General features: G+C 57.0%; 8 protein-coding genes and 1 pseudogene across 17 annotated transcripts; 3 read left to right on the top strand and 6 right to left on the bottom strand.

The window, feature by feature from the left end:
- The first annotated feature begins 1925 nt into the window (after positions 1–1925).
- Positions 1926–10885, top strand: STAP2 (signal transducing adaptor family member 2). 2 transcript variants are annotated; one of them, XM_055344624.1, is made up of 13 exons: positions 1928–2244; positions 5077–5148; positions 5275–5397; positions 6810–6866; positions 7308–7408; positions 7753–7887; positions 8595–8664; positions 8753–8855; positions 8954–9028; positions 10017–10172; positions 10266–10346; positions 10420–10494; positions 10728–10885. In XM_055344624.1, the coding sequence occupies exons 1-13, from the start codon at positions 2143–2145 to the stop codon at positions 10790–10792; spliced, it is 1215 nt and encodes a 404-aa protein (XP_055200599.1). In that variant the 5' UTR covers positions 1928–2142; the 3' UTR covers positions 10793–10885. The 2 variants fall into 2 exon arrangements, with proteins under 2 accessions (XP_055200600.1, XP_055200599.1); XM_055344625.1 differs by lacking the exon at positions 10420–10494 and having other exon boundaries at positions 1926–2244.
- A 117-nt stretch (positions 10886–11002) lies between these two features.
- Positions 11003–22990, bottom strand: FSD1 (fibronectin type III and SPRY domain containing 1). Of its 4 annotated transcripts, none has more exons than XM_055344620.1 (13): positions 22636–22990; positions 21547–21642; positions 21194–21325; positions 20316–20417; positions 19404–19426; positions 19087–19208; positions 18421–18630; positions 14898–14996; positions 13977–14136; positions 13327–13406; positions 11692–11943; positions 11499–11587; positions 11003–11402 (listed from the first exon to the last, which is right to left on the bottom strand). In XM_055344620.1, exons 1-13 carry the CDS (start codon positions 22648–22650, stop codon positions 11292–11294), a joined length of 1491 nt encoding a protein of 496 aa, XP_055200595.1. In that variant the 5' UTR covers positions 22651–22990; the 3' UTR covers positions 11003–11291. The 4 variants fall into 4 exon arrangements, with proteins under 4 accessions (XP_055200595.1, XP_055200596.1, XP_055200597.1 ...); XM_055344623.1 differs by having other exon boundaries at positions 11378–11402; positions 11783–11943; XM_055344621.1 differs by lacking the exons at positions 21547–21642; positions 22636–22990 and having other exon boundaries at positions 20622–21320.
- Positions 22991–27374: 4384 nt separating this feature from the next.
- LOC129522303 (small nuclear ribonucleoprotein-associated proteins B and B'-like) lies at positions 27375–28250 on the top strand (annotated as a pseudogene).
- A 5108-nt stretch (positions 28251–33358) lies between these two features.
- On the bottom strand, positions 33359–39003 carry SHD (Src homology 2 domain containing transforming protein D). The gene is made up of 6 exons (XM_055344659.1): positions 38305–39003; positions 37169–37274; positions 36902–37090; positions 35910–36033; positions 34675–34794; positions 33359–33654 (listed from the first exon to the last, which is right to left on the bottom strand). The coding sequence occupies exons 1-6, from the start codon at positions 38599–38601 to the stop codon at positions 33468–33470; spliced, it is 1023 nt and encodes a 340-aa protein (XP_055200634.1). The 5' UTR covers positions 38602–39003; the 3' UTR covers positions 33359–33467.
- A 5495-nt stretch (positions 39004–44498) lies between these two features.
- YJU2 (YJU2 splicing factor homolog) lies at positions 44499–58218 on the bottom strand. Its single transcript, XM_055344660.1, has 8 exons — positions 58089–58218; positions 56332–56432; positions 54414–54558; positions 52464–52598; positions 50279–50460; positions 49502–49625; positions 46850–46997; positions 44499–46674 (listed from the first exon to the last, which is right to left on the bottom strand). Exons 1-8 carry the CDS (start codon positions 58110–58112, stop codon positions 46562–46564), a joined length of 972 nt encoding a protein of 323 aa, XP_055200635.1. The 5' UTR covers positions 58113–58218; the 3' UTR covers positions 44499–46561.
- A 2979-nt stretch (positions 58219–61197) lies between these two features.
- EBI3 (Epstein-Barr virus induced 3) lies at positions 61198–69920 on the bottom strand. Of its 2 annotated transcripts, none has more exons than XM_055344379.1 (5): positions 69549–69920; positions 68793–68913; positions 66543–66721; positions 64503–64660; positions 61198–61619 (listed from the first exon to the last, which is right to left on the bottom strand). In XM_055344379.1, the coding sequence occupies exons 1-5, from the start codon at positions 69613–69615 to the stop codon at positions 61467–61469; spliced, it is 678 nt and encodes a 225-aa protein (XP_055200354.1). In that variant the 5' UTR covers positions 69616–69920; the 3' UTR covers positions 61198–61466. The 2 variants fall into 2 exon arrangements, with proteins under 2 accessions (XP_055200354.1, XP_055200353.1); XM_055344378.1 differs by having other exon boundaries at positions 68793–68916.
- Positions 69921–70764: 844 nt separating this feature from the next.
- ANKRD24 (ankyrin repeat domain 24) lies at positions 70765–86027 on the bottom strand. Its single transcript, XM_055344366.1, has 20 exons — positions 85989–86027; positions 84859–84989; positions 84689–84777; positions 83749–83813; positions 83199–83256; positions 81693–81763; positions 81187–81293; positions 80783–80970; positions 80235–80263; positions 79534–79614; positions 79285–79392; positions 78568–78612; positions 78372–78470; positions 77500–77572; positions 77142–77260; positions 75478–76965; positions 73144–73311; positions 71395–71520; positions 71171–71236; positions 70765–71018 (listed from the first exon to the last, which is right to left on the bottom strand). Exons 1-20 carry the CDS (start codon positions 86025–86027, stop codon positions 70941–70943), a joined length of 3228 nt encoding a protein of 1075 aa, XP_055200341.1. The 3' UTR covers positions 70765–70940.
- A 10383-nt stretch (positions 86028–96410) lies between these two features.
- On the top strand, positions 96411–105015 carry SIRT6 (sirtuin 6). 5 transcript variants are annotated; one of them, XM_055344416.1, is made up of 9 exons: positions 96496–96511; positions 97174–97899; positions 98180–98307; positions 100077–100259; positions 101931–101990; positions 103048–103143; positions 103220–103300; positions 103871–103994; positions 104086–105015. In XM_055344416.1, exons 4-9 carry the CDS (start codon positions 100099–100101, stop codon positions 104431–104433), a joined length of 870 nt encoding a protein of 289 aa, XP_055200391.1. In that variant the 5' UTR covers positions 96496–96511; positions 97174–97899; positions 98180–98307; positions 100077–100098; the 3' UTR covers positions 104434–105015. The 5 variants fall into 5 exon arrangements, with proteins under 5 accessions (XP_055200389.1, XP_055200393.1, XP_055200391.1 ...); XM_055344414.1 differs by lacking the exon at positions 97174–97899 and having other exon boundaries at positions 96411–96511; XM_055344415.1 differs by lacking the exon at positions 96496–96511 and having other exon boundaries at positions 96877–97899.
- Positions 105016–105051: 36 nt separating this feature from the next.
- Positions 105052–115761, bottom strand: CREB3L3 (cAMP responsive element binding protein 3 like 3). Its single transcript, XM_055344413.1, has 10 exons — positions 115654–115761; positions 115041–115169; positions 114343–114640; positions 113357–113469; positions 111681–111818; positions 110626–110732; positions 108052–108120; positions 106842–106926; positions 106573–106669; positions 105052–106376 (listed from the first exon to the last, which is right to left on the bottom strand). Exons 2-10 carry the CDS (start codon positions 115167–115169, stop codon positions 105976–105978), a joined length of 1437 nt encoding a protein of 478 aa, XP_055200388.1. The 5' UTR covers positions 115654–115761; the 3' UTR covers positions 105052–105975.
- Positions 115762–135711: the final 19950 nt, after the last annotated feature.

Raw genomic sequence — 135711 nt, forward strand, 5'->3', positions numbered from 1 at the left:
AAATTGAAGGTTTATGACAATCATGCAGCACGATTTTTCCAACACCATTTGCTCACTTTGTGTCTCGGTGTCACATTTTGGTAATTCTCATAATATTGCAAGCTTTTCCATTATTATTATATGCTTATGGTGTGGCTCATGGGAAGAGGGCAAAATATTAACAGTACTGGGAGTTTGGAAGCAATTGATCCATAGATGACATTGAGAGAGAGAGAGAGGAGAGAGAGAGAGGAAACCAAGAAACAGACTCAACAGACTCTTAATCATAGAGAACACAGGGGAGGTGGGGGAAATAGGTGATGGGGATTAAGGAGTGCACTTGTTGAGAACTGGGTGTTGTATGGAAGTGTTGAGCTGCTATCTTGTACACCTGAAACCAATATAACGTGCATTTAGCTGGAATTTAAACAAAACTTTATGCCACCGGGGCTGCCCAAAACTTTAAAGATTTTTTTTTAATTTATTTATGATAGTCACTGAGACAGAGAGAAAGAGGCAGAGACACAGGCAGAGGGAGAAGCAGGCTCCATGCACCGGGAGCCCGACGTGGGATTCGATCCCGGGTCTCCAGGATCGCGCCCTGGGCCAAAGGTAGGCGCCAAACCGCTGCGCCACCCAGGGATCCCCTAAAGATTTTTTAAAGTACAATCTACTGCCCCCTCAAGGGGTGTGGGGCTCAAACTCACCGTATGATCAAGAGTTGCATCCTCTACTGACTGAGCCAGCCAGGTACCCCTTAAATAAAAACTTTTCATATGGGGGCACCTGTGTAGCTCAATTGACTGGGCTTCTGCCTTTGGCTCAGGCCATGATCTCAGCCAGGATTGAGCCCCGTGTCAGGCTCTCTGCTCAATAGGGAGTCTGCTTCTCCATCTCCTTCTGCCTACTGCTCTGCCTATTTATGTTATCTCTCCCTAATAAATAAATAAAATCTTTTTTTAAAATAATAAATGATAGATAGATAGATAGATGATAGATAGATAGATAGATAGATAGATAGATAGAGGCACCTGGCTGGCTCAGTTGGTGAAGCAAGTGACTCTTGATCCCAGGATTATAGGTTTGAGAAACACACTGGGTGTAGAGGTTACTTTAAAAAAATTTTTTTAAATGTATACCTAAAAAAAAAAAAATCAACTGCACGACTGTGAAACCTACTAGCAGTGAAATCTGGAACAAAAAGTGCATTGCCATTTAAACTGCTCAAAAAAAAAAAGGAAAAGAGAAAAGAAATGCTTAGATGTAAGTCTAACAAAACAGGTACAGGACGCATATGAGAAAAGTATACTGTGCTGATGAGCGAAATCAAAGATTTAAATAAACGAAGAGACAGACCATGTCCATGGATAAGATGGACCATCATAGGGGCGGGTCAGCGTGGTGAGTGGCTCTTGATCTCACGGTTGTAGGTTCCAGCCCCACGTTGGATGTAGAGATTATTTAAAAATAAAATCTGGGATCCCTGGGTGGCTCAGCGGTTTGGCGCCTGCCTTTGGCCCAGGGTGCAATTCTGGAGTCCCGGGATCGAGTCCCACGTCGGGCTCCCTGCATGGAGCCTGCTTCTCCCTCCTCCTGTGTCTTGCCTCTCTCTCTCTCTATGTCTATCATAAATAAATAAATAAATAAATCTTTTAAAAAAATCTATTAAAAAAAAAAAAGACTCAACATAGTCAAGATGTCAGGTCTTCCCCGACTGACACACTATCAAAATCCCAGTGGGTCTCCTGGTAGGTCTAGGCCAGGATGGTCTAAAGTACGGGCAGCCTCAGGGGCACTCGGGGCCCAAGCTCCTTCCTGTTGTGACCTCCCTTGATACGGCCCTTGCCTCTTTGGCACCTGGTGTCTCCCTTTCTCACGTCTGCACCTTTGCTGAGGCAGGTCCCTCCTCCCAGTGAACCCTCTGCCCAGCCCTTGCTCTGCCCTGAAAGCCTCCTGGTGGCTTCCTCTTCCGTGACTCCAGCAGGCTTCCCAGACTTCTGGGGGAGACCAGAGAGGCTGGGATTCCCGGAGGACAAGCCCGCCCCAGCACCCACCCAGAGCTGGCAGACAGAAGAGGAAATTCCCCTGGAACCTGTTTCTCTGCTTCCCCGCCCAGCTGGGGCACCCACTGGAGGGAGAGGCCAGGCCAAAGCCCCGGCCACCATGGCCTCAGCCCTAAGCCCACCCCGGGTCCCCAAAGCCAAGGGTGCTCTACCCTCACACTACTATGAGAGCTTTCTGGAGAAGAAGGGACCTCATGACCAGGTGAGGCGGGGCGGGGGCGGGCACCGCTGGGCCCCTGGGTGGCTGGCAGCACTGGACTCTGCATCTGGGCCGCGGTGGGTCCCGGATGTGGCAGGGCGTGCGCTGGGGGCCGGGAGAGCCTCGCCCACCATCTGGCTGCCTCTCTCCGTGCCTCTCCCCGCCTGTCTCCATTTGTTTCCCTCGTGCTCTCTCTGTTTCTTGGATACAAACAGGACCAGGGGCTTCCACCAGGAAATGGGAAGCCTCCTGACTCCCATGCCCTACCCCCCAGCCCCTAGGGACCCGAGAGCCTCGGCTGCAGGGGGCAAGGCCAGGACAGGTGGCATGTGGGGACAGTAAAAGCTGGGGGTGCCACACGTCGGGGCCCAGATACTGAGGCAAGCCCGGCCCTCCTCCCCTGAAGCCCCATCTCCTCCTCCCCACTGCTCACATTCATCCCCTGCTACACCCCCAAACAAGCGCCCACCACCTCCCCTGCCCATCCCCAGAGCCACTGTCAATGCAGTTCCCTCTTCCCTTCCTTGTGCCTCCAAGGGCCCACCTCCTGCCCAGCGCACACAGCACCTAGACGGCAGAGGCTCAGCAAGGCCTGGCCCCAGAGGGCGAGACCCAGGTTCACATCCCTGCTCCACGCCTTCCTGACTCCCAGGCCTTGACAAGGGGCTCTCCATCTCTGTGCCTGGGCTTTCTCCAGTGCAAAACGGGGACGCCAGGGCCGTAGTCATGGTTACAGGAGAGGGGGTGCCCTCGTGGTCTGCGGACCTGACTCTGCAGGCCCTGGTGCCTCACTGGTGTGCGTGCACCCTATTCTCACAACATCCTCCCACATAGGTACGTCTCTATGGCCATTTTAAAGGTGGGGAAACTGAGGCACAGGGCAGCTTAGATACCTTGTGAAATGGTGTATAGTGAGTCGCTGAGGAAGCAGGTCCGACCATGCTGAGTTTAATCACGTACTGCTCTTTCCCCAGTGGCCGGCACAGAGTAGGTCCTCAGTAAGTGTTAAATATATGTATGTGCCTAAGGACGGACGGGTGGGTGGGTAGATTAGCGGATGAATAGACGGACGGGCAGCCAAGGGAGGAGGAAGAGGCGGCTTGATGCACGGATGCTAGCCGTCAAAGGGGGAACTAGCCTCGTTATCATTATGGACTAATTAAACTAACTCCTCCTTCAGGAAGGCTTCCCAGATTCCCACTTGGAGGGCCTTTCTCCTCCTCTGTAATCTCAAGGCTCATGTTCTGTCCCTTCTGGGGTCCTAATTTCTCTTCCCAGGAGCATTTTAGTATCTGTGCTTTAAAAAAAAAAATATATATATATATGTATGTATATTTATTTATTTATATATTTTATTTATTTTATACAAATTTATTCCTTTGAGAGAGAGAGAGAGAGCATGAGCAGAGGAGAGGAGACAGAGGCAGAGGGAGAAGCGGACTCCCCGTTGAGCAGGGACCCAATGTGGGACTCAATCCGAGGACCCTGAGATCACCACCCTAGCCGAAGGCTAAACCAACTGAGCCACCCAGGCGCACCCCCCTTTCTAAGATTTTATTTATTTGAGAGAGAACATGAGCAGGGGGAGGGGAGAGGCAGAGGGAGGGAGGGAGAAGCCTCAAGCCAATGCCCCACTGAGCATAGAGCCCTATACAGGGCCTGATCTTGGGACCCCAAGATCATGACCCAAACCAAAACCAAGAGTTGGACGCTGCACCAACTGAGCCACCCAGGCACCCCCAGATTTTAGTAACTGTATATTCTATGTTCTTCTGGAAAATGATCTATTTAGAAACAGAAGCCACGTCTCATTTATTATTTTGCCTGGAACACAATTGGGTGCAGAGTAGGCGTTCAGGGAATATTTGCTGGGAAAAACCCCTAGAATATTACAATCTCAGCTATGTCAGCCCCTGAGATCTCCAGAGAGTTAGGACACTTATAATTCAGAATCCTAAAAAAAAAAAAAAATTCAGAATCCTGGGGGAGAAAACCTGAATCTGCAGGATTTCAAGGGTCCAGAACCTTGTGAAATTAGGAGATCCCTATAAACATTTATGGGGTGGGCAAGGAGAAGGGAGATGTAAGTATGTGCAGATGAGTAAACAGGTGGGTGGGTGGATAGTTCAACTTTCCCCTAGAGCTCCTTTTTTTTAAATTTTTATTTATTTATGCTAGTCACAGAGAGAGAGAGAGAGAGAGAGAGAGAGAGAGGCAGAGACACAGGCAGAGAGAGAGGCAGGATCGATGTGGGATTCGATCCCGGGTCTCCAGGATCGGGCCCTGGGCCAAAGGCAGGCGCCAAACCGCTGCGCCACCCAGGGATCCCCGAGCTCCTTTTTTTAAATTAATTTATTTATATTTATGAGAGATGCACAAGAAGAGACAGAGACATAGGCAGGGGGAGAAGCAGGCTCCCTGCAGGGAGGCTGATGTGGGACCCGATCCCAGGACCCCAGGATCACGCCCTGAGCCTAAGGCAGACACGCAACCACTGAGCCACCAGTGCCAAGCTCCGTCTCTATACCTCAGAGGGGTATAGAGGGAAGCGGCTCTGGATCTCCCATCCCATCAAAATTCTCTTGGGTCCTTCCTCAAAGAATAATGACTAACGGATCCCCAGAAGCTGGGCCACGGATGGGGTGGGCCTCCCAGGGAAGGCAACATTTGTCCAAAGTCCCAAAGCAGGTGATGAAGGAAACTGTGTGAAGGTCCGGGGAAAGAGTACCCAGGCAGCAAGAAGAGCCAGTGCAAAGGTCCTGAGGCAGGAGGGGGGTGTCATGGAGGTCCCCAGACTTGCCTTCTCACCTTCTGCCCTCTACTTTTGGTCCCCAGGATTACAAGAAGTTCTGGGCGGGCCTGCAGGGCTGCACTCTCTATTTCTATAATAGCAATCGGGACTCGCAGGTAAGGATGGGCATGAGGCTCAAGACCTGACTGCAGGGACCAAGCAGAGAGCGCGGGGGTGTCGCCAAGCCCGAGGGCCTGAGAAGCAGCAAGCCCCGCGCTCAGGTCCTGCCTCTGGATCCCCAGCACGTGGAGAAGCTGGGCCTTGGAGCATTTGTGAGGCTCAGCGATGAGGTGCCCGGCGGAAGCCCCAGAGACCCCGGTATCTATTTCAACCTGGTCCTCTGGAACCAAGAGATCAAGTTCAAGGTAGGCCTGCCCCTCCCTGTCACACTCACCACTAACACACACCAGCGTGATCTCACATGGGGTCTACCGCTCGGTTGGGGACACTGGGCGAGTCACTTAACTTTTCTGCACCTACAACTGCAGGACGGGATAACACCGGTAAAGTAGCCAGAACAAGCCTGGAGCCCGCGGATGGGTCACTGCCCTCCCACGACCTCTCAGCCCACGTGATCGAGCACCTACTGTGTGCCAGGCACTCTCCTGGTTGCACAGCAGTGAGAAAGACAATTAAAACTCCCCACCCTTGTGGAGTTTAGAGTCTGGGTGGAGGCGGGAGGCACACAACAAACTACCTAAACGTGTGAAATGTCTGGAGTGTCAGCTGGCGGCAGGTGCTAGGGAAAGGACACAGGGGGGTTGGGGTTACAGCGTCACACAGGGTGACCAGGGACGGCCTACCTAGGACCTGAAGGACGTGAGGGAGTCAGCCACGTGGACACCTGTGCAATGGCTCTGCAGCAGAGGCCTGGTGTGCTGCAGGAGCAGGGAGGAGGCCCGGGGGGCTGGAGCAGAGTGAGGGCAGGGGAGACAGGGGGAGGGGGAGGGAGGATAGGGGGGAGTGGGGGGCAGGCCTGCACCCCACAGCCCTCTGTGTGGGCGTTTACTCCAAAGAAGGAGGGAGTCCTGGGAGGGTTGAGAGCACAAGAGACACACGATCAGATTTACGTTGCTTTAAATGTCCATGTAGCGTGGCTCAGTGGGCGAGTCTGCTTCTCCCGCTCTCTCGCTCCCTCGCTCTCTCTCAAAATAAAATAGGGGCACCTGGGTGGTTCACTTGGTGAAGCATCTGCCTTCAGCTTGGGTCATGATCCCAGGGTCCTGAGATCGAGCCCTGCTCAGGGGGAGGCTGCTTCTCCCTCTCCCCTGCTTGTGCCTTGCGCTCTCTCTCTTTCTCAAATAAATAAATAAATAAATAAATAATAAATAAATAAATAAATAATCTTTTAAAAAATAAATAAAATCTTTGAAAAAGTCAACGTATAGGGATACCTGGGTGGCTCCAGTGGTTGAACGTCTGCCTTCTGCTTAGGCCGTAACCCCGGGGTCCTGCGATCGAGTCCCACATCGGAGTCCCCGCAGGGAACCTGTTTCTCCCTCTGCCTGTGTCTCTGCCTCTCTGTGTCTCTCATGAATAAATAAATTTGAAAAAAATAAATAAAAAGTCAATGTAGAATAAACGAATAGATACAATAAATAAACATTGATTCGGTGACATTGCAGAATAGCATCCCACAAGGACTTCCCTTCAGACATCCTAAATTAATCTGTCCTTACTCATTTAACCTTGGGAACAACTACTATTCCTCATTCCCATTTCACAGATGAATAGGGTGAGGTTCATCGACATGGACCGTTTCTGTTTCCCTCCCCAGGTGGAGAGCCTGGAGTCTCGGGAGTTGTGGAAAGGCTTCATCCTGACGGTGGTCGAGGTAGGACGGCTTGCCTGCTCTCTCCATCCTACACCCCTCATGCCAGCCTCCTCTCTGGCGTGGAGGAGCCCACAGATATCTTATGCAAAAAATGTGAAAGTTACCTGCCAGTGCTTAAAAGCCTGGGGTTTTTCGGTCAACATTTCCCATCTGTCTTTCAGTCATCGGGCCTCTGCCTGGCCCCTGCAGCCGCTGGGTTTGAGACCCTACATTCTACCGTCTCATCTGCCCTCCCATCGCCCAAGTGTCTTCATGTCCCCTCCAAAGCTTCTCTGCCCCGCCCCCCCCCAAGGTGCAAGGCGGCTCCAGGGGCCCCCAGACCCAGGTTCCCATCCTGGCGCGGCCCGCATGCCGCCCCCACCTTGCCCGTAGGTGTGACACGGGCACAAGCCGCTTGTGCCCTGACGGCTGGGTGCCCTCGGGCGCCCCTTCGCCCCTCAGCTGCGTGTCCCGTCCAACCTGACCCTGCTGCCCGGACACCTGTACATGATGGCCGAGGCCCTGGCCAAAGAGGAGGCCCGCCGAGCGCTCGAGGTGCCCCCGTGAGTGCCACGGGAGGGCGGGGGTGGTGGGGAGCCGGGGCCGCCAGCGGAGCGCGGGGATGGGGTCCTCGGGGACTGGTCCAGCTGCCAGGGGCTGGGCTGAGCTCGGGGGCGGGGCTAGGGGCTGGGCTGAGCTCGGGGCGGGGCTCCTGGGAGGGTGGGGCTGGGCTCGGGGGCGGGGCTAGGGGCGGGGCTGAGCTCGGGGCGGGGCTCCTGGGAGGGTGGGGCTGGGCTCGGGGGCGGGGCTAAGATCGGGGCGGGGCTCCTGGGAGGGCGGGGCTGAGCTCGGGGGCGGGGCTACACGGGGGCGGGGCCTGCCCTGAGTGAGGGACGCGGCCCCCCAGCTGCTTCCTGAGGGTGAGCCGGCTGGAGGCGCAGCTGCTCCTGGAGCGCTACCCCGAGTGCGGGAACCTGCTGCTGCGGCCCAGCAGCGACGGCGCAGACGACGTGTCGGTCACCACACGCCAGACGCTCCACGGGTGCGCATGCGCGGCGCCGGCGCCGCGGTGGGAGGAGGGGCGAGCGCGGGGGCGGAGTCAGAGCCGGGGCGGGGCCAGAGCTCATGGGGCGGGGCCCGGGGTGGCGGGAAGGTGTCGATGCCTGGAGCGGGGACGAGACTCTAGAGGCGAGGCAGACCTTTGGATTAGGACCTTTGGATTAGCATCGGCCCTCGGGGCGGAGTCGGAGCTGGGTCTGGCATCTGCAGCAGGGAAGAAATCAAATCCAGGGGCGGAAACCCGCCCTTTGGGCGGAGTTAGGACCTGTGGGTGGAGTCCTGGCCCCGCCCTCCCCGCCGCGGTTGAATCAGGCTTTGGAGGTGGAGCCACTCTGGGCGTGGATCGGAACCTGGCACTGCGGCCTCCTTTGGGACGGTCTGGTGAGGGGTCCCGCCAGTTGAAGGTGGGGTCAGAACCCTGGGGGCGGAGCCAGCAGGGAGGCGGGGCCTCCCGGGGTGGAGCCATCAGGGCCGGAGCTCCCCGGGGGCAGTGCCGGGACCAGTGGCTAGGTCTTCCCGGAGGATGCAGCCAGTTGAGTCTTGTCCTCCGCAGAGAGCCACGCCAGGACGGGACGTGGTCAGTGTGCGGGGAGCAGGAAGAGGTTAGGCCCTCGGTGGGGGCGGAGCCAGGACAAGGGGCGGGGTCCTCCCCGGCCGAGCAGGTCCACCCACTCACCACGGCCCGCGCAGGACGCCGGTGTTCCGGCATTACAAGGTGAAGCGTGACGGCTCCAAATACGTGATCGACGTGGAGGATCCGGTGAGCGTTGGGCCGGGGTCCCCAAGCTCAGTGGTGGGGTCTGCGCCCCTTCCGCCACGGCCCTGACCGCGACCCTGTGCGCCTCCAGCTCTCGTGTGCCTCGCTGGATGCGGTGGTCAACTATTTCGTATCGAACAGCAATAGGAGGCTGGTGCCCTTCCGGCTGGACGAGGACTACGAGAAGGTGCTAGGTGCGGCCTCAGGGAACCGGGGGGCCCCTGCTCCCACGGGGCACCCCTGGGCCAACGCCCAGCCGCCGCACCTCCTCTAGGACCACTCTCTGTTCTAGGCCACGTGGAGGCGGATAAAGAGAACGGCGAGAGTGTGTGGGTGGCGAGCTCGGCCCCCGTGGCCCCAGGCCCAGGTGAGGCCCCGCCAGCGGCCGCCGCTGGGACAGAGTGGGGGGACACCTGCGACCCACAGGGTGCCGCCCGTGTCTGATCTTGTACCCGGAGTTGCAAGGACCCAGAAATTACCCAGACCCTGCCCTGCGGGTTGTAGAGGGGGAAACAGCTGCACAGACTCCCAGCCCTGTGCAGTTGAACCTGGGGCTGAAGGCAGCGGTTGCCTCGACTTGGGGCAGGTGGCGGTAGAGTAGGGGGAAGGCTTCCTGGAGGAGGGGGTGTTTGCTTAAGGTCTCAAACGATTTCAGTAGGTAGAGCTGGGCTTCATCTGGAGCAAGGACCCCCCAGAGACTGGCATCTGGGTGGCTGCTGAGAAAGGGGTGGGAGGCGGTCCAGTTCATGGGGCAGGAAGAAGAGGCTGGAAAGGTCCATGGGGTGAGCAGTGTGGGCCTCCCGGGGCTGGGCAGGTGCTGGGGGACCCTTGTGCACAGTGGGCATGTATGTACACGCTTACACACTGCACACTCGCGAACACGAACTGCATCCACCTACTCATGTGTAGACCCCCACGTGGACAAGGGTGCCACCCAGTTCCAGTCCTGTGTAGCAAACATAAGCCATGCCCACGTGTACACACAAATGCTCATGAGCATAGATTCAGACCTTTATAGGTAGGCGGGTAAACACACTGACAGAGACAAGCAGCTGCGGACATACTGTAGCATCCACACAGTCTCATGCACGTACGCACACATTTAGGGGTGTGTGTGTACAAACTCTTTACATATATTCAACTATGCAGATGCACTCAAGCGTACGTGTTTATGCCACACAGGGGCACAAACACACTGACTCCTAAATGGGCACGTGCAAAAACACACACATGCACAGGGTCCCGTGCCCAGATCCAGGCGCGCATCCATGCATCCGCATTCAGAGGCACACAGAGCCACGCTGAGGTGTCCCTGCAACATGTGGGCCCAGACAGTGACTTCTGGTTCCCACCAGGGCCTGCACCCGCCTCGGGTGGCCGCAAGCAGCTGCCTCCCGTGCCCATCACACCTCCGCCAAGCCAGGACAAGCCACCCCTACTTCTGAACCAGAACGAGAACTACGTGATCCCCATTGCAGACGTCCCAGCTGCTGACTACAAGAATGAGGATGGTAGGTGGGAGGGAGTGGGTGACACGGGGACAGGGGCAGGGTGGGGAAGAGGCTAAAAGCTAGCTGTGACACACCACACCTTTGTCCACGCAGTGCCTTCCCCCAGCTGGCAGGTTGTCCCGAAGCCCAGGAAGCTGGCAAAGTCTCTAAAGCCGCCCATCGCGCCCAAGCCAGGTAGGGGTCCTCCTCCCCAGCCCTTCCTCATCCGGCGAGAGCCAGCCTCAGCCTCCCCCTGCTTCTCCTCCAGAGCCCAAAGGTGTCAACAGTGGCCTGGCCAAGAAGCTGGCAGTCGGCTCAGTGCAGGCCTTATTCCCCACAACAGGTGAGGTGTCCGGGCTTCACAGGCGGCTGACCTGCACGATCACAGGGGACCCCCATTCTGAAGGGTCCCTCGCTTGGTCTAATGCCGTGCTGTCTCGAGATTCCTCGTTTTTACTTTTTACTGGGCCCTGCAAATTCTGCAGCAGGTTCTGGTGGATGTGGGGTGGGGAGGACAGCCTGGCCTGGGGTTCCCTGCGGCAACTGAGGCCTTGGTCACCCCCCGCCCTCACCCAGGGTTGGCAGATTTGACGGCAGAGCTGGAAGAGAAACTGCAGAGGAGGCGGGCGCTGGAGCACTAAGCTGGACGTGCTGGGGATCAGTGAGCCGGTCTCGGGGTGTGCAAGTCAGCCAGACAGACAGCTCCTCCCAGAATAAAAGCTCAAGTGACCTGAGGCCTATGTGTCTGGCCTGGCTTGGGGTGGGGAGGGGGCAGCGAGGGACTGTCAGATGTCCTCCCACAGCAGGCCCCATTCAGCAAAACCTACCACCTGACCCTACAAGAAAGGCCCATTTTACAGCCAGGAAAGTGGAGGTCCAGAGAGGTTCGGGGCACAGTCAGTGCCACCCAGCCCCAAAGAACCATCAGCACGGCCTGGCCAGTGATTGACCTTTATTAGGAGGTGAGGTAGGGGACGAGGGCCTGCCCTGGTGCCCACTCCCCATTGGTGACCCCCCCCAATCAGGAGTTAAGGCTCCAAGCAGCAAATGAGAAGAGGGTGCCGGCTGAAACAACCAAGGCCTGGGGGTGGGAAGGGCCTCCCCAAAATCAGCCGGACAGGGCGGGGGTAGTCCAGTGGCCTAAGTGAGGCTGGTGTTGGAGCTGCTCGTGGCACTGCCCCGCTTCTGCAGGCAGCGCACAGAGCTGGGAACCTGTAGGCCTGTCGTCACCTGGAAGCTGCCACACCACACCTGCGGACCAGTGAGGGGAGCGTGGGGGCTCAGGAGCAAAGCCAGGGCCCCCCCACCCCAGCCCTCCCAACCCCGCCGCCACCAAAGGGCTCTCACTGTGAAAGCAGGCAGCAGGGGCTGTGTGAACTTGGCCTTGAAGGTGTGCAGCAGCTGTTTGGTACGGGCGTTGTAGAAGGACAGGAGGCCTGGGGTGGAGACAGAGGGACAGAGGGGCCTGATGAGAGGCGTCTGCGGCAGAGAGCCGACCCAGGGAGGTGGCAAGGGATGCCGACTAGGGCTCGGGGGTCACCTTGGTGGAAGTCGCAGTGCACGCCCAGACAGTCGGGCACGGGGGCATCCAGCACCTTGGCCTTGTTGGCGTGCTTGGCGGTGAAGCTGACCTGCAGCCAGTTGTTGACGTGCAGGCACCAGGACGCGGCCGTCTTGCCCAGCTGCTCGAAGCGGCCCAGGCTGCGGTACGCCACCCCCACGCCGAACGCCTTGCTGTCTGGCTCATAGCGCACCTCCCAGTAATGTTCCCCACCGTCGATGAGTGTGTCCCCTGTGGGGTGAGGTGGGCGGCGGGGACCGGGTGGACTCGCGTCCCACACGCCCTTCCACAAAGGGATTGTCACCTAGATACTCCTCAGACCATAGCTCTTCCCTCCAGATACTCCTCAGTTCCTAGCTACTCCTTCTAGGTGGTCCCCAGGCCGCATCCACTTCCTCGAGATACTCGGCCCAGATGCTCTTCAAGCCTCAACTGATCTTTTCAGATTCTCTGCAAGTCCAAGCTACTCCTTCCAGATACTTCCAGGCCTTAGAAACGTCTCCCACTCTTCCCCATGTTCAGATACTCCCCAGTCCTCAGTTCATCCCAGAGGCTAGACAATCCCCAGACCCTTGCTCCTGGCCGACTCCAAGTATTCCCACAGGCCTCATGTCCTACGGAGTGCGGATACTCCCTGGCACTCTGGGCCTCTTTCCTACTGCTTTGTGAATCTAGATTGTGCCCAGACCCCTGGCTCCTGGTGGAAGCCAACGTCTTCTGGGTCTCAGCTCTTCCCAGGGTTCAGATGCCCTCTGGATCTCAGCTAACCCCTGAGTGCACATTCTCCCAAGTCCAGATTTAGATTCTTGCCAGCTCAGCTACTCCCTGACCCAGCAACTCCCGAGCTTCAGCTTCTCTGCACGCTCCTGCCCCCTCTCACCCCACTGCCCTTGCCCATCTACTGCGTCAGCTCCTCTGCAGGCACAGGGCTAGCCCCTCACACCCATGTCTTCTCTGGGCCTGCCCCTCCCAGACATCAGCTACTCCCTCAATCGCAGCTAGGCTGGGCTCTTCCCTCTACAAACCCCACCACCACCACCACCACCACTACCACCGCCCCTTGCCCTGCTTCCTCCCCGAACCCCACCTCTAGCCAATCCCAGATGCTTTCCAGAAAATCCGGGTCCTCCACAGAACCTCAACTTCTCCCCAGACCTTAGCTCATCTCCAGAACACAGCTGCTCTCCAACTCCGCCCCCTCCCAGGTGCGAGTGTCCGTATTGACTTCCCCATGCCCCAGCCTCTCCTTCACCCCAGTGCTCGCTGTCTCCCACACCGGCAACTCTCTCTGGCTCATCCATAAACCCATCACCTGTGTTGGCAACCGTTCTTCCCAGCTACTTTGCAAATTCCAGGTACTCCACAAACCCCAGGACAGCCCCTGGCCGATCTGCAGGCCAGAGCCTCCAAAAGCTCTCTCCAACCCCAGGAGGCCCACACGCCCCAGTCCTCCCACTCCCCCAGCACCACAGCAACAGGTTATTGGAACCATTCCCAGAGAGCTTTGTTGGTGGCTACCTCAGTTTCCCCAGCCAGGGGAGTTCTCGCCCACCTCCCACCACCAGGGCCCTGCCCAGAGTGTCCCTCTGTCCTCCTGTCCTTGCCCCTCCTTACCCAGCACCGTGTAGGACTCAGCTGTGAAGCGATCCCGACCCCCACGACCGGAGGGCATCCTCTTGGGGGATGGCACACCTCTGTGAGCGGCAGGGAGGGGAAGGCTGGCTCAGCCCTCGCTGCCCCCAGAGGAGGGTTTCCCTGGTCCACCCAGCCACCGAGATCCCTCCATCAATCCTTCACAGGATTTGGTTCTGTTCATGCACTGGGCCCCGCCTATCAGAACACACCCGTGCCCTTCCTCATCTGGAAAACGATTCGACTGTCAAAACCCAGTTATAGGGACGCCTGGTGGCTCAGCGGTTGAGCATCTGCCTTCAGCTCAGGGGTGACCCCTGGGTCCTGGGATCGAGTCCCGAGTCCCGCATCGGGTTCCCCGCAGGGAGCCTGCTTCTCCCTCTGCCTATGTCTCTGCCTCTCTCTCTGTGTCTCTTGTGAATAAATAAATAAAATCTTAAAAAAAAAAAATCAAAAACAAAAACAAAAAAAACCAGTTCCAAACCTCTTCTCCCTCCATTTACTCTTTGAGCTCCTCCACCCCGCGTCCCTCCTTCCACCCCAGCCTTGACCACACAGGCCACCCTGCCCAGCCCGCTTGTCCCCCAGACACTCAGGAGGGCGGCTGGGCTGGGGCAGAGGGGGGGTCCTACCTGGCCGGAGAGTTGACAGGAGACGCCGTCCGCCCCTTGCCATCCTTCTCCCGAGTCTTCATGTCCTGCACCTTCCCGCCCATGGCGTCCCACTCCACGGAGAGATCGTCCACCCGCAGGTTCTGGTGAGATGTGGACGCATCCAGGCGGAACATGAACGCTGGGGCCGGGCAGACGCGGGAGTCACAGAGATGGGGAAACCCGGAGAGACACAGAGACACAGAGAGACAGGCAGTGACCAAGACAGACCATGACAGGGACAGAGAACAGAAACCAGACGACAGGGCCTAAGACAGAAAGACGGAGGGAGAGGGATTGACAGACGGACTCAGAGGCAGAAGATACAGAGAGGACAGGCAGCAAGACACCCAGACAGACAGACAGATGGGCAAGAGCAGAAGGGGCAGAGCCTGCAGTCGGGGCCGTGAAGGCCGAGGGCTCGTGGCCTCAAGGTCCCTTAGGTCTGCAGGCTTATCCAAAGCACTTGTGCTCTGGGCTTCTGTTGGGGCTTAACTGCAGGAAAGGAGCCGGGCAATAGGACCACAGGGAAGCTAGACTGCAGAAGGACTTCCTCGAAGGGCACGCAGAGGTGTTACATCCCATCCCCATCTCTAAGAACCTTTATCTATTTTTTTAGAAGAGAGAACGAGTGTGTGTGTGTGCAAGAGAGAGAGAGAAAGAGAAAGAGTATAAAACCATCCAGGAAAAATGGGATCAACTGCAAAAGCAAAAAACAACAGCAGGTTTATATTAGACAGCCAGGCTGACGAATCTATGGTGGACCAAGCTCTGAGCTTCCTGGCAGCCAGAGCAAAAAGGGTCACAGAACCCTGATTATAAGATTCATTACACACCAGTACCTGGGGCCCCAGGGTGAGGGGTTATGGAGTCACAGCCAGGGTAGGGGTGGGAGCCAGTCACCTGGTGTCTCCAGGGTCACCGACTCGGAGAACTCGCCTGCAACTGCCTTGTTACAGGCTTTCACACGAAAGTTCATGTATTTCATGTCAAACTTGAGACCTAGGAGCAACAGAGGGATCTCAATGTTGTGTACGCAGGGAGCAATAGGCCACGGTCCCTGTGTCCCATGGCAATCCCGCCACTCCTCATTCTAAGGAGCACCTGGCAAATGGCCTCTTATCCCTGAGAAACCACCTCATTCACCGTGGGACTGTGGGTTACTTGGCCTCGCCTTCAACCCGGACCAGCCAATCAGGATGCTTTAGGAGGCAGTAACAGCAATTGGTTCAGGAATAGCATGTGACCCAAACTGGCCAATAAGAACCTTCCCTGGGACACTGGGCTTGTATTATAGGGAGCAGAGTCTCTGTCTTCTCTGGGCTGGCCAGCTAGGGGGAAGCTACTCTTGGGAAAGTTTATCAGCGCATTTGACAAGCCTCCTTCAGAACGCAGCCCCCAGACCCAACAAATGCAGGGAGCAAAAGTGAGCAAGGCATTTGCTGGAACCCTGGCTCCATGTGGGGTTATTTAAAGATTTCACCTACTTCTAGGCTATGTCCCTTACTCCCTTCTGTCCTCCTTTCTGTATTAGTTTCTCCCAGTCTTTTTTTTTTTTTAATTTTGATTTATTTATAATAGAGAGAGAGAGAGAGAGGCAGAGACACAGGCAGAGGGAGAAGCAGGCTCCATGCACCAGAAGCCCGACGTGGGATTCGATCCCGGGTCTCCAGGACTGCACCCTGGGCCAAAGGCAGGCGCCAAACCGCTGTAGCCACCCAGGGATCCCGAGTTTCTCCCAGTCTTAAAAAATAAAAAGCAGGGACACCTGGGTGGCTCAGCGGTTTGACACCTGCCTTCAGCCCAGGGCGTGATCCTGGGGTCCCGGGATCCCTTCATGGAGCCTGCTTCTCCCTCTGCCTGTGTCTGCCTCTCTCTGTCTCTCATGAATAAATAAATAAAATCTTTAAAAAATAAAAATAAAAAGCAATCAAATCACCAAGGTGTCTTTTGTTGTCTTTCCCCTCAAGCTAAGCCTCTTTGGACAGCTGTCTATATCCTTACCTCCTCTCGGTTGCCTCGCTCCCTCTCCTTCCTCTGGCTTTGTCAGTTTCTACCTTGTAGGACCTTCTGGCTGACCACTCCTTTCCTCTGGAACATTCTCCTTCCTTGGCAGCCATGTTACTGCGATCTCCTGGCTGCCCCACTCTGTTTGTTCTCCCCAGGTCTTCTTTGCAGGTTCCTCCCTCCTCGACACCCTTAAATGTCAAGGTGACTCCATCTGGGGCCCTTACTCATCTCCCTCTGCTCTCTGACCCCTTCTTGCCCTTCAGATACCCTTCAACCACAGGAGAACCCAGCCTAACCTACAGCCCAGATCACATGTCCAGGTTCCTCCTGAGTGTTCCCTATGGAATGCCCGTTCTCTGATCATCCAAAGAGCACTCAGCACCCCCTGTTCTAAAACCTTCCATAGCTCCCCTTGCCTTGTAAAGACCCCACTCCTCCTCTAACTTCCCCCCACAGATGTAGGTGGCAAACTCAACAGGTTCCATAGACAAAGGCTCAGAGTGCTCTGGCCTCTGAGCCCTCGATCAGGCTGTGCTTCTGCTTAGAAGGCTGTTCTCCACTCACCCTTTCTCTTTCGGGCCTCAGGATGGCTGCCACTTCCTCCTGGTGCCCAAGACTGTCTCACCCTTCTCTGGATCCCCTTCTCTGAGAGTTCAGCACTTTGCTCAGTGACACCATCCACTGCCCCCAGAACCAACCAGAACTCTGTTTCAGAAACCTGGAACCCATCTGACTATGGATGGTCTGGACTCACAGTGGGTCTCAGTTTCCTATTCTGCAAACCGGCCATCGTGTTCCCCATCCTAAGCAGGGTTCACATGAGGATGAGATTGGTCGAAGCATGTCAGTTATAAACACTAAACCCAAACCCTCCTGACTGTCCAAGCCATGGAGATGGCAGGTAGGTGACAAATAACCCCATGGGTGAGTTAGCTAGATGAGTGTACGCATCCACATCCTCGGTACGACACACCTTTGGATGGATTCAATGTCCTACCCTGCGGAATTCACTTGCTAGGAATGTTGTAGAAGGCAAGAGGGCATGGCGAGGGGGCGATGCGTCAGGAAGCCCGTGATACAGCAGGCTTCCACCTTGATCGCGGTGGCGGTTACATGAGTTTGCATGCGGGAGAAAACCGCGTAGGCGATTACCCACGCACAGGCGGGTGAAGGTATGTATCACTGGGAAAATGCGGACCGACACTGCACAACGTGTTCATGTCGGTTCCTCGGATCTGACATTGAACTCCAGTCCCAGAAGCCACTGCAAGTGGCGAAAACCCAGGAACATTATTCAGCCCGAAAAAGGAGGAAAGTCCTGGCCTGCACTACAACAGGGATGTCCCTCGGGGACACTGAGCTCAGTGAAGTGAGCCAGACACAAAAGAGCAAATCCTGTCGGATTCTGCTCATATTAGGTACCAGAAGCAGTAAAAGTCACAGGGACAGGGAGTAGATGGTGAGAGCCGGGGGCTGGGGAGCTAGCGTTTAAGGGGGACAGAGTTTCCATTTTGCAGGACGGAAAGTTACGAGGACGGTATGACAGTTTTAATAGTTTTACAACATTATGAATATACTTACTACTACCAAACTGGACACTTAAAAATGATGAAAATGGCAAATTTTGTGTTATATGTATTTTGCCATAATAAAAATACATATATTGTGGGAAAAGTGGGGTATGTTTATTCTGATGTCTATGCAAAGAATGGGTCCTCTTGCCGGCTGGTAGCTTTTCTTCCCAGCAATTAGCATGCTCATTATTAACCATGTATGCTAATTACAGATAAAGAACTGGCTGATTACAGCCCAAGAGCTATGGTGATCGTTATCTTGTCAGTGAGGCTCCCCCCCCCCCCAGGGTTTCCCTTGGCTCAAAATGGATTCTGAAACTCATTGGGGACCCCCAATTTTACCCTTCTTCAGACCCTCCCCCACCGGCTGGGGAATCCCCCATGCTTTCTGCTTTCTTACAACTGCCAAGGAAATCCCCACACCCTGGGAGGATGCCAGCTTCACGAGCAGAGGGATTCTCATCCGCTTTGCTCACTAGTGCCAGGGCAGGGCCTGGTATACTGAAGGCGCTCAATACGCTGAAATGAACGAGCGCTGGATCCTACAGGTAAGACGGGGACGGAGAAGGCCTTCTCTCCCCGGCCCGTTCCCTCGTCTGTAAAATGCTGATGATGAGATGAGCACGTGCACTGCCTGTGGGCAAAATGTTCAGCACGCAGCAAGCTACGCCCTCCACGAGCGGTGCAGCAGCGATCATCAATATCAATTTCATTATTATTACTTTCAGCTACTCCAGTCAGTTCAGCCAGGCCCCCAGCTGAAAGGGGAAAGGGGATCCTGGAACTGCTGAGCTGCCCCGGGCTTGGGGTGTGTGTCAGTGGCAGGGTTGAGCTGTCCTTACCCGTCAGGGTGAACTCCGTCTGCCGGATGCCCTCAATGACCATCCAGGGCTGCTCCTCCTTGAGGCGGGGCGGGCCCTCGAAGTTGGTCCGCCGGTACTCCAGCACGTAGTGGTCAATCTTGCTGTCCTCATCCGGCATGCGCCACACCAACGTCACACAGTTGTCTGCCACCAGGGACTCGGCCAGGTCAATCACAGGGGCGCCGGGCACTGTCCAGGACAGAGGGGGTGGGGGGGGTCAGGGTCCTGGGCCTGCAGGGGCCCCTAACTGCAACTCCACCTGCACTACAGGCCTTCTTGGGGGCGGGGCCCCTCCGGATACCGGGGCCTGGGGAAGGAGCTTCCCAGGGTCTCACCAGGGTGGGGTGATAGGGAACAGCTTTCTCAGGGTTCACCCAACAACAGGATGGGCTTTCTCAGGATTCCACCAGTTAGAGGCAGAATATTTTCAGAATTCTCTGATCGGGTCTGGCCTTCGTGGGACTCCACCCCTTGTGGGTGGGGCCTCTCAGGTTTGGCCACCAGGGGCGGGCTTCTTCATGGCTCCACCCACAGGGGCAGGTTGTCCTCAGGGCTCCACCCCCAGGGTCAGTTCCAATGCCAGGCTTACTCGGGCCTTTTTCAGGGTACCCCAGACTCCAGGCCCCAACAAAGTTCCCTTCTCACCTGGTAGGAACTTGAGTGCCTGTAGCATCCTCCGCTCCTGTGCAAAGTCCACCATGAGGTGACTCATGTTGTCGCTGACCTTGGCCTTCAATGATAGCCGGAAGGCAGGGGCCATTGTCACACTGCAGGGAAAAGGTGGAGGCAGCCTGCTGGCAGGCATCTCAAGGGGGCCCAGGCTCTGTTCTCTGAAGTATGTGGGAGACCCACTCCCCCTGTTTCTGGTCCAGAGCTCTGGGCGTAGAGACCCTCACCTGGGTATCCCCACCTTCACACCAGGGGCGGGGCACTGGGGTGGGAACCAGATCCCAGCATCTTACCCATCTTTGATTTGCTTGGCAGCCTAGAAAAAGCAACATAATAAAATTCAAAGAGTTTTCTTGATTGAATCAGAAAGCCACTATACAGACAGGAAGACTGAGACCCAGAGTGGTAGCCCCTGGCCAAAGTCTCCCACCACTGGGGCAGAAACACTTGGCTGGGCCCCAGTGGGATTGGGGGCAAAGATGGGCTCATACCTCCACCCCCAGTGCCTAGTGCCCATTATATCCAGTTAGCCAGTTTGGCAAATACAAATAGAGGATGCCCAGTTAAATCTGCATTTCAGATAAACAATATGATTTTTTGGTATAACTATGTCCCACTCTAAATATTGCATGGATGTAGTATACTAAAAAACTATTCCCTTTTGGGGACGCCTGGATGGCTCAGTCAGTTGAGCATCCAACTCTTGGTTTCAGCTCGTGTCATGATATGAGCCCCACGTTGTGGGGTTGTGGATCGAGCCCCACATTGGCTCGATGCTCAGCATGGAGTCTGCTTGTCCCTCTCCCTCTGCTCCTCCCCCTGCTCTCTTGCTTCCTCTCTCAAAATACATAAATAAAATATTTTTAAAAATTATTCTTTGTTATATTTGAATTTCAGATACCTAACAAATATTTTAGTACAAATATGTTCCATGCAACATCTGGAAATACTTATACTAAACATCTGCATGGGATATACTCATACTAAACAAATTATTCATTGTTAAATTTAACTTTCAGATCAACCGCAACTAATTTTTTAGTGTAAGTTTGTCTCATGTGATCTTTGGGACATATTTATATTAAATGTCATACGGGCAATACTTACACTTAAAAATCACTTGTGGTCGATCTAAAATGCAAATTTAACTGGGTGTCCTGTATTTTATCGCATGGCCCTACTAGTCTGGCTTCTGAGGTGCCCACCTGAGGGAAGTCCTCGCTGTCTGTGGCCTGCAGGGTCTGGTTGGCTGTCTCCAGAAGCTCCTCTGAGCTCTCCAGGGCCCGAGTGCAGGCCGCCAGCTGGTTCTGGGAGTAGCACGGCACCAAAGGAAGAGACACCTCACCCCACTGCATCAAACCCTCCGGGCCTCCCCACTGCCTTTGGGATTCAGGACACCAGGCCTTTCTCCAACTCCCAGTGGGGGAGGTAGGGTGGAGGGAAATTGGGCCTCACCCCCCACCCCCGCAGTACTTCAGAATCACCTGGGGATCCCTTTCTTAAAAACTCACATGTCCGGGCCACACCTGAGCCTCGAGGCCCCCAATTCTCCTGGGATGGGAATCTGGGATGCTAGAAAGTGGTCCAGGAGGTTTTGATGCAGCCCCAGGGTGCATTTAGAATCTGAGATCCCACAGGAGCCATGGGGGTGGGGGGGTTGGCAAGAGATGATGCTGCCAGATACAGGGACCAGTGGGAAGGGCTGAGAAACTGGAGGCCCTGGGTGAGGACTGGAGGGGAGGAGCAGCCAGATGCGGGGGTGGGGCCCTGGGGACAGGGAAGAGGCGGTGGAGGTGGGTGGTAGGAATAGAGATCAAGGAGAGCAGGTGGGTGGGGACTGATGGATCACAGCCAGTGAGGGGGCAGAGAAGAGACCAGGAAAAAGAGGAGATGAGGCCAATGGCACTGGGGTGTCTGGTTCTGGACACTGCAGACACTTGCAGGCATCTCCAAGGAGCGATGTGGGGGGAGGAGCAGGTTTGGAGGAAGACGCTGAGGCCAGATGGGCTCTGCTGAGTCTGAGGGGTGCAGTGGGGAATCATGGCTGGGTGGGGGTGTGGGAGAGCCCCTCACACACACACACCTGTAGCTCGTAGGTGCGGCTGGCGCGGTCCTGCTTTATCTTCATGAGCATGCCCTCCTTCAGCTCCTCCAGGAGGGAGAAGAGGGACTGGAACTCTGCCTCCAGGTCCTCCTGCACCTTGGTGGAGTTTGCCTTGGAGAGATGTCATGTGGTCAGAAGGGCCAGGATTGGCCAAACCCCGTGCTCACTTGGATGGAGAAACTGAGACCTGGACTCGGTCCCCAGGCCAAGTCTGACGGGCATCAGCAGGAACAGGCTAACCCTCTCACTGCCCCCTCCCACTGTCCCTTCCACCCACCTGTCCAAGACTTCCCCACGGCCTTCCATCCCTTCTGTGGAGGTGCCTTCCTCACCTCCACGTTCAGCAGCATCTGCTTGAGGGAGTAGATGAAGCTCTGAATCTCTTCGTTCTTCACAGCCAGGGTCGTGATGATCTTCCGCAGCGCCTCCTGCCCCACGGGAAGCACGTACAGAGGCAGGGCCGGTGAGCCCCTCGGCCGGGCCCAGCTCCCCCACCTGGGGTTCCCTGCTCTCCCTTCCGGGGATCCAGGAGATGTGGAAGCCAGCGCCCCAGTGAGCTCGGGCACCCACCACGAGGCAGGTCCTGGGCGAGGCTCTGGCCCTACCTTCCCTCACCTAGCAGATACCTGCTGCAAGCATGCCCATTTTACGGGGGGGGGGGGGGGGCACGACTGAGCCTCTGGGGAAGGGGCAGCCCCTGGGCCTGAGCCAGCGCTGCCTCAACACAAAGCCTTCGACCTTGTTCCTATACACTGAGGGCGGGGCATGATCTGGGGTGAGGGGCTACCTTGGGGAAAGAAAACCCCAGAGCAAAATGATGCCTGTAGAAAAGGGGGTTGCTAACGCGGGGAAGGGGATACCTTGGGAACAGGGATTGGCCAGAAGAAAGGAGGAACCTGGGGAACCGGTGCCTGAGAGCCCAGGTAAGTGAGTGGGGGAGGGACCTCTGGGGGAGGGGACGCCTGGAGAGAAGGAAGCCGCGTGGGAGGATCCTGCTGGGGCCCCAACCCTGACCCAGGCCCCGGACGTGTCCCTTTCCTGGGGGTGCAGGATCGGTGGGAACACCTTGCTGAGCTGGAGGGACGTCCTCCGGGGCAGGGTGGGGCAGGGTCCCGACACCTGGTCCGCAGTCCCGATGGAAGGAGTGGGGGATGGGTCGCGGCTGGCGCCGGGTTACTGGGCGCGTGTGGGGAGCATGGAGGGGATGCGCCAGGGCCCGGGCCAAGATGATGAGAGGTCGGGGCAACCGGGGGGGGGGGTTCTGCGTCCCGAATTAGGGGCTGGATCCCCGCGTGGTTGCGGCGGGGGTGGGGCCTCGGCAGCAAAGCTGCGGCGGGGGTGGGGGGGCTGCGGCATCACCTGGTCGCCTCCCCCTTGCGCCCCCCCCGCCCCGGGCCCGCCCCGCCCCGCCCCGCTCCTACCCTCTGGTCCTCCATGGCTGCAGCCCAGGTCGGCCCGGCCCGGCCCGCGGGCCCCGCTCGCCCTCCGAGTCCTCAAGCTGCCTTCGCCGCGACCACGAGCCAATGGCCCGCCGAGCCCTCGCCGCCGCCGCCGCGCCCCCCGTCAGCGCTCCATCACTGGCCGCAGTGCGCACGCGCGCCACCCGCGGCATGCTGGGAATTGTAGTCCCGCGCCGGGGTCTCCGCGCCCCGCCGCCCCCCGAGAGGCTGGTAGTGATGAGTGAGCTGCCGAGAGCCCGGAGCTGAGAAGCAGGTTGCCTGGGTTCGAGCCCCGGCCCTGCCGCCCGGCCTCCAACCCAAACCTAGTTGTGGTGCCCAAGCCCCTCCACTCTTGCACCCCTGCCGTTCCTTGGCTGCTCCCAAGGCTGGAATTCCACCCTCTACCCCCACCCCACCCCCGTGAGATCTGGCCCCTCACCACTCACACTCCTTGCGTTTACTCCTGGCATTTACATTTTGCACAAGCAGATGCCGGGCATCCGATGCCTCCTTTCTCTCCCCAAGGCACAACCTCTCAGGTCTCCTCCTCCAGACGCCTCGCTGCCCGACCGGAATCCACGGGGCTCTGAATGCCTGTGCCCAGCTTGGTCTTCCCTGTCAGCCTGGGGTAGATCTATCCAGGATCCAGCCTGCGGCCAGATCTATCCAGGATCTATCCAGGATCCTCAGCATTGCCTCTCGGCGGAGGGTGGGGAAAGGGCGGAGTTTGAGAAAGTCCAAGGGAGGCGGTGGCCTGGACAGGGGAGGCGGGGAAGCTGTGTGTCCCTGGGCTGGGGTGTGCTCAGTGCCCGGCCGGCCATCCTGTGGTTGATGGGAACGATGCTGGGGAGCCCATAGGCCTTCTTCCTGGGTGAGAAAAGAGGTCCTGGCACCGTGGTTGGGGTGACACCTAGAGTCCGTCATCTCCTCCCAGCCCCGGGGTAACAGATGCAGGGCTGGGAGAAATTCAGAGCCTATGTATACCCTGGCTTAGGCCCCCAAACTTCTCTGCAGGCTCTGGGGACAGGGGAACCCCCCATACCTGTCATGAGACCTGAAGCCGTCAGCAAAAATCTACTCTGAATTTCATTTTTTTTTAAGATTTAATTTATTTATTCATGAGAGACACACCAAGAGAGGCAGAGACACAGGCAGAGGGAGAAGCAGGCTCCCTGTGGGGAGCCCGACGTGGGACTCGATCCCGGGACCGCAGGGTCATGCCCTGAGCCGAAGGTAGCTGCTCAACCACTGGGGGCCAAATAATTGAAGCTGGGATCCCAGTCTTCAATCCAAGCTCAGGCCTCTGCTGCCCGCTCCTGGGCCCCACACCTGCATCACCTAACCTTCCGACCTGCCCCCTCCCACCCCAGCTCAGGTGTGTTTATATAGAACCTCCCAGAAAGATTTCCACTCGCTGGGGTGGGACGCATTATCCCAATCACATACACAAACTGCCCTTCAGATTAAAAACAAAAAATCTTGGGGGATCCCTGGGTGGCGCAGCGGTTTGGCGCCTGCCTTTGGCCCAGGGCGCGATCCTGGAGACCCGGGATCGAATCCCACGTCGGGCTCCCGGTGCATGGAGCCTGCTTCTCCCTCTGCCTGTGTCTCTGCCTCTCTCTCTCTCACTGTGTGCCTATCATAAATAAATAAAAATTAAAAAAAATCTTTTGGGAAGCAGAACCCTGAGCAGCATTAGTTTACAGGCCATCTGCTGTCCGGCCTCTGTGGTGGTGGGCGTGTGTGTGTGGGGAGATTGTGGCAGGATGTCTGTCATATAGGAGGGGGGTTGGGGGGGCGGACCAGACAGGACAGGGGGCCTGGTGGGCCAGGAATGGAGTCCCTGGGCACAGCGCTGGTCCCCCTGGTGCAGTTCTGGGGTGAGTCTTGGGCCCCCCTCCCCTCTGTCCTCCCTCCTGTTGTCCATCACCCCAGCAGCCTGCCCCGGGCTTGGAGCCCCTGGAAACCTCTCTCTGCTCTGCTAGGTAGGGCCTGTTTCTCTCTGGTACTCAGAACCTCACGAGGGTTGAAAGGTTCTAGCAGGATCCTCAGAGTGGGTCCCTAGGGTGAATCTCACACCACGACCTACACACCCAACTGGTGTGAGCTGGCCACGCTGGCCTCTCTCATCTTCACCCTCTGCCACATTCGCTTTCTCCCCCTTGTCCAGCCTGCCAGCTTTTCTTTCTTTCTTCCTTCCTTCCTTCCTCCCTCCCTCCCTCCCTCCCTCCCTCCCTCCCTCCCTCCCTTCCTTCCTTCCTTCCTTCCTTCCTTCCTTCCTTCCTTCCTTCCTTCCTTCCATCTTCTCTCTCTCTTTCCCAGCACACCAAATTTGATACCACCCCCAGGCCCTTGCACCTGCTGTTCCCTCTGCCCAGAACACTCCTCCCTGGATCTCATCTCTCTAGCATCAATGGCAGTGGCACCTCAAAGGCCAGGAACTTGATCCAAATGCACCCCTTCTGGGGGCTCTGACCTCAGACTTCTCATGACCCAAAGCAAACTCTCCTACTCCAGCCCTGCTTCTCCGTCAGGGTCCTCTGTCTTGGCCAAAAAGCCACTGCCATTCACAGGGTCCCTGAGGCTAAAACCCTCTTTCCGTCTCTCAGTGTAAGTCCACGCAGCTCTTCTGGGGGCAATGTTCAAAATATATTCATATTCTGACCGCTTTTTTCCAGGATCCAGGTCCTGCTACTCCCAGCCACCTGGACCCCCTGACCCCACAGTCCATTCTTACCGCAGCAGTCAGGGTCATCTTTTTAAAACTTAAATGGGAGTGTGGGGCGCCTGGGTGGCTTAGTTGGTTGAGCGTCCGACTCTTGATTTTAGCTCAGGTCATGATCTCATAGGTCATGAGATTGTGAGATGGAGCCCTGGGTAGGGGCTCCCCGCTTAGCGAGGGGTCTGTTTGGAATTCTCTCTTCCTCTGCGCCTCCCCCTGCTGGCATGCTCTTTCTCTCTGTCTGAAATAAATAAAATAAATTTTAAAAAATTAAATTGGGGATCCCTGGGTGGCGCAGCGGTTTGGCGCCTGCCTTTGGCCCAGGGCGCGATCCTGGAGACCCGGGATCGAATCCCACATCGGGCTCCCGGTGCATGGAGCCTGCTTCTCCCTCTCCCTGTGTCTCTGCCTCTCTCTCTCTCTCTCTCTCTCTCTCTCTATCATAAATAAATAAAAAAAATTTAAAAAAATTAAATTGGACCATTACTTAGATTAAAAAGCAAACTGTTCCCCTTCCCCACCCCTGCCCCCACTCCCATCCTGTGGTCTGCAAAGCATGTGTAAGCTGTCCTCTGTCCAATTCCCCTCCTTCTTCTCTCTCCCTCACTCACTCTGCTCCAGCCACAAGGGCCTCCTTGCTCTTTCTCCAACACAGCAGCCGTGGTTGTGCCCCAGGGCCTTTGCATGGGCTACTCCCTCTGCCTGGAGTGCTCTTCCTCCATATTTTCCTTTCTTCCCACGACTGGCTACTTCTTACCATTCAGATCCCCATTCAAATATCACCTCCTCTAAGAAGCCTTCCCTGACCACCCTCCATTCTCTCTCACCTCATCCTCATCCTCCATCAGGATTCTCACTTTACTGACTTTCTGTGTGTCTCTCCTCCCAGACTGTCAGCTCCGGGGGTGGGTGGGCAGGGGCAGGACTTTCTGTCTGTCTTCATCACCCCTGTTTCTGTGTCCCTGGTGTTCAGAACACCAGGCCTGGCACAAGCAAGGCAATATTTGTGTGCTGAGAACTGGACTTGTCACAGAGTCCTTGAAATCTCACAAGTGCCAAAAGAAAGTTAAACCCATTTCACAGATGAAGACTTTGAGCCTCAGTGAGCCATGACCTTGCAAAGATCACATAGCCTTAGCGCTGTAGACTCACTAGGGGATTCACACACACACACACACACACACACACACACACACGCACACACACACAAGCCTTACTTCTTATCCCCTAGTCCTGCAAGGAGCCAAAGGCCTGAGAGTGCAGCAGGAGCCCACGTGGCTGCAGGTGACACAGGGCAGCCAGGTGACCTTGGCCTGCCAGATGATACAGTCCCAAGCATCTCTGTTGGGTGGGGCCAAGGATGGTGTTTTCTTGTGTGAGCCACACGTCATCAATCGCAGCCTCCGCCTGGGGGTCTGGGGGCCCCGGAAGCAGCCTTCCTGGAAGCTGCGTGGCAATCTCACCCTGCGGCTGGACCACATGAGCCTCAATGACAGTGGGGACTACACATGCCGGGTGGCCGTGGAGATTGCTGAGTTGGAGGTGGCTGAGGCCAATGGCATGCAGCTTCTGGTGGAGAAAGGTATGGGAGCAAAGGTATGGCTTTTGCAACTCAGATGGTCTTAAGATCTAAAATCTCAAACTCCTAGAAACATAAACTCTAAATTCTTCAAATTAGATTCTTAGAAATCCCGCAAACTCAAGAACATCAGAATCTAGAATCACAGAATCAAAGATATGCTGGAACTTATAATTCTAGACCAGGACTCAGCAAACATTCTGTAAAGGGCCACAGAGTAAATGTTTTCTGCTTCGTGGACCAGACGCTCTCTGCTGCAACTACTCCACTCCACTGCTGTAGCGAAGCCGCCCTAGGCTGGACGGGCACGGATGGGTGGGGACCGTTTCCAATAAAACTTTACTTAAGAGTGGCGGGCATCTAGGCCTCTGCTGAGGGCAATCCGGCGGGAATCAGAGCCTTCAGAACCGCCACAAAACTGCGGGCAAGAGCAGCAAGATGCTGATGCTGCAACACATCGACTATAGGATGAGGTCATCCTACAAGACGCGGACCTTCATTGGCACCTTCAAGGCTTCTGACAAGCATATGAACTTGATCCTCTGTGACTGTGATGAGTTCAGGAAGATGAAGCCAAAGAACTCAAAACAAGCAGAAAGAGAAGAGAAGCGAGTCCTCGGTCTGGTGCTGCTTCGGGGGGAGAACCTGGTCTCAATGACGGTAGAGGGACCTCCTCCCAAAGTTACTGGCATTGCCCGAGTGCCACTTGCTGGAGCTGCTGGGGGGTCCAGGGATCAGCAGGGGTGCTGGCAGACGAATTTCAGCCGGTGTTCCAATGCCCCAGGCTCCTGCAGGACTTGCAGGGCCAGTCCCAGGGGTTGGTGGGCCGTCCCAGCAGGTGATGATCCCACAGGGAAGAGGCACTGTGGCACTGTGGCTGCTGATGAAGCTGCTGCCACCACCAGCATTGCAGGGGCCCCGACCCAGTACCCACCCCGCCGTGGGGGTCCTCCTCCACTGATGGGCCAGGGGACACCGCCTCCCGGCATAATGGGCCCACCACCTGGCATGAGGCCTCCCATGGGCCCTCCGATGGGGATCCCTCCTGTTTGAGAAACTCCGATGGGCATGCCCCCCCGCCCCCCACCCCGGGATGTGGCCCCCCTCCCCCCCGGGCATGTGAGGCCTCCTTTGACCCTTGACCACAGAGTTATGGAAGTAGCTCCACAGAGACAGAGGCGTGGGCCCGATTATCGCAGACCTGTTTGTTATGCCATTGTTCTCGGGGCCTCACGGGATTGTCTGGTTTCCCTTTCAGGGCCCCCTCCCCCGGGAATGCGCCCACCAAGGCCCTAGACTCATCTTGGCCCTCCTCAGCTCCCTGTTTCCTGTCAGGCTGTACAGAGTCCTTTTACTTCCTCGTAGCCTGTGAAACTAGTTTATAATAAACTCTTAAGAATACTGTAAGTGTAAAAAAATTTTTTTATTAAAAAAAACAGGCAGTGGGCCTAATTGGATCCATAGGCAGTAGTTTGCTGAGCACTGTTCCAGAATATCGCAATCATAAAGACTGCTGAATACATGTAATTCTGGACTTTTGATGGAAAACAATCCCAGAACATTTTTTAAAAAATATGTTATTATTGGGATCCCTGGGTGGCGCAGCGGTTTGGCGCCTGCCTTTGGCCCAGGGCGCGATCCTGGAGACCCAGGATCGAGTCCCACGTCGGGCTCCCGGTGCATGGAGCCTGCTTCTCCCTCTGCCTGTGTCTCTGCCTCTCTCTCTCTCTGTGTGACTATCATAAATAAATAAAAATTTAAAAAAAATAAAAATGTGTTATTAAAGTATACATACAGGAAAAAAAGCGTATATTGTACGTGGCCAGCTTAATGGATATCTAGATCCGTCTGGGCTGCTCTAACAAGTTACTGCACCCCAGGTGGTTTATAGACAGCAGAAACTTTTTTTTCATCAGTCTGGAGGCTGTAAATCCAAGATCAGGGCAGCAGCATGGTTGTGTTCAATGTTGGTGCTGATCCTTGTCCTCACATGGAGGAAGAGGCAGGGCTGTTTCGGGCTCCCTGCAGCTCCCTGCAGCTCCCTCTGCCTGTGTCTCTATCTCTCTCTCTCTCTCTCTCTCTCTCTCTCTCTCTCTCTCTCTGTCTCTCATGAATAATAAACCAACCAATCAATCAATCAATCAATCTTAAAAAAAGAAACAACGCTCATCCCCTTCGTGGACCTTCACCCTCTGGAACTCATCACCTTCTGAGGTCCAACCTCCTCGTTCCATCACCTCCAGGGGTTAGGACTCGACACAGGGATTGTGGGGGACACACATTCAGACCACAGTACTGGATTTTCACAGCCTGAGCTCACCCCTGAACCACCACCCAGCTAAAGAAACCGTATTTCCTGCCTCCTAGGCCCCTTTCCCCCCACCCAGGCATACATGCAGGATCCCGACGACCAGATGCACAGACGCATTTTGCCCAGCTTTGTGCGCTACCTCAGGGGAGTCAGAGAGCATTCTCTCTTGTGTCTGGCTTCTCTCATTCAACACTGAATCTTCCACTCAACCAGAGGATGCGTCCATCCTGGTCACCCAGCAGCAGATCATCCTTTCTCTTTGCGGTGGACCCACTGCCACCCATCAATCCAATTTCCTGCGGATGGGCACTTGGGCAGCGTCCAGTTGTTGGGAATCTCAAATAAGGCCGCGGTGAACAATTTACAACCTGCCTTTGGTCAACATCTGTACACATTTTTGTTGCGCCTCAGGCAATTCTAAAATCTCCAGCTGCAAAATAGAATCTTGCAGTTCTAGAATCCTAGGGACGGAACATTCTAGGCTCTTAGGATTACAGCGTTCTCAGTGGGGAATATTGCTCCTACGGGGGCAGGAATTGGTTCTTGGGGACCAATGAAAATTCTACTTTCTTATGTATAAAGCATAGATGTATGGATAGTACATAAAGAGATTTACACTCTGTGGTTCTAAAGTGTCACGGGAGCACAAAGTAAGACTTTAAAAATCTCTTTAGGGGGATGATATTGAAAAAAGGTTGAGAAATACTGACACAAGGGAATAGATGATTCAAGAACGTTAGAATTGCAGTATCTGAAATATTTTAAATAGTCTTTTAGAATTTTTCAGGACAGATAACTCTAGAATTCAAGAATCCACACTGAAAGCCATGGACTCTCAAGGCTGGAAGGCATTTCCGAGATCAGCTAAGCCACCTGGCTCCATTTAGAGAGGAGAAAGCCTCTGAGGCCCACAGAAGGGCAAGATACGTCCAGCCATGCACATGAGCCATGGACGCATCCAGCTTTCTGGAAAGCCCAGCTCATACTGCCCCCCTCACTCTGCGTGACCTCCCACTTCGGGCCAAACCCTGCATCGGGTTGGGAGACTCCAGCTGGCCCAGATGGGGCTCCTGCTCTCTTGCTGGTTCCTGAGGGCCTCGGCAGAGATGCCCACTCCTCTCCAGTTGGCAGGACCCTCCCACCACCGGCCTCCATGCCAGTACATTCTGGCTTTCCTGACTGCCCCCACCTACTCGTAATGAGAGGGCCAATTACCAATTAGCAGAATCTGGGTAACAGAGGCACCAGGCTGTGCATTGTTGGCATCTGCAGGGATGCGGGCAGGCGTGCATCCAGCTCCACACAGCTGCCTCTCCCCTCCCCACCCCGCCAGCTGATCAGCAGCCTCCGGGGACCAATGCCAACTTTAAAACATGCAAGATGAAGAGGTCAGGGGCCCCGGGCCTCATCTTAGTCACACCAGGAGCCTTTGGCTGGAGTTTATATCAATTACACAGACCTGGAAACATGTCTCCACTCTGCTGTTCACTGGCTGTGTGACCTTGGGCAAGTTATCCGACCCTTCTGTGCCTGTTTCCTTAGCTATGGGTTATGTGAATTTGAAGTAATTATATCTAAATAGTTTATTACAGGGTCTAGAACATGATAAGTCCTCAGTAAACTTAAGTGATTATTTTATGTCTATTATCCTGTTTATTCGAGACAACTCAAAAGTTCAGGCCGGTATAAGCCGTTTCTTGCTTTCTCTTTCTTTTGTTTTTCTTTTTTTTCCCCCTGAAACAGAGAAGGAAAGGGGAGCTGAGGTGAGCAACACCTTCTTCAAAGTGGGGCACTGTTGCTGCCTGGTTGTGTAACCCCGGGCAAGTGACTCAGGCTGAGACTCAGTTTCCTTGTATGAAAAATGGGCCTGACAGCAGAGTTGAGCTCAAAACACAGAATCCTGGAGCTCGCGGACGGAATGATGGAGCTCATGATGTCAGTGCTGGGCCTTAGAGGATGACAGGGCTTGTGTGGGGAATGGCGGAGACTCTTAGGGGCGTGATGGGGCTCATGACAAGGATGGTGGAGCTCAGGATGAAAAAAATCCATTTGGCGATGATTTTACAACACTCGAGCAAGGCAGAAATGGGTTGCCTCACTTTTCAGAAGAGGAAACAGGCCCCGAGGGACACCTGCCCGGACTCACGCAGCATGGCAGGGGCGGAATCCTGAGGTCTCACGTGGGGTAGGGGGGCTCTGACCCTGGAGGGTGGAGGCTGGACTCGAAGGTGAGCACCCCTGAGACACAGGTTTCTTCTTTGCAGGTGGCCTGCGCTCCAACCAGACCTCCAGGGACTCAGGTGAGCCCCGCCCCCTCGGACAACCACGCCCATCGCCCCGCCCCTCGGGACGCCCCGTCCATCGCCCCGCCCCTTCAGCCCCCCCCCCGCACTCCCCTCCCCAGGACTCCTGGTGGCGCCGCCGTGGGCAGGGGGCGTGGCCGTGGCCGCGGAGCGCGGGGGGGGGGGAGGGTTCTGGGGACTCAGGTAACCGCGCAGGTGGCGGGGAGGGCGGCTCTTGGCTCCCCCCGGCGATCTTGCCCCCGCGTGGTGGAGGCGGGAACTGCAGCTACTGGACCGGGACGCCGGCCCCTTCTGGAAAGGGGGGCAGGTGGGGCTGCGGGGGGCGGGCGAGACCGGGAATAACTGGAGAGGTCCCTCCCCTACGCTCAGGTTTTGCAGAAGCCCAGGTAGGCTGGGGAGAGCCAGGCTGTCTCGTGCGATTCTCCGCTCTATTCTGGGTCGTCCGTCCCTCCCACCTGCAGGGCATCCCCTCTACGGTCACGTCTTTTACCGGCCCCGGGGGGCAGGGGCGCGGGGGGCCCAAAGACGCGCGGCCGCGGTGTGCGGAGGGGAAGGTGCTGGACATCCCCAGGGCGAACCAGGAGGGTCAGGGTCAGAGCTTCTATTCGATCTCCCAACCCCCCCGCCCACCCACCCTTCCATCCCTCCCACCCACCCGCGACCTCTCAGCCCCCCAGGAGCGCCTGGCCCAGAAGCCTTCCCCCAGCCCCAGGCCCAGGTCGGCTCACCCCATATCTGCTGTCGTCTCCCCTGAACCGCGTCCCTCTGGGCCGCAGAGGCCAAGAGGGCTCCTGGAAGTGGGGAGAAGAACAGAAATCCCTGGAAAGACCCCCTCCCACCAACGGCCACGTGAAAATGTGCCTGATTTCCAAGAGTCAGGGAGTCCAACAGCCCAGCCCAAGACCCCGGCCTCATTACCATGACCCTGGATTCCTCCCTCACCCCCAGAGCACTCCATAAAGGCTCATAAAGGAAAGCCAGATTTTGTGATTTGGGGGAGTGTTAAAGCTATCTGGGGGGCCGTCTGGGGGCTCCTGAGCCCCAGGACGGCTGAAGGGGTCCGCCGTGGCGAGGCGGCTTTGTGATGACTGGTCAGCGCCCCACTCTCATCCTTGGAGCCTCATGTCCAATTAGCAGAGAAGTGATTGCGGGCGACCCCCACGCAGCGCCTGGAAGCTGGAAGCACCACCCGTCCCTGGGTGGGTTTGGAGATGGAGGGTGACTGACGGGAGACATTGGGCCCGGGTCTCCTGCCAGACTCTCACCTTGAAGTGACACCGGCTGGGCTCAACTCCCCTCCCCCACTTCTGCTGTTTCCATGGGGACAGATGTCCTTTCCGCAGCAGCATCAGGCCGTGGCTGCCCGCCTGTCCCGGCGCGAGGGAGGGGCGGGTGGGGGCAGGGCCGGCCTGAGAGCCTCCCCCCTGGGTTTCTCCGTCTTTGTATCTGTGGGTATCAGCTGCGTCCTCCTACCTCACTGGCTCTCTCCCTGCCTACCCCTACCCCTTACTGGTGGTCCCCCACTGTGAGCAAGTCAGGCTTCACCCCATGGGGCTCATCCTCCTGGGGAACTGGGGATGCCCCCCCACCACAAGGGTCTAAGGGTCACTCCCCCTCTTCTTTCCCCAGGGCCGGGATCCCCACCTCCCAGAAAGGACACTTGAAACACACAATAACTTATTTATTTTCCAGGCCAGAGGCGTGCTTGGAGACACAATCCTGGAACCTAGAACCCAAGAGAAGGCCGAGAAGGCAGCTCTGATGAAGAGCCGGGGCCTGGAGGGGCAGCGAGTCTCTCTCCCTCCCTCCGGCCTCCTCCAGGACTGGAAAGACCTCCAGCGTTTGTGGCCAGTAAATCTGGGCCCGCGTGGTGCAGGGCAGGGGCCGAAGGTCCTGGGGTCAGGGGGTCTGCGTGACCACCGGGTACAGCAGGGCCAGATGCTCAGCGCCCTGCACGGGCAGCGGCCGGGAGCTGTAGTGGAGGACCAGTTCCGGCACGCTGGCGAAGGGGCCGCTGTGCTGCCCCAGCACGAACTGGCTCTCTCGGGTCCGTGCGAACTTCAGGTGCAGGAAGCCCTGGCTGCTCCTGGGGGACAGGCGTCACAGAGTGCCTTGATCACCCCAGACCTGCTCAGGCTCTCCGGCCCTAAAGCTCCCCTCCACACACACACTCATGGCCCCAGAAGCTGGGGCCTGGCATTCCAAATATTTCCAGAAATCGGCCTCTTGGGTGCCAAGCCATGGGCTTGGTCCACATCGGCAGGGACGCGCCTGTCGGCCCTGAAGGCAGGCTGGAGGTCCTGCAGGTTTCCTCCAAACCTTCTGAGCCCTTGCACTACGCTTCCTGGGCGCCCCACGAGTTAGCCCTCGGTCTGGGGTCCCTCTCCTTTCTTCCCTCTCTGGTGAGTGGAATGACATTGAGCCTGGGAATGATCTTGTCATCATTAATATGGATGAAACGCTTCCTGTTGCCAGGGCACTAGTCTCAACAATTCTTCGTGTGTGTGTGTGTGTGTGTGTGTGTGTGTGTGTGTGTGTGATTTAATCGTGGCAGTATTAACACAAAGTAGGTGCTATTCGTAGCCTCATTTCATAGATGGGAAAAGCAAGGCCCAGAGAGGCCGAGTAATTTAGCAAAGATAACACAGCTGCAGAGGGGCAGAGGCAGGATTTAAACTGATTCTCAAAGTCCTTTCACGAATCTCACACTCAGATGCCTTGTCGAATTGGGGGGCTTGTTATAATCAGACACACTTAGAATCTGAGGCAGAGAAGCTCGTAGAATCAGGATCTCAAACTCAAATGCTCACAGGGTCACTCGGAGATTCTGGCCCCGAGAGACACACAAATGGATATACTTCAACTTTTGGACTGGGGGGTCGGGGGGTTTGAAGGAAATACCTAGTTTCCCACCTCACCCACATCCTCGATCTAAGGTATGGCTTCCACTCCACCTTCTTGCATACCCCCAGTGACAAGGTGCTCATTCCCTATTGAAATCCTGCCTCTAGCCTCCCTGGAAGCCCCACCCACTGGCTGCTGGAGCCACCCTCTGCTCCCAGGTAGTCTGGTGAACCTCGGTCCCTTCAGGGGGCTGGGGCCTCACCTGAGGGACAGGGAGCAGTCCTGGGGACTGGTCTCGCTGAGACGCACGAGGTAGCTGCCTGCCTTGCAGAGAGACAGGAGGTTCTCGGCATCTGCCCGACTCAGTGGGCCGTGAAACCACCTAGGGGGTGGGGGCAGATGTCTCTTAAAGGGTGATCCCGGCAGATGCACCCTGGGGTGGGGTGCAGGCCCAGCCCGGTTCCAGGACTTGTGACCTCCAGGCAAACAAGTGAGAACAATCCCCCTGGGTTTCTCAGGGGGAGCCTGGTTTTCAGGCAGTTTTCCCTGCCAGGCAGCTGAGCCCAGGCCCATGTGGGGCTGTTCCCTCCGGGTTACTAGACACACCTGACCTTGACCTTCACTGGCTCCCCAGGGCTAGGTCCCCAGTGTCCTGTTTCCACTTCCCCTCGAGTGAATCCCTTGCATCTGGCTTTCTCCAGATTTGCCACATCCTACGTCCCCACCCGCCTGCACCATCCTTTACTGAATATTTCCATTGCACGTGCTCAAGGTGAGCTTCGCAGTTGCGAGCCAGGTCTCACAGACAGGGGAGCGCCAAACAGACTTCGCGGGTTTTGTATTGAAAAAAAAATTTGAACAGAACAACAACTTCTCTCCCTGTGCCTCGCTGTCCCCAACCCCCAGCAGTCAGTTGTGCCCTCAGGCCCAGCGCAGTGGGCTTTTAGGGAGTTCTTGGAGGAACTGGGAGGTTGGAAAGAAGACCCAGGCCCTCTCAGCTGGTGCAGCTCACTCCAGCCCAATGCTGGGACTCCCCCCTCAAAACCCTGTCGCCTCCTACTTCCATCCCAAGATCCCCTGGGGGTGAGGATGAGTTTTGTCTCTTTACTTTCGGGCTCGCTCATGGGCGTCATCAAGTGAACGGAGGACATCCACCCTTTTAGTCTGTTTGAGCTGGACGCTGTCTTGGGGTTTTGAGCCCTAGGTTCAGAGAGGTTAAGGGACTCGCCCAAAGCTGTACAGCCAAGAGATGCAGAGCAGAGACTGGAACCCAGAATCTGATGCCAGAGGAATGAGACACCCTTTGATTCTGCTTCGTACCTAGCTAGGTGTCCGACACACGGCAGGCTCTGGCACCCAATGAAGATGAGTTGAAGACGGGAATGAAGCGAATGAATGAGTCGTTAATTCCCCCAACACCCCCCACCCACCCCGGTCCAAGGAGTCTGCAGCTGGGATGGGATGGAGAGGGATTCCACCGTCAGCTTCCCCACTCACGGCTGTTTCTCCAGGGGCAGGGCCGGGTCCACGCGCTCTGCGGCCTGGGGGCTCCTGGACAGGGGTCTCCGGAGCTCTTTGGCAGAGCCTGGGGTCCTTTCCCACTCGGGACTGTCAAACTGCACTGGAGGGGGAGGGTCAGAGAGGGCAGTGTTAAGTCCAACCCACCTGGGAGGGCTTCCTGAAGAAGGGGTGTGGTCACTCCTCTGAGGCTGGTGTCCTGAGGGGAGGGGCCAGTCCGTGGGGGACAGAGAGGGACAGAACGGAGAGCAGGATGCTGGTTCTGCACAGTCTGGCCAAGTCCTAGAGCTGGACTCCACCCCCCAGCCCCACCCCAAGATACGGGTAGACAGAGCCAGGCACGGAGCCCTCAGGGTCCCTCCCAGACACACAACTTCTGAGGCCAAGCTGGGTTTGCACAGCTCTTCCTGGCCCACGTTATTGTATTTCTTAAAGCTGCCCGTATTGCTACCCTTTTTACAGAAGAGGAAACTGAGATCACAGACTTGTCCAGGCTTCCCCAACTCAGCACTTGACCCCAAGTCCACCTAAATGATAGCTGCTAAGAAATGCTACCCTGACCCCCGACAGCGCCTCTAGCACTGTTTACATGCCCCCTGTTCTGTAGGTGCTGTAACGACCCCCATTTGATGGGTGAGGGCACCAAGACTAAAAGATAAAGCACCTTGCCCCAGGAAGTGACACAAATCCAGGTCTACCCTGATGCCAAAGCCTATCCCTGCACTACAGGTGCTCTAGAGGAATTTCTGTCTTCAGGGGAAGATACAAGTTGTCCTAGGAAGAGAAATGTATGATGATCAGCCATTCACACTTTAGCGAGAATGCACAAAAATGACCACAGTGTCACAGCGGCAGGTGATTGGGGTCTATTTTGTAAGTTGAATCAGAGACTATGACCAGAGCAGGCAATGGAAGGACGTGGACACTCAGGGCCTGTGGAGGGAGGGTCAAGGCCTGGGGCGGAGGGGTACCTGCAAATGCCTTGGAGATGTGGTCTTTCTTCCACTCCCAGGGCTGGTCGTACTCATCCGCTGGCCGCTCGTCCTCCTGAGGCAGCCGGCTCTGGCGAGGTCTCCTCCCGGAAGGGGCCCCATCTCCTGGGTCTTGGTCCTGCTCCTCGTAGGGAGTGTCATACAGCTGCACCCCCTTGCATGGCAGGTCTGGGGGCACCAAGAACACTGGTCAGCTCCCACACCCACCAGGGGACCCCCCCCTTCCCCCCAGCCCCGCTCTCGCACCGCTCATGGCCCGCTGGGCATCATAGGGCTCCATGTAGCCGTCATCTGACGGTGGCGGATGAGGCTGAGCATCAAAGGGGTCTGAGTACTCCGTGTCGAGTTCCAACTGGAGAGAGAAGAAGGGAGTGGCAAGGCTGGGGGGCAACCAAGCCCAGCCATGGACACCCCCTCCCCAGGGATGGCGCACCTCTCTGGGTTGGCTACCCCTTCCCCTCCAAGAAGCTCATTTCCTCCGGGGCGGGGAGTCCTCTCCCCCACCCACCAGGATTTGCACACAGATGCCAGCTTCACCGGCTCCGCCTCCCTGCGGTTCTGACCCTCCCTGACATCCCACCTCTGTTAAAACAGACAATTGTAACGTCTATCAGCTGCCAGCGCTTCACATGTGTTTCCTTGTAATGCCAACACCCAGTGAGCACATTATCCCCATTTTACAGGTGGAAAAAACAAGGCACAGAGAGGGTAAGTGACTTGCTAAGGGTCACACAGCTGGTAAGTAAGAGGCAGGGCTTCATCCCAGGTGGTCTGCTTCCCGGGGTCCCTGCCTCCTCCTTCCTTCCTCTGTCCTCCTAAACACTGCCCCACACAGCCTCGTGGGACCCCCCTCAAATCCTGTCTCTGTGGAGGGTTGGGGGACGACTCCCCGATCCTCTAGGGAAAATATTGAAAAAGAAAAAAAAAAGCATGGGCATTGGAGGCAGATTTGCGTCAAGTTCTAACAAGCCAGGGCCATGTGACCTTGGGTCAGTTGCTTGTCTTCTGTGAGCCTCAGTTTCCACTTCTGTGAAATGGGAGTAGTAACAGAGGAGGGGCATCGTGGTTGAGGGTGCTCCAGGGCTCGCTAGGGGAGTGACTCAGATCTGAGCAGAGGGGACTAGGGGTTAGGAGCAGGGAGCAGGGGGACAGGAGGACAGGAGGACAGGAGGACAAAGCGGGGCAGAGAGGTAGTGGGACAGCCAGTGCTGCACCCTGGGAAGGGCCACATACCGAGCTCCCTCTAGCAGGTGGAGGACGGGGCGTCTCTGGAGGTGCCCTGGCCTGCCCCATAAAACAAGCTCCCCAAATCCAGGGAGCCCAGCCTGGCCCTCCCCGCCCAGCATCCTGGGGCCGCCCAAGCTTGGGCGGGAGCCACGCACCTCTTCCCCGGGGCTACCCAGCAAGACCTTGGCTCTGGCCATGTCCGCAGCCTCCACCTTGATGAGCCGGTGCTTGGGAGAGTCGTACTTGGCGTCTCCGGGGCCCTTGCAGTCCCCGGGGCCCGCAGGGTCCAGCTCCAGGCGGCTGTCTGAGTCCTCGTAGGGGTCCTCGAAGTCCAGATCCTTCTGCTCCCGGTAGGCCCTCAGAATGTCGCTCTCCGTGTAGTCGGGGGTGGGCGGCTGCGGAGGGGGCCTCCGGCCGCCAAAGCTCAGGTAGTCCCGTAGCCACTTGGCCATCTGTGCGCGTGTCACGCCAAAGCTGGCCACTGCCGGGGGGGCACCCACATGCCCCCTTGCCAACCCCCCTTTCTTCTCCGCAGAGTCCCCAGGGAGGAGGAGGAGGAGGTGGAGAGGAGGAGAGGGAGGAGGAAGGAACGGGAGGGGGAAGATCAGGTGTGTCCCCGGGCTGGGCTCAGAAGGCGGTGGAAAGAGGAGAAAAGAAGGAGACAGAAGAGGGAGGGAGGGGAGGAAGGGAGCCAAAGTCCGCCTTAGCCCGGCTCCGCAAGGGCGGCGCGGGGAGGGGGCGCCCCGCGGGGCCCTGAACGCCGAGCGCCGGGGGGTCGGGCCCGGGCGCGGGGCATCCAAGGAAGCGCGCGGAGTTTCCGCGGGAAGCGCGGTCCCCGCGCGCGGCTCGGCCGCCCGCCGCCTCCGGGAAGCTCCGGGATTCCCTTCTGCGGCCCGGAGGGAGGGGGGTGGCGGGGGGCGCCCCCAGCCCCGGCTCAGCCCGGACGCCTGGGGTCTCAGCGCAGCGGGCGGGCTCCCCCGGGGCGCGGGCGCCGCGCGCAAAGTTGGGCGGCGGGGACGGTGACCCCCGCGCGGCGCATCCTTTGTTGCGCTCGTCTCCCTCCGGGGGAGCCCGGGTCCCGCAGCCCCCGGCCCGGCCGCCTCGATCCGGCCCCGGCCTCCCGCACAAAGGGAAATAAAACCTCCTCCAATCCCCCTTCACGCTTTCGGAGACACTTTCCCCGCCGCGGCCGGGAGGTGGGACTTTGGGGAGGGGGCGCGCGGGCGGACGCCCCAGCCCCTGGCGGCCCCCGGCCGCGTCCCGGGCGGCGACGTCAAGGCTTCCCCGCCTCCCCCGCCGCGGCTTCCCCCGCCCCTCCGCTCCCCCTGCGCCCCCCTCGGAGGTGACTGAGACCTTCAGCCGTTCTGGGAAGGGAGGGGAGCCGCTGCCCGCCGCGGGAGGGGGTGCGGGGCGGGCGTCGCGGGCCGCGGCCGCGGCAGCTGGACCCGACCCGGAGGACCGCGGCCGCACAAGCGAGCAGGAGCGGGAGGTGGGAAGCCACGGGCTGCCCCTGCCCGGGAGGGCGGGGGGGCGCAGGGGCGGGGGCGGCGCGAGAGGGAGGCGCGGGGGCAACTGGGGAAGTGGGGGGTCTGGATGTGCCCGCGAGAGGGGGGGTGGGCTGACCAGCAGGGGGGGCGGGGGCGACCACTGTTGAGGGCTGAGACTGAACCGGTATCTGGCGGCGCAACTGCCCAGCAGATTGTTCTAGAGGTCACCGGCTCAAATTGATATTGATGCAGCTGCAGGAGGCCGGGAGGCAACGGGAAGGGGGCGTGTGTGCGTCTGGCGCCCCCTCCCCAAGAGGACTCTCCTCTGCACCCCTCCCCCCGGGGGACTAATTGCAGCCGGGCGGAGGGGGCTGGGGCAGCTGGCCGCGGCCAGGGAGATGGTATCTGTGCCTGGCGCGTGTCCTCAGCATCTGTCCCTTTGTGGCTCCTGGGGGCGGAGGCAGGGAGGGGGACAGAGATGAGAGGGGTCTCCCCGGCCGCCTGCCTGTTGGCGGCTGCAGCTGTCTGGGGGCGAGGCCGCTGGGAGGTTGGGGTAAGGGAAGCCGCGAGGTGAGCGGGCCCATTCCAGGGCAAACCGGGTTTTTCTTTCTTTCGGCCTAAGGGGGCTTGTTCAGCGCCCCTTAATATTGGAGAAGTAAGCGAGAGGGGTGGTCATGGGACTCGGGGTTCCCTTCCCCGGGTGCCGCGCACCCCCCACCCATGGCCCCCAGGGCGGGCTGGTGCCTGTGGCTCCGAGGGGAGGGAGGAGCAGTTAGAAGTCAGAGCTGGCACTGTTGGGAAGATGCCCCTTGGGAAGAGCAGTGCGTCTGTGCCTTGCTTTCCCGCTTTCCCACAGGGGTTCTAACAGGGAACCCCCAGGGAGCTCAAGGGGGGCAGCGCCAGAAGGGAGTGAGTTATATTTTCCCCACGGAGAAACTGAGGCACAGGCAGAGGGAGTGTCCGCCTGCGCGCGCGCCCCGATGTGGCCCGGCTGGGGTGGCGCTGGGGACCCACTGCGGGGTCCCCGTGGCGTCCGCGTTTCTCCGCCCCCACTGCTCGCCCCATTTTCCAGGCGACGAAACCGAGGCCGCCGCTGGCCGGGCGGAGGCGCTGGCGGCAGCAGGGCCTTCCGCGCGTCCCCTCCCCTGCTTTGGCGGGTCGCCCACGTGAACCTGTTGAACCGGATCCTCCTCCGCAGCGCGTCCAGGGCCCCCGCCCCCCGCTCGGCGCGCGGCGGCGCCCCGGGGGACCGCCGGGGAGCACGGCCGGTAATTGTCCTGTTTTCTGCCAGCCGCCAGGCAATTCCGGGCTCGGGATGGGCTGTTGACAGATCTCATCAAATCCGAGCCCTCTCCTCTCCCTGTCGGCTAAACACGAGCCGTCCGAGGTATGAATATTTGAAAGGGGCCTCCTAATGAGGCGCGCGCCCGGAATGGCAATTCGAGGCCCCGCGGGCAGAATCAAACGGGCGTTTGACTTTCCTGCGCTTTGGAGCCGCGGCTCCCGGGGCCGCCCCCGCCCCGCCCGAGGAGAGGAGCCCGGGAGGCCCTGCAGGGGAGGACGCGGCCAGGGCGGGGGCCGTGACCTTGCCGCGCGCCCTTGAAGAGCCGCGTGAACTCCGGGGCTTTCTGCGTTCAGATGGGCCTTGGAGGGGGTCCCTGCAGGGATGAGGCCAGCCGCTGGGGCGGTCTGGGGGTCCTGGGCTGCGGGTTCCCCCTTCCCCCAGCACCCGTGGCCTGGGAGGCAGTGTCAGGGGGCATCTCCTGGATCCCGGCCCCTCTCGACCTCGGGTGGTGTGACCCGGGCTGTCTTCCCACCGCTGAGATGGCCCCTCGACTCAGGGCTTCGGGGCGCCCTCTGAAGCACCCCCCCCTTTTTTTTATTTGAGAAACAATTCACATACCCTACCATTTGCCCACTTGAAGTGTGCATTTCCGTTTGAGAACGTTCACAAGATCATGCAACCATCGCACTCATTCCAGAACATTTTCATCACCCGCGGCACCCCCCTCCCAAAGAAGAACTGCCACCGCTGCTGATACTCTCCTTCTCCCCACTTCTCCTGCCCCCGCCACGTCTAATCCGCTCCGTCTCCGTGGATGAGCCTGTTCTGGCACATTTCATGTAAATGGAATCACATGCTATGTGGCTTTTTGTGTCGGGTTCTCACTGGTTCTCACCGGGTTTTCAAGGTCCTTCCGCGTAGGTGTGAGTGCCTCCTTCCCCTTGTGGCCAAATGGTGTTCTATTGCATGGCACACAGTAGATGCTCAATATATGCTTTAGGTGGGTGGGACCTTAAGAGGGAGCCAGATGGGGTCCCTGGAGGAGGGGGGCTGTGCTTGTGTTCTCCGTCCCCTCACCCTGTCTCATGGAGCAGGATGGAGGGGAGGATGGGAGTCAAGGCACCAGGATAAGAAAGGACGGCTCATGGTGGAGCCTAATAACTCCTAATCTGTTGGAGGAGACATAGCCCTGCCCTAGGAGCTCCTACTATGATAGGAGAGGCAGTCTTTGCCCTAAGAAGCTCCTAGACACAGCCTTGCCTTTTAAAACTTGCAGTCTGATGGGAGAGGCATGGTCTTGACCTCAGAAGCCTCAGTCTGATGGAGAGGGGTGCATGCTTTAATATGCTCCCAGTCTGACAGAGGAGGCATGATTCTGGGGCACCTGGGTGGCTTGGTGGTTGGGCATCTGCCTTCAGCTCAGGGCATGATCCTGGGGTCCTGGGATTAAGTCTTGCATTGGGCTCCCTGCAGGGAGCCTGCTTCTCCCTCTGCCTGTGTCTCTGCCTCTCTCTGTGTGTCTCTCATGAATAAATAAAATCTTTTTATTTTATTTTATTTATTTATGATAGGCACACAGTGAGAGAGAGAGAGAGAGAGAGAGAGAGAGAGAGGCAGAGACACAGGCAGAGGGAGAAGCAGGCTCCATTCACCGGGAGCCCGACGTGGGACTCGATCCCGGGTCTCCAGGATTGCGCCCTGGGCCAAAGGCAGGCGCCAAACCGCTGCGCCACTCAGGGATCCCCCTAAATAAAATCTTAAAAGAAAAAAAAGAAAAGAAAACAGGAGGCATGATTCTACTCTCTGAAGCACTCAGTCTGATGGAGGAGGCATGGGCTGATTTCAGGGCTTCCAGTCTGATGTGAGAGACATGGTCTTTCAGGTACCCCTAGTCTAATGGAGGAGATAAGGGCTTATCCTTAGAAGTCCCCGTCTGACAGGGCAGGCATGGTTCAGCCTTCAAAGACACCAGTCTGATGGAGGAGACATAGCTCTGTTGTCATGATTGCCCAATCTGATGGGAGAGGCATGGTCCCGCCCCTGGAGGCTCTGTCTGCAGGAGTTGCACACTAGAGTGTGGTCATTAAAGGCCTTGTGGTCGCAAACCCAGGTCTTGTCCCTCACTCACTTCAAGTCCCTGACCAAGGAGCGTCCCCTCCTCTGTAAAACATGCAGTAACAGAGCATGTGCAGAGGGAGTGAGCGGTGAGTTTGGGTGTAGAGGGAGCTCGGTGCAGAGGCTGGCGAGCAGTTAGAGCTTGGGAAACGGGGCAGTGGCCCTGTGTCTTTGTGAAGCTGAGGCTCGAGGCTCAGGTGGAATGGGCTCTCGCAGGGGCAGGCCACCCCCACCAAGTCCCTCTGTTGTGCTGCAGCCCCCAGGGGGGCTGATGGAGGAGATTCTGGATGAGGCCTGACAGCTCCCCAGGATGACAGACATGGAGCGCATGGAGAAAGGGGGTTGTCAGCAGCGATGGGGGAAGGGCAGGCTCCAGAGAGCAGGAGCAAGTCCAGCAGATGAGGCGGAGAGCAGGCAGGTGGAGGCCCTGAAGGGTCTGTGCGTGCACACAAGACCCTGATGTGTCACTACCCCTCTGCTCACTTGACCCTGGGAACCCCCACAGGGAACCAGGGCCAAGAGCATAACAGCTACAGGTCATAGGGTGGGAGAACGAAGCATAAAAGCCCTCAGGGAGAGACGACTAAGACAGTTCCAGCCAAGTGTGTGGGAGGGAGGGGGGCTCAGCTCCCTCATCTGTGTATGGGGAGACACCCATGAAGTGCCTGGATGGTCTCAAGTGCTGGGGCCACTCTCATCAACACAGCTACCCTTGCAAAGCCCACCGTTGGTGGGGGGTGTCTGGCAGGTAGACTCTTCCTGGCCTCCAATGACCCTGATCTCCTGGTGATCTTAGCCGGGATCCCCTCCCCCTGAATGTGGCCAGGACCTGTGGCTTGCTTCCAACCAGTGGGACATGGCAAAGTTGATGGGATGCCACTTCCCACAGACTCCTGTGGTGCTGGCTTTACGAAGCCAGCTGTTAGAGGGCCATGTGGGCCGGCAACTGAGGGCGGCCGCTGATAAGAGCCCGTGAGGAACTGCCAACAGCCACATGAGCGAGCTTGGAAGTGCATCTGGCCCCGGATGGGCCTTCAGGTGAGACCACAGCCTTGGCCCGTGTCTCAAGGGCAGCTGCGAGACTCTGAAGCAGAGAACCCGGTAAAACCACACCCAGACTCCTGTGTTTGCAGCTGCAAACTTTTGAGAGATCTCGTGACCTAGCAGTAGCCAATACTGGGAGCGGTGGGCAATAAAAACACCCTGTGGCAGGGCCCCTCAGAACCACCTCCCCTTGCTGTTTTCAGAGTTCTCACTGCCTCCAGTGTACATTTGTATCTTACTATAGATATGTTCACTATCTTACTCCCCATCTTCCAAATAACATCACCATTGAGTGAGGATTCTTTTTGTTTTTTCTTTAGGGTTATTATCATCATAGGTTTTCCTTCAGTGTTCTAGTCCCAGTGCCTAAAACAAATCTGGGCATAATGTAGGTGCTCAAAAAAATAATAAAATAAAATGTATAATAAATAAAATTAAAATGTATATATTTTATATATGTAATTTATATAAATACATTTACATATAAATTTAAATATATTATAAACTTTATGTATAAATTATATACATATTGTAATATCTATTTTATATATATGTCATACATATATGTATGTTTTGAGTGAGCAACTTGGATTTGGGAAACTCAAACGAGTGAATCTGCACAACCAGCTTAGCACAGGTTTGGCAAGTGGCAAGTACTTCACAGACGTTAACTATTATTACTCACTAAACGGATCCTATGTACCTCATTCCCTGTGCCACACTGCAAGGGCTGGTGGTCTCTGTCCTCAGGGTGACCCCAGGCAGCAGAGCCGCAGGTGCGGTGTGAGCCTGGAAATCGAGGTGTGTTCGGCTGTTGGCCACCTTCCCCTGGAGGCTGTGGGGAACGAGCAGGAAGTGTAGAGCTGGGTGACCCAGACAGAGGCTGACAAAGTCCCACTGTCAGGGAGCGACTTGTAAACCTGTTGGCTCTGCCACCATAGAGCAAAGTAGCTGGACCTTACATGGATACAAATGGGCATGTGGCTGTGCCAATAAAACTTTATTCACAAAAATAGGCTGTGGGCCAGGTTTGCTACTCCATGTTTTAGAGTCGATGATCTTAATAATAGTAACAGATGGCACCTGCACACAGCGACGAGGGTGGGCCACACAGGACAGGAGCTCAGGGAAGGGTCTGCAAGAATGAGTGAACCAGGGAGGCCCTGAGTCTCCTACTAATCTCTTGCACAAGTGCTTCGGTCGGTTGCTCTAGTCCAGCCGCCAGGATGAACTCACACGTCCGGGACACCGTGCGCGACACTGACACTGACCTTGGGGAGGCAGGCAGGGGCGCGCTGGGAACGCCCACAGCTGGCTCTCTGGCGCGGGGCACCCATCTGTAAGCGCGTGGACTCCTGTGGTATAAATCCTCCTGCCACGGCCAACTGGAAGCTGCGAACAGGATGCGGCTGAGGGCAGGACTGCGGAGCGGGGAGCATCAGCTCTGGCCAGTGGCCAGGGAGCCGGCTTCAGCCCAGCACCATTGGCGCTCGAAACCGGGGCCCCCACGGCCTGTCTTCACAGCCAGGAGCTGCGAGGGGAGGACCCGGGGCCTGGCTGGATCCTGGTTCGCTTCTTCAAGTCACACTGAAGCACGAAATCACTGTAGGAAAGTGGATTCTGAAAGTGGGGGGCTTTCTTGCTCACACACGGCGGGAGACACACAAAGCCTTGGTACCAAAAGCCAAATGAGTGCGTGTGCGCATGTGTGCATAGGTGCGTGCTGCGTGCATGTGAAAGAGAGAGAGAGAGAGAGGAGGGCGAGGCCAACGAGCCCGGGAGGGGCGGGAGAGCAGAGCCGGGGGTCAGGTGGCGAGGGGCCTGGCGGGAGCACACCGCCTTCAACTAGGAAGCTGTGAAGGGGGAGAGAGTTGTACCAGAGCGGAAACGTGGCAACCTTCAAAGACCCTGAGCGTCGGACTCGATTCACTGGTCATGTGACCATCCTGGAGCGCTACGGCCACATAACAAATTCTCCCCAAACTTCCACTAATCAGCACCTTCCCAACCTCGTGGCTTCCAGGGGTGAGGAGGCCACATCGTGCTCCTCTGTGGCCTCTCCTCAGCAGCTGGCAGAGAAGGTGCCCTGGCCGGACAGCGGGTTCCTTCTGTCGTGGCCGCAGGGGACGAGCTAATGGGGGTGGCTGGGTTCCCTGCCTGCCCTCAACACAGCCACCCAAGAGAGTACAGCAGGGGCCTGCCGGGAGCTGAGGGCCATTCCAGGGATGCCACGGCCCCAAACGGAGGGCCAGGAGGACGGCAGTGTGCGCTGGGGACCCCAAGGTCCTGGGGGTCAGTGGTGGGGGGACAGGGAGAAACAGTCCCTCGGCCGAAGCCCTCGCTGGTCTGGCCAGCCTCAGAGGACGTTTGGGTCTGTCCACCATGCATGGCTCAGCTGAGGTGTCAGCCGAGACCTCCTGCTCTGACCACCAGCTGAAGCTGGATGGGACCTTGACCTGGGGACGCGCCTGGGTTGGGGTCTCAGTTGCTGCCACTGCTGTCCTCGCTGTCGGAATAGGCTCCCAGCTGGCTCAGGGAGGAGGCACCAGGCGTCCAGGCTGCAGAGTCAGCTGCCTTCCCGCTCCTCGCTGGGCCTGGGGGAGAGGGAGAGCTAGCCTAGGGGGCCTCCACCCTGCACCCTGGGGGCACCCCTCTCCCCTACACGCAGTGGGTTCCCAAGCTCCCCAATCGCACAGGGGGCGGTGTGTGCTGCCACCTGGTGGCTGCCCAAAGCACCGCACACCGGTCCCAGGACCCTGGGACACCTACCCTGGGTGGTAGGTGACACCTGGCCCTGCTGGGTGCTGCGACCCGGGTCTGCTTTCTTCACCACAACGAGGCCTGACAGCTGCGGCCTGCTGCCAAGGGTGCCGACGCTCCGTTCCCAGCTCTCCGCCTTCTTCTTGGCTTTTGGTGCCTGGAGGCAAGGGGGGACAAGAGCGGGTGAGCTGGCCCAGATCCCACCTTGTTCGGGCTCCCTGCAACTATGCTTCCTAAATCACATCACGTCTTCTCCCCTCTGGGTCTCTACCCATGCCCTTCCCTCCACCTGCAATGCCCCCCTTTCTTCTAATGTGTTCTGTGAACTCCTACACATCCCTCAATACCCATCCCAAGTATCAGCTCCTCTGGGAAACCTTTCTTCCCAGTTGAAGCCCAAGCGAGGGCTGCGTGTCCACACCCTCAATGCCCTCCACTGCCTCATTAAGTGGGCTCCTCGTCTCTGCTGTAGGTTCCTGTCTTGTTCACGATGGGGTACACTGTACCACAAACAAGTCTTGGCACGAAGATGCTCTACCAACGTGTCTGATAAGAGGGAATATGCAGGTGCCCACCTTGGGGACTTGTGATGGGAAGGCAGAGAGGGGCTCAGCCCCACCTCCAGCTCTTCAACTCCTTGGGAAGGGGCCCCTTTCATCGGTTTTGTGTTGAAACACAGGAACTGGAATCCCCTGGACTCAGGAGGTCCTGCCTGAGTGAGGGGCTGGAGCTGCAGGGGGCATGGTGGGCAGGGTGCCGCCTTCTGGGGGCCACCATCTGAGGGAGGACGGAGGACGGAGGAGGGAGTAGATCAACAGGACAACATCCGTCTGGACAAACGGTGTGACAGCATGAGGGGACAGCAGCCAGTGGGGGTCAGGACAGGTCCCTCAAAGAGCGGACTGTGGGCTGACCTCAGAGTGAGGAGCGAATGAGCAGAGACGCAGAGACGGAGGCAGGGCCGGAGGGGGCACTGGGCTGGGCACACCAGGGGGTCTGGTGGAGCCGGAGCAGTAGGTGCGCAGGAGGGGGACGACCTGGCTGCATCTGTGCCGGCCGGGGCCCGCGAGGGCGGGCGGTCCAGCAGGGCGCGCAGAGAGACCAGCAGTCCCAGCCGCAGCCTCCTGAACCCACTGGCCGTCCCCACGGGGCCCAGCGCTCGCACGCGGGAGCCCGGTCCCCAGACCTGTCTGTGCCAGCCACAGAGCCGCACGGATGGCCGGACGGCCGAGCTCCTGCAAACCTCACGGGGAGGGGCCGGGAAGTCTCGATGGAGCCGCCCTGTGCATGACAAGACACAAAGTCTGTCATCAAGCGAGGTGTCAGCGAGACACCTGGAGCAGACGCCCGGCTGGGGGTGGGGACGTCGGAGAAGCCCAGACTGCTTTCAAGAGGCTCCAATCTCTTGTTCCACATCAAATAGAAAAAGAGAAAATTTTAGGCAATTCTTGGGGCAGTTTATGCAAGAAAGTGTGAAAATGGTCCCCAGGAGACAGATCCTCAAAGAAAACGTCCTGGTTCGGCGTCGGGAGTAACGGATGGGAGTGCGGGAGCCCCAGGGCCATCCTCTCTGCTGACAGTCACCGGATCCTCACGGGAACATGGCTGCGCCCCAGGAAGACTACATTTCCCACACCCCTTTGCAGCAGGATGTGCTCAGGTGGCTCGGCTCCGACCAATGGGCTGTGAGCCCCGGGATATGCGGTCAGAGGGTACAGGGGCCCTGACCTGTGTCCTCCCCTGCACACCCCGGGCCCCTGGCTGGGAGGGGACAGTGGAGGCCCGGCAGCAGGGGGGCGGCAGGCGGCAGGAGGAAGCTGCCTGGGCCCGATGCCGATCCCGATCCGGGTGGCTGTGTGTGATTGTCATTAGACCCAAAAGTGACCTCCGTGCTGTCGCACCGCTGTGACTTTGGGTCTTACCCAGCGGCTGGGCTTGCATCCAGCGAGCACAGACCACGAATACGACTGAGCTACAAAATAAAATGTGTCTGGGGTGACGACCTCTCCTCACGTTCCACTTCAGCCCTCATCTTAAATGAACACACCAGCGCGGCCTTGACCCCGGTGGATGAGACAGCTGGCTGGAAAATGCTGGCAGCCAAATCCTCCTCTTCCCTCCCTTCTGCCAACCCGGGCCAGGCCAGCAAGAGGCCGCAGCCCCCAGGCTCCCTGTGGCTCCGCGTGGCTCTGTGTGGCCAATGGACTCTGAGCTGCGGGCCCCTGGTGGGCTCCCCTCTCACCCCCACCCTGGCCGGACACCAAGCAGGCCGTGGAGGCTATGACCCCAGAACCGGAACTGATGCTCCGGGAAGGAGGTGCAGGAGCTGGAAAGAGCTGGGTCCTGGAGCGCTGGGGGCAGAGCTGCCTGGAAGTCCTGCCTGTTGCCCCAGCACTGTTATGGGGATGTAGAAATAAACATTTATGTTCCTAAGTCTCCAGTCTGGGGGTCTGCTTGTCTCAGCAGCTGAGCCGGGGCTGGGACACTGCAGCCCTGGAAGCCGGCCGCTGCCTGTGTAGACGGGGTCCTCCTGCCACGTGGCCGGCCCACGCACTCACAGATGATCGACAGCTGCCCGTGCCGTGGTGGCAGAGCGAGGAGGCCTTAGGACACCCTGTCTGGCCCTGACCCACCGTCTCTGCTTAACCCGAGAGCACTCACCTCATCCAGGATGGCGGTGGGCTTGGGCCGGAGGGCCAGCCGCGGCGGGGCGGGAGCAGGCGCGTCCTCTTCCGAATCCGAGTCCTCCAGCAGCCTACGTTTGCGGGCTTCTTCCACCAAGGCCCTGTGGGATGGCACACATGCCTGTGATCCCCTGTGGGGCTCGCTGCCCCTCCTGACAGCAGGGAGCGGGCCAGGGAGGGCCGTGCCAACTCCTTGAAATGCTCTCTGTCCACAGAGGGCAGCGAGTGGTTACCAGTCCACCTCAACTAGAACCATGGTTGGTGAGTATTGCGGCCACACCTGGAGCTCCCCAAACCACAGTCCCCTCGACCACCTCAAAGCAGCACCTGGTGCTCAGAAGGTGCTGGATAAATGCACACTGCTTGCACCACGGTGCATAGATTACTGCCCTGCCCACCTGATGGCGCTGCCTGGGCACCCAGAAGCCAAACCCAGCCTCGCATTCAGATTCTAGAGACAGGGAAGTGACGAACCAGACAGAAGGTTCCAGGGTGGTCGGTGCCGTGCAGCAAGTGTGCACACAGTGGGCCTGACGGTCCCCCCCACAAATCCTCAAACCCGGGAGTGATGCTGGTGACGCTGACAGATGCCGCAGGAGAGAAAGTGAGGTGGGGGGGTACAGGAAAGGCCTCCTGCAGAAGTGACACTTGCGGGAGCCACAGAAGATCGGGAAGGGGGGCTGTTCCAGGTGGAGGCCTGAGCCCAGGCCGTGAGGTGGCTTGAGCACCTGGGACTCCCGCCTGGCCCACTCACGCAGTCTCCCGCTCATCCTCTTCCTGCTCCTGCTTCTGCCGCTCCTCCTCGGACAGCCGGTGCTGCCGCAGCATGGCCTCGAAGTCCACGTGGGCCTGCCGCTGGTTCAGATCCTTGAGCTCCTGTAGGTTCTCCAGAACCTCCATCTCCAGCTTGGAGTCCTTGGTTCGGTTCTCCAGCACCTGGTGGGGACGACACAGGCTGAGTGTGCGGGGACGCCGGCCCTCCATGCGGCTGGTGGGGCCGCGGGGGGCAGCGCCCACAAAAGGGGGGAGCCCCCACCCCTGCACTCATTTCACAGCTCAGGGCACTGAGGCTGGGGGGGGAGGGGAGTGGTCTCCTGAGGCCACGGGGCTGGACGTCCAGCCTAGCTCCACCATGAAATAAAAACAAAAACAAAGACAAGGGGCCTGGCTGGCTCAGTTATTGGAGTGACCGACTCACGACCCTTTTGCCCCTGGGTCATGAGTTCAAGCCTCACGTCGGGTGCGGAGCTTACTTAGAGACACCAGCAATAAAGATTTAAAAAGACAATCTCAGTAACTGTTACGTGCCAGGCTCCAGGCTGAGATGTGGCCAAATGTTTCATCTTTGCAAGAATGCAGAGAGGTGGAGCCAGCCCAGGTCTCTGAGACCTGGGTGTGAAGCCCGTGTGGGCTGCTTCTGGGCCGTGTGACCCTGTGACCCTCTGTGAAGTGGCAGTCAGAGGGTTTAAATATACGCCCCCCAATTCTTTGATGCTCCTGCCCTGAAACATCAAAGCCTAATTCCCCCTCCCGTAGGTGCAGACTGGCCCGGGTGACCCACTCCTAGAGAACAGGGTCTGATGGGATGACAGTGTGTCACTCTGAGTGGGTCGTAAAAGGCTTCCTCCCGGCTCTTCTGGATCACGGGCTCTGGGGAGGTTGGTGCTGTGTCGTGCGGGGTGGAGAGGCCCCCATGGCATGGACGTGGCCAGGTGAGCCTTCAGAGGACGCAGCCCAGCCTGCAGCTTGACTGCGGCCTCAGGAGAGACCCCGGGCCCGAACCACCAGCTCAGCTCCCTGGGCCTCCTGACCCCCAGAAGCTAGATGATCACACGTGTTTATTAAGTTGGAGTTTGGGGGTAACTCATTAGGCCGGAAGCTCCTGTGGCCAGTGCAGGCAGACTGGGACTGACAAGACCGCGAGGGGGCTCCGGCCACATGGCCACCTCTGCGGAGCCTCCTGCCTCCCCGTCGCTCCACACGACACAGCAACCCTGCGTCAGGTCCCAACTGGCGGCTCAGCAAACAACAGGCAGAGGCGTGGAGGGCCCAGCGATGGGTGGGCTTTGTTGGGGGTGGGGGGAGACTGGAAGGAACACAGACATCAGTGTGTTTCCCGAGAAAGACAAAACTAGCCAGTGGCAGGTGACTGGTTTGAAGACAACCAGTAACGGTATCGGCTCTCGGGGATCGCGTCCCAAAGAGTTTCACGTGCACAAACTCACTTCATCCCCCTACCTCCTCAGAGGGCAGCCATCGACCCCACACGAGGATGCTGGGGCACAGAGAGGCCAAGTACCCGGCCCAAGGTCACACAGCGAGGAAACATTCAAGCGAAGGTCTCCTTCCACGCCTCCAGTCCTCACACCCCCGGTCACAGGCGTCTTCTCTGCCAACGGTGGCAGCCGGCTGCAGGCAGCACCTTGTGTTCTCAAGTCCGACCTTCGGCCGCCCTGTTAGTGTCCTCTTGCCACCTGACAATCTGCTGTGGGGATCTCACTGTCCCTGGCTGCTGTGGGTCAGGGTCCGGCAGGGCTTCCGCAGGCTCAAATCAGGGGCCGGCCGTCTCACCCGAGGCCCAGGCTCCGCTTCCGAGCTTGCTCGGGGCTGCTGGCACAATCCCGTTCCTTGTGGTTTGGGGGGCTGAGTTCCCCCGCTTTCCTGCTGGCTGCTGACAGGGGACCGCCCACTGCTCCCAGCCACGCGGCCCCCGCTCCAGGCTTGCTCCTTCACGTCGCTAATGTCCTCTAGACCCAGATGAAGGGGCTCAGGTGACAGGCGTGGCCCAACCTAACAGCTTCATGGAAGCAGTGAGAGCTTCGCATGCGCACCCCAAGGACTTCGTGGGCTGTGTGACCAGCAGGCAGGGCTCTCAGGGACCACTCAGAGTCCTGCTGACCACACCCCCCACCTCCTCACCCCCCCAGTGCCTGGCTCACCTTCATGGGGTTGTTGAGCTCCTCGTCCTCCCGCTCCTTCTGCACCCTCTTCTCCTCCTCCTCCAGGAGCTTCTCCGCCTGGAAGTTCCGAGTCGCTCCGTGCTCCATGGTGTAGTCTGTGTTCTCGGGGTCTGTCTGGGAGGGAGAAGGGCACACATCAGTCCTGTGTCCTGGGCAGCGTTCCTGCCAGCTGGCAGCATGCCTTCTCTCTGTGCTTCCCTCCCACTAATGCCTTTTCTCTACTTCTTTCTTTGTCTTTTTTTTTTAATTTTTTTTAAAGATTTTATTTATTCATTCGACAGAGAGAGAGGGAGAAAGAGCATGCGCACGCACATGAACGGGAGGAGGGGCAGAGGGAGAGGGAGAAGCAGACTCTCTACCGAGCAGGGATCCTGATGTGGGACTCGATCCCAGGACCCTGAGATCATAACCTGAGCCAAAGGCAGAGGCTCAACCGTTGAACCACCCAGGTGCCCTATTTGATAGAAAGAGCGAGCACATGTGTGTGGGAGAGGGAGAGGGAGAGAGATCTCAAGTGGACGCCTCACTGAGTGTGGAGCTTGACATGGAGCCCAATATGGGGCTCAACCTCACAGCCCTGAGATCACAACCTGAGCCACAAGCAGAAGCTTCACCGACTGAGCCACCCAGGCGCCCCTGATCCCTCTAGTCTTTAAAAAATTCTTATGTATTCATAAATATCTAAATACACATGGATCATTACAACTCAGGTAAAAAAAATCATTTTCTGGAAATGACCCAGATGGGTGACTGCAGACAAGTGGCTGCGCACACTGGTGTATTCTCACATTGGAGTATGATTCGGCGTGAAGTGGCACAGGCGCCACCACGCACCATGGCGTGGAGGAACCTGGAACCACGCAGGACAGACACACCAGGACACAGAGCGCTCAGCTCCACTCACGAGAAACGTCCGCAACGGGCATGCACACAGACAGAGGGCAGATGGTGGCGCCCAGGGCTGGGGTCGGGGTGGGCACGATGGGGGACCGACTGCTAACGATTCCAGGGCTCAGTTTGGGGGGGACGGAAGTGTGCTGGAATCAGGTTCAGCGGACAGTTTAGACCGACGTGAGTACATGAGACACTGAACCAGACGCTGTAAAAGGTGAACTGCCTGGTATGTGAGTCACATCTTGCTAAAGCTGTTGTTTAAAAAGTACTCGAGGGGCACCTGGGTGGCTCATTGGGTGAGCGTCTGCTTTTGGCTCAGGATGTGACCCCAGGGTCCTGGGATCGAGTCCCACATCGGGCTCCCTGCATGGAGCCTGCTTCTCCCTCTGCCTATGTCTCTGCCTCTCTCTCTCTCTCACAAATAAACAAAATCTTAAAAAAAAAAGTCCTCAAAATATAAAATTCTTTCAATGTACTTTTTTTAACCCCAAGGAAAAAGCATTTGGTGAAAAGACACTCCAACTGAATGCAGGGTCCTTGGCCGTTCCTCAAAAACTGTCCACACCGCTGGGGTGCTACTGGCTGTGAGCCCCACACCGCGTGGTGCTGGTTTCCTCTGTTACTGTGCAACCCGACTGCTCCTAGGTTTCTTTTTTCTTTCTTTTTTTTTTTTTAATACTGTGCATTTTTTAAAATTTTTTTAAAAAATTTTTATTTATTTATTTATTTATGATAGTCACACAGAGAGAGAGAGAGAGGCAGAGACATAGGCAGAGGGAGAAGCAGGCTCCATGCACCGGGAGCCCGACGTGGGATTCGATCCCGGGTCTCCAGGATCGCACCCTGGGCCAAAGGCAGGCGCCAAACCGCTGCGCCACCCAGGGATCCCCCTAGGTTTCTTTTTAAATAATGCTGTTGGGAACGAACCCCAAACCTCTGTCTGTCTGCTGGGACAGAGTGGAACAGGAGCTCCCAGGTAGGGGGGGGAGCGGGAAGCCCTTGGGGGCGAAGGACCCCCCCAACACTAGGGTCTACCTTGAAGGTGATCTCGGCTAGGCATCGTGTGCACTTGATGTAGAAGCGGAAGATGGGCAGGCCCAGGTAGGCCTCGTTCTGCACCGTCTCCTTGCGCGCGTTGAACTTCTTGCCCTTGTAGATGTACTCTCCGCACGTCTTACACCTGCGGGGGCAGGAGAGACGGACTCAAGCCATGCCGGTACCCTGGTTCCTGCTGGTAGGATGCTGTGACATTCTGGCAGATGGCCGCTGGCATGCCTCCAGGGACAGGGAGCTCCCTCCCTGGTGACACAGCCTGCCTCAGTTGCCCCCTGCCTGGCGTGCTCTTCTTACCAGCTGTTGGAGTCTTGGCCCCCGGGGTCACCTTCTGGGGAAGCACCCAGACGACCCTGAGCTGCCGAGCCTCGCCTGCTACACACTCGCAGCAGCCTGGATGGCGCTCCTGGGCATCCTAGCCTCCACAAGGGAAGGTTCCACCACGAGGGAAGCCACATGGAGCAAGGCAGAGCTCCTGGCCCCTGGCCTCCCTCAGGCCCTGTGCCGGCCCCGCCCGCCGGCATCCTGACGGTTCCTGCAAATCCTCCCAGCCCAGTCCCATCTCCGGGCCTCTCTGCCCTTGCAGGTCACAAACCCCACAGCACCCATCACCTCTTGGACCTCAGCTCTGCCAGCATTTCTTCTGTTGCCTCCCTGACAATCCCGGCAGGGCAACCTCCCTTCCTGCCACCTCCCTTCCCATCACTCTCCCTCGTGCATATGCACACACCCCACGTACACCTGGCATGAATGTGACCAAGCACACAGTCTTATCTCTACTCCCTGTCAGACCGTGGGCTCCGCAGGGCAGGGGCTCTGCTCGTCTTGCTCCGCAGAGCACCCCCACCCCTGCGCCCCCCGGCCCTGGCACACAGCAGGTGCCCACAACGATTGCTGAATTTTAAACATGAGCAAATGCAAGAGATAAACAGACCAACAATGATTTGCAAACACACACTGAGTTTCACGGAACAATGTGTCTTTGATGATTGGGTGTATCTGACTTCAATATGCTTAAATGTGAAAAAGTGTGAGGCTCAGAATCAGTAAGACACGATACAAAGGGCAAGATCTGGGGACAGTGACAGAAAGAATCATAGAAGTGGTCAGACGGGGTCATGAGGGCCTGAGGGGTGTGTTTCTTTTTTTAAGATTTCATTTAAAATTTAAAAAATATATATTATTTTTAAAGCTTACTTATTTTTTTTTCTATTAACCTTCACACCTCATGACTCGAAGATCAAGAGAGTCTACCAGGGATCCCTGGGTGGCGCAGCGGTTTAGCGCCTGCCTTTGGCCCAGGGCGCGATCCTGGAGACCCGGGATCGAATCCCACGTCGGGCTCCCGGTGCATGGAGCCTGCTTCTCCCTCTGCCTGTGTCTCTGCCTCTCTTTCTCTCTCTCTGTGACTATCATAAAAAAAAAAAAAAAAGAGTCTACCAACTGAGCCTGCCAGGTGCCCCTAAAAGGGGGAGATTTAAGCCAAGACTGGAGGAGTGAAAAGAAAGAGTCATGTGAGAGCAGAAGGAAAAGTGTATATTCCAGGCAGAAGGAACAGCCTGTGCAAAGGTCCTGGGGTATGAAGCAGTGTGGCTGCTGGAGGTGGTGAATTAGTACACAGGGCCCCGTCTCTGCACTCACACTTACTACCAATAATCCAGATCTTGAGGCTGACTCTGGCTGGGAGCTCTAACGGGCAGGGGGGTTAATCCTGATCTGTGAGTAAAGTGAGGGTTGGCATGCTCATGTGCTCCCTGGATCGATGTCTGAGACGGCACTGGTGATTTGGTCTGAGCGCCAGGGATAAGCCACCCTCTGTGGATGTCAGACACCAGGTCTGTCTGCCATGACTGACGGGACGGAGTGGGGGACACATGGGGAGGCACGTGGGGTCACTCACCTCATGTTGAAGGGAGCCATCAACCGTACCACGTACTGCCGATCTTTGGGGAGCTTGAGCTTGGGGATCTTCGATGGGTCAAAGTCAGGCGGGTAGTATTTCTGTGGGGAGTGAAGGTGTCAGGGGAGCTGTTTCAGGCACAGGAGCAGGACAGGGGCAGAGGGAAGAGCTCCAGGGAGCTGTCCCCAGGTCCCGAGGGCCACCCTGGGGTTTGATGATTCAGTGGGAGGACTCCTAGGGCTCAGCACACACCCATACTTATGGCCACCTCTTCCTATAGCAAAAGGACTCAGAGACAAATCAGCAGTGGGACAAGGTGGTAGGAAGGTCTGGGGAGACCGGGCACCCACTTCCAGAGTCTTCTCCCAGGGGAACTGCACAGGACATGCTTAATTACCCCAGTGAGCAACTGAGGCAACACGTGAGAAGGTGTCTGCCAAGGAAGCTCCCAGGGAGCCCAGGGCTTTCACAGAGGGGTGGTCACGCAGGCCCCTCCGCCTCGCAGCCCCCTCGGCCTCGCAGCTTCCAGTACGCTGGGCTCCCAGAGGAGGGTGGGTGCTCAGCATGACCCACGCTCTGCGTACAGAAAGCGTAAGCATGGGAACCACCCTGATATCCCAGTTCCTGGACGCCAGCCCAGGTCCAACCTCCAGACCAGCCTTTCCCAGGACGGCAGCCCCGGGCCTGCGGGATTAGCTCCTCCTGCACCCGAGCCTGAGGTGGGAGATGTGATGCGCGCGCGGGGCCAGGTTTGGATCATCAGAGAATAAAGCAAATCTGTGTTCTGGGCACTTTACAGCCCGTGCCTCACCGAATCCTTGCACGGCCTCTGCGAGGCACAGCAGATGTACCCATGTCACCGCGGAGGACACTGAGTCCCGGGGTGGGGGGTGGGGGGACCCGGGGGAAGCAGCGTGGTGCAAAGGTGATCAGGGGCACCGGTTACAGAGCCGGGGGCCTGGATTCGAGTCCCCCATCCCCCTGGACCCCGGTGTCTTCATCTGAATGGAGGGAACCCCTCGGCCTGCACAAGTGGATGAGCAGGGCGCTAGCGCAGCATCCACAGTAAATGCGGGGACAGAGGGTCCGGCGGGGTCCTCCGGGGTCCAGCACCTGCCCTGGCCTGTGAACCAGCTCCCGCACCCACCTCCCCTGCACCCTCCCCTGCAAGTGGGAACGATGAGAGCCCGCCCGCGGAAACCGGGGCTTGCACACTCCCAGGCCGGGGAGCTCACTCTCGGGCACGGAGCACGCAGCCCTCCCAGGGCTGCGGACAGAGGCTCGGAAGTCAGGGGCCGAATCCCGCCTTCTGAGGCCCCCCGCCACCGCACCAGGGTCCCGGGTCTCCATGAGCGCCCGGAGAAACCGAGGGTCCTGGGAGGGTCCCCTGGGAGGGAGGGAGCGCGACCCCCGGGACGCCGGCGGGGCGGGGCCTCACGGAGCCACGCCCCCGGGGAGGAGGGGCGAACGCCAATCCTTTCAAGGTGGATCCGCCCCCAAGAGACGTGACTGGCTAACTCCCCTCAGCACAGCCAATCAGGGGAAGTGGTTGGGCAAACATCCTAAGCTCCGCCCCCAAAGGCGGTGAGGGCCCACCCCTCACGGAAGGTGATTGGGAGATGTCTGAAAGCCCCGCCCCGCGGAAGACTGTTGGCGAAGAGAAAGAAGTCCCAATGGGAGAGCACAGAAAATCCACCTAGGCCGGAGCTCCGAGATGTCCTGCCCCGGGGAGAAAGCCCTGGCCACCACATACTTACGTTTAAGACTTTTCGTTCCGACATCTTTGCCTCCTACTTCTCTCACCAGCTCCAGAAGACTGCTTAGGCTCGGTGTTGGTCGAACTTCCCGGACCGTCCCTTGTATTTCCGCCAACGTCACTTCCTCCACTGTACTATTGGGCGGAGCATTCGCAGCTGCCTTTTTCATTGGCTCCGGTTCCCGCCTGTCAAGGTCTGACTCCGCGTACCCTCCCTTCCCAGGTGCACCCTCGCTAGATGGCGACAAAGGTTCCGGGGGTCCGCTGATTTCAAGTTCGGGGGAGGCGCTGCGCCCCCTAGAGGTGAGCAGCGGCTCGCACGTGCCTTGGGGTTTCGTCCTTTATGGAGCGAACGCGGCGGTCGGCGTTGGGCGCTGACGCTCTGTGCGGGGCTGCAGAATGCCACACGCGTTCCCGTGCTAGGGAGCTCACCTGGGGACTCGGGTCAGCTCCCACGGCCACGCGTGTCCACAGAGGAGCACCCCGGACGCCCTCCCCAGGTTTACCTGGAGTCCCAGGCAGAGACTCAGACCCAGCACCCAGACGCACCTCCCCTGCACACGCTCATGCACATCAGCTCCTGCACCCACCTCCCCTGCACACACACAGGCACCATCTCCCGCACCCACCTCCCCTGCACACACACAGGCACCAGCTCCTGCACCCACCTCCCCTGCACACACCTCCCCTGCATGCACACACACAGGCACCAGCTCCCGCACCCACCTCCCCTGCACACACACACAGACACCGGCTCCTGCACCCACCTCCCCTGCACACACACACAGACACCGGCTCCTGCACCCACCTCCCCTGCACGCACACACACACACACACACACACACACACACACAGGCACCAGCTCCCGCACCCACCTCCCCTGCACACACACACAGACATCAGCTCCCACACCCACCTCCTCTGCACACACACACACAGACACCGGCTCCTGCACCCACCTCCCCTGCACACACACACACAGACACCGGCTCCTGCACCCACCTCCCCTGCACACACACACACAGACACCGGCTCCTGCACCCACCTCCCCTGCACACACACACACACACACACACACACACACACAGGCACCAGCTCCTGCACCCACCTTCCCTATACACACACACACACACAGGCACCAGCTCCTGCATCCACCTCCCCTGCACACACCTCCCCTGCATGCACACACACAGGCATCAGCTCCCGCACCCACCTCCCCTGCACACACACACAGACATCAGCTCCCAAACCCACCTCCCCTGCACACACACACACACACACACACAGGCACCAGCTCCTGCACCCACCTTCCCTGTACACACACACACACACACACACACAGGCACCAGCTCCTGCACCCACCTCCCCTGCACACACCTCCCCTGCATGCACACACACAGGCACCAGCTCCCGCACCCACCTCCCCTGCACACACACACAGACATCAGCTCCCACACCCACCTCCTCTGCACACAAACACACACACACACACAGACACCAGCTCCTGCACCCACCTCCCTTGCACGCACACACAGACATCAGCTCCCACACCCCCCTCCCCTGCACACGCACACACATCAGCTCTCACACCCAAACACCTGGTAAGGGAATCTGTGGACAGTGCAACAGGGCAGTGTTGGGATACGGGAGAGAAAGGGCACCTGAGATGGCGTGTCAGCTTCCCGTGGCAGCTGCAGGGTCATCACGAGCTCAGTGTCCTGAAACCACACGTGTTTATTACTCTGTGGTTAGAAGCTCAGAGGTCTAGAGTTGGGGCGCCTGGTGGCTTGGTTGGTTGAGCGTCGGATACTCGCTCTGAGCTCAGGCCATGATCTAGGGTGGCCACGCTGAGCCCTGCATCAGGCTCTGCGCTCAGCTTGAGAGTCTCCCTCTGCCCCTCCCCCTCCTGTGTGTTTTTTTTTCTCTCGTGCACATGCACATGGGTGGGGGCGGGAAGGAGTTTAAAGCAATGGGAGTTGGGGGGGTCGGTTCCAGGGCAGAATCTATTTCCTTGACTTTTCCAGCCTCCAGAGGCCACTCACACGCCACAGCCCACGGCCTGGCCTCACTCTGGCCTCTGCTTCTGTCGTCACATCACCTTCTCACCCTCTGTCTGACCCTTGTCATTAGGCCACCTGGACCACCTGCCTTGATGACCATCAACTTGATGCGGGATATTACATTAAATTAAGGACCCTCAAGACTCTAATCCCTTCCGCTAAGTCCCCTTTGCCCTGTAAGGGGCTGTATTCCCACATTCTGGGGTCTAGGAGGCGGCTGTCTTTTGGGGGCCGTGACTGTGCTGGCCACACAGGAAGTGGTCAGGAAAGGCTTCTCGGAGAAGGTGACCTTCGAGATTAGACCCGAGTGAAAATCATGGAGAAGCCCAGTGGATTTTCTCCATCCCCCAGTCCTGGCTGCTTTGCCTCCTCCCAGAGAAATCTTCCCCAATCCCATGTCCTGTTTGCGTCCAGCCATAGCGGGGCTCACCCGCGGGCAGCTTTTCAGGAGGCAGCTGTACTGAACTACCGAACTGACTGGATCTCAGCCCCCAACCTCACCCCACCCCAGGCCGACACCCCCTGCTGCCAGCCCCAGGCTCCTCCTCCTCTGGTCCAGCCCTGACCCCATCCATGGGAGTGCGGATTTGCTGTATGTCCTGCCCCATCCTCTCCTCTCTGGGCCTCCGCTGCGTCTGTTGAAAGAAGGGAGCTGGGACGCCTGGTGCCTCAGCGGTTGAGCATCTGCCTTTGACCTGGGGTGTGATCCAGGCCCGGGATTGAGTCCCTCACCGGGCTTCCTGCATGGAGCCTGCTTGTCTCTCTGCCTATGTCTCTGCCTCTTTCTCTCTGTCTGCTGTGAATAAATAGATAAAATCTTAAAAAAAGGGCAGCCCGGGTGGTGCAGCGGTTTAGCGCCGTCTTCAGTCCAGGGCGTGATCCTGGAGACCCGGGATCAAGTCCCGCGATGGGCTCCCTGCATGGAGCCTGCTTCTCCCTCTGCCTGTGTCTCTGCCTCTCTTTCTCTCTTTCTGTGTCTCTCATGAATAAATAAATAAAATATTAAAAAAAACTTAAAAAAAAAAACCAGAAGGGAGGAGGAGTCCCGATGTCGGCAACGACAATCTTTTTCTAGTTAAACAATAAAGAAAATCACACGTTCACAGCTCACAGAGCTCTGTGTACATCCCCATTTCACAGATTGACAAACTGAGGCTCAGAAAGACAAAGTCACTTGTCCAAAGTCGCGCAGGAACTTGGCAGCAGCGAACCCAGGCCAGTTGGGTCCCATCCATCCTTGAGTGGGTGGCAGCAGGGCAGGGGGGTGGCGCATATGTTGGGAGCCAGCCCCTCTTCTGGGGGGTGCTGGGAAGCCCCCGCTACTTGCCCAGGGGTGTGGAGGGAGCAGCAGGGAGACTCCAGTCGCTCGACTCCCCGTAGTCGGTGAGGTCCTGAGCAGCCACCTGGATGCAGTACCTGGCTTGGGGTCTCACAGCTCTGAAGGTGAAGGACGTGGTTTCAATAGGCCCCACCTGGGAGGGAGCAGAGGCCGGAGGCTGGGTCAGTGGGGACGCGGAGTCTGGTCCCGGCGCCACCCTAACCAGCGTGCCCGCAGCCCCCTCCCCGTCCTTGGCCCCAGAGCCACCCGTTCAGGACTCCTCTGTGGACCGCACGACGCCCACCGCCAACACCCCGCTCCTCCTCCCGGCCCCAGCCTGAGCCTCTGGGATCGGCCCTCCTTCCGGGTCCCCCTCATCCCCAGAACAGAAGGACCGACCCCGATGTCCCAGCGGCCCCCCTGCCCCCCACCCAGGGCAATTTCCTGGCCCCAGATCCAAGTGTCCTGACTTGTGTCTCCCTCCCCGCTGTGTCCTGGGGCGTCCGGAAGCTCGCAGGATGTGGCGGTTTATGTTTATACGTTTAGAATAACTAGCGGTCGCATGACTGCGAATGTACGCAAGGCCACTGCCTTCTGCAGCTGTTTGAGTCTCACGGCTTGTGAATTGTCTTTTTTTTTTTAATTTTTATTTACTTATGATAGTCACAGAGAGAGAGAGAGAGAGGCAGAGACACAGGCAGAGGGAGAGGGAGAAGCAGGCTCCATGCACCGGGAGCCCGACGTGGGATTCGATCCCGGGTCTCCAGGATCGCGCCCTGGGCCAAAGGCAGGCGCCAAACCGCTGCGCCACCCAGGGATCCCGTGAATTGTCTTAATCTAAAAATTGCCGAAATTGGGGCACCTGGGTGGCTCAGTCAGAGTGTCTGACTCTTGGTTTCAGCTCAGGTCACGATCTCAGGGTGGGAGTCGGCTTAAGATTCTCCAGGACGCCTGGGTGGCTCAGTGGTTGAGCTGCTGCCTTTGTGACCCCGGGGTCCTGGGATCGAGACCTGCATTGGGCTCCCTGCAGGGAGCCTGCGTCTCCCTCTGCCGGTGTCTCTGCCTCTCTCTATGTCTCTCGTGAATAAATAAATAAAATCTTAAAAAAAAGTCACCCTGATTCTCACCTTAAAAAAAAACTGCAGGGATCCCTGGGTGGCGCAGCGGATTGGCGCCTGCCTTTGGCCCAGTGCGCGATCCTGGAGACCCGGGATCGAATCCCACATCGTGCTCCCGGTGCATGGAGCCTGATTCTCCCTCTGCCTGTGTCTCTGCCTCTCTCCCTCTCTCTGTGACTATCATAAATAAATAAAAATTAAAAAAAATTTAAAAAAAAAAAAAAAAAACTGCAAAAAAAAAAAAACCCAAAAACAAAAAAAAAAAACAGGGGCTCCGGGCTGGCTCAGTTGGTAGAGCATGCAACTCCTTTTTTTTTTTTAATTATTTATTTGAGAGAGAGAAAGAGAGAAAGAGCAGGGGGAGGGGCAGAAAGAGAATCTTAAGCAGATTCTGTGTTGGGCACAGAGCCTGACGTGGGGCTTTTTTCATGGCCCTGAGATCATGACCTGAGCCAAAACCAAGAGTCAGATGCTTAACCAATTGTGCCAACCGGGTGCTGAGAGCATGGAATTCTTGCCCTTAGGGTTGTGAGTTCGAGCCCCATGCTGCATGTAGAGGTTACTTAGAAATAAAATCTTAAAAAATGTAAAAATTGAAATTATAATAAAATCAAAATTTATATACATATAAATAAATTGCAAACATATTTCAAATAAAATTAATGGGGGCACCGAGGTGGCTCGGTTGGTGAGGCATCTGCCTTTGGCTCAGGTCAGGATCGCAGGGTCCTGGGATGAAGCCCTGCATCGGCTCCCTGCTTCTCCCTCTCCCTCTGCCTCTCCGCCTGCAGGTCCACGCGTGCAAGCGCTCTTGCTCTCAAAGAAATAAAATCTTTAAAATAAAATAACACTAAATAGGGCAGCCCGGGTGGCTCAGCGGTTTAGCGCCACCTTCATTCCAGGGCCTGATCCTGGAGTCTGGGGATCGAGTCCCACGTCGGGCTCCCTGCATGGAGCCTGCTTCTCCCTCTGCCTGTGTCTCTGCCTCTCTCTCTGTCTCTCATGAGTAAATAAATAAAATCTTAAAAAAAAATAACACTAAATAACATTTAAAAGCCAGCTCCTTGGCGACTGCCCACATTGCAGTTGCTCAGCAGCCACAGGTGGTTCGTGGTACAATTTAGTCGGTGCAGATGTAGCACAATTCCATGGCCCCCGAAAGTCCTACGGGCCAGGGTTGTGGGAGCCTCCACCCTGCAGGCGCTCAGCTCCTGGGGCTGCCATCCCAGGCTGGTGCACGGCTGACCTCCGACACTCAGCAATACTCCTGCCTTATTTATCTTTCACTTTGTACAACTTTAAAACAATATTGATGTTTTTAATCAAGGTGCAATTCACCGGGCATAAAATCAACCAGTGAAAGTGGACAATCCCACGGCATCGAGTGCATTCACAATGTTGTGCCACTGTCCACGACCTTCTTGTTCCAGAAGCTTCTGTCACCCCAAAAGGAAGCCATGTCCTCATCCACCATCTCTCCCCACCCTCCCCAGGCCCTGGCAGCTAGACCCCCCTTCCTGTCTGTGCAGGGGCCCATCCTGGGCATGTCACACGCATGGACTCACGCACGTGGGGCCTCCTGTGTCTGGTCCCCTCTCTGAGCATCATAGGCTCAGGCCTGTGCCCCGGTGGCACATGTGAGCGCCTCGCCCCTGTTCCTGGCCAAATGACAGGCCTGCACGTGGGTGAATACGTGTGTTAATCTATTCACCTGTCGACAGACATCTGTGCAGTTTCTGCCTTTCAGCTGCTGGAATGGTGCTCCCATGAACACCGGGTGCCAGGCTTTGTCTGCGCTCCCATTCGCTGTCCTTTGAATGCACAGGCAGGAGCCCAATCTCTGGGCCCCCGGGAGTGGCCCCCACGCACGTGCTGGCCCCTCTCCCCGGGGCCCCTCAGCCTCCCTTGGTCCCCCTCACCTGGCGGAAGCGGGGGGATCCGTGATGCTTGTATCGGATCCAGTACTTGAGCGAGAAGAGCTCTGGGAAGGGCCAGGACCGGGGCGGCTCCCACTGCACCCACAGCCGCTGCCCAGGGAGGACGCTCAGGCGGACGCCTTCAGGAGGGTCGGGCTTGACTGACAGACAGCAGGATGCGGGGTCAGGGGCTGGCAGGCTAACGCCTCCTTCCAGCCAGCCAGCCAGTGTCCACTGAGTGTCCAGGGGTGTCCTGGACGCCAAGGACACGGCGCTGACCACCACAAGCCCAGCCCCTGTCCTGGAGCTCAGCCCATCAGGGCAAAAGATGGGAAACACGAAGCAAACGCATGGGTGATGAGGAACAGGGAAGAAAGATCGAGAGCGCGAGGAGAGTGGGTTGCGTGGATTTTTGAGATGTAGCTCACAGACTGCAAACACACACACACATACCCCGGTTAAAGCATACAGATCCGGGGTCGTCATACGTTCACAGAGTTGTGCAACGTTCACTAAATCTAGAACATTCCATCACCCCAAAAAGAAACCCCGTCCCATCAGCATCGCTGCCTCACAACCACTAATGCACTTCCCATCCATGGACAAGCCCATCCTGGACGTGTCACCCCCGTGGACTCACGTGGGGCCTCCTGTGTCTGGTTCCCTTCCTGAGCATCGTGGGCTCGGGGCTCGTCGTGGGCTCGGGGTAGCATGTGCAGGCGCCTCCCTCCCGCCCGTGACTAATGTTCCAGAATGTGGATGGAGCACCTTTGTGTATCCGTTCATCTGCTGATGGGCACTTATGTAGTTTCCACTTTTTGTCTAGTACGGATAATGTTGCCGTGAACGTTAGCGCACAAGTTTCTGAGCATGTGTGACTTCATTCCTCGGGGGTAATTCACCCAGAACTGGAGTTGCTGCCTTATATGATCACACATGCTTAACCCTTTGAGGGGCTACCAGGCTTTCTTAATAAGCACCAGCAACATGCGAGGGGTTGCAGTCTTTAAATAATGTGCTCGGGGAGGGCTCACTAAGGAGATGATGTCTGAGTAGAGACGTGAAGGAGGCGAGGAAGTGAACTGTGTGGAGATCTGGGGGAAGAGGGTTCCAGGTAGAGGCCTCAGCTGGTGCAAAGGTCCTGGGGCAGGACCTGCCTAGGGTGTTGGAGCAACAAGGAGACGTGTGTGGCTGGAGAAGAGTAAGTGATGAAGGGAGGCCTGGTGGCTCAGTTGGTTGGGCGTCTGCCTTCGGCTCAGGTCATGATCCCAGGATCCTGGGATCAAGTCCCACATGGGGCTCCCTGCTCAGCGGGGACTCTGCTTCTCTCTCTGCCCCTCCACCCGCTCTCTCTCTCAAAAATAAATAGATAAAATATTTTTAAAAAACCCTCATCCAGGGATCCCTGGGTGGCGCAGCGGTTTGGCGCCTGCCTTTGGCCCAGGGCGCGATCCTGGAGACCCGGGATCGAGTCCCACATCGGGCTCCCGGTGCATGGAGCCTGCTTCTCCCTCTGCCTATGTCTCTGCCTCTCTCTCTCTCTCTGTGACTATCGTAAATAAATAAAAAAAAAAAGCCTTTAAAAAAAAAAAAAACCCTCATCTTGAAAAAAACAGAATGAATGAATAGGACAGAGGGAGGAGGAGAGGACAAGGAGGGGACGGGGCAGGTCGTGCAGGGCCTGGGGGGCCTCGGAGCCTCGGGAAGGACTTGGGTTTCTACCCCAGGCAGGTGGGAGCTCTGAAAGGTGGACAGAGGAGGTCGGGACCTGACTCGGGTGCTCAGGGGCGGGGAGGACTCCGCGGGGAGGACGGCCGGGGACCCGGGCCGAGGCGACTGCACTGGTCGGAGCAATGATGGAGACAGAGCCAGGTGCGGGCTCAGTGTGGGGAGAAGTGGGCGGCTTCCTTCCTGTAAAGGTGGAGCCAACAGGACCCCGGGTGGACAGACAGGACGGAGGGCAGGAGGCGGGTGGTGGGAGCGCGGAGGGGCAGGAGCAAGCTGACGGCCCCCACCCCTCTCCCCGCCACTGGCCACACTCACTGAGCTGCTCTGGGACAAAGGGCACGAAGCTGCTGCTGCTGCCCCAGGGCCGGATCGCTGTGACGTTGAGGACGTAGGGCACCATGGAGAACATGTGGACGTCGGGGATGGTGCAGCTGGTGGCCTCGGGTGTCTGCTGCAGGCAGGGCCGGCTCTCCCCGTGGGCAGCCACACCGAGCCTGGACACACAGGGGCAGCGTCAGGGCCCCGGCCCTTGCTGCAGGTCGGGCCTGCCCTGGACACTGCTCGGCAGTGCTCAGGGACGGGGCTGGGACACTGCTGCTGGCCGTGTGACCCTGGGTGGGGGGCGGTGCTCACCCCAACCCCACAGAGCCTGTGCGACCCAGGGTGGGGAGGGAACGCCCCCCACGGAGATGCAGGGGCCCAGAGTGTACAGGTCTCTGGAACATCCACACTCCAGCTTTGCGACTGCAATATTTCCAACTCTAGGGACTCACAGACTCTGGAATAAGAGTCTGATTGTCCTGAGTTCTGAGGCCCCAAGATTTTGGACTCTAGAGACAAGCTCAGCACTTTGCATACAGCCTTCCAGAACATTCCACGTGCTCCAAATGCGCTGTCACATGCAGTAGTCACTGCCTACGAGTGGTTGTCCACACTTCAAAATGTGGCTGGTGCAACCAAGGGCGGCTTTTTATCTACCCTCCATGTCCAGATTCCAGCCATCAGCAAACGTGAAAAGGTTGTTCAGGACCATCCAGGTGGGGGACTCTACTTCCCCAACCACAAATTTTATAAAATCTAATCAGAGATCAAGAATTTCCAGTGAAAGTTTAGCATGTGAGCTGAAAAGTGCCCTATGTGTAAAATGCACACGGAATCTTGGGCTTAGTACAAAAAGAATGCAAAATATCTCACTATTTTTTTAAAATATATTTTTTGTGGGATCCCTGGGTAGCGCAGCGGTTTGGCGCCTGCCTTTGGCCCAGGGCGCGATCCTGGAGACCCCGGATCGAATCCCACGTCGGGCTCCCGGTGCATGGAGCCTGCTTCTCCCTCTGCCTGTGTCTCTGCCTCTCTCTCTCTCTGTGTGACTATCATGAATAAATAAAAATTTAAAAAAAATAAAAAATAAAAAAATAAAATATATTTTTTGAAATATTTATTTATTCAGAGAGAGAGGGGCAGAGACACAGGCAGAGGGAGAAGCAGGCTCCATGCAAGAAGCCCGACTTGGGACTCAATCCCAGGTCTCCAGGATCACACCCCGGGCTGCAGGCGGCACTAAACCGCCGCGCCACCGGGTCTGCCCTAATTTTTAAAATATTGATTACATGTTGAAATTATCCTGCTTTTTTTTTTTTAAGATTTGATTTGTTTATTCATGAGAGACACACAGAGAGAGACAGGCAGAGGGAAAAGCAGGCTCCATGCAGGGAGCTCGACATGGGATTCGATCCCGTGTCCCTAGGATCACGCCCTGGGCCAAAGGCGGCGCTAAACCGCTGGGCCACCTGGGAGGCCCAAAGTGATCCTGCTTTAATCCTACTGAATAACATTGGCTTCTATTATAAACTTAAATATATAAATTGTATGTAAGCATGTTAAGTTACACGCAACCCCATTTTTTTTTTAAAGATTTTATTTATTTATTCATGAGAATACACAGAGAGGAGAGAGAGAGGCAGAGACACAGGCAGAGGGAGAAGCAGGCTCCATGCACCGGGAGCCCGATGTGGGACTCGATCCCGGGTCTCCAGGATCGCGCCCTGGGCCAAAGGCAGGCGCCAAACCGCTGCGCCACCCAGGGATCCCCACACGCAACCCCATTAATGAAATATTTGGAATATTTAGATGTTGCTGAAGAAAATATATTGAGGGATGCCTGGGTGGCTCAGTGATTGAGCATCTGCCTTTGGCTCAGGTCGTGATCCCCAAGGTCCCAGGATCGAGTCCCACATCGGGTTCCCCACAGGGAGCCTGCTTCTCCCTCTGCCTGTGTCTCTGCCTGTCTCTGTGTGTCTCTCATGAATAAATAAATCAAATCTTTCTTAAAAATACTGAAATTAACTCCATTTCTCTTTCCTTTTTAGAATGTGGCTTCTAGAAGGTTTTGAACTCAGCATGTGACTCACAAGTTGTATTTTAGGAAGTATATTCCTATTGGCCGGGGCTGCTCTGGAATCCGGGAGGGTTTTGGGTGCTCACTGGGCCTCCAGCTGTTCAGGCCGCAGGGCGCCCGGCCCCGCCCCGCGAGAAAACCCCCGGGGACCCTCCCCGCACTCTGACCTGTACGTGGCAATGAAGGATGTGGGCGTGGCGGAGCGTGGAGCAGGCGGCAGGGTCCAGAAGCAGTCCACGGCAACTGGGTACCTAGAGGCCCGGCACCGCACTCGGGGCTGGGTGGGGGCTGCTGGGGCCCCGGAGGGAGAAGGAGCCGCGTGAGCCTCCACGCCACCTTCCCTCGGGATTGTCTGAGCCCTGAGCATGCTCAGCCCCAGCTTCCCTGCCAGCCGGCGCCAGGCACACAGTAGGTGCCTAATAAAGGTTTGTGGCGCGAATGAATAGGTGAACGAGAGACGGCTGCATCATCTCTCGCCTCCACTACAGCCTGCGGAGGCAGGGAGTATTAGCCCATTTTCCAGATGGGAAAACTGAGGTTTCGAGGGCCACACGGGGGGGGGGGCGGGGGAGCCCCGGTGGGAGGGAGCTGTCTTACTGTAGCCCCTCTTCCCAGCAGCTTTGTTTAGTAGCACATGGAACAAATGCATGTAATTAAAATGTCTCCTTCTCTCCCTTCTCCCTCCCTGCCTCCCTCTCTCTCTCTGTCCCTGCTGTCGCTGCCACTTTCTGGTGTCACTTGCAGGGGCAACTCGTCCTGTGTCTCAGTCTCCCCATCCATGCCATGGGATGGTAACCCCCTCCCACCAGTGGGTGATCCAGTAGGCGTGAGAGCTCCCGCCCCAGCCCAGAATATTCCGTGGTACACAGTCCAACTCCAGTTTCCAGGCAATGCCCCCCAAGCCCCCGGCGGATCACACGTACCTTCTCTCCCTCGGCAGGGTGAGCAGCCCACCCAGAGGGCGAGCACCAGCAGAAGGCCTGGGGCCATGAGTCGGCGGGCTCTGCTGTCCCCCGAGCACCTCCGGGAGGCAGGGGACTCGGGTCCCACCAGAGGAGGAAGCGCAGCACCCGGTCAAAGCCCCCACACTTCCCCTCTCCCGGGGTCTGGCTCCTTGGCTGGTTTGCGGTTTGCTGGGCCAGCAGAGCTGAGCGGGTGGTGGCGGAGGAGCCCTGGTCCCTTCACCTGTCACTGCTGGGCACAGGGTTCCGGAGGCCCTGAGGGTGGAGGCGGGAGAGGAGGCTTCGAGAAAGAGAGAAGTGGAGACCCCGTGGCCTTTCCCACAACAGCCTGACTGCCAGTCCTTCCTTCCGGCTTCAGGGAAGACATGGATGGGAAAACCCCAGGAGGGGACCGATGACAGGGTGAAGGTTGAGAAAGGACAGTGTGGGGAGAGACACAGAGATGGAGAGAAGAGAGGGGGATGGGGACAGCGTTGGGAGCCTGTGAGCCAGTGGCAGAAACACAAGAGACCGACACCGGGTGAAGAGAGACGCAGGCAGGACACGGAAGTGGCCCCTGCACTCGCCGACCACAGTGCAGGGACCCATCCTGGCCAGCGCTCCATGCTCAGGGCCACAGAGACAGAAACAGGGCCCTGGGGAGGCAGCCCCACCTGCGGGACCTACTCTGAGCCACAGGGACCCCGAGGGATAGGCTGGGCCCTTACAGACACGGTGCCCACCCTGGACACTCAAGGAAAGCCTGGGGACAGGCCACATTCCCGCCTCCCCCGCCTTAGCAGGGAAAGTGCTAAGAAGCCCCAGGGGGTTTCGGGGGACTTGCCCAAGGGCAGGGAGGCTGCAGGTGGGAGGGTCCCAGCGGGGCTGGATTTGGGGTGAGCAAAGATACTCAAGAATGCAGACTTGGAGGCTGTCTTAACATTTGGATGGTTTGTTGATCGCGGACATCTGGTCGTTCACTGTGACACTTTACAGCACTGCGTCCACACGGTGCCCACTCTGGGGACCGGGGACTGTGCGCCTCACCTGCTAATCCCTGCCCTGGGCCACCCTCTCCTCCCTGCAGCGATCAGGCCATACACTTTCATCCTCTGCTCCGAGAGCTTTTATTCCTGGGGTTCCTGGGGGCCGGGGTGCCACCTGGTTACAGGACCAACAGGAAGTGGGGGAGGGGATTCACAGATCCTTGGGTGGGGCAGGGGCACCACCAGGGCATGCGGGGCATCAGTGGGGCAGCGGACACAGCTAAGAACAGCCCAGAGGGCCCAGGCCGCTGTCCAAGCTTAGTAGGTCAGCGCGTGAGCCTGGACCCCCTCGCGGAGCCTGGGGGCCGGGGGGTCAGTGCTCGGATGCTCAGCGGCCCTGAGCTTGGAGTCTCTGCATCTGGAGGATCTGGCTCAGAATCCGCTGCACATCTTCATCCATCTGACCCTGGGGTGGGGGAAGCGGAGAGAGAGCCTGGGCCCTCCTGCCTCCGTTCCCCTATATCCCATTCCCTGCTCCCCACCCCCGAGGGCTCTGAACCTGCCCCCCTGGTCGGAGGAGAAAACAGGCCCAGGGTGCTGGTGGCCGGGCGCACTCACCTGGATGGCATACAGGAGGTGGCTCCTATACAAAGCCACCACGGCACTGTGGTCCCTGGCAGCCTGCTGCAGGTATGGGGGACGGGCACTCAGAAAAGCAGCCCCCTCAACACACCCCAAAGCCCCCTTTACACCCAGAGCCCCTGCACCCGCGTGACAGCAGCTAAAATACTGTCATCCTTCTGCCCGCGGCTCTCCTGGGGTCCCCTGTCCTGTGTCCTCACCTTCAGCTGCTCCTGCAGGGCTTTGACCTGGCCACGGAGGGTCTCTACTTCGGGGGGGCCCAGGGCCACTGGCTGGTCCTTCAATGCCTCCTTAAGACTGAAGACTTCCTTGGAGAGCTCTGTGATCTGGTGGGGAGGGGGCAAGGAGGGGGGGCCTCCGGTCACTCTGAGCCTGGGAGGCTTGGGACGTCTCCAGCGTGGCGGGAGGAGGCTGGTAGGGGAATGTCACGTCCTAGAGGCCGACCCACTCCCACCTGCAGGCCAGGCCTGGCCCGTAGCTAGGAGAGTGGCCTCCGCGTTTTTAAAATGGTCAGGGTGGGGGTGGGGGGTTGTGCGTGGAAATGTCAAAAGAAAAATGATATTTCATGACGTATGAAAACCAAATCAAATTCACATTGCTGTGTTCGTACATCGAGTTTCATTGGCGCAGGACCACGCCCATTCATCGACACAGCAGAGCCGAAAACACGGACTCTGGCTTTTTCCAGAAGGTTGCCGATCCTGTCACAGCCGCGCTTGCGGACTCTGGAAAGTGGAGGCTGACAGAACAGGAGTCCCAAAGCAGCCTGGCCTGGTGGGGCTGGGTCGGGCAGCCCTGGGTCTGGGTCCCTCCCTACCCCTTTCTTGAAGGAGATCTCAGGAAGACGACTTAACCCCTCTGAGCCTCAGTTTCCTTATCTGTAAAGGAAGGAGAATCACAGTTCTCACCTTGGTAGCTTACTGTGATTCGGAGCACAGGTTAAATCTAAACTGTGCCTGGCAAACAGCAGGCGCTCAATAAACGCCGAGCTTTATTATTATTATACTACAGATCAGAGGTTCTCAACCAGGGGCCGTCTCGCCCCCAGGGAACCCCAGGCAGTGTCGGGGACATCTGCGCTGGTCACACTGGGGGCACTCCTGGCTTTGAGGGGGTCGGGCCAGGGATGTCGCTCAGCCCCCCGCGGTGTCCGGCACAGCTCCCCCCACAGAGAACGACCTGACCCGAGTGTCGCTAGTGCCCAGGGGGGAGAGATCCTGCAACAAATAAGCCATAATCTCGACTAGAGTTTTATTTTCATTTTACAGAGGCAGTAATGCGCTCAGAGAGGTCGAGTGCCTTGTCTAAGACCACACAGTAAGCTAGGGCTGGGTGACTTTATGCTAACGCCCCTGCGGCTCCAACGGGTGAGTGATATAACGTGTCACTCTGAGCCACTCACTCTGCCTCTCAGCTTGCTCATCTAGAAAACAGGAATCAGAAAGCCTTCTGGCTTTCAGGGTTAGAGGGAAATTAAAAGTGATAGTGTGTGAAAACCACCCAACTCCATAACCGTGGGCTGCTGTCAACCGTCATCATCACCGAACACCAGAACCCGGGAGCCTAGGTCCAAACGCCGGCTGAACCCCTGCAAGGCTGTGCAACCTCGAGCAAGTGGCATCACCTCTCTGTGCCTCGTTTCTTCAAACGGGGGCAATGAGAGCACCGATCTTACGGGAACTTGATGTGAGAACCAAATGTGTCCAATACATAGCACAGGGCCTAGCATGCAGTAGGTGCTCAATAAATGGTACTGTGGTTCTCATTCGTGGTTAGAACAGTAGCCCGTGTGTCCGTATTGTCCTCTTTCTTCTCTGTGTCTCAGTCTCCCATTGAGAAGATGGGCCAATCTCCCAAGACTCTTTCATTTGGGACACTCTTGGATTTCCCCCAACCTCTGATGGGTGGGAACCCCCCGCCCCAATTGAGCACAGGAAAACGGGACACACCTTCTTGTCCTTCTCCTTGGCCATGTCCAGGGCCTCCTGGGCGCGGCTCTGGGCCTGGCGTGCCCGCTCGGCCTCAGTACGGAGTCCCCGCAGCTGTTGCTCTGCTGTGGCCAGCTGGGCCTCAGCCGCGTGCCGCTCACTCTTCATGAACAACGCCTCCCTCTGGACCTGCAGCCCGAGCCCATGTGTGACCCTGAGGACATGAGGACGCCAGGCGCCTGGAACCCAGCATCTTCCAACCTTTCTATTCTAGCCTGAGCCCATTCAAGCCCGTTTTGACATCGGGGGAGTTCTGGGTTCTTCCCAGACAGCGTGAACATTCTAATGACTCCACCAGACACTTGTGACGTGCCAGCTGTGTGGCCTCAGACAGCTGACTTAACCTCTCTGTGTCTGTTTCCTCACATGTAAAATAAGGGTAAGGACAGCCCCCACTTCACAGTGCAATAATGAAGAGAAAATAGACAAATGCATGGCATGGGCTTAGAACAGCACCGGGCATATGGGAAGTAAAACATTCAAGGCATCACATTGTTCTCACACCCACATTCCCTTCTCTGTACCTGTTGTAAAGGCTTACAGCTTTTCTTAGAAGAGGAAAGAAAACCAGAAGAATTTGGGTGGAAAGCAAACAAATGTCTGGGAGTTGATGACTACATTTTCACAAAAATATCAAGATCAGAGAATGTTAGCTTGCAAAAACTGACCCTGGGGTGGGGGCTTGCGGGGGAACGTTGGCCTTTATAGAAATAATAGTTCCAGGGGAACGAGGGTAAAAAGTAGGTGTTCCACTCAGTATGGACTGGCTACACTTTAACAATCAAAAAAAGAAAAATCAACTACACTGACTGATAAAGCCAATCAGACTTGCAAACTTTACCTCCCCCCCCCAACACATGGCCGTGAAGCAGATAAATCTCAGGGAATAAAGATGAAAATGGACATCCTTTGGTTGGACTGTGGACTCTACTAAGTAGATCATAGGTTTTACTGGTTCTTTGAAATTTTTTTTTAATTTTTTTGTTTTATTTATTTATGATAGGCACACAGTGAGAGAGAGAGAGGCAGAGACACAGGCAGAGGGAGAAGCAGGCTCCATACACCGGGAGCCCGACGTGGGATTCGATCCCGGGTCTCCAGGATCGTGCCCTGGGCCAATGGCAGGCGCCAAACCGCTGCGCCACCCAGGGATCCCGGTTTTACTGGTTCTAACAGAGCATTGTCTTGGAAAAATAATAATTCTGGCTGCCATTTATCGATCTCTTACACTACGACTGTCCTGAGTAATTTATATAGGTTAAACCACTGAATTTTCATATGAGAATTCAGTAGTATTATCATCTCTGTCACAGGGCTGAGTAAACAGAGGTGTGGAGAGAAAGATGTTTTCCTGAAAACAACTAATGGACGTGGCTCCTTCTTATTCACATATTTTGTTATAACACCTGCTAGTTTTAGGGTTTTTGTTTGCTTGTTTTTTAAAGATTGCATTTATTTATTCATGAGAGACACATAGACAGAGGCAGAGACATAGGTAGAGGGAGAAGCAGGCTCCATGCAGGGAGCCTGATGTGGGACTCGATCCTGGGACTCCAGGGTCAAGCCCTGGGCCAAAGGCAGATGCTCAATCACTGAGCCTCCCAGGCATCCCTGTTTGTTTTTTAAGATAAGAGACAGAATCAAAAGTCTACCGCCAGGGACAAAAAAAATATATATCTATATACCCTGGCCTTAAAAAAAAGTGAACTCAGCATCAAAATCTAAAATATTTTGGGTTCAAAATATTAGATTAAAAAAATCTCTGGACATGATGTCCTCCCTACTTTGGGCTGAAACATCAAACGTGCTCAAAAGGCAAAATCACAGGCTCAAAACAGCCAGCTGGACGAACCACAGGAAGATTTCAGAGCAGAGGAGAAGATGGACACGAGGTGAGAGCATCAGGGCAGCTCACTGCCTACAAAACGCTGAGCGGCCATTGATCCCTCCCTCACACCACATGCACAGTGAGAGCCAAAGCATGAGCTCGACTGTGGGACAAAGCAACAGTGTGACCCTGGGGTGCACGGGTCTCACAAAGGAACCACAAAAAGTGCCAACCAGCAGAAAAATGACAGGGTCAAAATGGCCGGAGGTTTTTAAAAGGATAACGCAAATCGAAACATCTGAGAGATCAGAACGGCTTCGAGGTCAGCCATCCAGCTAGAAAGGCTAACAGGGTCAGGTGTCTACAGGATTGGGACCCCTGGGGTTGGACACCCCCCCCACACCCCAGCTGCAGGTCAGACTGCCCAGCGGCCACCGGCTATGCTGGGGGGGCCCGGCCACGCTCACCTGGAAGACCTCGGCACTGGTCTTCTCATGCCGTCGTCCCAGGTCCTCCAGCTGCCCCTCCAGCCGGGCCACGTCCGCCTGCAATGCGCCCACCACGCGCTCGTGCTCCAAGCGGGCCACGCTCCCCACACGCTCCCGCTCCAGCTCGGCCCGCAGCCGGGCGGCCTCCTTGCCGGTGGCCACCACCTCCTGCTCCAGGCTGGCCGCCCGGCCCCGCAGCTCCAGGGCCTCCTCCTGCAGCCGGTGATGCTCGGACGCCGGCACCGCCGACTGGCGCAGGGCCTCGGAAGCCTCGCGCAGCTCCGCCAGGCCCCGCCGGGCCTCCTCGCAGGCCGCGGCCAGCTCGGCGGCTCGGGCCTCAGCCGCATCCCGGGCCAGGCCCAGCTGGGCCACCGCTGCCCGCTGCTGCTCCCCGGTGGCCGTGGCAGTGGCCAGCTGCCCCCGGAGCGCCTCCAGCTCCCGGCTCTGCTCCAGCCGCACCTCGTCCCGTCGGGCCAGCTCCGCCCGCAGGCCCCGGGCCTCCTCCTCGGCCAGCAGCCGGCCAGCCCGGGCCTCGTCCAGCCAGGCCGAGGCGGCCTCCAGCTCCCGGAGGCGCGCGTCCCGGACTCGGAGGTCCTCCCGGGCCTGCTCCAGGGCGGCTCGCAGCTGGACCACGTCCCCGCCGCTGCCCCCCGCGGCGCCGCCGCCCTCGGCCTCGCGCACCCGCTCCCGGAGCCGGCCGGCCTCGGCCTCTGCGGCCTGGCACTTGCCGTGGGCTGCCTCCAGCTCGGCGGCCGCCTCCCGCTCCCGCTGCCGGAGCGCCTCCTCCAAGGCACGAATCCTGGTCTCCAGCTCTGCCTGCAGCTGTTCTGAGGCCTCCGCGGCTCCAGGGTAGAGGGCTGGGCCCGGGGTGGCCTCCACCGGCGCGGTCTCTGGGTCCGTAGGCTTGGCCTCCCCAGCACCCACTCCGTTGCCCTTCACTTCTGGTTCCTCTGCTTTGGGCTTTGTGGCCTCTGCTCCTGTGGCCTTTGTTTCTGGATTTCCTCCCTCTTCCAGAGCCTCAGTTTCTGTGGCCTCGGCCCCCGTGGATTTTGTTTCTGTGGCCTCGGCCCCCGTGGATTTCGTTTCTGTGGCCTCCGCCCCCGTCGATTTTGTTTCCGTGGCCTCGGCCTCCACAGATGCTGTCTGCACAGTTTCAACTCCTGCAGCCTCCTCCTCTGTGGTCTCAGCTCCGTGAACTTTGGATCCTGCAGCCGTGAGGCCATCAAGCTCCATCTCCATCGGCCCATTCCTGGTGGTCTTGAGTCCCATGCCCCGGCCCTCCCCAGCGGCTGCCTCCTCTTCTCCAGGGGCCCCCCGGGCTTCCAGTTGCTCCAGTGCCCGCAGGGCCTCGGCATGCTGCTTGCGGAGCTGGTCAAACTCAGCCCGGAGAGAGTCATAGAGCGCCAGAGGGATGACCTCGGCTGACCCATTCACCTCCATCTCATCCTTCTCGAAGCTCTCCAGGATCTGGGAGGTAGTGGGGAGCTGGCGGGAGCTTGTGGCCATGAGGGCATGGAGTGGCCTTGCCACCTGCCCTGCCCACAGACTCAGCCATGTGCCCACCCTGACCTCCCCGGGGAGAACCATCCCTCGGGTCCTCAGATCTCTCCCGACCCCACCCTCCTGGGCCTCGGTGTCCCCACCTGGACCTTCTCCATCAGCTCCTGGTTTTGTCTGGTGAGCGCAGCCACCTGTTCCTGCAGTGAGGCCAAGAGCTCCTGGGCTGAGGGGCTTAGCCGTTTGCAGAGCAGAGCCTCGGCCCCTGGTGGGCACACAGAGTCAGCCCCAAGGGTCCTGGGCCACAGAGGGTGGGGGCTGGGAGTCCAGAGCAGGGGGTCGGAGCCTCCAAGGCAGGCACGTGGAATGAATAATGGGTGGGGGTCGACGTCCCTGCCAGCTTCAAATTCTTTCCATGCCTGTGAGTCAAGGCTCCATTTCCCAGGGGGCCCCAGGGACAAGGTGGATGGGGTACATGGAAGGGGGATAGGGGTGGGGGCACACCTGGAAAATCAGACAGTTCACCCTCTTCATCCTGCAGGGTGGCCACATCATAGCTGGTGTTCTCCCTCTCATTCTGGGGGGTAGGGGGGACAGGATCCAGTTCGGGTCTGACCCCCTTCCCACCCCCAAGACTGCCCCCCCAGGAATCTAGAGAGAACAGGGGAGTTTGCATGTCTCCATCACCCCCCAAGAGCATCAGACTGGCCATGTCTGGCCCCCCAGTGTTCACCGCGGGCCATGGGGCTGCACTGGGCTCCCCAGGAAGGACAGAGAACAGCCCAGCAGCCACGCAAATGTGCGACCCCTACCCAATGCCTGGGGTTGTACGTGCGGCCTGTGTGTGTGGGATGGAGAGAGGGGTGCGGGGCTGTGTCCTCACAAGGACGTGTCCCAGATTCTGGAGTGGGGTGTCCACATGTGAGTACCTGGCACAGAACATCTGTGTGGCTCAGGGTTTGTGGGTCTGGGGTGAGCACAGGCATGTGGCACGGCCCCCGCTTCCCCGGTGTTAGTTCCCGTGATGACGCGTGACCTTGTGCTTGTGTTTTAGGCTGGTGTGTGTACATGTGATGACTGCAACCGTGTTCACGTACTCGTGTGGGTTTGTGTACGTGAGCCTGGTTACGCACATGCCTGTGTCTGTGTGATCATGTATCTGGGGGTAGATCTGCATGCGTGCATGTATTTGTGGGTGTGTCGTCTGCATGTGATGGAGAAGTGTCTGTCGCGCGTGCGCCAGTATCTCCAGCATGCGCTTGTGAGTCCACGTTCATGGACGCCGGGGGTGGCTGCCAGTTTTATAGGTGAGACCACGCACGTGTGAGCGTGCCGTCTGTGACGGCGTGTGTGTGTGTGTGGGGGGGCACGCCCACCTCCAGCAGCGACAGGCGGCTCTGCAGACTCTCCACCTCCCGTCCCAGGCTCTCCTTCTCCTCCTGCTTCTCAGCCAGCAGCTGCTGCAGCTCCTGCACCTGCAAGGGTGGGTGGCAGTGGGGGCTCGCCCAGCCCCTGGGTGCGGGGTAACACGGGGCGGCGGGGAGGCTGGCTCTCTCCGCACCTGCCACCTACCTGTCTCTCCAGGCTGTGGAGGGAGCTGGCCTCGGCCTCTGGCAGCTGATGGGAAGAATGGGGGACAGGGCTGAAATCTGGGGTTGGGGACCTACCCACTCCACCTCCCAAGTAGCCCTCGGGCCTCACCATGGGTATCTGCCGAGCACCCACTGGGCACCCAGCACGGCTCCACCCCCCGACTCGTGACCAACATTTATTAAGTGTCGGACCCTGTTTTGGGCCACTAAGTCCTTCACTCGTCGGCTCACGTATCCCTTCCTCTGATAACTATCGAGCATCTACCGTGAGGCATTCGCGGTCAACCACGCCTCTCCCCGGGGCTCGCTGGCAGTCAAACGGGCAAATGTGAATCAAATATGTGGCATGGCCACAATAGCAGTTACGTGCTTTGGATAAAAATGAAGGGAATTGGGAAGTGAGTGGGGACTGTCACAATTTTAAATAAGTTGGACCGGGAGAGATGTCTTCTCCGAGCAATGACCTACAGGAAAAGGAGGAAGGAGCCACAGAAACTTCTGGAGGGGGAGTGTTCCAAGCAAGGGGCACAGCACACGCAAAGGCCCTGGGGCAGAACGAGGCCCAGAACACTGGAGGGCCAGCAAGGAGGCCCGTGTGGCTGGAGGGGAGTGAGCGAGGGTGGAGACAGGGAGGAGGGAGCGAGGAGAGGTAAGGGGGGGTCTTCCCCCCCAGGCCCGTGTCCCTGTGGCCCCTCACCTCCTGCTTCCTCCGTTCCTGGTGCTGCTCCAGGCCCCGGATCTTCTGCAGCAGGCGGCCCCTCTCCTGTCGCAGCCGCACGATCTCCTCATAGGCGTCTCGATCATCCTGGCCCCCCCGCCGCCCCGGGGACCCACCACCTTCACATGAGGCCCAGGGGCTGTCTGCTGCCGCACCTGAGTCAGAGCTCCCCCCGACCCCCGTCTCCCCTCCCTCATCTCCCCTCCTAGGGGCCAGGGCGTCTCTCACCGGCACAGGGATGCTGGCGGGGGGCTGAGGTGCCTTCCGCTTCTTGGGAGCCCCTCGCTTCTCATGGCTGGACACAGAGTTCTGAGGGGAGGGGGGCACATGGCAACTCCGGGGTCCAGCCCTACCGTCATCAGCCCCAACTCTGCCCTCACTTCCTGTGCGACCCTGGGCAAGTCCCTGCCTCTCCCTGGCCCTTGCTTAGCCCCACATAAAGGGGGGGGCATACTTCCTGAGAGTTCCAGATCTAGTGCTTTACTCTCTGCCCCTCTCTGTACTCGGCACTTGGTACTAGGACTGGATTGTTTACAGGTTCACTTTCCCTGTGGAGCTGAGATGCCATAGGGCTGGGGGCGGGGTGGGGGGGAGAGAGACGGTGTGGGGGGCAGACCTGCCTTCTTCCCTGACCTACACCAGCCCTCACCCAACTCAGCCCCACGATTTGCCCCCCGCTGCAGTGTTCTCACCCAGTCCCGAGGGCTCCTACACTGTGGGTGCTGCTGTCACTTGGTGGCAGCATACCCTGGAGGTAGCATTCGTCCCAAATAGATCTTCCTAGGTCACAACCCTGGGATGGAAGTCCATCTCGTCCTCTTCCCATAAAGTGTGGGGCAAGGCAGGGCGGGGGAGGTGGCGGCGGGGGTGGGGTGGGGGAGGCAGTGTGTGCAGGGGGAGGGGACTCATTCACTGCTTTGAGATCGTACCTGAGATGATGCCTCGCCTGAGTCATCCTCTAGGAGGGCAGGGAAGAGAGAGAAGCAGGGTCAGGCACTGTGGTTTGGGGACTCCATTCCCAGCCCTAGGAAGGGCTCTTAGGGAGGGGACCTACGGCTGGGGAGGGCCCCCAATTCCCCAAGTATCAGGAGTTTTAAAGTAAGACTCAACTATTTTTGCAGAAGCTAACCTGAGGGGCTTGGAACCCTCCAAAGGGGAAGGACAGTGGCACCTCCAGGATGGGACTGGGGGGGGGGCACCAATTCTTAGGAAAGATCCAAGCATAAGGATGACCCAGGAAAACAGAGTGGATGCCTCGATCATTCTAGAAGCTCTGGGGCTCCTTGACACTGACCTGAGTAGCATCAGCGGACACATGAACCACCCCCCCACACACACACACCCCGGAAGGCAGCAAACAGGGATACCTTGAAACTCTCTAGAGCAGAGAAAGGGGGTGACCTTTCTCTGGATCTGCTTAGACTAGACACAGGTGGAGGGATGCTTGAAACTGCTTTGGGGTGCGGGGCTTGCATACCACTGAGTGGTGAGGGGCGCTGCGCAGCTTCCTGCAGGAGGTGTAGGATGAGCTTGTCTCCTGCCAGGGCTCCGTAGTGAGCGGCGTCCTGGCCCAGGGCATCGGTGATGCCCGGCTGGGCCCCGCCCTGCAGCAGCACCTCCACCGTTTCGGGGCTGGCGCCCTCACAGGCCATCATCAGGGCTGTCCTACCAGGGGAAGGGGCCGCTAAGGACGTGAGGACATTCTCTAACCCCCCCTCCAAGACCCCAAGCCCTCCTCAGTTACCCAGGCCGGGTCAGGGTGGGCGGGGGGTGGTGGGGGGAAAAGGTCAACCAGACCCCCACCACCCACAGAAGTTCAGAGGCTTGCCCAAGGTCACACAGTGTACAATGGATGGACTGGGAGGGAGGGGCGATACTCACCTGCCCTGCAGGTCCTGGTCATTTGCAGTGGCCCCCTGCTGCAGGAGGAGGCGGCACAAATCTGTGTGACACATCTGCGCTGCTATGATAAGGGGCGTTGTGCCTGACTGGTGGGAATGAGGGGGAGGGGGAGACAAAAACGTGAGAGGCTGACTTTGGGAGGTAGGGAAGCCTCTACGAGTGACTCTGACCTTCACTCCAGACCTTTTCGCCCCTTTTAGAAAGGTGCCTGGGGGCAGCCCCGGTGGCGCAGCGGTTTAGCGCCACCTGCAGCCCGGGATGTGATCCTGGAGACCCGGGATCGAGTCCCATATCGGGCTTCCTGCGTGGAGCCTGCTTCTCCCTCTGCCTGTGTCTCTGCCTCTCTCCTCGCTCTCTCTGAATGAATGAATAAATAAATCTTAAAAAAAAATTAAAAAAAAAAAGAAAGGTGCCTGGGATGCTGCCACTTGGTGACAGTGTATCTCAAATACACTCTCTTGCCCAAAAAGATTCCAGAGGCTCACCCGATCTCGGGGATTCAGTTGTGCCTTGAAGGAGCAAAGCGTTTCCGAGCAGGAGATGCAGCCGCCCGCAGCTGGAAAAAGAGGGAGGGTAGGTAGGACAAGGCTTAGGCATTTTCTGGGGGGGCCTTCTGGCTGGTGTGATCCTTAGCCCTTGTTTCTTTCTTTTTTTTTTTTAATTTTATTTATTTATTCATGATAGTCACAGAGAGAGAGACAGAGAAGCAGAGACACAGACAGAGGGAGAAGCAGGCTCCATGCAGAGAGCCCGACGCGGGATTCGATCCCGGGTCTCCAGGATCGCGCCCAGGGCCAAAGGCAGGGATCCCCCTTAGCCCTTGTTTCATGAGAAGTTCCGGCCTTTCCTGGGTGGGCAGGCAAAGGTATGAGTCCCATTTGACAGATGAGGAAACTGAGGTCCAGCCAGTAGGGTCAGAGACAGAGCAAACCCGCTGTCCCCTTGCTCTCTCCACATTCTGCCAAGGCTCCCTCTTAAGGTAGAACTTTTGACAGATTTTTACATATTTCATCTCTTTAACTGGCTCTGGGCACCTGTCGTGCAGCCAACCTCATAGGGCAAATATGAACGTTTACTGTTGGGATCACGGGTCAGCTGGGACTGGGGTTGGGGCTGGGTTCTGGGTTTTGAAGGTGAAAGGAGGAGCGTAGAGGTTTCTTGGAGGCAAGAGCCATGAAGTGGGGAAGCGCTTGGGAAAGTCAGGCAAGTGGGAGGCGGTGTGTATGTGGTGACCCGGGAAGATGGGGGGGGGGTCCGCTGGCAAAGCCAATGAGCGCGATCTGGTTACGTGCTGTGCGCAGGGCGGGGGGGGGGCATTTTGTTTTCTGGTGGAACCCCAATGCTTAGAGCCTGACACACAGAGCGGGAACTCAATCAATCTTTACTGAACAAAAAAACACCTAGTGAGCCTCCGCAGTGCGACCCAGGGCGTTACCATCACTAGGAGGCGGCACCTCCCCGCCACTGAAACCCCAAAGCACACACAAAAGTACTGGGTTGCCAAAGGGTCAGCGGCTCCTTGAATCATTAGGGAAAGTCACTTCCTAGTCTCATGGGTGAGGTGGGCAGGTGTTGGGCTGGGATCTGGCTCCCGCAGGTGGGACCCTTCCCCGCCCCTCCGGAAGGAATCCGGATTTAATGGTTACCAAGGGCGCTCAGATCTCTGGCCTTGCTGAGACCACCCCTCCCTCCACACCCCAGGATTTTGTCAAAGGAAGTTGCACTCTGGTCACCCCCTTCCCCTCCGCCCCCCACCGCCACCACAGGGGTCACCCAGGCCTGGCTGATATTAGGCTGTGCTGACCAGGAGTCAGACAGCCTGGGTCTCCCCCACTTTCTTGTGGGCGAGCCTCAGTCACCTTTGCCTGTGCAATGGGGTCACTGTCTGCAGTGCAAAGGGTTGCCGGGTATTAGTGGTGAGCCCGGGGTGGAAGCACCCCAAGCCCGGCACCCCCTGGGTTGTGGTGAGGGCGAAGCTGCGGGACACCCACCTGCATGATGCAGGGCCGTCCACCCACTGCTGTCCACAACATCCACCACGCAGGACGCCTGGGGAGGGGTGCGTGTGCGGGTCACCGGAGGGTCTCTAAGAACTGCCCCTTCACGCCTCAGCCATCTTCCCTCCCTCATGCCTGCTCTGCGGAGCCCGTCCCCTCACGGCCCCCAGGTGACCTGGCCTTTACGAAAATTGGTGAGAAAGAGGAAATAGCTGGGAGCTCAGGAAACCCTGGGGGCTTAGGGGCTGGATGGGAGCCCCGAGAGTGGCTGAGAAACTACCTAGGGTTTGGGGAGAAGCTGGCGCTCCAGAGATATCTGGTGTTGGGAGCATCTCCTGGGTGTGGGAAGTATCTGGACATTCAGGGAGTAGCCGGTTGTCCAGGGAGTAGCTGGGGATCAGGCGTTAAAGAAGCCAAGACATATATCTAGGATCCAGCAAGTATCTGGAGGTTTGGGGTGGGGGGATTTCTAGGACTCGACCGGGGTTCAGAGGAAGGAAGTATCCAGGTTTGAGGGAGTATCTGACACAAGAAAGTAAATGACCTGTAGCAGCTGCTTCAAGCACTGTGGGTGCCCATACTTGGCGGCCAGGTGGAGGGCATTGTAACCTGAAAGGCAGGGAGTGTCTGCTAGGGCTCCCCATACTCAAGGAGCTTCCAGCTGCTCCCCAAACTGTGCCAGCTATTTGTGATGAGCTTCCTTGCGTCCAGTAAGTCCCCAGACTCCAGCTACTTCTCTAAACCATGCTACTCCCCACAGCCAGAGACTCTCCAAGCTCCAGCAAGTCTGTATCCCAGACTACACGCTGCACCCACCCACCCCTCAAGCCCCCTGGGGGACCCTTTAGGGTCGATGACACTGAAGCTTCAGGGATGGCCCCAGAACCCAGTCACTCTATCTGCTCCTGCTGGTCTGCAAACCTTTGCTACTCCAGGCACTACCTACTTCCCTGTCTGATGCTCCACAGACCCTCAGCTGCTCCATACACCCTGGCTGCTACGTTGCCTCCTACGTTGCCCCAAAGCTTCAGACATGGCTTTGGCCCACACCTAGTTACATCCTGAGCTCCAACCACTCCCTCTGGCCATGCATCCTACCTCAGATATTCCCTCAGCGTCCTAGTTAAATCATCCACCCAGATTCTCCTTTTATCCCAGCTACTCCCAGAGCGCCAGCTCCCTCTAAACCCCAGAGACTTCTCACGCTCAGGTACTCCTCTGTCGCAGCTACTTCCTGTGACTTAACCATGACCTGAGTCCTGGCCACTCCCCAACCGCAAGCCGTCCACTGACCCTGATTGGAGTCGGCTGGAGTCCTCCTCCATGGGCACTGCAGCCCGACCTGTCCCCGGGAGCACGGAAAGGAGGAACTCCCCCTCCTTTAGCAGGTCACAGAAGCCACAGGGGATGGCTTGCCTGGACCCTCAGGCTGGGCACAGGTCTGAGTTCCTCATCCCTTCCCCCCGGGGCCCAGCAGGCAGTACCTGCCCCATCCGTGCTCATGACGTTGGCGCCGTGTGCCAGCATCACCTCCAGGCAGCTGGCCGCACCCCTCATGGCAGCCAGGTGGAATCTGGAGGTCAAAGGCCAGGGATCAGCTGCAGGTGGCCCCCCCTTCCCTCACACCGCCCCACCCCAGGGTGTGGGCACTCACGCGGACTTGCCCTCGGGGTCCAGCTTCGTGGGCACCAGTCCCTTGCGGGTGATGAGGGCGGCCACCCGGGCAGCGTCGTTGCTGTCCACGGCCTGCAGCAGCCGCTCATCACTTTTGCCCCACTCCTGGCTCTGCGAGACACACCCAGAGGGTCGTGTGGGCCCTGCGATCGCCACCCCCTCCCTGCTCCCCCTCCCTGGGGCTCCAGGCTTCACCACCTGCCCCTGGGCACTTGCCTGGCGCCTGCCTCTGGCTGCCGGCTTCGGGATGGGGCAGGGGCCGCAGGGCGGGCAGGAGCCAAGGTCAGTGGGGCTGAGACGCAGCTGCAGGGGGAGGCAGTCCTGGGCGGGGGCCTGAGACCGCGTCCCCCAAGCCTGCCTCCCCCAGCAGCTGCCCCCCAGGTCCATCCTACACCCACTAAATTCCCCCCAGATCAGCCCCCAGCATCTTTCCTGAACGTTGTCCTCCCCTACACCTGGGTCCCTAGCTGGTCCTTTTGTGAAAACCACCTTTCCAACATCACCCGCACCTCCAAAACCCTCCCATAGGAATCCCTAAAAGGGCCCCTTTAAATGTCCCTCAGAACCGTCCTCTGACATTCATCCTTCTTAAACTGACCCTGAAATGACACAATTGTCCCCCAAAGTTCCAAGATCTGCCCCCCAAATACCTCACTTAGCATGAAATGCATTCCACAATGTCTTCCCCAAATTCCTGAAGTTTCTCCAAAATCATCCCCCCAAATGATCCCAACATCTCTCCTAAAAATGTCCTTACAAAAAAAATCCCTTGAATGGTCTCTGAAATTATTCTCCAAATGTCAATATATTTTCCCAAAAAACGATCCCTCAAGAGTCCAGACTGTCCCCTCAAACGAACGCACCCACAACTGTCCTCTAGATTTTCCAGATTTGCCTCGTCTGTTCTCAGAACTGCCTCCCAGAACGTCCCCCTGTCTCCTCGAATGTCCCCCATCCCCCACCCCCTGCCCCCCCTTCGCTGCGGGTCCCGCCGGGGTCTGGGGGCGGGGGTCCCGGCCGGGCGCGGCCAGGGGCGGAGCGGGGCGGGGCGGGGAGGGGAGACTGAGGGCCCGAGCCCCGCCCGCCCCGCGCCCCCTGCCCGGGCCCTACCGCGGAGGAGGCGGCCGAGCACACGCACAGCTGCTTCATGGCTCCGAGGTCCGGGAGGCCACCGGCCGGAGGGGGGGGGGCGGGGGGCAGAGGGAGGGATGGGGGCGGGGGGGGCGCGGAGAGGGGGGCGGGGGGCGCGGAGGGAGGGGCGGGGGGGGCCGGAGGGGAGGCTGGGGAGTCGGGAGGGGGAGGCTGGGGAGGGCGGGAGAAAGGGACTGGGAGAGCCCGGAGGGGAGAGCTGGGGGGGGGCCCGGAGGGAGGGGCAGGGGCGTTGGGAGCGCGGAGGGAGGGGCAGGTGGCGCCGGAGGGAGGGGCGGGGCGACCAGAGGGAGGGGCTGGGGGAGAGGCCGGAGGGGGGACCACGGGGCGTTCGGAGCGGGTACTGGAGGGTCCAGAGGGAGGGGCTGGGGGGTCCGGAGGGAGGGATGAGGACGGAGGAGGGCTGGGGGTCGGAGGGAGGGGCAGGGGTCGGAGGGGGATGGGACCGGAGGGAGGGCAGGAGTCCGGAGGAGGGTGGGTGTCCGGAGGGAGGGGCTGGGGGGTCCGGAGGGAGGGGCAGGAGGTCCGGAGGGAGGGATGGGACCGGAGGGAGGGGCTGGGGGTCCGGAGGGAGGGGCAAGGGTCCGGAGGGAGGATGGAGGACCGGAGGAGGGCTGGGGGGGTCCGGAGGGAGGGATGGGTGTCCGGAGGGAGGGGCTGGGGGGTCCGGAGGGAGGGATGGAGGACCGGAGGGAGGGGCTGGGGGGTCCGGAGGGAGGGATGGAGAACGGGAGGGAAGGTCTGGGGCGCCCGGAGGGAGGGGCTGGTGGTCCGGAGGGAGGGGCGGTGTCCCGTAGAGCCCCGCCCCCCGCCCCCCAGGTAGGGGTCGCGCGGGGAGGGCCTGGGCTCGGGGCCGGGCGCCGCTGGACGCTCCCTGACCTTCCAGCCTGGAGGCCGACGCGGCCGAGGAGGCCCGGCTGCCCCGCCCGGGCGGCTGCCCGCTGCGGCGTCTCCGCCTGGTCCGAGCCGGCGGCGGTGGCAGGTGACTCCGGCGGACGTCCCCTCGACGCCCCCTCCGCCCGGCCCTCTTTCACGCTCTCCCGCAGCGGTGGGACCCAGCAGTCAGTCTGACAAACTTGAATCTGAACCCAGGGCCTTGCCCCCAGGCCCTCCGCGCTTCACAGCTACCCCACCCAGAAGATACTTGCTTACCTGCTTCGGACTTAACATTCCTCACCTGGAGAATGGGTTTCAAAATAGACAGTAGCTACTGCCCGCAGAGGGTTATCATTAGCAGGAGGAGGACTAAGGAGATGGTCTACGCAAGCACGCACCGGTGCGGGGCACATAGTAAGTGCAGCGATCATGGGTTCATTCGTCAAGCACAGATGTGCGTGGGCCCGTGTGCATATCTAATGTTGAGTCCTAGGGACACGGGCCGTCATAGGTGGTCAGTGAAATCACCGAGACCCGGAGAGGACACAGCTCTTGGCCGTTGTCTTAGACTGGGAGCCCCTGGACAGCAGGGCCAGGCCGAGGCCTCCCTGACATAGGCCTGGCACCCCAGGGTGGGGTGGAGCCCTTGGTAAGTCTTTGCTGAGTGGAGGAATGACTGAGGAGGCCAGGCCCTCAGAGCCATGGGAGTCTCATTCACGGAGTCCGTTTGTCCTATGGGGTGCCTGGTGCTGCACGGGGAGTCTCTAGGGAGAGATATACACCCATAGGTTGATGAACCAGGGTGATCAAGGCTGTGATGGGGGAGGCCCAGGCCAGCTGGGAGCTCAGAGATGTCTCGACACCAGGGGAGTCTGGGAGGGCTTCCCAGAAGAGGGGGCATCTGAGCTGAAACTAGGAGGATGGGCAGGAGTTGGGGGGTAGCAGGGACACGATCAAGTTCAGGAGAGATCATGAAATTATGTCTTTCCTGCACCCGCCCAGTTGCCTGTGCGCTGGTGCACGACCAGGTGGTTGGAGGTCATACTTAAGGGTAGGGTGGAGGAGGAGGTGCATCCACGGAAGGAGGGGGGGGAACCAGGAATGGGGGACCTCAGGGAAGCCACGGAAGGTTCCAAAATGGAATGGTTCACTGTTGATGTGGTTGCAAATTCACATAGGGGCCGTGGGGTGGGGTGGGGCACAGGGATGAGAGGGGAGAGAAGGGATGAGTGCAGAGACAGCCTTCTGGAAATGGGTTAGCAGTTGCGACTGCAGACAGGAAGGGGGGGCCTGAATACAACTTGGTCACGGAACGCACGCTGTGTGACTTTGGGCCAGTCACGCTCCTTCTCTGGGTCTCAATTCCCCAACTGCTAAATGGGATAGATAATGCAACAGGCACCATCGGGCTGGGTCCCTCCACTGAGGCACTGCAGACTTTCAGCCCCAGATCCTTCTCTGTTGCAGGGTTGGGGGGGGAGCTGAGCAGCATCCCCGGCCCCCACCCATTCGATGCCAGGAGCGCCCCCAGTGTGACCACCACAGATGTCCCCAGATGCCACCCCCATGTCTCCAGGGGCAAGATCTGTCTGTGATTCTTCTTGGGACATCTTTGGGCAGGGGGAGGGAGAGGCGGGGCAGATAAATGGAGAGTTTGGTGATAGGCAACTGGGGGGGGTGTTGAGGGCTCCTGCCTCCCACACCCAGAGGCAGAGTGCCCCTCTCAGGCTTGGCCAGGGAGGGAGCTGAAATGGATCTCCCAGCGCAGGCCTCGGATTTCCCAGCGCCTTGGCCGGTCCTCCTGGATACTATAGGAGCTCAGACAAATACCCCTCACCCCCCCCCACTGCCCCCCAGGGGCTCGGGCCAAGTCTGGACCTCACCTGACTCCTCCCTCTCACGCCACACCCACTCCACCAGCGAACCCCACTGGCTGTGAACTCTATTCAGGTACCCCGTCCTGCCTGGTCCAGCCCCATCCCTGTGGGCTCCATCTGGGGACACCTCCACTCTGGTCTCCCCAGCCCTGTCCTCGGCCCCCAGCTTCCTGAAGCCTCATCAGCTCTTCTCTCCCTCCTGCCCGAAAGCCTCCAGCAGCCCCACTCAGCATAAAATCCAGACTGCTCTGGGGAGGGGGGTGGGTATCCCCCCAAGGTTTCTATAGAAACTGGTCCCCTTGGGCCAAATCCCACCCCCTGCCTGGTTGTGTGCTGCTTGAGAACTAAGAATGGTTTTTACATTTAGAAGTGGGGGGGGGATCCCTGGGTGGCGCAGCGGTTTAGCGCCTGCCTTTGGCCCAGGGCGCGATCCCGGAGACCCGGGATCGAGTCCCACGTCGGGCTCCTGGTGCATGGAGCCTGCTTCTCCCTCTGCCTGTGTCTCTGCCTCTCTCTCTCTCTGTGTGTGTGACTATCATAAATAAAAAAAAAAAAAAAGTGGGGGGGTCAAAAAGAAGCGTAATATTTTCTGATACGTGAAAATGACATGAAATTTACATATCAGTGTCTGTAAATAAAGTTTTATTGGGGGATCCCTGGGTGGCGCAGCGGTTTGGCGCCTGCCTTTGGCCCAGGGCGCGATCCTGGAGCCCCGGGATCGAGTCCCATGTCGGGCTCCCGGTGCATGGAGCCTGCTTCTCCCTCTGCCTGTGTCTCTGCCTCTCTCTCTCTCTCTCTCTCTGACTATCATGAATAAAAAAAAAAAAAAAAGTTTTATTGGGATGGAGCCATGCCCATCTGTGTGCTGCGGCCTCTGGCTGCTCTCTGCAGTGGCAGACAGGAGGGCTGGGTCCCCCCTACCTCTCACCCCCCACCAGAAACAAAAATGTTACTGCCTGGCTCTACAGGGAGAATTTGCCCCCCACTACTTTACCCCCCATCAAGTCCCTACACTTGCCCTGCTCAGACACAATCCCAAGGTCACGGTGCCCTCCTTTCTGGTCTGGGGGCGTCTGCTCTTGTGGTGTCCTCCACCCAGAGCACCCTCCCGCCTCCACTGTCCACATGGCCCATTCCTCTCCTTTTGTCTACACTGGAAGGCACCTGAACAGGGTATTTTTAGCAGGGTTTTTGTTGTTGTTTTCATTGCTCCTTTCCCCTCCTGATGCCACATCGTGTCCCCTTCTGAATACTCCCTGCTTCCTCTCAGGCTACTCCTCGCCTACAATGTCAGAGGAGACAGCATGAAACCAAACGTGGGGCCCTTCTGAGGGTGGGTCTGTGAAGCCAGCCTGACCTCCAGCACCTACAGCAGGGAGGGACCCACTAAATGTCCGTTGAATGAATTCAAGGAACAGGTAACTCTGGAGAATAAAAACGCCAGACAGACTTTCCAGGAAGCAGTGAGGCCCTGGGAATCTGTGAATGTCTCAAAGCTCCAATCTTATGCTTGTGGGTTTTTTCCTAAAACCTGAAATAAGGGCAGGAGGCTGGTGGGAACCTAAGGGCTGGGCTCACGGCTTCAGTTAAATCCCATCTTATGGATGGGAAATCAGGCCCAGAAAGGCTCTGAGAAGGCTCAGGGCAAGTATGGCCATGTGTTCAGGTCTTTTTTTTTTTTTTTTTTTTTAATTCATGAGGGAGGCAGAGACACAGGTAGATCAAGAAGCAGGCTCCATGCAGGGAGAACCCCATGTGGGACTCGATCCCAGAACCCCGGGATCACGACCTGAGCCAAAGGCAGATGCCCAACCGCTGAGGCCCCCAGGCGCCCCGATGTGTTCAGGTCTTAAAGCAAAGGCTGGTGGCAGAGAAGCAGACGCGGCAGGGAGGGAGGACCAGCAAAGGTGTGGGGGTGGCCTGTGCGCTGAGATGAGGGAGCAGCTGGGGGCGGGGAGGCGGGGGTGTCTGTGTGTCTGCAGTCACGCAGTCACGGTGTTCGCTTTCCTCCCTCGGGGGAGCTGAACAAAAGCCGAACCTGACTCCCGCTGTCTGCCCAGAAACTGGAGCCGCAGAAGGGAGGGACAGTGAGCTGCCAGAGATGGGGGGATGTAGAGGACGAGGTCGTCCCGTCCGTGTCCCCCCAGCCCCCCCCCCGCCACCTCCCAGATGTCCCCCTAGATGCCCCGACACCCTCACACCCAGCCTGAGGCTTTAACACGTGTCCCTGTCCCCCATGCACCCCCACACCTGTGCTACATGCCCAACATACCCGTGTCCCAAATTAGGTGTCTGTTTTTCTTTTCTTTTCTTTTTTTTTTTTTAGCTGCGCAAACTTTTTCAAGGATTTGATCTCAATTTCGGTTATAATTCTACTTTTGAAGTCAAACAATTGTAGGGTTTGGTTTACCGCTGCCTTCAACATCTCAGGAATTCTCGGGGGTGGTGGGGGAGAGGGGTAAATGTGAAGAGTCCAGATTAGGAGCTGATTCCACACGGGATGAAGAATTTAAGGATCATTCGGCAATGAAGGAGTCTGACTCTGTGCCCACATTTTTTTGTAGGTGGTGAGCGAGCTATTTATTTCTGACTCCATCTCTCGCTACTTCTCTCCAATCAGTAGACTCCCCCCCCACCCCCAACCTGGGGGAAGTCTGGTGTCTCCATTCCTAGCTGTGTGACCTTGGGCAAGTCTCTAACCTCTCTGGGCCTCCTCTCCTCATCTGTAAAGTGGAATAATAAAAGCTCATACCCCGTAGGATGGTCATGAGGAAGACATGAGCTAACATCCGCAAAGCTCCGGGTTAAGCTCCTTACAGTGTTTGAAAACACACATAAAACCAAAACAAGGAAATAAAGCCCGAACCGGGTGCAATCAGCAAAAATGAATTCAATGCTATTACATTTAAGTGTTTAAAGTTTAAATTAAAATAAGGATGGGATGCCCGAGTGGCACAGTGGTTGAGCATCTGCCTTTGGCTCAGGGTGTGATCCCGGGATCCTGGGATCGAGTCCCACATTGGGGTCCCCTGCAGGGAGCCTGCTTCTCCCTCTGCCTGTGTGTGCCTCTCTCTGTCTCTCATGAATAAATAAATAAAATCTTTAAAACAAAATTAATTAAAGAAAGGGAAATGGAATGTTAAGCTGAACATATTCCAGAAATAGATGAGTTGGGAAAACCGAGGGCGCCACAGGAGGCTTGGGAACAGACGCACGGTGACCCAGCTAGTCAGGCGGAGGACGTGCCCAAACCCAGAGCCACCTGACTTTACAAACAGGCTTGTTCCTCTGCCCCCTTTTCAGCTTTCCAGAGCTCCTCTCCTTGGGCTGGGCCCTCTTCAGCATCAGCCCACCGACACGCTCTGTTCCAGCCCAAGAACCTGCTCATCATCATCCCAAGATGGCCCTGAATCACCCAGGCCTGGCCCAGCCCCCATACTTCCCTACACTTGGGGGACCAGGGGAGGGTGGGTACAACTGAGGAAGGAACATCTCCCTCCGGGAGCTCACAGTCCTCTCTGCACAGGAGGCCAGCTCCAGCCCACCTCAGGGCCTTTGCACTGGCTGTTCCCTCGGCCTGGAACGCAATTCTTGAAATATGCGCACGATTCCCTCCCTCTTTCCCTTCTGACCTTTGCTCTTATATCAGCTCCTTGACGACGAGGCCTTTCTTGACACCTTGCTTTAGGACTGCAACCAACTCCCCTGCCCCAGATGCTCCCTTTCCTTGCTTTCCTTGTTTCTGTGGCATAAAAAATGCCTTTTCACTCATTTATCTTGCTTAATATCCATCAACCCCACTTGGCTGTCAGCTCCAAGAGGGTAGGCACTTCCTCAACACCTAGAACAGGGCCTGATACAAACACTTTGCTGAGTGAATGCTCAAAAGCAAGAGATAGGGTCCCTGAGAAAGTGAGTCCTCCGAAAAGCAAGTGGTTACTGGAGCTAGGGAGAATGGAGATTCTTCCAGAAGAAGAGTTACTGGCGCCAAATGCGGCGGGGGGGGGGACTGTAGAGGGTTGGACAGGTGGGCAATGCAGGAGAGGGCTTTCCCCATGGAGGCAAGAGGAGGGGTGCTGGTGGCTGGAAACCGAGCAGGAAGAGGTGGGGACATGAGGGCAGCAGGGTGCAGTCGACAGGAAAGGCAGGAGAGGGAGCAGACCCAGAACCTGTGGGGGGTGAGGAACCACGGGGAGAGTCTGACCAGGAGGGGCCTGGTCGTAAGGAAGCTGCCAGAAGGATCAGAGAAGGCGTGGGGGACAGTGCTCCAAGGGCCCAGTGGCTCCTCAGCCAGGCCCTGGGGCACCCAAGCCTGAAACTAGGGGACACTGGGCATTCAGGGGCCTCAGACTCACCTCTGTCTTCTTAAATCGTGCCCGGAGGGTCTTCATGGCCAGCGTCCCACGTTTCTCCTCAACAGAGGCCACCTGGGGAAGCACAAGGGTGGGGCAGGATGCAGCACCTGGTGAGCAGGAGGGTCAACTGCCTCCCTCTCCTCGAAAGGACCCCTTCGTCTTCCCTGGGCCATTTCAGACCCTAGAGCAGGACACAGACGCAGGACACCCCCTCTCCTATTTGCTGTGTGTCCTTTGGCAGGTCACTTGCCCTGAGTTTCACCTGCCTCATCCTTAACCTGAGGGAGAGAATCCCCTATTGACCAATGGTCAGTTTTCAGTGAAGTCCCTAGCCTAGAGCCTGGCAAACAGCAGGTGCTCAATATATGCACCTCTCCGGTGTTCCCTGTTGTGCACGCAGATAAAGCTTTCTGTGGTCTCTAAGCTTTCATCAGTGCAGTTATTTCTACATAGAATACCCTTCCTTCTCCTTCTTCTCTGGTCAACTCCTATTTACCCCTCACAGCCCCGTTCCAGAACCCGATGTTCTGATGAGCTTCGCCTGTTGTCCACAAGCTGAACTCTCAACTCCTCAAACCGGCTTCCTCCAGCCCTGCTTGGGTCCCTTCCTCTGCCCCCGCCCTGGCTTTGGAGGCTGGAAGTGTCTGGGCTGGTCTGCACAAAGGCACGTTTCTTGGATAATCAGAGAAGATCATCTGCAGCCAAGTGTCCTTCCACCAGGCGGTGTCTGTGTGACAGAGAGCACGGAGGCCAGTCACCCAAGGTGAGAGGTCGGGGGCGATGGCTGTGTACATGTATAGGCACCTGTCCGCCTATCCATGCCTGCCTGGGCCCCTTACGCGTTCTTCCCGTGTACGGGGCTGGAGGGCAGACGCATCTCAAGGTGGGTGGCCAGGGATTCCTCCCCACTAGGAGTCGGATTTCTATGGAGGCCTGTCCATCACCTGTCCAACCTGCCTGAGATTCTCGAAGCCATTCTTCCGTCTGTCTACTCACCCATCCATTCCCCAGTGCATCCATCCTCCTACCTGAGCGTTTGTACAGACACCCGCTGGCTACCAGCCACCAACTCACCTTCCCATGACCCTTTAATCATACTTCATCCACCACCCACCTATCATCCATCTATGCACCCACTTACATATTGGACACCCATCCAGCCAGCCATCCACCTAGCCACCCACCCAACACCCACCCATCCATCCACCTAGCCACCCACCTACCTACACATCCAACACCCATCTACCTATCCAACCATCCATCCACTTACCCACCCATCTATCCACGTGCCCATCTACCTACACATCCAACATGCACCCACCCACACATTCAACACCCACCTATCCATCCACGTACTCACCCACCTACGTATCCAACATGCACCCACCCACTCATCAACCTAGCCACCTACCTACACATCCAACACCAACACATCCATCCATCTACACACCCACCCACCTATCTACACACCCAACACCCACCCATCCACTCACTCCACGGCGCAGTCATCCATTCACCCTTCCATCTACCCACCCTTCTATCTACTGACCACTCATTCATCCACCCACCCCTCCACCAATCAGCATACCCATCCACTCAGCACTCACCCTACTCTTTTTCTTCTACCTCTGTCTCAATCACACCCAGAGCAGGGTGTAATAAGACACCCAAGAGTCCACAGGTTGCCAGGACAGGAGAGAACCATGGGCTTGGGGGGACGGGAGTAGCTTCCCGGAAGAGGTGATGGTATATAAAGCAGGACCCGATGGCCAGGCAGGATGCTGAGAGGGACAGTGGCAGTTAAAGAGGGTATGTACCCTAGACAGTGCAAAGGCTGGGAAGTGGGAAGTGCATGCATGAGCGTGTGCACGTGTGTGTGTGTGTGCATGCGAGGGTGCCTGGGTAGCTCCTCGCCACAGCGGGGACACATGCGGGCTTCTCCTTTCTCCCTCACACCAGGGCTCAGAGGCAAGGGGCTGAGGTCCTAAGGGGCGCCCCATCCCAGGCTTCCCTCACTTCCTCCTCTCCTACCTCCTGCGACTCCAGTGACTCTAGCACCAGCCTCCGTGCTCACTGCCGGCTCCAATTACCTGCTCCCGGCTGGGCCACCCGCTCACACCAGCAGCTCCAAGTGCTCAGCTCAGACACCCGATCGGCTCTGAGAAGGCAGCTGCCCCAGGGGGCCGGGGATGAGCAGAGGGAGGAGACAGGCTGGCTGCGGGGCTGCCTGCTGGCCAACGAGCTCTTCCGCCACCCTCTACCTCCCTTCCAGGCCTTTGCACTTGCTGCTTCTCCACCAGGAATGCCCCTTCTCTGCCCCACGTTACTCCCAACCCGCTCGCTCTCCCCATCTCATTCCTACTCACACTTCGGATCTTTGCTGCAACACCCCCTCCTCCAGGAAGCCTTCCCAGGTGCACCCAGGCTGGGTCAGGTGCCTCCTCTGAGCTCCCTGTCGCCCGGTGCCCTCATGGCACCTTAATCACACCAGAGTCACCATCTCCCGGTCACCGGTTTGTGTCCATCTCTCGCCACAAGGTGCCGCCTTTGTTCTCCAGCGACTGCCCCGCGCGTTTCTTCAACGCATCCTCGAGGCCACCAGCCCCAGTGCCCTTGAGCAGTCTCCTAGCTGCGCACCTGCCCTGCCCAGGGGAGACTGCCCCGCGCCTGGGCAGCGCTGGGCAATCCGCAGCGGCGTCCAAGGCCCCACGTTGCACACACCAGGCCCCCGCCGCACACTTGCACGAGTACCCCGCGATTGTGACTCTCATAAACTCCCGAAATGTGCAGCAGAAAGAGCCTCGACGGGAAGCACCTGGCCTCGGGGACGGCGGGGGGTGGCGTGGGGACCTCCATTTACTCATTTGCAAGAAGAGCAAAGGGGACGCGCTGGCCACTTGTGCCCCTCATTTTATTTTTTTGCAAGATTTTTTTTTTTTAATTCATTTATGAGCACAAGTAGGGAGAGGGAGGGGCGGGCTCCCAGGGGAGCAGAGCCGCACCCGCGTCCCATCCCAGGACCCGAGCCGAGGGCAGACGCCTAACTGACTGCGCCACCCAGGCGCGCCTGTGCCCCTCATCTCAGGGGTGACTGCACAAATCTCCGCGGGGTGCTCGCCGCGTCCAAGGGAGCCGGCTGCCCTCTGCCAGCAGTTGACATGGCGCCTGCGGCGACAGGCGAGGCGCATGCGCCTTGGAGGGAGCGGCCCGGCGAGCGCCGTGGAACGCGGCTCCGCCCCCATCCCGCCCCATTTCCGGCGGAAGCGGCCTCAACAAGAGAAACTTTATTGTTCCCGTTGGGGCGGCGAGGATGTCGGTGAATTACGCGGCGGGACTGTCGCCGTACGCGGACAAGGGCAAGTGCGGCCTCCCGGAGGTGAGCGGGGCCCGGCGCCCGGCAGGCCGCCCGCAGCGCCGCGGGCTGGGCGGGGCCGGACGGCAGCGGGGCATTGTGGGAACATCGGGAGGCACCGAGGCTAGACAATGGGAGGGACTTCCCAGGGAGGAGGGGGCGGGAAGTGACGCCCCCTGCGCTCCCGGGGACCCGGACGCCCCCAGCCCCGGGTGGGCCGAGCGGGTGACCGGGGAAGCCCGGGCGCAGCTGCAGGGAGGGCGAGGCGAGGAGGGGAATAGACACCCTCGGAGCCCGGGTTAGGCCGGAGAGGAGCCCAGGGGCGGGAGCGCGGGGGCGCACGTGCCAGGCGGTGGAGGAGGGTTTGGGGCTGCAGGGACGGGCTCAGGTGGCACAAGGACCCCTCCGCCTCTGCCGGACGTGGGGGGACTCCCTGCCCCTCTGGGCCCCCCCCGTAGGCGGGGTCGGGGTGGGGGTCGCCCCATCCGCTGCGGGCGGGGCTGTGCCGCCTGCGTGAGCGGTTCGTGCAGCCCGAGCCCTCAGCCCCGTCCCCAGCCCCTGTCTCCTCCGCTTCCAGTCGCCTGAGCCCACAGACACTGAGCACCTGCTGTGCACCAGCCAGGTGCTTGCTAGGCCCTGGGGCCACAGTGGGGCACAGGGCATCCCAAACCCCCTCATTCTGGCAGGAAGACGCCCGAGGAGCAAGTAAATATAAGAAAGTAGATGGTGGAGAAAAGGAAGGCCGGGAGCGGTGGTGAGAGCCGGGGCTGCACTGAAGCCAGAGCCCAGCAGGCATCGTTTACATGACTTTTGGGTTTTCTTTCTTTCTTTTTTTTTTATTATTTGTGGCAAAATGTACCACCTTAACCATCTTTAAGTACACAGTTCAGTGGCATAGAACACGCTCATGCTGTTGTGCGACCACCCCCAGCACTGTCTGCAGAATCTTCCATCTCCCCACACGGAGACCCTGTCCCCAGGAAGCACTGACCCCCTTCCCCCCGCCCCACCCCTGGCTCCCACCACCTCCTCTGTCTCTGTGGACGGGACTCCTCTGGGGACCTCCTGGGAGTGGGGTCCTGCAGGAGGCGTCCTTCTGGGTCTGGGTCCCCTCCCTGAGCCCGGCGTCCTCGGGGTCCGTCCACGCGGGGGCAGGTGTCGGGGTCCCTTCCTTTCTAGGGCTGGATCATATTCCGGACATGGATGGACCGCATTGTGTTTATCTTTTCATCCATCGATGGATGCTTGTGTTGATTCCCCATTTTAGCGATTGTGAATGGTGCTTCTGTGAACATTGGGTGTGCAAACGAGGGGACTTTTGAGCTGAGACCTAAAGGGGGTCAGGGAGGAGCCATGTACAGCCCATGCACAGGTCCTGAGGCAGGATCAGGCCTAGGCCTGGTGTGTTGGAGGTACGGTGAGGAGGCATGGGTGGCTGTAGCAGAGCGGGCGAGGGGGAGAGGGGGACAGGATGGGGCGGGTGTGCAGGGCCTTGGGGGCCACTGGGAAGGCTTAGGCTTTCACTCTGAGGGAGCCCCGGCGGGCTGTGGGCAGAGGGGGGACCTGAGGACCAGCTGCCTTTTCCAGTGAGTTCTCTCCTCTGGACAAGGCGGGGCTTCCCCCGCCTGTGGCTAGTGACCTTGTCCTCAGGGACACAGTTTGACCTCCCCCTTTTGCTCCATCCCCTGACAGATCTTCGACCCGCCTGAGGAGTTGGAGCGCAAGGTGTGGGAGCTGGCACAGCTGGTCTGGCAGTCCTCCAACGTGGTGTTCCACACAGGTGCTGGCATCAGCACCGCCTCGGGCATCCCAGACTTCAGGTCTGTGGGCGTGGAGGGGAAGCCGAGGCAGGGCCTGCCACACAGCCAGCAGCTCCCTGTCAGCTCACAGAGGCTTGGGCATCAGAACCCCTCCTGCCACCTTCCCCCTGGGGGTGTTGAGCTTGGGGAAGACCCTGCCCTTGCAGACATGTCCCTTTAAGGCATGCTCAACCTTCTGCTCACATCCAGGTCCAGGACCTGGTCACCTGGCCATACCTAGCTGCAAGGGATTCTGGGGAATGTAGTCTTTGTTTTTTGGGTTTTTCTTAAAGAATTTATTTATTCATGAGAGACAGAGAGAGAGAGAGAGAGAGGGAGGCAGAGACACAGGCAGAGGGAGAAGCAGGCTCCCTGCAGGGAGCCGATGCGGGACTTGATCCCAGAACCCTGGGATCATGCCCTGGGCCAAAGGCAGGAACTAAACTGCTGAGCCACCCAGGGATCCCCAGAATGTAGTCTTTTGCCTGGGCTCATCACACATGCCTAAATATTGGGTTTGTTTGTTTGTTTGTTTGTTTGTTTCTTTCTTTCTTTCTTTCTTTCTTTCTTTCTTTAATATTTTATTTATTCTTGAGAGACACAGAAGGAGAGAGGCAGAGACACAGGCAGAGGGAGAAACAGGCTCCATACAGGGAGTCCGATGTGGGACTCGATCCTGGAACTCCAAGATCATGCCCTGAGCCAAAAGCAGTCGCTCAACTGCTGAGACACCCAGGTGTCCCTTTTTTTGGCGGGGGGGGGGGGGGGTGATTCTATTACATCAGACGATGGGAAGGTCAGGAGCAGTTAGCTCCATGCTCACTTGCAAATATTTTTCTGTCAGACCTGGTGTCAGGCAAGTGGCTTTAACCATCAAGCCCTCAGCCTCCTCACCTATTAACAAGGGCGTGGAACCAGACAGTGTCTAGACTCCTTCCTGCTTCAGGCATCCTGTTGTTAGACAAGAACCTTGCTGAAGTGTAAGGGTCTCAACCTGGCACCCCGCCCCAGGGACCCCAGTAGGGGCTGAGTTTGCAACCCTGCCCCCTAGAGTAGGCCTATCGCATTCATACTCCCTCCCTAGGCCTCAGCCCAGACTTGCAGCAGGAGAGCAGATTCCTGGTTCTGGGAGGAATGTGAGACTTCTAAGGCGTGACTCCCCCCCACCCCTCCTCCCTAATCTGCCCGTGGCTCCCCACTGCCACACAGGAGAGTCCCAGGTACTTCAGGCTGGAAATCCAAGCCCTTCCTGACCCCACCTCGGGACATCTCTCCAGCCTCAGCCCCTGTTGCTCCTACTGAGGCCCCCAGACCCCTTGCACATCCCCAAGCTCACAGGCTGTCACCAGCCCCCTCGGCCTTTGCTTACCCCTTCTGCTCTGCCCTATCCTCGCACAGTTGAAGAGACAGCTCAGCCTCCTCCAGGAAGCCTTCCCAGGCCCCCATGCATAGCCCCCCCCACCTCCACTGGGCTCCTCCAGCCCCACAGCTGCAGAGTCTGTGGCCACTTGTGTCTCCTCCTCTCACAGGATGGAGGGCTCCTCAAGGGCAGGGCCCGGGTCTGCTAGGACCCCAGCATCACCCAGTGCAGGGCCAGGCTCAGTGCAGCAGCAGGAAATATGGATTGGAATGAATAATTTTTTGCCCCGCATTCTACCCCCAGCCCCCCTTCTCTTTTCTTTCCTCTTTGTCTCCAAGATTCTCTGTCTCTAATGCCCTGTCTCTTTCTCTCTACCCCGGTCTCCTTGAATCCTAAACTCTCCGTGTCTCTCCCCACTTGCCGCCTTCAGGGGCCCCCATGGCGTCTGGACAATGGAGGAGCGGGGCCTGGCCCCCAAATTCGACACCACCTTTGAGAGCGCGCGGCCCACGCAGACCCACATGGCACTGGTGCAGCTGGAGCGCGTGGGCCTCCTCCGCTTCCTGGTCAGCCAGAATGTGGACGGGCTGCACGTGCGCTCCGGTTTCCCCAGGTAACACCCGGCTCCCGGGCTGGCTCGGCCTGGGGCAGGCCACCCCTCCCTCTCTCTGGGCCTCAGTCTCCTCATCTGTAAAATAAACGTTGATGCTGGCCCCTTGCTCGTGAGGCCGACATGGCAATGGAGTGAGGCAGCAGGGAAAAGCACTTGGCACTCAGTAGGACTCCCTATTGTGTGTTGTCGCTGCCTCCTGGGCATATCTGGAGAACTGGGGTCCCTGTTTCTGGTCCCGGGGTGATTCCAGCCCGGACCGCTCTGGACCTCTGTTGTCCTACAGCACAGCCTTCAGCTGCCAGCACAATAGCCCAGCCACAGGGCGCTTTAAAATCTCCCTTGGGGTGAGGCCGAGAGGGAATTGGGTGCGGGAGAAAGGGTGCTCACAGTTTAGAACTTGTTGTTGGGTTTTTTTTTTTTTTTTTTTTTTTTAATTTATGACAGTCACATAGAGAGAGAGGCAGAGACACAGGCAGAGGGAGAAGCAGGCTCCATGCACCGGGAGCCTGACGTGGGATTCGATCCTGGGTCTCCAGGATCGCGCCCTGGGCCAAAGACCGGCGCTAAACCACTGCGCCACCCAGGGATCCCTGTTGTTGGGTTTTAACATTCCCCTTTGTCACTCGTATAGTGAATGTGAGCACTGTGTTAGGCCTGGCCGGGTATCCCCTTGGGGTACAGGCGAGAGCCGGGTCAGCTGTTGACATGAGCGGGCGACACTTGGTAGGCGAGGGTCCAGGAAAAAAGACTTTTCTCTGCTTATACAGGTGAATGAGGCCCCTGTCCACTCCTCTTTTGAAGTGGGCCTGAGTCCCACCGTGGAGGAATAAGCACTAATTGCCCAGCACCCACTGTGCGCAGACAGGAGCAAAGTGGATCACACCCAACAACTACCCCGGGCCCACTGCAGGCCACACACTGTTCTAGACACAGGACACTGGGTGCACAAGACAGTAGGTCGCCCTCCTGGGGCTCATGCTCCAGTGGGGAGGAAACAGAAGACAAATGAGCAAATCAAAATCTGTGTCAGGCGGTAATCACTGTTGTGGAACAAATGGGGAAGGTGGGGCAGGAGTTGCAGGTCAGGGAGGCTGACATTTGAGTGGGGACGTGAAGGAGGTGACGGAGCCAGGAGAAGAGCCTTCCAGGCCTGGTCGTTGTTCTCTCAAAAATCCCAAAAGTTAGGCTCTGTTGTCCCATTTCACAGATGGGGGCATGAGGCAAGAGAGGTAAAGTGACCTGCACAAGGTCACACAGCCACAGAGCCGGGAGTTGATTCCACGTTCCTCTGCCCCCCTGGGCCACCCATCGCCTCAGGTTCCTCTTTTGCAAACCAGGGATTACAATTCCTGTCCTTTCGACCTGGTGACATTCGGAGGTTCCAACACGATTGTGGATGGATTTTGTGAACGGACCAGGCTGCCTGTGTACGAAGGTGGGGTCAGCTGTGAGGGTTAATGATTCCTCAGGCTCAGGGAGGCTGGGTCATCTGCGTAAGGCTGTATGTGAGGATGATGGAGTCAGCAGCCAGAGGCGCTGGACCGAGTCCATTGATCTATGGTTGAGGGCTTAGGGAAGGCTTCCTGGAGGAGGAGGGCTTAGTGCTCAGCCCGAAGCCTCAGGAGTCAGAACCCCGTGCCATAGCCAAGTGTCTCCCTTCTCCTCCCACAGGGACAAGCTGGCGGAGCTCCACGGAAACATGTTCGTAGAGGAATGTGTCAAGTGTAAGACGTGAGTGCCGTGGGAGGGTGGGGGCGGGGGCGCCAGGTGTGGGCAGCGAGGTGGGGGACAATTCAACCCATGGCAGAGTGTGACAGGAGTGTGTCCGCCCACTCTGGGAAGGCTGAGCCAGAGCCCTTCATGGAGCTGGTGCGCTCTGGGGGGGGTCTCCTCCTGCTGGCTGAGCGGCCGCACAGGTGGGGCCCCCCCAATTCAAAAACAAATTTGTCCCAAAACAAAATTTTGTCCCCAAATTTATTTTGAAAAAATTTCAGATCTATAGAAAACTCACAAGAATTGTATCATGAACTCATACTTTGCCTAGACCAGGGCTCAGCAGGTTATTTCTGGAAAGGGTCAGAGGGTCAAACATTTCCAGCTTTGTGGCCCAGACGGTCTCTGTTAGGACTACAAGCTCTGCTGCTGTGGCGTGAGAGGCGCGTAGACCACACATGGAGGAATGGGCTTGGCTGTGTGCAAATAAAACTTTATTCATGAAAACAGGAGGCCGAGGGCCAGGTTTGATCCATAGTTCGCTGATCCCGACATAGGTTTGACAGCTGTGTTACTCTTTTGCCGCATTTTGTCAGTACTTGCTGGGCTGTTGAGGAGTAAGTGGCGGACCCCTCGTGTCCACCGCCCCTGACCTGCAGGACACGTACCTCCCAGGAGCTCCGCTCTTCCTCGGCCACAGCCAGTCGTGCAGGCCGGGACGCGGAAGGCAATGTAGACAATCAGGCCGTGACCTGGGTTCCCAGTGCTCCTGTGGCTTGTTTCTGTCCTGGTCTGAGATCCGGCCTAGGATCCAGTCTCCAGTCTCCTTTGCTGGAACACTTCCCAACCTTTCTGCTTCCGCGGCATTGGTGTCAGGGGTGCAGCCAGGCCAGCTGCGCTGTGGAAGCCCCCCCTTTCCCTGCTCTGGGTTTGTGGCATGTTTCCTCACGCTTAGATTCTGGTCGTGCAGAACAGGGAAGGGCGAGAGCAGCCTCGCTCAGGCTGCAGGGCAGGAACCCCGGGAGCAGTGGTGGGCTGACCCGGCCCCGCTGGCCCCCCTCCTCCCCCAACACAGGCAGTACGTCCGGGACACCGTAGTGGGCAGCATGGGCCTCAGGGCCACAGGCCGGCTCTGCACTGTGGCCAAGGCGAGGGGGCTGCGGGCCTGCAGGTGAGTGACCTCTCGCGGCGCCTGGACTCCGGGGGAGGGTGCACGTCTCTGTGCTGATCCCCGCCCTCCGCTGCAGGGGGGAGCTGAGGGATACCATCCTGGACTGGGAGGATGCCCTGCCTGACCGGGACCTCACTCTTGCTGACGAGGCCAGCAGGTCTGACCCTCGGATGAGCCCGGATGGGGTGGGGGGGTTCTCTGTGGAAGTGCAGGTGGTGCCAGCCCAGGGCCGTCAGGAAGGGCTTCCGGGGAGAGTGGGCTGCGCCTTCTCTGGGCCTCACTGGCTTATTAATAACAGCAGCTACTCACACACTCTGCCCCGTGCCTGTGTTGCAGGCAGGGAAACTGAGGCCTCAGCACGTGGACTCCTCTGTCCAGTGCTACCCAGCCCAGAAGTGGCTGAGCCAGGTTAGAACCTGAGCCCCAAGTGTTGAAGGTCCTGCCCCCATCAACGACCCTGCTTCTGCCAACAGGGTGGGGAGGTGGCTGGGGCAGAAGGGCAGCGGCCAGAGCAGGACCCAGGGCAGCCTGAAAGCTGGCACAGGCTGTGGGCGGTCCCTGGGAGCAGAGGTGGGTGTGGAAAGAGCTGGCCTCCCAGGGCTGGGCGTGTTGCAGGAGCACGGGGTGGGGTGGGGGGGCAGAGGGCCTTGAGCCCCAGGGGTCAGAGGGCACCAGACCCAGGCACAAGGGTCGAAGGGGCTCGATCTGACTCTGCCGTCCGTCCCAGGAACGCAGACCTGTCCATCACGCTGGGCACCTCCCTGCAAATCCGGCCCAGCGGGAACCTGCCACTCGCCACTAAGCGCCGAGGAGGCCGACTGGTCATTGTCAACCTTCAACCCACGAAGCACGTACGTCCTGGGCCCACCCTGACGTGCTCCCTGCCCCCGCCTCCCTCCCCTCCAGGCCTCTGCCCAAGCCCACCTGTCTTTGCCCCCACAGGACCGCCATGCTGACCTGCGCATCCACGGCTATGTGGATGAGGTCATGACCAGGCTCATGAAGCACCTGGGCCTGGAGATCCCTGCCTGGGACGGTCCCCGCGTGCTGGAGAGAGCGCTGCCACCCCTGCCCCGCCCGCCCGCACCCAAGCCCGAACCTGAGCCCAAGGAGGAGGCGCCCACCCAGCTCAATGGCCCAGCACCCGCCAGTCCCAAGCAGGAGTCCTCCACGGAGCCCTGCACCCAGCACAATGGCTCTGGGCCCGGCAGCCCCAAGAGGGAGCAGCTGGACAGTCCTGTACCACACAGGCCCCCCAAAAGGGTGAAGGCCGAGGTGGCCCCCAGCTGACCAGGGGGCCCGGGGAGGGTGGGGCTTTTTGTAGAAACCGTGGATTCATCTTTTCTTATTTGTCTCACTTTGTTACTCGTACCTGCCCTTGAGGGTGGGAGAGGGTGACCTCAGGGTGCTGATTGCTGGGCTCCAGGCCCCGGGGCAGGCTCACTCTCCACTGCCTCTCTCTTTAGCTCTAGGGGCCTCTGGTGTGGGCCTGGGGAGGAGCGTTTTCACCCTGGAAGCTGACCTTGGACCTGACACCCCAGGCACCTGCTCCTCCCCGTGCCCCAGTCCCTGACTCAGGGTGTTCTGGGGAGGTGTGGCCAGGCCCTCCCTAGTTTCCAGCCTAAACAGGAGTTGACGTTCTCTGCCCCCGGGCTCTCACACTCCCCAGCCTCTGCCTCCCCCAAATCGCCTTCACAGTCCCTCTAGGAGGCAAGCTGGGGCAGAGCCACCATTACGAAGCCAGACTTCGTGTGGCACAGACAGTAGGGGTTTGCACTGCCTTTGGAACTAGAGGGAGAAACAGGTGTGTCCACCTGCCTTCCTCCAGACTTCCAGAGAAGTCTCAATGCAATAAAAGCAGAGATTCTTGCATCTGAGTCTGTGTTTGACACTCGTAACCTTGTGGAGGAGGGGGCTGGAGGGGCCACGGAGCCAGAACGCATGGTCCCCTTGCCCCTTATGGAGTCTGTGGGCCTCCGTGCAGTCAGGGCTGGGGGCGGCGGCGGAGGGCATTTCCCCAGCCACGTGGTTTCTACATATTGCCCTCCACTCCCGGGCTGTGAGCTCCTCGAGGGGAGAGGCCATGGCCTTTGGTCTGGTTCACAGCCCCATGCACCTGCACCGGCGCAGAGCAGGTGGGGAGTCACCACGCATTCGGAGAGTGCAGGCACAGCCGGTTCCAGCCGGGCCCTTCACCTCCATCGTGCCTCAGTCTCCTCATCGGTAAGACATCGGTGGGCCGTGCAGCCCCCCAGGAGGGCAGGTCCCCAGACCTTCCGCGGACACACACCTGCCGTCCCGCGGGCCCTGCGTTGCTCGCGGCCGCTCTCCAAGGTGCTGAAGGCTCTCCCGCCGCTTGGGAGAGGAGAGGCCGGGCCCTGGACTGTGCCTCAGCCCCCACCCTCCCCCGCTTCGCGCCGGCCGTGTTCTGCCAAAATACTTTACTAAGGATCTCTACAATCTTAGAAAAGAGGGGTGGCCGTGGGCCATGGTTCCGGGGTCAGGGTCCCCGCAGACTCCGCGGGTTTCTCTTCCCTGTGTGCAGGCGCAGGGAGGAGTCCCGGGGCAGGCGAGCTGCGGGGGCGCGGGGTGTGTGTGCGTGTGTCCGCCTGGCCTCCGCCTGGGTCTGTGTATTTCTCAGGCTTTGTGGCCCTGTGGCCGCCCCGTGTCTGAGCGTGTTCTGTGCGTCTCTGGGTCCGTGAGTGTACAGTTTGTGCGTCTGCATCCCGGCTCCTCCGCCAGGTCTCACCTCTCACCCCCTTGCCCGTCGCTGTCCACACAAGGGCCTCTCAGCCCAGGGGCCGGGGGGCGGGGGGCACGTCCCGATGCTGCTCACAGCTCCTCCCCCGCTGCCTCCAATCCCACCCGCCCAGAGCTGAGCGTTGGCTCAGGCGCAGTCCAGCCCAGCAAGGTGGCTGGCGGGTTCAGCTTCTCCGAGTCGTTGCCCAGGATGAGTGTCGCATTGTCTGGGACGAGAGTCGTGTTGTCCGGGATGAGTGTCGAGTTGCGCAGAGTGAGCGTCGAGTTGTCCGAGATCGGGGTCGAGTTGTCCAGCCCCTTCGTCCAGTTGTCCAGAGCCGACGTGCCTCGAGATTCCCAGTCTGCCACGGGGCTGTCGGGAGACCCTTCCTGGGGTGTGCCACCCTTGGGCCGTGGTCCTGGGGCCTCGGAGCCGGGTATGGCGTCGGGGGCCACACGAGATGCAGCGTCGTTGTGCAAAGTTCTGGAGAAAACTGAGCAGGGGTTGGGAGGATCGTGAGGGATGGGGTGGGGGACCGGTGTCCCTCCGTTCTCTAGCCCCAGCATCACGGTGTAGTGACAAGGGGGTCCCCTCCCCATCCCCCAGACGCCCTTTGGGGAAACAAGGGAACAGTGTGCATGGTGTAGCCCAGAGGGGTTTGGAGGGCAGAGCGTCCCTAGCCCGCCTACCTCGAACAGGCGCGTAGTCTCCAGCGTGCTCGGCTTTGTTGGCGACGAAAGGGCTAATGGAGGGCAGGACGATGAGGGCAAAGGAGAACAGCAGGACCTGGCAGAGATGGGGGAGGTCACCCCATCCCTCCCCCCACCCTGTGAGCAAAGAAACCGAGGCCCAGAAGACAGGATCGTGCTTAAATTGGGGCTTGGGTTATGCTCAGCTCCCCTCACAGACCACTCTGCCAAGGCCGAGGACCCCCGTTATTCTGGGGACCAGGACTTACCGCTAGGCAGGTGCCCGTCTGGGCTGACTTGCTGGTGGACTGGACCACAATGGCCTGGAGTTTCTTCAGCTGCTCCAGGAGGGACCTTAGCAGGAATGGGTGGGCCTTGGCTGAGCCCCACGGGGCCATGATCTGACTCCCATCCATTTCTGGGGTCTCCTAGCCTGGCTGGTGTCTGAATCCCATTCATCCCTCGTGGCCCCACTGGTCTTCAAAGTCCCAGACTCCCCCTCTTTGCCTCAATAAATCTCCCTGGACATCCCACCCCGGGCATCCACCCACTTCTCTGCACCCCTACCTCCCTGATCCAGGCCGCCATTCTCTCACCAAAACGGCAGCCCCAGCCTCTACTCTGCCCCCCTAAGGCCTCTCCTGCCCTCTAGGGTTCATGCTCCAAGCAGTAGGCAGACAGCACTTTTCCAATGGAAGTGGGCTTCTCTCAACCCTCCCAGGGATCCCACCTCCCTGGGGTAAAAGCCCAGGTCCTCCCCCATGGCCCCCAGGCCCTGCACAACCTGCTCCGTCCTCTCCCTCTTCCCCCTCCTCCCTCTCTCCCCCTCATCCACTCTGCTCCAGCCACACGGGCCCACATGCTGTTCCTCCATCATGCCAGACCCAGTCCTGCTCCAGGACCTTTGCACATGCCAGTTCCCTCTGTACCAAGGACGCTATTCCCTCAGGTCTTTTTGCAGCAGCTGGTTCTTTCTCATCCATCAAGGCTCAGCTCAAAAGTTGCCTTATCTGACCTCCCTGCCCAGAATAGCCCCCACTCGTTCTCCAGTGCCTTCACCTCTTCTCAGTGACAATCAGTATTTGAAAATAATTTTTTATATAGTTTCATTTGTCTTGAGTATGTCTCCCCCTAGACCACGAGTTCCAAAAGTAGGGAGACTGTTTACTGTTGGGTTCCAGTGCCCAGAACGATGCCTGGCATGGATGAGGTGCCAAATAAATACTGAGTAGATGGCTGCATCTCTTAGAACCACATGCAGTGCTCCAGCACACGGAGTTTCCAGCCTCTGGACATTCACCTGCCATTTCCTTCACTAGAAACACCTGCCCCCACATCCGAGTGCCCTCTTCCATGCACCCTGCCCCCTTTCACTCCCTGCTCTGCCTCGCCGTCACAGAGGCTGCCCCCCACATTGTCCACCTCTCCTGCAAGGGGCCCGCTCCCCCTATCCTCTGCCACAGCTAGACCAAGACTCACAGGTTCTGCTTCTCAAGATGCAAGACTTTCCTCTGAAGCTCCTGGTTCTGGGCAGTGCAGGCCGACATCCTGCAAGGAGAATGTTACAGTGACCTTCACAATATGCCTGTGTCACCAACTGGCCCAGCTGACATCTCCCCATGAGGTCCCATTTTACAGGTGGGGAACCCGAGGCCAGAGACGGGGAGTCATTCATCGAAAACCACCCAGCAAGTCTGCGGACAGGGTCAGCATTTGAACCCAGGTCTGCCTGGCTCCTAGATCCCATCTCTGCATGGATGTGGGGGCTTCACTCCAGCCAGTGCCCCCAGGACTGGGAATGGGACGTCAAACTTGGGCAGGGATCCTTCCAGAAGACCAAGTAGTTGGATGACTGGGAGTCGGAGGAGAACCAGGTTACAATCCTCACCCTCCCCGTGAGCTCACGCCACTCTACTCTCTGCCTTAAGTCCCCTCACCTGTAAAATGGGACAATTACCTAGTTCAGAGTGTTTGGGAAAACGACATGAAACAAAGATTCGCAGATTGCATCTGAGGAACATGCTGACGGAGATCCGTCCACCTAGGGATCCCAGATCCAAGTGGGGGCCCCACCTTTCCCACCTGCAGCCATCTGTGAGCACGTCTTGGCCCAGACCACTCAGATGTGGAACCGAAGCACTCAAATCCCAGCGTGCAGGTCTTCATGTCGTATCCAGGAGAAGGAATAAGCCCCCCACCCACAACTGAGAGGCCTCCTAATAACTCACAGGATAGAAAAGAATCCATGATGTGGATTAAGGAAGACCCAAGAACCCAGTGGTAATGACAATGGTGCAAATCACAGTGCGTGCACGAGGGGCAGCTAACGGAAAGGCTGGGGCAGGGAGGCGTGGCGGGTTCAGACCTTCACCAGCCTTTATACAGCTCGACAAGCTGGACGCACACGTGTTGAAAATTAGCAAAAGGACGACAGAACAGACTCCCTCCAACATGAAGCATCAAGGAAGAACGTACCAAAGCTAAGAGCAATACGACGGATGAATCACTGAACTCTACTGCTGCAATTAGTGATACACTATATGGTAACTCATCGTATTTAAGCAGATTTTATAAAATAGTAAAGTTAAGAGCAGAAATAAAGAACTACAACACAAAAATCCGGGGGGCGGATTCTCTGGCAAGAATAATCCAATAAATAAGTCTGCGGCAAGATGAGTCAAGAAGATGAAGGAGAAACAGAAGGCACAGGTGAACAGCATGAGTTTATTAAAATGGGCATGACTGCCGGCGGCGCAGAGCTTAGCAAGATAATAAGAGACAACTACGAACCGTTTTGGGGGGTATGTTTGTAACGGACAACTTCCCAGAAATGTATGGCACCCCGAAACTGACTTGGGAAAACGTGTTACACTCCATCGAGTCAGTTCTGGTTTGGAAAGTGAGCTTGTGGGGCACCCGGGGGGCTCAGCGGTTGAGTGGTTGAACGTCTGCCTTCAGCTCAGGTCGTGACCCCGGGGTCCCAGGATCGAGTCCCGCATCCCGCATTTTTTTTTTTATTCCAAAAGCATTTAATTGAATTTCTCAATATTTTTCAAAAACAAAAAGATCCAAATCGGAGGTAAAAAGGAACATGGAAAATTCAACTCCAGTGGTGTCACGATCTCAGGGGTCATGCTCCAGGCATGGAAGAACCCAAGAAGGCACAATGCCCACCCTGGGCCCAGCCTGAACCTGCTGGCTACCACAACCTATATACCACAGCCGTGCTCTCCCCTCACACGCCTCAGAGGTGGGAGCCTGAGCAGGTAAAAGAATAGACATGACCCTGCTTTGGCCTAGGCCTGTCTGCTGGCCTTCAGTGCCTCCCCACCCCTGGGCAAGGCAGGCTTAGCTAAGGGAGGCTAGGGGTTACGAGGCCGTGCAGCATGAGGCTGAGACGCCGGGCCACTTTGCCAAGTGAGTTGTGTGGCTCTGCCTGTGTCTCTGCCTCTCTCTGTGTCTCCCATAAATAAATAAATAAAATCTTAAAAAAAAAAAAAAAAGCAACTGAGTTCGCTCCCCTGTTATGTTTCTGGTAAAGAAGAAACAGGAGCCTGTCCTCTTATATGAGTTAAGAGAGGTGATTGGAGCTAAAAAAAAAAAAAAAGAGGTGATTGGATGAAACGGGGGTTGGAGTTTTTCAGCTGAGGAAGTTCTGCCGAGAAGGACTGACCCCCCCAAACTCCCATCCCCATCCTTCCCATACACACTCTGGAGGAAGCCTTGCCAGCTGAGGACCAGGGATGCTCAGACCAGGGGAGTAAGCCCCCCACCCTCGGGCAGAGAGCCAGAACAAAACAGGTTAAATATATATTCTCCTTTCTTGGTTCTAGGAGAATAAGGGATCCCCGAGACCGAGCCTCTGTCTTCTCTAGGAATCTTTCCAACCTTGCAATTCGCATGAAAAATGACCTCTGCTCAAGAGAGTGAGGAAACCTCTATAATTTTGTAGGCCCCCCCACACTGTGACCTTAGCCACGTGGCACCCACCCGTCCCTGGACATCGGTCGCCTCCCTCACCCCAAGGGCCACATCTCAGGCCCCCAGCCTCACCGAGTTTCCAGGCCATCAATATATTCCTTCTTCTTTTTCCGGCTTTCTTGGGCCGACTGCTTGTTTCTGATTTTCCGGCGGATTTTTTTCAGCACCCGCTCCTCGTACTGCACAACGACATGGGGAGGACGGTCGGCTCGGCCGCCCGGCCCCACGCCCTTCCCGCGGGAGCCCTCCCGGCCCGCCTGGGGGAAGACTCCCGATGACTCCCTCTAAGTTCTTGCAGGGTCTCCAGGGTGGGAGGGGCTGGGCCCTGAGATTTTCCCAGATCCCAATCCCAGTTAGGAACTGGCCCGCGGACTTTGCTCACTGGTGCGCTCGCGCCACCTTCCGGCCACGCCCGGGCCGGCGGGTACCGAGGCCAAGGACTGTCCTGCCCGCCGGAACCGCAAGCCCAGGTCTGGGAGTTGAGTGAAACAGGCTTGGGGTGGGGGTGGGGGGCGGGAGGGAGGCAGGGGGCTGCCGCGAGCTGGTTGCACATGGAGGTGGGAGTACGTGGCCCACAGTCCCGGCCAGAGAAATGTTAGCAACCAATTTAAACAAAATGCAGCACAGGGACACCTGGGTGGCTCAGCGGGTGAGCGTCTGCCTTTCGCTCAGGGCGTGACCCCGGGGTCCTGGGATCGAGGTTCGCATTGGGCTCCCCACAGGGAGCCTGCTTCTCCCTCTGCCTGTGTTTCTGCCTCTCTGTGCATCTCTCATGAATAAATAAATAAAATCTTTTTTAAAAAAATGCAGCAGTGGAAGCCTGTCTGCTGCATGTACCTGGCCTCCAGGTCACCCCTTTGGGCATCTCTGGCCTGCAAGGGGCTGTGATAAAGCGTGAAGGGCACCAGGATGGCTCCCAGCACCCAAACCGCCGCTGCCTGTAAGCCCACCCTCGGCTCTGGGGTGTCAAGCCCTGCCTGCTGAGTCGGCTTTTAGGATGGATTTCCAGGGTCCAATGACAGACAGACAGATGCGCCCTAACATTGCAGCGCAGGAGACTCATGGAGGCGACGACTCAGGGGCAGGTGGCTGCAGGAAAGGGGGCCGGGCCCGGAGCCCCAGCTCACCTTGGTGAGGGGCAGCTGGGTGGGCAGGGTGATGCCTTCTTTGGCCAGAAGCTTCTTCTCGTCCTCTGTCAGCACCAGCTCCTGGCACTGCTCGGGCCCAGGTCGCAACAGGTGGGGGGCTGCCAGGTGATGCTGTTGCTGTGGGGGAAATGGGGACGTGGCGCTGGGGGCAGGGAAACCGACAGCCTCCAGGAAACGAAAAAGCGGCCCTGGATTTGAAAAACTCTTGAGTCTCTCCTGCTGTCGGGTCCCCATCGGCGCGAGGGCTCAAGAGAGCCAGCACCGCGCCCCCGAGCCGGGAGCTGATCCTACCGATGCCCTTGCACATGGACGAAACGGCGGACACGCAGGCTTTTCATCCGTTTAACAAATAGTCATGTGAAAACTGCGTAGTCAGCACCTACTACGTGCCAGGCACTGTTCTGGGCTCTGACAATTCCCTGCAGTGCCGTCTGCAATAGCAAAGGGCTGGACACAGCGGGGCTATCCGGCAATACGGGACGGATTAAATAAGGCATGACCCGGATGTGCAAGGAGGGGGGCCGCCACACAGCTGTGAAAAAGGTGGGGCCCCGTATCATGATATAAAGGAATCGGCACAAAAAACCCTCAAGTTAAAAAATAAAGCGGCAAAAACAGTGGTAAGTGTGGGATGCTACCTATTATGTCAAACCTAAAAAAAAAATAAAAGGAGAAGGAATCCCTTTGGAAGGAGTCACTGGGACCTGTGTGGGACGTGAGGTAGCTGCAGCCTTGGGAGAGGCAGATGCTCTCCCTGCTGCCTGTTTTTGCCTTTGGGACTCGGGCCTGTGTGGATGCATTTGCCTTTTTAAAAAAGTGTTTAGTTAGGGGATCCCTGCGTGGCTCAGAGGTTTAGCGCCACCTTCAGCCCAGGGTGTGATCCTGGGGTCCCGGGATCGAGTCCCACGTTGGGCTTCCTCCGTGGAGCCTGCTTCTCCCTCTGCCTCTCTCTCTCTCTGTCTCTCATGAATAAATAAATAAAATCTTTTTAAAAAAATTTTTAAGTGCTTAGTTAAATTTAAATCACGAAAGCTAAGTACTAGAAATGAAAGCACTTTGTAATCCAAGTGCCAAAGTCCTGGAGATGTCGCCCTGAGGAACAGCAGACCCCAGGACAAAGGTGTCGACGGGCGGTCTGTCGGTCTTTGGATCAGTCCCCACCACCCAGGAATGCCAGGCCATTGATCAGCCCCAGTTTCCCCATCTGTGAAGTGGGGGCACTGACCGGGTTGTCAGGCCTGGGTTATGGGCACTCGAAGCCCTTGGAAAGGCAGGTGGCCCTGGGTGGGTGTGCGACGACCCCATAGGCCAACCCAGAGATTGAGCCAGTGGCCGCTGTGTGACTTTAGGCAAATCAATGACCCTCTCTGTGCCCACTTCCTCAAGAGTAAAATTAATACAGCAGGAGCCCCAATAATTAGCATCCCTGCGAATTGAAAGGTGATCTTCCTAAAGCATTTAGGAGAATGTCTGGCCTATAGTAAGCAGACGCTTGGTCAGTTTGGGCTATTTTTTAAATTGTTATTTACTACTGCAGTGGAGAGTGCCCTACCCTGCCTGTGACTCAGTATCCCCGGGCTCTGAAGTGGAGGTACTGGGGTCCTAAGAACCGCAGCAGCCCTAATGCTCTGAGGGCTGGGGTCGGGGCTGCTCACCAGGTCTGCGCCGCTGCCGGAGAGGAGGAGGTCTTTCACCGTGAGGCTGCAGCACGGAGGCGGGCCTGCAAGCTCCCCCAGCTCCTCAGAACCGAGGCCTGAGCTCCACATTTCTGAGCAGGGCAGATGGGGACACAGACAGGGAAGCGTCAGGTTGGGGGGCAGCTGAGCTCCCGGTGTCCACCTGCCGCCTCCAGGAAGCCTGACAGGATGGCCCCCAGCCACACCGTGGTGGGGATTTGGGGCCCAGCCTGGGGTGAAGCAGACAGCCCCAAGCGGTGCCTCTGTCTTCGCTCTGATGGCAAAGGGGAAGCCGATTCACCAGGACGTTACGGAGGGACCCACCGCCCGCCCAGGAGGGAGCGGCTGTTATCGCCCAGGATTATAGGCTAGATTTCCAGCCGGCTTCGCCTTATATCCCCCTGGGGGCAGGGACAGCTCTAAGTCACCACAGGCTCCCTCCCACCTGGCACCCACAGGCAGGCTGCTCTCCGGAGCGCAGATTTTGGGGTCACACGGCTCTTGGTCCTCATCCCGCCTGGGCAGAGCTGTGTGACCTTGGTTAACCCACTAAACGTCTCTGAGCCTCAGTTTTGTCAACTCTCCAACGAGTCTAGTAAGAGCTCAAGGGACAAGGGACACCCTGCTGGTGGCCGCATGGGGGTGGGGTGGGGGTGCCTTCTGCACAAGGCTAGTTTTCCCCAGACCCAGAGGAGCGTCCGGAGGCCCAGGGTCCCGTGACCTCCCACACTTTCATGGAGCATCCAGATGTGGGAGGTTCAAAGATGAGGCTGACAGTGTGGCACCCGGGGCAGGAGCCAGCCCGCCAGGGTTGCGTCCCAGCTCAGCGGCTCTGACTCATTCCTAAACCCCACAGGGACTCGAGGTCGCCGTAGGAGGAATGGGCCCCAGCATCAATCCCAGAGGGCGGGGACGATGTGCGCCTGGAAGGAGGCCAGGGCAGCGGGCGAAGATGCGCAACCCACCCAAGTCTATGGCCACAGAGGCCTCCAGGGCTCGGGTCGCTGGTCCGGGGCCGCCGGCAAGGCAAGGGGGTCCGGGGTGGTAGGAGGCACAGAGCCCCTTGCCAGACTCCAGGGTGTGGCAGCCGGCGGGGGTGGCGGCGGCTGCACTGCGGGGAGGGGTGTCCTGGGGGTCGGAGGGCAGGTCTTCGGAGATGCCGCTGTCACTTGCTGCAGGGGACCAGATCGGAGAGCTGGGGACCGAGTCTCCAGGAGCCAGGATGGAGTTTAGGAAATCGTCAGAGTCCGGGCCTGGCAGGACCTGGTGGGAACAGAGGGGGACGGGGTGGGGGCATTAAAAGCGCTCGGCTTTGTTCTGGATGGCTGTGTGACTCCGAGCCAGCCACGGGTCCTCTCTGGGTCCCAGAAGGCTGATGCCTCCTCCTCCTGGGTTATCGGAGCCTGAACACAATCCTGTCGCATGGGTACCCCCTCCGGAGGCTTGAGCCCTGAGTTTGAGTTTGACCCCAACCCCAAACGGCTGTGTGACCCCAGGTGAGTTACGGCCCCTCTCTGGGCCGAGCCTCAGTTTCCCCATCTGTGAGAAGCAGCTGATGCCAGCTACTCCTTAGGGTGGCCGAGAGGTCCGACACGATGATGTGCTTTGATAGGACTGAGCTCTGCGAGCCCTAAATGCCACGCAAAACCCGGCGTGTGCTCACCTGGTCCCCGACGTGGTCCCAGTCCTCACCCAGCTCCACATGCCTCAGGATGCCGTCCTGCTGATCAAACAGGAGATCTAGGAGCTCCAGGCTGCCAATGGGGTCCAGGGGACCAGCGGAGGAAGCCATCTGGGGCAGGGAGGGGACAGGCATGAGGACCGCACAGCGCCCGCTCCTCCCAAATCGCACCTGCGCACCACCCAGGTCCGTCTGCGGCTTGAGCTCAACCCCCACCCCGGCCTTGGAGCCTCCATCTCCAGACTGGCCGCAGAGCTGACCCAGGCCCTCCCGGGGCCACGGCAGCCGATTTCTCTCCCAGTACTAGACAGGTGCATGCGTGGGGGTGAGCAGCCTGGCCAACTCCTACGAGGCTGATGAAACCCAGCTCCCGCCTTGCCCTCCCATCCCGCCCAACGGGGGCCCCCGCTCCCAGAGGAGAGAAGAGGGCGCCCCGGGATGGAGGCACGATTTTGGCCATTCCGTGCTCTCTCTGGGCCTCTGGGTCTTCCCACCTGTCCGATGGGGCGTGTGAGGCTCCTTCCAACCCCGCACGAGCTTCGGAGGGCTTCTGGGCCTCGACCCTCCCTCCCGCAGCACCCCGGGCAGGACTCACCTTTCCAGCTGCTAAATCCCCATTCACGAGGCCAGGCCAGCGGGCTCTGTCGGGGCGCCCTCCCGGGTGGCTGTGACACCAGGCCCCGGGGCTCTGCTCGCTCCTCTCCCAGCTCTGTCACCACCCCCAAAAGATGCTGAAATAGGCTCCGGAGCTCCCAGCCCGTCCCTGGCCGCCGATTGGGGGACAGGCGAGACGGACGGGGTTAAGGGCCAGTGACACCAGGGCAGGCTGGGGGAAGGGAGGGAAGACCGTTATCTCGATGTTTTGTGCTTTTCGAGCCAGCAGTGGGCAAAGGCCAAAGTCTGGGTGCCTCAGCTCTGCCATGACCTCTCCCCTACTTTCAGCAACTGTTTCTGTTCTGTGTCCCAGGATGTGGGGCTCCAGGAAGGTCCAGGGCCCCTGGTTGGGTCCTGTCCACTCCCGGGACAGAACAAAACCAAAACAGACGGCCCAGGCCTTTACCAAAGCCATTTCCTTGGCCAGAAGCTCCCTTCTTCCCGGAGCTGGCAACCTCCTACCCACCCTCCAAGCCCTCCGCAGCCAAACTTAAGCAGCAATCAGTTCCTTCTAGAATCTTCCATCATTCATCTATCCACCGAGTATTGATTGACCCAAACTGGCTCCCACCTCAGGGCCTTTGCACTTGCTGTTCCCCCTGCATGGAACTGCGCCCCCCTCTTCCACCCCTGACTCTCACAGTCTTTAGCCCAGAAGGCTGAGAGGTTATGTGTGACCACACACCCCCCCACCATCACCCCAGGAGCCCATCCCCAGAGCTCTGTGTGACATTGCTGTCTTCAGGAGCCCCTCACTGTTTGACATTGTCTTGTTTGTCTACCTGTGTTTTTTTTTTATTTATGATAGTCACACACACACAGAGAGAGAGAGAGAGAGAGAGGCAGAGACACAGGCAGAAGGAGAAGCAGGCTCCATGCACTGGGAGCCCAACGTGGGATTCGATCCCGGGTCTCCAGGATCGCGCCCTGGGCCAAAGGCAGGCGCCAAACCGCTGTGCCACCCAGGGATCCCCCTGTGTTTTTTTTTCCCCCGTGTTTTGTTTTTTTGTTTTTGTTTTTGTTTTTTGTTTTGTCTTTCCTGATTCCTCCCTTCCCCCGCCAGGGCCTTCCAGGCTAGAATGGAGTTTCCTGTGTTCTCTGCTGGGCCCCCAAGATCTAGGAAGTACCTGCGCACAGCGGTGCTCAATCACCCTTACCCGTCGTGCGCCTTCTCTGTGCCCACCACTGTTGTAGGCGCTATGGATAAAGCACTGAATAAGCTGGACCATAAATACATAAATAAATCAGGAAACAGATAAACAAGCAAGGGCCACCAAGAAACTGGGTGGAACCACAGTGAACGGCAACCAAGAGCTGGAAAACCCTCTTTTAAGGTGACCTTTTCTTAATTTTTTAATTAAGCTCTATACCCAACGTGGGGCTTGAACTCGCAGCCCCCAAGATCAAGAGCTACATGCTCTACCGGCTTGAGCCAGCCAGACGCCCCTTGAGAAGGTGACATTTAAGTATAGTCCTGGGGGACGCCTGGGTGGCTCAGCGGTTGAGCATCTGTCTTCGGCCCAGGGCGTGATCCTGGAGTCCTGGGATCAAGTCCCACATCGAGCTCCCTGCATGGAGCCTGCTTCTCCCTCTGCCTGGGGCTCTGCCTCTGTGTGTGTGTGTGAGAGAGATGAATAAATAAATAAAATCTTTTTTAAAAAAATAAATAAGTACAGTCCTGAATGGTGAGAAAGAGGCAGCCGTGGGGAGATCCAGGGGAAGCATGTTTCAGGCTGAAGAAACAGCACATGCAAAGGTCCTGGGGCCACAACCCGGTCTGGCATGTTGAAGGAACAGCGAGGCGGCCCGGGTGGCTGGAACAGACAGAGTGAAAGGGGAGAGAGGGAGAAGGCAGAGCAAGCAGAGGTCGGGGCACGGTGTTCAGGGCCTTGGGGGGCAGCCCTCGGCAAGGAGTTGGGCTTAAACTAAATACAGCGGGAGGCGGTTAGGAGCTTTGTGAGTGGAGGAGAACTGAACGGAGCCTCGCGTGCCGGGCACGATGCTGGGCACCAGGCTCACGGTGGTGACGGAAACACCCTCCTTGCTCTCGAGAAATTCACACCGCGCCGTTTCTCTCAATGGACCCGGCATCATTCATTCACGGAACAAACATTTGATGAGGGGCTGCTGTGTGCCCGCCGGGTGTGGCCCTTGTGTCTGACGGGGACTCACGGCAGCAGTCACGCCCCCAGGACCCCCAGACTATGTCGGGGGTTGGGGCAGGTACCGGCATGGAGGGAGGGGGGCTTGGATGCTGCTCGGGTGCCCCCGCCCCAGACACTGATCCAGTGACAGTGGGGGGGGGTCGGAGGGGGGTCACTGTCCCCTCTCACTCTCAGCCTCCCGATCTTTCTTGCTTCCTCCGTAACCAACCCCCCTGTGTTGGAGATTTTTTTAAGATTGATTGATTGATTGATTCCTGAGAGACACACAGAGAGAGGCAGAGACACAGGCAGAGGGAGAAGCAGGCTCCCTGCTGGGAGCCTGATGCAGGACTCTATCCGGGACCCAGAGGTCACGCCCTGAGCCAGAGGCAGATGCTCCACCGCTGAGCCCCCCAGCAGCCCCCCTGTGTTGGATTTTTAAGGGCTCTGTCGGCTTGGCCTTTGCCATCCCAGCCATAATATTTGTGCAGCCTTTGCTTTGGAGGCGCTTCTCTGCGGCAGGTGCCCGAGGTAGGCGAGGTCTGACTTCTGGCTTCTCCCCGCCTCCCCCTCCCTAGTGACCACCGCCCCCCACCCCCCAAGCCCGGGGGCTCCTTCACATAGAGCTCCCTCCCCTGCCAGCAGGGGCATCACTCACTCACCCTTCCCTGGAGGTTTAGACTCCGGGGTGCCTTTCCCCCAGATATTCGTATTTAAATTTTTTATGTAATTATGGACTTTAGAAGGCATTTATATGCCCCCAAGGAGAGTTATGACACAAGTCCGATAAGGATAAGCAGTGCGGGAGAGGAGGACTTTTTGATGCCCTTGGCATCACATTATCTCACTTACGGAACATGAACGCGAACTTCAAGGCAACGCTGGGCTGCAATCCAAGGCAGCATGCCCACAGTAGCTTCCGCCCCCGTGCAAGTGTGAGCACAGCACGAGAGGATGCTCTGCTCAAAGCCGCGCTGTGCTATGTTCTGGGGCGGCCGGGGCTTGCGGCGCTTCCCAAACATGATCGAGGGGGCGCGGGGTTTTGTTTTCCATCTTTGCTTGGCCCGTTCTGCACCACGACTGCCAGGCGACAATGTTTTGGATTTTTTTTTTTAAGATTTTATGTATTTATTCATGAGAGACACACAGAGAGAGGCAGGGACACAGGCAGAGGGAGAAGCAGGCTCCCTGCAGGGAGCCCGATGTGGGACTCGATCCCAGGACCCTGGGGTCACGCCCTGGGCCCAAAGCAGGCGCTCAACACTGAGCCACTCAGGCGCCCCGCCAGGTGACAATGTTAAGGGCACTCGCCAGAATGACACGCGTCTACTATATGGCTGAGCAAATTCGCTCCTGGATGTTTGCCTAGGAGGCCCGCAAATGAAACGTCCACGGAAAGACTTGTACTTGAAGGTTCAGAGCAGCTTTATCCCATCATCGCTCGGAACTGGAAACAACTCAAATATCCAAGGACAGGGGAATGGATAAATTGACTGGCTGATCCACACACCATCACGCTATCAGCCCACTGCAGGGAATAAATCAGTGATGCATGCAACCTCGTGCGTGAATCTCACAGACGTTGTGTCAGAAGACACCTGTCACAGAGGAATACGCGGCGTTAGGATTCCATTTGGTGGGATCCGGGGAACCAGCCAAGGAATCTCTGGGGATGGAGAGTGGCTGCCTGGGTAGAGCGGGGACCTGAGGGACGGGGGCACGAAGGGATGTGAAAATGTTCTAGATCTTATTGTCAGACGCTGTTATGTGAGCAACGTATAGAATTGTCGAAACTCGTCAAATTGAACACAGCGGAGGCCCGCGTAGTATCACTGTAAATGAATTCCCCCTCGATGAAAAGCGCACAAAATACCTAATTGCCTACAGAAGACACTTAGTAAAACATTAGAAACCACAAAACAGCCATCCAGAGGGGATGGGTTAACAGAGTCTGGTGTATCCCGAGCGTGGAATGTTACGTGGCTTTGAAAACGAATGGGGATTTTTTAAAAATTAGAAAAATTAAATTTAATTTAAAAAAGAAAGAAAATGAATGCAGATTATTTGTACGTATCTATATGGGGCAACATGTATTATTATTTTTTAAGTAGGCTCCACAGCCAGCGGTGGAGCCCAACAGGGGACTCGAACTCATGATTCTGGGATCAAGGCCTGAGCTGAGATCAAGAGTGAGATACTTAATGACCTGAGTGACCCAGGCGTCCCTGACTTGGGGCAATGTTAGTGTATGTGGCTCTAATGTTAGTGTTTGTCACCATTTTGATTTTTGTGCTCTTCTCTCCAATGAAATTTTTTAAAATATATTTTATTTATTCATGAGAGACACGGAGACAGAGAGAGAGAGGCAGAGACACAGGCAGAGGGAGAAGCTGGCTCCATGCAGGGAGCCCGACGCAGGACTCGATCCCAGAACCCTGGGGTCATGACCTGAGCCAAAGGCAGACACTCAACCACTGAGCCACCCAGGCGTACCCACCCAATGAAATTTTAATACCACACGTAGATTATATATCTGCTTATGTGCTCTGTGTGTATCTGTGCTTTCTACACAAGAGGAAGATCCTTTCCACCCCCTAAGAACTAGTTTTCAGGGCACCTGGGTGGCTCAGTTGGTTAAGCGTCTGCCTTTGGCTCAGGTCATGATCCCCGGGTCCTGGGATCGAGTTCCATGTTGGGCTCCCTGCTCAGCGGAGAATCTACTTCTCCCTCTCCCCCTACTTGTGCTCTTTCTCTCTGTCAAATAAATAAATATTTTTAAGGAGATTTTATTTATTTATTCATGAGAGACACTCAGAGAGAGAGACAGAGACACACACAGGCAGAGGGAGACGCAGGCTCCATGCAGGGAGCCCAATGTGGGACTCGATCCCAGGACCCCGGGATTACGCCCTGAGCCGAAGGCAGATGCTCAACCACTGAGCCACCCAGGTGCCACTGAATAAATACTCTGAAAAAAAAAAAAAAAGAACAGGATTTCACCCCCTCGAAGACAGTATTTTTGCCCTTTGAAAATGCACCAGGTAAGTAAAAAACGGGCAGTGCAGAACACGGGATGTGGCAAGTGAGTGACAAGGGGAGGATCTCTGGAGTGAGACACGATGGGGATGGGGGTAGCTTTCAGGGCTGGGGGCTCCCAGAGGAGGAGGAGGGCCTTCTGCTGCATGGAACTCTAGTCTCCTGGACTTTGAACCCGTGTGCCTCCAGCATATCTTCCAAGGAAATACAATTTCATGTGAAACCAAAGAAAGAAATAAAACATTGCCAATAAAGCGAGCTCATGCGCTCTTCGCTCTTCACAGTCGTTCAATTGCCTAATACAAGCTCTCCTGGTGTTCAGGTTAGTATTTAAGAGCTGCCTTTCCTACAACAGTAAGTGGCTTCACCTGTGTCCCCAGAGCAGTGTTCCCACCAGGACTGGATGCCTCCCTTGTGACATTCCTTAAATAAGGAGATGCCTCTCTTTCACCCTGATCGCTTTATTCTGATGTGACTACTATCAATGATTGCCAGCCAAGCCCAGCCAGGAAACCCGGGTCTTTCTCACCGATCCCTCTTCCTTTCCATCCCTAAAGTTACCTCAGGTGGTTTCCAACAGCACAGAGGGGGAAATGCACTCAAAGCTCTTTGAGCTGATTCTAACTAAAGTGTGAACGGCTGATATCAGGCTCATTGATTCCTTTTCTTGGGAACAGCGACATTTTCATTTCTTTTTTTTTTTTAAGATTTTATTGATTTATTCATGAGAGACAGAAAGAGAGAGACAGAGACACAGGAAGAGGGAGAAGCAGGCTCCATGCAGGGAGCCCGATGTGGGACTTGATCCCAGGACCCCGAGGTCACAGCCTGAGCCTAAGGCAGGTGCGCAGCTGCTGAGCCACCCAGGGATCCCAACAGCGACATTTTCTAATGGGGTTTGGAGGAACCCTGTTAGCTGAAGCCTGGATTAACTCCCCCCGCCCACTCTGAGATGTTAATTAGGTATAACTAGTTCTAGTTAAAGGTGAATAACTGATACCAACAACATATATTCCTTTTCGTGGGAGAATTTATATTTTCTTGTGGAACTCGAAGGCATTGTAATTCAAAGGTTTGTTCTTAGCTTTTCTCCCAGGGCAAAAATCACCCCTCTTGGATGTTAGATATAACTAGGTCCCGTTACAATGTGATGACAGATATGAGGTGAATATGTGATTTTTCTTGGAAGCATTTATATTCTCAAGGAACCTCAAGGAATTGTACCTGAGATTTTTTTTTAAAGATTTTATTGATTTATTCATGAGAGACACACAGAGAGAGGCAGAGACACAGGCAGAGGGAGAAGCAGGCCCCTTACATGGAGCCTGATGTGGGACTCAATCCCAGGACCCTGGGATCATGCCCTGGGCCCAAGGCAGACGCTCACCCACTGAGCCACCTGGGCGCCCTATACCTCAGATCTATATGAGCTCTTTGACGTTTTCTAGGGCAAATCCTTCTTCTCTGTGAGTGTGTGTTTCAGATGTGCTCAAGCGGTAAGATGGCCAAAAAGCCACTGGGTTCTCTGTGAAACACCGTGAAATTATGATACTCAATCTCACGTATAAATTTTGTGTCTGTAATACCCCAGCATCTCATTTAGGGCCCAGAGGAACAGCTTCCTGAATCTTTACTGACTGGAGATTACACACTGTACCAGATTCGAGCTCAGACACGTGACAGTTAGAAAAACTGGGAATGTTTCAGATAAGAGAATTCTTTAAAAAAAATTTTTTTTTAAATAAGAGAATTCTTGAAATTGAGAGAATGCTACCCACTTCCTCTCCAGCCTGAGGACGGGTCCCCAGGAGGCGGTTTGATTCAGGGGTGAAGAACGCAGGGCTTAGAGCCAGACAGACCGGTGCGTGAACTCCACGTTCACTGCTCACAAGTGCTGTGTGAGACCCCGGGGAAGGAACTTCACTCTGCACCTCCTCTTTCCACATCTGTAGAAAGGGTACGCTGGGCGTGCTGGGGATGCCAGGCTGCAAGGAATGCAGGTTTGGGGCTGCTGGCCATCATTACCCCATGATGGGAGGATGAAGCCCGCCCAGAACACCGCAAAGCAGATGGAGATAATTGATCCCTGACAACATGGTCTGATGTCCTGGATCCAGCCATACCTGAAATCCATTGTTGGCTTCAGACCCGTGGCAGTGATGTGAGTCAGTGGAATCCCTTTTGGGCTTAAAATTTTGAGTTGATCTAGGTTGACTTTCTGACTTTTCCATGGTGGGGGGTGGGGTGGGGTGGACTGAGGGGGTGCGGAGAGCTTACTATTCATTCTCCCCCTATTTAATTCTTTTTTTCCCCCCTATTTAGTTCTGTCCACAGAGCTCTCTCTCATTCCAATGGCACACACTGGAATACGGAGTGTGGCAACTGCCACGGACACACTGTCCTTGGGTGTCAGCTGAGCGGGTCTCATCCTTTCCCACAGCTACAATGAGCCCCTCGGAGGCAGGTGTATTTCGTCCCCTTGACACAGCGTGGGCCCCAAGGGCTCCTCCAGTTCTGAATCTATCACAAAGGCTCTTTCCCACCCACACATCTTTGGTTTCTTTCTCCCTATTTTTTGACTTTCAAGGTCCCATTATCGAATCACTGAAATCATTTAAATTATGTATTTATTTATTGATTTGATTTAATTTATTTATTCCTAAGAGATGCAGAGAGAGGCAGAGACACAGGCAGAGGGAGAAGCAGGCTCCCTGCAGGGAGCCTGATGAGGGACTTGATCCCGGGACCCCGGGGTCACGACCTGACCCGAAAGCAGAGCCCAACCGCTGAGCCACCCACATGTCCTTATCTTTATCTTTCAATGAAATTTGCTCGTGTTTATTATAATCCGTCCGTGAGTCTTGACAGCTTTGCCTTCCAAACACGTGCGCTCCCTGCCTGCTGCGTTCCCGCATACTGGTCCGGCCCCATCAGCACTCCGCTCCAAATGCCCCCTCTCTCTGGCTTGGCTTCTACCCTCACCCCCACCCCCAAGCTGCCGTCCATATTATGACACGGAAGTGCCCTCCCCCTCTCCACCTTAGCATTGTCTTCCTTCCCCCTCACTCAGCACAGGCCTCACCTCTACTGGGCACAGTCCTGCCTCAGGGCCTCCGCACCTGCTGTCCTCTCTTTCTGAAATTCCCTTTCTTAGATCTGGTCCTCTTCACCTTCAGATTTCTGTTCAAATTCACCTGCTCCAGGAAGCCCTCCCTGACCACCTTCTTTAAAATTGCAATTCCCCCCCCCAAAAAAAATTGCAATTCCCATGGGGATCCCTGGGTAGCTCAGCGGTTTAGCACCTGCCTTTGGCCCCGGGGCGTGATTCTAGAGACCCGGAATCGAGTCCCACGTCGGGCTCCCTGCATGGAGCCTGCTTCTCCCTCTGCCTGTGTCTCTGCCTCTCTCTCTCTCTCTCTCTGTCTTTCATGAATAAATTAATAAATAAATAAAATCTTTTTAAAAATGAATGAATGAATAAATAAATAAATAAATAATGAAATTGCAATTCCCCCTCAGTCCTCATCCCCATCCTGCTTTACACTTCTTAATAGAAACTTACCATCATCAAAAAAAAGAAGAAAGAAAAAAAGAAAGAAACTTACCATCATCTGACACACTGTACATTTTATTTATTTATCAGGGCACGCATTCACTCAGCAAACATTTATGGAGTGCCTGTACCAGGCAGAGGGACACATCGTAAGGGATATGAATATTCATTAATTTTCTCATTAACCAAAAATCCTTTTGATCCCTCTGTGCATCAACATTGATCCAGGTGCTTAAGTAGTCAGTGACAGGAGGGGGTGTGGGGTGGAGAGCCAGAAAGTCTCCAGCTAGGATGATCTGCAAAATTATGGCCAGACCTACATAGCATCACCAATGCCTGTCGTGCAGGAGCTACCCAAGCAATGGTTGTAGAAGGAACAACTGAAGACATACAAAGGTAACCACAGAATTTAGCACATGGTTGACAAACTACAGCCTGTGAGCCAGTTCTGGCCCTCTGCTTGTTTTGTAAATAAAGCTTTATTGGCACACAGCCATGGCCTTTGGTTTACTGATCGTTTATAGTTGCTTTCATGCTACACTGGCAGAGTTGAGAAGTTGCAGCAGAGACCCCGTGGCCTGCAAAGTGGAAAATATTTACTATCTGGCCCTTTACGGAAAAAGTGCGCTGTGATTCACAGGTTTACTGAGTTAGACGTGCTCTGCCTCAGTGCAGGGAACACATCACACAGTTATCGACGCATTTCAAGTATACTGTGTGATTGACCCGAACTGGATTTGAAATCTTTATTTCATTTTTGTTGATTTACATTTAAAGGCCAATACTTAATTCAGTTAATGGACTACTTTTGGTGCATGTGGAGCAGCCTGGGTACATGAATCTATGTTTTTAACTGTACATTTTACAAATTCTATAAATACAGATCAAGGATTTCTTTTCTTTTAAATTTTTTTTTTAATTCATAAAAGACACAGAGAGAAAGGCAGAGACACAGGCAGAGGGAGAAGCAGGCTCCCTGCAGGGAGCCAGATGTGGGACTCGATTCCAGGGCCCCAGGATCACTCCCTGAGCCACAGGCAGACGCTCAACCACTGAGCCACCCAGACGTCCCCAGATCAACTATTTCTGATGGAAATTTAGGGGCAAAATGAGAGATGTGTTTTAGAGGGTGAAATACACCAGGGAGACGCAAACATTAATATTTTTAAAAGTGGAATATTAATAGCTTGGGTATCGATTACTTGTTGAGATGATAATAGTTTGGATTTATTAATCCACTTGTCTGGATTAACCAACTACATTATTAAGATGGAACTTGACTTTACTTTGTGCGGTTTAAATCTGTGTTAGAAATTTTCAAGTGACACGCGGTGTTTCCATCCGACGGCGCTGCGTTAGAGCAGACTTGGGTTCGCCTCCTCTGCCGTGGGCCACTGTGTCACCACGGCCCATGACTCTGCTACTCCCTGCCTCAGTTTCTTCATCTGCGAAAGGGGGTAGAGGCCCGGCGTCACCCAACGGCCGACAGGCGTGGTGGATAAAATAAAGCACACGAGGTGCTGAGAAGGAACCTCTGGGTACCCAGGCCCCCAAATCGGCTGTCTTTGTGCTTGTTTCCATCATCACCAGTAGGGACACCTGTTAGAAATTCCCGACGCTTGGAACCTGGGATGCTGGCCCAGTAGGTGGATGCCTGCCTGGCACTTTCCGACCGCCTTAGCCCTTTGGCCTCAGCACGGGTCAGGTCATGACAACAGTCCCCACTTTGCACAGGAGGACGGGGAGGCTAATAAAGGGCTGTGACTCACCAGGCCACCCCATGAGTCAGCCACGGCTGAGACAACGCCCAGCTTCCCCGCTGGGGCGGGGGCTCCCCGCCCCCTGCCCAGCCACCATGTCACCTCCCCACTACTTTGACTTCTTACTGGAGAGTTCTCTCTACACTTCTCTTTAGGGTCAGTTTGGGAAGAAGAGGCAGGGGGTCTGGGAGCAGCAGCTCCTCCACCAACTCCCTGCCTGCCTCCTCTTCCTCCTCCACTTCCTGCTCCTCGTCTACCTCGGGGGACCCTCCCTTGGTGAACCGCCAGGCCGGGCAGTGAGCAAAACCCTCGTGATACGGGTGTGGCAGGGGCAGGCGGGGGCTGGGGGGGCAGGGGGACTCTGATCACCTCTTGGCCAATGCCCACTGATTAGCACCTAATCCTCCCTCTTAGACACTGTGCACTTCCGCGTGTCCGGGCCCTTCCCGTCTCCTGGGGGGAGGTGAAGACAAGGGATTTGAACCAGGGTCTCCAAGGACCACAAGCAAGGACAGCTTGGCAGGGGCTGGGCGCCTTCCGCTTGTCATAATGTCCTAAAGGATAAAGGACATCATGCCTGGGATTCCTACATTTATTCATTCAGCCCTGTGGCCACTATTTATTGAGAACTTGCTATGCGCTAGACGAGTAGGGGCCTACCTAGTAGTCGAGGGAGGGGGCCCCCCAGACAAATCCCCCCCCCCGCTCCACGCCCCACTAGAGTTGATGTTCCAATGCGGGGAGACGGTGGCTGAACAAAATCATTTGCACACGAGCATGTAAATTAGATGACGAGACTGTGCATAGAAGAATAGAGCGAGGTAGGAGGGACGGCGCCCAAGCGCAGTGAGCAAGGCGCAGGGGAGGGCAGGGATGCTGAGGGCCCGTGGGTGGCTCTAGACGTTTCTGCAGGGGTGTGGGTAGGGCACGGATGTGGACAGAACTGGGAGACCCAGCTGTCAGGGTCTCTGCTCCCCGAGCCTGTAGGCGGCCACAGGCAGGTGTTTGGTCCCCCAGCTCCAGGAGGATGGGCGGCCTCTGGGTCATGCCCCTACGGGCCTGGAGCATAGGGCAGCACGTGGAGCCAGCCCCGCACTCCTCCCCCGGCCCACACCCCTCTGCCCCTTCCCCACCCCTCCCTCCACGTCTAGCAGCCCTCAGATCTTGGTGATTGCTTTATGGCCGTGCAAGGGTCACAGGGACGCTCTCCCAGGGAAGGAGGCTTCCATTGGCTGAGGTTGTGATCATCCCAGCTTCCATCCTGCAGCAGCCTTGGGGGAGCTGAGGGGTGTCTCCTCTGGCTCCGCCCCTGGAAAGGAGCCCGCTGCGTGGGGGTGCGGGGGCATTTCCACGTCTCCAGATCCTGAATTTGTCCTGACCGTTCATCCTTCACCTTTTGCACGAGTTCGTCAGGCTGCCCAAAGGAATCCCATAGGCACGGTGGCTGAAACCACAGAACTTATTGTCTCCGGATCCTGGAGGCTGGAAGTTCAAGATCCGTGGGTCAGAGGGCTGCTTCCTTACGAGGCCTCCTCTGCTGTGTAGGCCCCATCTTCTCCCTGTGTCTCTGTCCATAGTTCCCCCTTGTATGAGGACACCTGTCATATGGATCAGGCCACTCAAAGGACCTCATTGTGACTTGATCACCTCTGTGAGGACCCTATCTGCAAATACAGTTACAATCTGAGGGCCTGGGGGCCTGGGTTCCAATTTATGAATAGGGGGTCCACAAAATTCAATCCACAACACCTTCTCAAAGTGGGTGCTCTCGGCCCAATGGTCACCTCCCTTAAGAAGCCATCCTGAGCACCCCAGCCAGAGGCAGCCCCCACCTCGGTGGCTCCAGGGCTCCAGCAGAGCCCTTCGGGGCAGTAGGGGCTCTGTTTATCTATCTTACCTGTCCACTCCAGCCTATTTTGACCTCTGACCATCAGAGTGGCCCAAAACACGTTTGTGCAATGAACCCCACAACTCCGTGGGCGCTGTGGATCCTGAGATAAATGTGCCTGCCCTTGGCCAGTTTGGGGTGTGAGCCTTGTCTCATGTGAGCTCATGGCTTATACTCTCCCACTTTGTGCCCAGTGGCTTTCTGGACTGCGTGCCAAGTGACCTCGCTCCTATCCACAGCTCAGCAGTAAACTTGGCTGTGACTCCACATCATTTCTCCCCCCAGAGACTCTATCTCCCCGTCTGTAAAATGTGACGATTGACCTAAAGGTTATATAAAGCCCCCGCAAGGCCAAACATGGGGGTTAATGTTTAATCCCAGGGAAAATCTGATCAGGACGGGCATTCAATTGGAGCGATGGGCCCCATCGTTTGGGCTCACAGAGAAGCCCACCGGCTAGAGGTCAACCCCCACCGAGGCCTACATGCGGAGAAGGGGCTCAGAAAGTACGCCCCTTGGCTCTTCTCACTGGGACGTGCCAGGAATTTCCTTCGTGCGAAAGGCGAGCCCTGGATCCCTCAGAATCTCCAGCTCAGATTTTCCAGGTTGCAGTTAACTGGAAAGATTGCCCAGCCTATGGACACCCACCTTTGGAGAGATTTAATAACATACATTTTTGGGGTGCCTGAGTGGCTCAGCAGTGGAGCATCTGCCTTCGACTCAGGGCATGATCCCGGGGTCCTGGGATCGAGTCCTGCATCAGCCTCCCCGCAGGGAGCCTGCTTCTCCCTCTGCCTGTGTCCCTGCCTCTCTCTGTGTGTCTCTCATGAATAAATAAAAACAAAATCTTAAAAATAATAATAATAACATGTATTTTATACAGTTACCTTCTATTGGGGGCATCTAATATCAATCTCAATTTACCATCGTGTCACTAATTGTCTTTCTGAAATAAATTTAATGAAGGAAAAAACCAGAGTTCACAGTAATGTGGAAGACTGTACTACGCTTTTCTCCTCTGATACAGTTATCATAAAAGGAAACACTATAACTTGAGAGTAAATTAAAATAAAACAAAACAAAACCCCAACAGCACCAGAAGCCCAAATTAGATGCAGAGGAAAATAAACAATGTTATTAAATTTTACGCAGCTACTGTTGACTGTGGAAGGTTCTGGAATAGGTGGCTTTTAAAGAGATTAAGAAATAGATATGAAAGACAGCAGCACCCAATCTGAGTATTTCTCGATATAATCAGAAGATTTGAAAGGGGATCGAGGGGCACCTGGCTGGCTCAACCGGTGGAGCGTGCAACTCCTGACCTCAGGGTTGTGAGTTCCAGCTCCACACTGGCCATACCCCATTCTCTTGGACTTACGTTGTCCAAGAAGAACAATGCCATCCCTCCAGGCTCAGCTCCTGGGTCTAAGCACACAATCTAATCAAAACTACAGTCAATATTTATTTATCTATGTCTCCATCTATTTCTTTGTTTATTTTATTTCATTTTATTTTATTTTTTATCTGTTTATTTTAAAGTAGGCTCCATGCTTGAACTCAAGACCCTGAGATCCAAACCTGAGCAGAGATCAAGAGACAGATGCTTTACCTACTGAGCCACCCAGGCGCCCCTACAGCTAATAGTTATTGATGACTCACTATGCCAGGCCTCATGCTAAGTACACGAGTAAAATCCATCCTCCATGGGATCCCTGGGTGGCGCAGCGGTTTGGCGCCTGCCTTTGGCCCGGGGCGCGATCCTGGAGACCCGGGATCGAATCCCACGTAAGGCTCCCGGTGCATGGAGCCTGCTTCTCCCTCTGCCTGTGTCTCTGCCTCTCTCTCTCTCTCTCTCTGTGACTATCATAAAGAAATAAAAAATAAAAATTAAAAAGAAATCCATCCTCCAGAAGTCTCAGTGAGTGGGTTATTTGGTCAAACCTATTTTACAGATGAGGAAACTGAGGCGCAGGGCGGGACAGGGAGAGAGGGAGGAGAGATGTCTTGCCCAAAGGAATATAGGCAGCCTGCACCTCCCCTCCTCCCCCACTTGTGCTCTCTCTCTCTCTCTTTTTTAAGTTTTATTTATTTATGATAGTCACACACAGAGAGAGAGAGAGGCAGAGACACAGGCAGAGGGAGAAGCAGGCTCCATGCACCGGGAGCCCGACGTGAGATTCGATCCCGGGTCTCCAGGATCGCGCCCTGGACCGAAGGCAGGTGCTAAACCGCTGCGCCACCCAGGGATCCCATCTCTCTCTCTCAAATAAAATCTTAAAAAAAAAAAAAAAAAAAGACAGAAAATTCAAAAAATGATAATAAACCCTATTTTATGATCTGTGTTTTTATTATCTCTGTGTATAGGCAATTCTAAACAATGTCAATAACATAAGAATCTTCCCCCCCCCCAAAAAAAAATCTTCTATTGGTCTAAACAGAGGGTCAGCAAACTTTTCCTACAAAGGGCCAGACAGTAAATATTTTCGGCACTGCGCACCAGATGGCGCCTACTCAGCCCGGGGCCCTAGTGGGAAAGCAGCCTTGGACAGTTTGTGAATGAACGGGCGTGGCTGTGTGCCAACAAAATTTTATTCGGGACGCTGAAATTTGAATCTGATATACTTTGCACATGTCATGAAATATCATTTCCCTTTTAATTTCCTCCCCCCCCCCAACCATTTGAAAAACTATCCTTAGCTCCTACGAAAATAGACGTGGAGCTGGATTTGGCCAGCGAGGCTTGGTTTGTCAACTCTTGGTCTCATTGCTGCCAATACTAGTGATATTTAATAGTTAGAAGCTGTGAGTTAGCACATTTTTATTGTTTATCCTTTGGTAAACATTGTATTCTACTTGGGAGAGATTTTGGAGAACTCCGTGCCGTACATTTGGCCTGAGCTCAAACCAGCTCAGCTACACATGTTCATCCTGAGAGTTAGTTATTTAACTATTCCAAATCTCAAACCCTCTTTGGGCACCTTGTGACTTTGCACGTTCTGTTTAAACGGTGGATTCGGGGTGCCTGGGTGGCTCAGTTGCTTAAACCTCCAACCTGATATGGGCTCAGGCCATGCATGATCTCAGGGTCGTGAGATGTAGGCCCACGTCCGGCGCTGTGCTCAGTGGGGGGTCTACTTGTCTCTCCCTGCCACCCCAAATAAATAAATAAATAAATAAATAAATAAATAAATAAATAAGATCTTTAAACAGTAGATTCAAAAGAAATGACAGCCCAGTGGTCTTAAATACAAAGAAATAGGGTTTGCACTACTTTACTTCCTTTATTGAATCTGAACACTTGGAAGTTCGTAATTGTGTGTGTCTAAGATTTTTAGACAATTTTTAGACAGTGCGCTGACCTGCAGTTTATACAATTTTTTTTTAATTTTTATTTATTTATGATAGGCACACAGTGAGAGAGAGAGAGGCAGAGACACAGGCAGAGGGAGAAGCAGGCTCCATGCACCGGGAGCCTGACGTGGGATTCGATCCCGGGTCTCCAGGATCGCGCCCTGGGCCAAAGGCAGGCGCTAAACCGCTGCGCCACCCAGGGATCCCAGTTTATACAATTTTTGTTCGGTCAGCTCAGATTTTCATTCAGGCACAGAATATCTTTGCTGAGTTTGAGCCGTATCTTTAAGATTAAAATATCTTCTTCCTTTAAATTGTTTTTTTTTTATTGTTTCTAGGTGTCAAACAGCCATGCTATTACTCATCGCTGTGACAGACCAGTATGTAAAGATAACTTTTTCTTTCTTTCTTTTTTTTCTTTCTTTTTTTAAGATAACTTTTTCTTTATTATTTTCTTAAGATTTTATGAATTTATTTATTTGAGAGAGAGGCAGAGATAGCAAGAAAGAGCACAAGCAGAGGTAGAGGGAGAAACATGCTCCCGGCTGAGCAGGAAGCCCAGACACAGGCCCTGATCCCAGGACCCTTAGATCATGACCTGAGCCAAAGGCAGACACTTAACCAACTGAGCCACCCAGGCACCCCTAACTTTCCTTTAAAATAAAATCATTAAAATAAAAAAAATAAAAATAGGGATCCCTGGGTGACGCAGTGGTTTAGCGCCTGCCTTTGGCCCAGGGCGCGATCCTGGAGACCCGGGATCGAATCCCACGTCAGGCTCCCGGTGCATGGAGCCTGCTTCTCCCTCTGCCTGTATCTCTGCCTCTCTCTCTCTCCCTGTGTGACTATCATAAATAAATTTTAAAAATTAAAAAAAAATAAAATAAAAATAAAATAAAAAAATAAAAATAAAAGGACGCCTGGGTTGCTCAGTGGTTAAGCTCCTGCCTTTGGCTCAGGACGTGACCCCAGAGTCCTGGGATCGAGTCCCACATCGAGCTCCCCACATGGAGCCTGCTTCTCCCTCTGCCTGTGCCTCTGCCTCTCTCTGTGTGTCTCTCATGTATAAATAAATAAAATCTTTTTAAAATAATAATAATAAAACAATTAATGGAACAAAAAGATATCCATCCATTAATTACTCCTTTCACTTTATTGGACTGTGGCATTTATTTTCTGCATGTTACTGGCATGATTCTCTATGTGATGTTCAATAAGAGAATAATTTTCACTCTAGATATCTTTTCTGGCTGTTACTATTACACTTTGCTTTTCATAATTATTCCTGACGCTTTTTCTGATATAGAGGAAGGGATGTTTAAACAAGGTCCACTTGGGGTGTTACATGTGCTACACCAGCCACTGCCTTTCAGCGCTTATTACCTGGTACCTAGTAAGTGTCAAACAAATATTCATTAGCATAGTTACCCCACCGACAAACTACACCCCCACAGGCTGCCTTTGTACAGCAGAAGAGCTCAGAACAGTTTTGTTTTTGCACTTTTTTTTACATTTTATTTATTATTTGTTTGTTTGTTTGCTTGCTTGCTTGTTTGAAGTCACCTCTACGCCCAATGTGGGGCTCAATCTCATGACCCCGAAATCCACAGTTGTGTACACTACCGACCCAGCCAACCAGGTGTCCCCAGTTTTTGCCTTTCTAAATGGTTAAAGAATACGGGAAAAATTATTTTGTGTCCCCGGAAAGTTATCCGAAATGCGAATCTCAGCTTCCCAAACCGAGATTTCACTGGCACTGAGCCACACGCATGCGTGGAGGTGTGCACGGCAGTGTGGAAGCTTGGAGGGTACAAGTTACAACTGAGGAGTTGGTGAAGACACAGGGGTTTTAACTTTCGGCTCTGTGGCCCCATAAGAAAGTCTGCAGACTCCTGCCCTTAAGTTGGCATCCCCTCTCCTCCAACCCCACCCACACTCTGGAAGCACAGAAAAGGCTCCCCAGATTCAAAGACATAGACACCGTCCTACCCCCACCCCCACCTCCTAGCCACCCAGTATTGGGGTGCACCCACCCAGGCCAGGCCAAGGTCAGCTTCCCAGTCCCTAGCGCTCTCTAGTGGGCGCTAGTAGCAACTGCTTCCCAACCTCCTTCCTGACACACCCCTACCCAGGGGAAGTAGGGGGGTTATCTTTGCTCCTGATTCCGCCCCCTACCCCCTGCCAAGGTCTCCAGCCCTCCTCCCTCCTGGGACCATGCTCCCACTTGATTTCAACCACACTCAGCTAGAGTCAAAGATGCCAACAAATTTGAACCGCGTTGGCCCTTCCCATATGAACCTACAAACTCCCAATTTGTGCTTTTTATCCGTACATTTGTATGCATGCCATTCTTCCACCCCCAAAGTATTCCCTTTATTAAAAAAAGATTTTATTTGTTTGCTTGAGAGAGAGCAAGTGAGAGAGAGAGAGAGAGAGAGAGAGAGAGCACAGAGGAAGAGGCAGAAGCAGACTCCCCACTGACGCGGGACTCCACCCCAGGCCCCTGGGATCATGACCTTGAGTCAAGGCAGATGCTTCACTGACTGAACCATCCAGGCGCCCCTCCCCCAATGTATTCCGACCCGCATCATTTCATCTGACATCCATGAGGATGGGCTGGTGTTTCACAGTAAAGAAATAGGGACGCCCGGGTGGCTCAGCGGTCTGGCGCCACTTTCAGCCCAGGGCGTGATCCTGGAGACCAGGGATCGAGTCCCACATTGGGCTCCCCGCATGGAGCCTGCTTCTCCCTCTGCCTGTGTCTCTCCCCCTCTCTCTGTGTCTCTCATGAATAAATAAATAAAATCTTTAAAAAAAGAAAAAAAAAGAAATAGAAGGACGGGTAAGTGGCATATGTGCTCAGGCTGGCAGAGAATGTTGGGGCCCCACGCAGGAAAGGCTTGGGTCCAGGGCACGCTGGAGCTGGCTCGCCCGCTGCTGACGGTGAAGGATGCGCCTCTGTCCAACTCCACGTTCAACGACATCACGTGGGTCGCCTGAACTTGGTGGGGGGATGTACCCCGCAGGAATGGACACTCGCTACAGATTAGAGGCTTCCCTCTCCGGGGCTAGCTTGTGCACACTAACCAGCCGGCCCAGACCCAGGGCTCCTGGCTCCGCTCTGACCCCCCGCCGGCTGCATCCACCACCCTCCTGCTCACCCAGCGCATCTCCAGGGCTTCTCGTTTGGGGCCACTGCGGCCTGTGAGCCGAGAGCCCAGATCACGTCTCAGTGCTCGCCCTGGGTGACTTCATGCCAACTCCGCTGGCCTCGGCTTCCTTGTCTCCAAAGCAGAAACAATATTCCCCAAGCGGTGCGAGTGAGTCAGGTTTGGGATCGTGTGAACAGGGTACCCACAATGCAGCTGTAAGAAAGGGGGGTGCTTCCCCTGGGGGGAGGCATCCGTACCCGCTGTGTTGGGGACTCCCCGCAAGGTGACCCGTCCCCCTCCCCGTAGAGCCTTCATTCCTCCGTCGATCAATCATTCATTCCCATCATCAAAAGCCTATTGAACACCTAGCGTGATAAGCCTTTATTGACTCCGTGTCAGGTCTTAGTAGGACACATGGACCTGTCTCCCTCCAAAGAGCTGTGCTTAAAAATCCAGTGTGACGTCTCCAAGGCAGCAGATGGGAGCTGTTAGATTAAAAATGAACCGTCTCAGTTCCTCCTACAACCAGGAGGAATGTCCATCCTTTCTGGAAGCCTGATCTGGTTTGGATGGTTGGAGAATGGGTTGTGTATCCAACGGTCTTATCGGCGTCTCCGTGTGGGGGTCTCACAAGAATGTCAAACACGACACGGCCGCCTGAGCTCCTGCTCTGCCCCTAGACCTGCACCTCCTCCCACCTTTCCTGATGTACTAACTGGAGACCCCCATCCTTCCAGGGGCTCAGGTCAACACCTGGGATTGTCCCTGACTTGCCTCTTTCTCTCCCACCCTACAACCATCCCTCAGCCATGTCCCGACTCCCCGCTCTCACTCTGCCCCAGCCACGCAGGCCTCCTCCCTGCTGTTCCAACACACCACGCCTGATTCTGCCCCAGGGCCTTTGCATGGGCTGTTTACTATGCTCGGAATCCTTCCCCCAGATATCCATGGGACACACTCCCACCTTTTATTTATGCCTTTGGCTAGATGTCATCTTCTCCATGAGACCTTCTCTGACATCCTCTTTAAAACTGCACCCTTGTCCTCATCCTGCCTTCTACACTTCCCATGGGCCAAACCCAGCTCATTACCCATGCTGAGCAGGGAGCCTGATG

This window comes from Nyctereutes procyonoides, unplaced genomic scaffold, assembly GCF_905146905.1.
Source record: "Nyctereutes procyonoides isolate TBG_1078 unplaced genomic scaffold, NYPRO_anot_genome, whole genome shotgun sequence".
NCBI classification, from domain to species: domain Eukaryota; kingdom Metazoa; phylum Chordata; class Mammalia; order Carnivora; family Canidae; genus Nyctereutes; species Nyctereutes procyonoides.

Excerpts from the sequence above, each read along its gene's own strand:
- EBI3 (XM_055344378.1), bottom strand. The coding sequence starts at position 69,615 with ATGGCCCCAGGCCTTCTGCTGGTGCTCGCCCTCTGGGTGGGCTGCTCA. Across the intron at positions 68,917-69,548 it reads ACCCTGCCGAGGGAGAGAAG|CAGCCCCCACCCAGCCCCGA; the intron begins GTACGTGTGATC and ends CCGGGGCCCCAG. Across the intron at positions 64,661-66,542 it reads CTTTGTCCCAGAGCAGCTCA|TCAAGCCCGACCCTCCTGAA; the intron begins GTGAGTGTGGCC and ends GCTGTCTGTCAG.
- SIRT6 (XM_055344414.1), top strand. The coding sequence starts at position 96,446 with ATGTCGGTGAATTACGCGGCGGGACTGTCGCCGTACGCGGACAAGGGC. Across the intron at positions 101,991-103,047 it reads GAATGTGTCAAGTGTAAGAC|GCAGTACGTCCGGGACACCG; the intron begins GTGAGTGCCGTG and ends CCCCCAACACAG. Across the intron at positions 103,995-104,085 it reads ACCTTCAACCCACGAAGCAC|GACCGCCATGCTGACCTGCG; the intron begins GTACGTCCTGGG and ends TTGCCCCCACAG.
- CREB3L3 (XM_055344413.1), bottom strand. The coding sequence starts at position 115,169 with ATGGCTTCCTCCGCTGGTCCCCTGGACCCCATTGGCAGCCTGGAGCTC. Across the intron at positions 110,733-111,680 it reads CCCAGCTGCCCCTCACCAAG|TACGAGGAGCGGGTGCTGAA; the intron begins GTGAGCTGGGGC and ends GTCGTTGTGCAG. Across the intron at positions 106,377-106,572 it reads AGACTACGCGCCTGTTCGAG|TTTTCTCCAGAACTTTGCAC; the intron begins GTAGGCGGGCTA and ends ACCCCTGCTCAG.
- STAP2 (XM_055344624.1), top strand. The coding sequence starts at position 2,143 with ATGGCCTCAGCCCTAAGCCCACCCCGGGTCCCCAAAGCCAAGGGTGCT. Across the intron at positions 8,665-8,752 it reads TGATCGACGTGGAGGATCCG|CTCTCGTGTGCCTCGCTGGA; the intron begins GTGAGCGTTGGG and ends GTGCGCCTCCAG. Across the intron at positions 9,029-10,016 it reads CCCCGTGGCCCCAGGCCCAG|GGCCTGCACCCGCCTCGGGT; the intron begins GTGAGGCCCCGC and ends GGTTCCCACCAG.
- FSD1 (XM_055344620.1), bottom strand. Across the intron at positions 14,997-18,420 it reads GACGGAGTTCACCCTGACGG|GTCTCAAGTTTGACATGAAA; the intron begins GTAAGGACAGCT and ends TGTTGCTCCTAG. Across the intron at positions 14,137-14,897 it reads GGTGACCCTGGAGACACCAG|CGTTCATGTTCCGCCTGGAT; the intron begins GTGACTGGCTCC and ends GCCCGGCCCCAG.
- YJU2 (XM_055344660.1), bottom strand. The coding sequence starts at position 58,112 with ATGTCGGAACGAAAAGTCTTAAAC. Across the intron at positions 54,559-56,331 it reads ATGGCTCCCTTCAACATGAG|GTGTAAGACGTGCGGAGAGT; the intron begins GTGAGTGACCCC and ends CTGCCCCCGCAG. Across the intron at positions 46,675-46,849 it reads GGTGTCACCTACCACCCAGG|GCCCAGCGAGGAGCGGGAAG; the intron begins GTAGGTGTCCCA and ends CCTCTCCCCCAG.
- SHD (XM_055344659.1), bottom strand. The coding sequence starts at position 38,601 with ATGGCCAAGTGGCTACGGGACTACCTGAGCTTTGGCGGCCGGAGGCCC. Across the intron at positions 37,275-38,304 it reads TGGGTAGCCCCGGGGAAGAG|TTGGAACTCGACACGGAGTA; the intron begins GTGCGTGGCTCC and ends TTCTCTCTCCAG. Across the intron at positions 33,655-34,674 it reads GACTGCTCCCTGTCCCTCAG|GAGCAGCCAGGGCTTCCTGC; the intron begins GTGAGGCCCCAG and ends CCTGTCCCCCAG.
- ANKRD24 (XM_055344366.1), bottom strand. The coding sequence starts at position 86,027 with ATGAAGCAGCTGTGCGTGTGCTCGGCCGCCTCCTCCGCG. Across the intron at positions 80,264-80,782 it reads GCGCCCCTCACCACTCAGTG|AGGATGACTCAGGCGAGGCA; the intron begins GTATGCAAGCCC and ends CTGCCCTCCTAG. Across the intron at positions 71,237-71,394 it reads CCCTGCAGGAGCAGCTGAAG|CAGGCTGCCAGGGACCACAG; the intron begins GTGAGGACACAG and ends CCATACCTGCAG.